At 42.6% G+C, this 124537-nt stretch overlaps 3 protein-coding genes and 2 long non-coding RNA genes across 6 annotated transcripts; 2 read left to right on the forward strand and 3 right to left on the reverse strand.

Moving 5' to 3' along the window:
- Positions 1–502: 502 nt before the first annotated feature.
- On the reverse strand, positions 503–30611 carry raly (RALY heterogeneous nuclear ribonucleoprotein). The gene is made up of 6 exons (XM_034167547.1): positions 30580–30611; positions 26471–26518; positions 22573–22736; positions 18630–18746; positions 10279–10437; positions 503–585 (listed from the first exon to the last, which is right to left on the reverse strand). Exons 1-6 carry the CDS (start codon positions 30609–30611, stop codon positions 503–505), a joined length of 603 nt encoding a protein of 200 aa, XP_034023438.1.
- A 13077-nt stretch (positions 30612–43688) lies between these two features.
- On the forward strand, positions 43689–63868 carry LOC117506486 (cytochrome c1, heme protein, mitochondrial). 2 transcript variants are annotated; one of them, XM_034165984.1, is made up of 8 exons: positions 43689–43826; positions 48429–48619; positions 48735–48861; positions 55038–55043; positions 56026–56177; positions 56254–56414; positions 59290–59390; positions 63452–63868. In XM_034165984.1, exons 1-8 carry the CDS (start codon positions 43752–43754, stop codon positions 63554–63556), a joined length of 918 nt encoding a protein of 305 aa, XP_034021875.1. In that variant the 5' UTR covers positions 43689–43751; the 3' UTR covers positions 63557–63868. The 2 variants fall into 2 exon arrangements, with proteins under 2 accessions (XP_034021875.1, XP_034021874.1); XM_034165983.1 differs by lacking the exon at positions 55038–55043 and having other exon boundaries at positions 56020–56177.
- Positions 55979–66441, reverse strand: LOC117506487. The gene is made up of 3 exons (XR_004559485.1): positions 66254–66441; positions 60047–60049; positions 55979–55994 (listed from the first exon to the last, which is right to left on the reverse strand). It is a non-coding gene; the product is annotated as an uncharacterized LOC117506487 (long non-coding RNA).
- Positions 66442–75170: 8729 nt separating this feature from the next.
- LOC117507888 lies at positions 75171–82744 on the forward strand. Its single transcript, XR_004559866.1, has 3 exons — positions 75171–75186; positions 76365–76369; positions 82622–82744. It is a non-coding gene; the product is annotated as an uncharacterized LOC117507888 (long non-coding RNA).
- Positions 82745–83200: 456 nt separating this feature from the next.
- Positions 83201–85386, reverse strand: LOC117506488 (nuclear factor 7, ovary-like). Its single transcript, XM_034165985.1, has one exon. The coding sequence runs from the start codon at positions 85155–85157 to the stop codon at positions 83766–83768; it is 1392 nt and encodes a 463-aa protein (XP_034021876.1). The 5' UTR covers positions 85158–85386; the 3' UTR covers positions 83201–83765.
- Positions 85387–124537: the final 39151 nt, after the last annotated feature.

The raw sequence follows: 124537 nt of genomic DNA on the forward strand, positions 1-124537 counted from the left end.
ATGGACTTTGAGACAGTCCACGACCACGTCCTTGGAGATGTCTTTGTTACGAGCTATTCAAAGAACAGGAGCTGTATTTGGACAGAAAGTCAAAGGTTCTCTGCAGGTGTTGGTTCCAGCCGGGCTGCACTTCCTCAGCGGTTTTCACAGACAGACTCTGGAGACATAGCTGAGGGACGGACAGCATCTTCACCATGGCCTCCGGTTTCCATCAGTGCTTTGCAGTTCTGATGGTGTCTTCAGAATGTGACCACCGGCGTGCGTCTGAAGAGTTTGCAGCCACGTCTGAGGCTGAGGACCGGATGGGTTTCTGCCCCGAGTCGAGTCCAGAGGTTTGAGTGTCGTATGTTGGGTCTCGTGCATGAGTGAGACAGTGACATCTGGATCGGGGCAGCATCAGCAGGTGTTGCTCAGGTTTGTCGTGTCATGAAGACAGAGTGACGTTAGAAGGAAAAGGTCTCCAAGCACCAGCTGGTTCTGGTTCAATACTCCAAAGACGCCATCAGTCTTCACAGCAGGATGGAGGATTCTGGCACCGCAGGTCTGACTGATCCACCACGTGGACGTGTCGGAGCCCAGTGGCAGCTTCTTACACAGAGCTGCAAAAGATCAGTGCACAGTCACCGCCACCCCCCCCCCCCCAACTTCCCCATCACAGAAAAAAAAAAGACTAACATTAAGCAAAAACATCTTAAAACAGTCATTAACAAATGCTATTGATTTATACATATAATAAACTATAAATCTATTGATTTATAGTTTTATTGATGTGAGGAAAATAACTCTTTGATCCACTGTCGATTTAGTTTCAGTTTTAGTTTTCAAGTTTTCCCACCGAAAAGAATGGAGATGTCCATAATTTTTATCATAGGTTCACTTCAACTGTGAGAGACAAAAATAAAAAATAAAAAATCAGAAAATCACATTGTATGATTTTTAAATAATTAATTTGCATTTTATTGCATGAAATAAGTATTTGATCCAGTAGAAAAACAGACCTTAATATTTGGTACAGAAACCTTTGTTTGCAGTTACAGAGCTCAGATGTTTCCTGTAGTTCTTGACCAGGTTTTCACACACTGCAGCAGGGATTTTTGGTCCACTCCTCCATACAGATCTTCTCCATATCTTTCAGGTTTGGAGTTTCAGCTCCCTCCAAAGATTTTCTATTGAGTTCAGGTCTGGAAACTGGCTCGGGCACTCCAGGACCTTGAAATGCTTCTTACGGAGCCACGCCGTAAGAAGCATTTCATCACCTTAGTATTTCTTCTGTTTTTCTTGTTGCTTAATGCTGACAAATTACACTGTATTTGTCATTCTGATGCTTGATTTTGCTTTTTTCTTTTCTCTCTCTTTAAGTGCGGCTCCATCCAGAGATGGATGTGGTATCCACAAACCGTCCTGTGCACTGACAACAATTCCTGTATGTTCATTTTGTGAATTGTTTTGTAATTTATGTCTGTAGCATGGCCCAAGCAGAGGGTCACCCCTTTGAGTCTGGTCTGCTTGAGGTTTCTTCCTCAGAGGGAGTTTTTCCTTATCACTGTTGCTCTGAGGGTTGGTAAGGTTAGACCTTACTTGTGTGAAGCACCTTGAGGCAACTCTGTTGTGATTTGGCGCTATATAAATGAAAATAAATAAACTCCTTAGTTGCCCTGGCTGTGTGTTTGGGGTCATTGTCATGCTGGAAGACCCAGCCATGGCCCATCTTCAATGCTCTTACTGAGGAAAGGAGGTTGTTTGCCAAAATCTCATGACACATGACCCCATCCATCTTCCCTTCAATACAGTGCAGTTGACCTGTCCCCTTTGAAGGAAAGCACCCCCAAACTCTATTTTGGTCTCATCTGACCACATGACCTTCTCCCATACCTACTCTGGATCATCCAGATGGTCACTGGTGAACTTCATACGAGCCGGGACATGTGCTGGCTTGAGCAGGGGAACCTTGCTGCCCTGCAGGATTTTAAACCATGACAGCATCATGTGTTACTAATGTAATCTTTGTGACTGTGGTCCCAGTTCTCTTCAGGTCATTGACCAGGTCCTCCTGTGTAGTTCTGGGCTTTCTCAGAATCATCCTTACCCCACAAGGTGAGATCTTCCATGGAGCCCCAGATCGAGGAAGATTGACAGTCATCATGTGTTTCTTCCATTTTCTAAGAATTGTACTAACAGTTGTCTTCTCACCAAGCTGCTTGCCTGTTGTCCTGCAGCTCATCCCAGCCTTGTGCAGGTCTACAAGTTTGTCCCTGTTGTCCTTAGACAGCTCTTATTTAATTTTGATTGATCCTTTATTTAACCAGGTTAGTCCCATTGAGATCAAGACCTCTTTTTCCAGGGAGAGTTGGACAATTATAAAGTTTCCACTTCACCTAACCTGCATGCAGGAGTGAAAGTAAGCAAGAACGCAGCGATACGCCTCTGAGGAGCAACTTTCAACCCGGAGGGGGAAAAAAGAGGAACTTCCAGCAACAGCAGCCAAAAAAAGGTAAGCTGTTCTGTGTCTGTCTCCAGTTACTTTCGCATTTTTAAAGAGCTGGAAGATTCATGACACCAAATGGAGATGTGTTTCGGACCGCACGAATGGTGAGTTGTTCTGCTTTCTGAATTAGCTCCTGCACACATATGTGCATCCTGCGCAGAACACATCAGGAGAAAAAGTCAAAAGAAAAAGAAAAAAAAGCTTTGTGAGGCTGCTGATCTTCTGATCGTGCTCAGCAGACTCAGCGGGAAACCCGACGGAATCAGTGCAAAGCTGCTGCTGGTACTCCAGCCCTTTCAAGCAACTTTCTCCCAGTGGAGGTTCTAGACCAATTTTACTGAGGGGGCCTGGCTGGGGCCAAGAAAGGCACATTCAACCCAGGCAGAAAATATAAAGATTTGAAATCTTATTTGATTTATTTTTATTTTCACAAAACTAGTGATTAATGCTTGTACCCAAAGTGAATGGTCCAAATAATTAGATTTGAGACAGGGAAAAAAAAAAAAAATAAAATGTGTGTATATATATACGAGGTCTCTTAGATAATAAACCGACCCTTTTATTTTTTTTTTAACTATATGGATTTGAATGACATGCGATTACACCAATCATGCTTGAACCCTCGTGCGCATGCGTGAGTTTTTTCACGCGTGTCGGTGACATCATTTCCCTGTGGGCAGGCCTTGAGTGAGATGTGGTCCCGCCCTCTCGGCTGAATTCCTTTGTTTCACACGCTGCTCGAGACGGCGCGCGTTGCTTTATCAAAAAATTTTCTGGACCTGTGAGGAATATCCGAGTGGACACTATACGAGAAATTAAGCTGGTTTTCTGTGAAAAGTTTAACGGCTGATGAGAGATTATGGGGTGTTTTTGTCGGTGTAAGGACTTCCCACGGAGCGGGACGTCCTGCAGCGCTTCCAGGCGCTGTCGTCGGCCTGTTTCGAGCTGAAAACATCCTAATTTAAGGCTTAATTCACCCAGGACATCGTGAGAGAACAGAGAAGATTCAGAAGAGGCCGGCATGAGGAATTTATGCGGACATTCCACTGTTTAAGGACATTTTTTTAATGAAAGACGTACGCGCAAATTCGCCGAGTCGTTTCCGTGACGACTCGGCAAATCTGTGTGCGCTGCGACAGGAAAAACACCTCCGTGTTGAAAACCATTTGTAGAATTCAGGCGGCTTTTAATGGCTTTCAACAAGTGAGTAACTGAGAAATTGTTTAACAGCTTGGGCATGTTCCAACTTGCCCGTTAAGATTTCCAACGGAGGTGTTTTTCCTGCCGCGACCCCCCGCGGTCGGGTCCAGCCCGACATGCGACTCTGCCCGCACGTTCTTTCATTACAAAATGACCGTTAACAATGGAATGTCCGAATAAACTCCTCATGCCGACTTCTTCTGAAAGTTCTCTGTTCTCTGACGACTTACTGCGTCAACAGAGCCTGAAATGTGGAAGTTTTCAACTTGAAACGGCGAGATGCTGCCGCCTCGAAGCGCAGATCACCGTCAGGCGCCGTGGACCGTCCTTAAAGCGACACTACCAGACCAAAATCTCTCATCAGCCGTTAAAATTTTTACCGAAAACCAGCTGAATTTATTGAATGGTGTCCACTCAGTTGTGCCTCACAGTTTTGAAAAAATTTTTATCAAACAAAGCAACAGTCTGAGCCATTCCTAAACAATGAAAAAAAATCGACGAGCAGGTGGACGACTCCTCACTCAAAGACTGCCCACAGGCGAATGACGTAACCGACAGGCGTGAAAAAACTCTCGCATGCCCACGAGGGTTCAAGCATGTCTGATGTAATCACACGTGATTCAAATCAATATGGTTTTTGAAAAAAATAATAAGGTCGGATACTTTTCTAATAGACCTCGTATATATATATATATATATATATATATATATATATATATATATATATATATATATATATCAAATAATCAGATGAAAATAATCAGCAGATGAATTGATAATGAAAATAACTTAACTGGTTCAGTTTCTCACATTGGCTGCTCAACTATAACAGCAACTGTATTCGGCAATTTTGCTGATTTCTGGCAAACTGATCAACAAATGAGTCAAGGCTCAATGCCTTTGCCCTCCGAGACTTGATGATCTCCTTCATGGTGAATCTGAGGCATGTTTTAACAAAATGTTTTCACAGAATCTGAGGCATGTTTTCACAAGTTTTAACTTAGAAAGACTCTGTTCACAAGAAGCAGGACTCACTGGGATCACAACTACTATTTACAGAGTCTGTAAGTAAGTCCTTTCTGCTGCTCCCTTGTTTGCACTCGGGGTCGCCACAGCAAATCCAAGGTGGATCTGCATGTTGAATTGGCATAGGTTCTACGCCGGATGCCCTTCCTGACCCAACTCCATGTTACATGGAGAAATGTGGCAGGGGTGGGATTTGAACCCAGAACCTTCCACCACTTGGCCACCACCCCTGCTACTATTTACAGAGTCTCTAGTGCTCAAAAAACACTTCATATGGCCAAATGAACTGTACTGGACAGTCTCTGCATTCCAGTCTGGATTTTCTTGTATTTATTTGGGAGAGATTTTTTTCAAAATAAATGTAAATTTGATGAATACATCAGCTTGGTCTGACGAAGGGCATTTGCCCAAAATGTTACATTTATCTTTTTGTTAAATACATTTTTTTTTTTCTGACTGGGAGTGCTGTGGCTGTGCAGATCATTTGGTTTTTCACTGCTACATGAAAATAATCAACAGAATGTGCTGCCCGTGACATGTTGAATTCGATTTTAGTGCACTGGACAAGCATTATCAGTTGTAGTACAACCCCAATTCTAGTGAAGTTGGGACGTTGTGTAAAATGTAAATAAAAACAGAATACAATGATTTGCAAATCCTCTTCAACCTATATTCAATTGAATACACCACAAAGACAAGATATTTAATATTCAAACTGATAAACTTTAGTTTTTGTGCAAATATTTGCTCATTTTGAAATGGATGCCTGCAACATGTTTAAAAAAAGCTGGGACAGTGGTATGTTTACACTGAGTTACATCACCTTTCCTTCTAACAACACTCAATAAGTGTTTGGGAACTGAGGACACTAATTGTTGAAGCTTTGTAGGTGTAATTCTTTCCCATTCTTGCTTGATGTACGACTTCAGTTGTTTAACAGTCCGGGGTCTCCATTGTCATATTTTGTGCTTCATACTGCGCCACATATTTTCAATGGGCAAGAGGTCTGGACTGCAGGCAGGCCAGTCTAGTTCCCTCACTCTTTTACTATGAAGCCACGCTGTTGTTACATGTGCAGAATGTGGTTTGGCATTGTCTTGCTGAAATAAGCAGGGACGTCCCTGAAAAAGATGTTGCTTGGATGGCAGCATGTGTTGTTCCAAAACCTGGATGTACCTTTCAGCATTGATGATGCCATCAAAGATGTGTAAGTTGCCCATGCCATGGGCACTAACACACCCCATACCATCACAGATGCTAGCTTTTAAACTTTGCGCTTGTAACAATTTCTCACTAGGCGCTCTGACGAAGCTCATGACATCTACTAAAAGCACAACCTGTTTATTTGATCCTATACCAACAGAACTCTTTAAGGACCTGTGGCCCATTCTTGGATCGACTGTGCTGGAAATGATAAATCTCTCATTAACTTCTGGATCTGTTCCTAAATGTTTCAAGTCTGCAGTGATTAAACCATTACTTAAGAAATCCAATCTCCAGGTCGTGGACTATCTTACTGAGAATAATCTTTGTGAGCCACTGCAGTCTGCTTTTAGAAAATATCAATCCACAGAGACAGCACTTACTAAAGTAGTGAATGACCTTTTGCGAGCAATGGACTCAGATACCACTACAGTCTTGGTGCTGCTGGATCTTAGTGCTGCGTTTGACACTGTGGATCATCATATTTTACTCAATAGGCTGGAGAATCACTTTGGGATTACTGGAACTGCTCTTGCATGGTTGACGTCATACCTGTCCAGTCGTTCTTACTATGTATTGTGTAACAGCACCTCCTCTGATCGTAGGGACATGAAGTTCCGCAGGGATCCGTTTTAGGCCCCCTTCTTTTTTCCCCTTTATGTAGCACCCCTTGGGAATATACTGCGGCGCTTTGGGATTCCCTTTCATTGCTATGATGATGACACTCAATTGTACATGCCAATAACTGCTGGTAATCTCATTCACATAAAATCTTTGGAAGATTGCCTTGCATCAGTAAGAAGTTGGATGTCTAGTAACTTCCTACTTTTAAATTCTGATAAGACTGAAGTTATGGTTCTTGGTCCAGCGAGGTATCGGCATCAATTTGATCAGCTAGCACTTAGCTTAGGTTTGTTTGTTATACATCATACGGATAAAGTGAGGAACCTTGGAGTAATTTTTGATCCTACGTTGTCCTTTGACCTCCACATTAGCGACATTACGAGGACTGCTTTCTTCCACTTGCGAAATATAGCGAAGATACGTCCCATCCTGTCTATGGCTGATGCTGAGACTTTGATTCATGCATTTGTCTCTTCTAGATTGGACTATTGTAATGCTCTATTTTCTGGCTTACTGCAGTCCAGGACTTGCACCAGGACTTGCACCTCCCTATCTGGCTGACCTGGTTAGCCCCTATGTACCAGCTCGGGCTCTGCGTTCTCAGGGTGCAGGACTTCTGTGTGTTCCCAGGGTGAATAAAAAGTCTGCCGGTCACAGAGCTTTCTTGTACCGTGCCCCAGCTCTGTGGAACAATCACCCGGCATACATTCGGCAGTCGGATACTGTGGAGACTTAAGTCACGTTTAAAGACTCCTTTGTTTTCCCTGTTTTATCATTAGTATTATGATGTGCTTTTATTCTTGTATTCTTTTATGGTCATTTTATTGTGTTTTAAATTTTTAATTCATTTTTTTTATGTTGTGTGAAGCGCCTTGAGACGATTTCATCGTGAATTGGCACTATATAAATTAATACATTTGAATTTGAATTTTGAATTTGGATGGTCTTTTTCCTCTTGTCCGGAGAACACGACATCCATGATTTGCAAAAACAATTTGAAATGTGGACTCATCAGACCACAGCAGACTTTTACACTTTGCGTCTGTCCATTTCAAATGAGCTTGGGCCCAGAGAAGGTGGCAGCGTTTCTGGATGTTGTTGATGTATGGCTTTCACTTTGCATGGTAGAGTTTTAACTTGCACTTGTAGATATAACGACGAACTGTGTTAACTGACAATGGTTTTCTGAAGTGTTCCTGAGCTCACGCGGTAAGATCCTTTACACAATGATGTCAGTTTTTAATGCAGTGCCGCCTGAGGGATCAAAGGTCACGGGCATTCAGTGTTGGTTTTTGGTCTTGCCATTTACGTGTAGAAACTTCTCCAGATTCTCTGAATCTTCTGATTATATTATAGACTGTAGATGATGGAATCCCTAAATTCTTTGGAATTGAATGTTGAGAAATATTGTTCTTAAACTGTTGGTCTATTTTTTCATGCAGTTGTTCACAAAGTGGTGATGTTTCTGTGAAGGCTCTCAGTTGTCCAGGTGGTTTCCATAGTGATGCAGCAAGAAGCGAGAAGCTTGAATCCTCGACTGGACTGGGTTGCTTGACGAGAGGACGTTTCGCTTCAAATCGCAGAAGCTTCCTCAGCTAAAATTCTTGCTCTGGTAGTCTGACTTCTGTCTTGACTCTTGTACAGAAGAATGACAGAAGCCACAAAAGCTGGAGTTATAAACCTAACCAGACCCCTCCTACCGAGAGGCAGACTGCTATTGGCTAGTGACTAAACAATTGCTTTAATTAGCACCTATTGTGCTCTAGTTAGCACCCTCCTAATGACAAGGTAGCTGTCCCTCCTAACGATGAGACTGACACCTCTCCTGATGAGTCTCCTGATGATGTGAATGACTCATTACCATGAACAAAAGACTGAAACTGCTTTGACCTGAGTACCCCATTGTAAACAAGGGACAAAGCGTGCCTCAGACCCCCTCCCCGGTTAAGGTGGAGATGAACTGCAGACTGAGGTCCACTGGCGCCCTCTCTGCGGTGCTGGTATAGCCTTTTGTGTAACGGCTGCTTAGTCTCACCTATGTTGTCTTCGTTACAGTTTTCCTGACATCTGATAGAATACACTACATTGCGCTGTTTGTAACTAGGGATCCTGTCATTAGGGTGAACTAATTTCTGTCTCAAGGTGTTAACAGGTTTAAAGTAAACTGGGATTTTGTGCTGTCTGAAGATCCTCTGTAGTTTTCCCCTACTCCTGCTAAATAAGGGAGAGACACTCTTCTTCTTGTCTCCGTCTTCTGTCTGTCTGGTCTCTTTGTTCCTTGGGACTTCTGCACTTTATCTAGGCACCATCGTGGGTACCCACATATTCTGAGGGCTTTCTGGACACGTTGTTGTTCTTTAGCCCTTCCCTCTGTCATTGTGGGCACCTGTAGGGCTCTGTGTTGAAATCACCCCGAGCTTGTGTTCAAGGGGGTGGTTTGAGCCGAAGAGCAGATATTGGAAGCACCGGTGGAAGACATGCGTCGCTGTTTAGATGGGGATATTCCAAATGATGCCAATGACCATGTATACAGGAGTAACTCTGTCTGCTTAAGCATGTAAACGGGTTATTCCTAATGATTCAGAAAACGGAATATTGACCTTATCCCGAATATTAACGGCATGTAAATGTAACCACTGTCTTCAACATGCTGCAAGCGCATGAAAAATATCTTTTTTGAGTGACAGTTTCTGCAAGAATATAATCTTACTTTCACCCCTGCCTGCATGTCATGGAGAACATGTAAACTCCACACAGAAACCCCACAGGTAGGTATCAATCCCATGACCTTCTTGCTGTGAGGAAATAATGCTAACCACTAAAACACACGATGGCTCTTTGGTCTTGGCCAGGTTGGAGTGTGATTGATTGAGTGTGTGGACAGGTGTCTTTTATACAGGTAACGAGTTCAAACAGGTGCCATTAATGCAGATAAAGAGTGCAGAACAGGAGGGCTTCTTAAAGAAAAACAGAGGTCTGTGAGAGACAGAATTCTTGCTGGTTGGTAGGTGATCAAATACTTATTTCATGCAATAAAATGCAAATTGATTATTTAATAATCATAAAATGTGAATTTTTTTTATTCGGTCTCTCACAGTTTAAGTGTACCTACGATAAAAATTACAGATGTCTTCATTCTTTGTAGGTGGGACAACTTGCAAAATGGACAGTGGATCAAATACTTATTTGCCTCACTGTATAGTCATTCAGCGCCTTCATGTTTCAATTTGTTTTTGATGTTTTTCTTCAAATTAACAAAATGTTCAAATGTGATCGAAACAAAAATACAGGAGAATTTTGTCTTAAATTATGTTAGAGAAGGACACAGACCTAGTTAGATGAATAAAATAACAGCTTGAGCATAGGGAAGTGTGGGATGAGCTGCCTTTTCTGCAGCCACCACAAACCAGACCTCAGATAAGCGTGAGAAAATTGAACTTGAACTTATTTATTTGGCACACAATTCGTCAATAACAAAGACTGATATACAAGACAATTCCACAGTGACATGTGTGACCAAAAATGAATGAATGAACAGTGTGAGGTTTACAGCTTCGTGAATAATTAATGAATTAATTAATGTTGTTTTCTCATAAAACCCTGTAAGTTTACCTCGCAAGACTTTTGCATGGCGCTAAACGTCATCTCTGAAGCGCCACATGAATGCAGAAGCTGACATTCTGCTGTGTTTCTCGCCCCTCAGCTGACATGTAAAATGAGCGCTAGCACGCCGTTATTACCTCTTCTGTCAAACACACAGTAGCCGTAGATGTGAACACACACCATGTGCTCCAGGACGCCATCCTCCCTGTGCTCCTCCTCGTCTTCCTGCTCCGAGCTTGACTCCTCCCCCTCGTGCCACACCTCCTTGCTCTTAGCCTCTTCAGCTTTCCTCTGCTCTGCGTCCACACATCGGAGGAAGATAACTGTCAACGGGTGTCTACACATGCAGCAGGTTGTCATGGCAACAGTATAACTGTATAATTGATCATAAGAGATAAATAAAATTTTGCATCAGAAAAAAGTAAAAGTAAAGCATTCCTCCCCCAAAGCGCTGTGTGTGACTAGCCAATCACAGAGCGTGAAGACAGTCAGTTAGCCAATGAGAATTTTCCTTCAGCATGAATTGATGAGTTTTATTCGGATCATGCTCGTGCTCGTCAAAAATGCTTTATCCGTACCAACCGGCTCAACCCTGGTTATTGGTTACCTCATGGGTCAGAGGGTTACTAGTTACCTGATGGGTCAGAAGGTTACTCGTTATCTGATGGGTCAGAAGGTTACTTGCTACCTCATGGGTCAGAGGGTTACTAGTTACCTGATGGGTCGGGTTTGTTCTTGTAAACAAACAAAAAAAAAAAATTTGTGATCTATCCTTCCAACTTTTCTTGGCAGAGAGCTGCGCAGCGTTTGGAGCTGTGCAGTTAGTCCCACAAAAGAGAGGATATTATTACTACTTATTATTTCCTTTACATGAGCTTCACTTTATGAACCAGTGAAGCAGGTCCAGCTCAAACCAGAAAACGATTGGAGAAAACTCCAGTGTGGAACGGAGGACGATTCTCGTTTCTTGCCCACAACAAGACAAGAGTTCCAGTTAGTGACTTCTTTAATCAGCACAAATGTGACTCATGATTGACATCTTTAAATGGCTTTGATGTTAATGAAGAAATAGGAGAACGCAGACTTTATTCGAGCGCCCTCTGGTGGCTATTTTTGGCTGCTGAAAACATCACCAAAGTCGATACAAATACATGTAATTTGGTCACTTTTCAAAGGGGTCAGACTCATCAGTGCAGTCAATTTAAAGTACAGTGGTTCATTTGAGGTCGGCTTGGTGTATAAATCTCATCGTTCCAGGCAGTGAGAGCCGTCAGCTGGCTGATAGAAGCAAGTTAGAGAATAAATCAAACCAGCTGATTTTAGCAGACATTCAGTGCAGCCCGAGTGAGTTTTCAACGGGCGGCCAGGGGCAGAAGTAGGAATTCTCACCTTTAGCCACTCTTCTGGAAGTGACGTATACCCACGCCCTTCTATTGCGAACCCACTGCTTGCGCTCTGCTGCTTTGAAGTGCTTCGCTGCTTCTGAGACTGCATCGCAGCTTGCGCTGCGACTTACTGCTTTGCTTCGCAGCTTTTCTCAAACAGCAGGTCCAGAATCAAAGTGGAGAAATGATCACTTTCCCGATACACCCTCAAAAACAATGGCTGCTCCGGCATAATGTGAACTTAAGATCCAACAAGGGAATCATTAAGCAAAAAGTCTTTTGATGTTGGTGGATCGAATAATTTCTTAAGGAAATTAAAATAAGGAACCGGTTTTCGATATGCAACCTACTCTTCACATATATCCATCTATATCAGCCCACCTGTTTCCAGCAGGTGTCAGAAAACCTTTTAAGTGATTTTACTCACTCTCCAATTTTTAGTGTGCTAGAGGATTCAAATGGAAATCAAGTTTCATTTATACGATTCTCCCATTGCATCACAAAGGTTTAAGAAATTACACTTTTAACATTTACCTGGATATCAACTCATGACTATTATTATTATTACTAATAATAATATTCTTATTTACAAGACAGCAGAATATTTTGGAAGAAACAGAAATTGTGTTAATGATTTGCCAAGTGGAAGGTATTTTATTTAGACGCTTCTGTTAGCCACTACAGCTAAACCCAGCTAAACCCAAACAGTTCAACTGTCAACCCCACTGAGGTCCTTGGACTGGGTCGCATTAACATAAGATCACTGTCCTCAAAATCATTGTTCATCAATGATCTAATTATTGATCATACTTAGATATGACTGGGTTATGTGAAACCCGGCTTAAACCTACAGCTGTCCTCCCCTTAAATGAGGCCTGCAGACCAGCATATACATTTAAATCAAATCAATTTTATTTATATAGCGCCAAATCACAACAAACAGTTGCCCCAAGGCGCTTTATATTGTAAGGCAAAAGCCATACAATAATTACAGAAAAACCCCAACGGTCAAAACGCCCCCCTATGTGCAAGCACTTGGCGACAGTGGGAAGGGAAAACTCCATTTTAACAGGAAGAAACATCCAGCAGAACCAGGCTGAAAAGCAGAAGGCTCTGCCTCACATTCTATTCTTACAAACCCTAGGAACTACAAGTAAGCCTGCAGTCAGAACGAAGCACTCTATTGGGGTGATATGGTACTATGATGTCCCTAAGATAAGATGGGACCTGATTATTCAAAACCTTATAAGTAAGAAGAAGAATTTTAAATTCTATTCTGGAATTAACAGGGAGCCAATGTAGAAAAGCCAATATGGGTGAAATATGCTCTCTCCTTCTAGTCCCCGTCAGTACTCTAGCTGCAGCATTTTGAATTAACTGAAGGCTTTTCAGGGAACTTTTAGGACAACCTGATAATAATGAATTATAATAGTCCAGCCTAGAAGAAATAAATGCATGAATTAGCTTTTCAGCATCACTCAGACAAGACCTTTCTAATTTTAGAGATATTGCGCAAATGCAAAAATCAGTCCTACATATTTGCTTAATATGCACATTGAAGGACATATCCTGATCGAAAATGACTCCAAGATTTCTCACAGTATTACTGGAGGTCAGGGTAATGCCATCCAGAGTAAGGATCTGGTTAGACACCATATTTCTAAGATTTGTGGGGCCAAGTACAATAACTTCAGTTTTATCTGAATTTAAAAGCAGGAAATTAGAGGTCATCCATGTCTTTATGTCTGAAAGACATTCCTGCAGTTTAACTAATTGGTGTGTGTCCTCTGGCTTCATGGATAGATAAAGCTGGGTATCATCTGCGTAACAATGAAAATTTAAGCAATGCTTTCTAATAATACTGCCTAAGGGAAGTATGTATAAAGTGAATAAAATCGGTCCTAGCACAGAACCTTGTGGAACTCCATAATTAACCTTAGTCCGTGAAGAAGACTCCCCATTTACATGAACAAATTGTAATCTATTAGATAAATATGATTCAAACCACTGCAGCGCAGTGCCTTTAATACCTATGGCATGCTCTAATCTCTAATACAATTTTATGGTCAGCAGTATCAAAAGCTGCACTGAGGTCTAACAGGACGAGCACAGAGATGAGTCCACTGTCTGAGGCCATAAGAAGTTCATTTGTAACCTTCACTAATGCTGTTTCTGTACTATGATGAATTCTGAAACCTGATTGAAACTCTTCAAATAGACCATTCCTCTGCAGATGATCAGTTAGCTGTTTTACAACTACCCTTTCAAAAATTTTTGAAAGAAAAGGCAGGTTGGAGATTGGCCTATAATTAGCTAAGATAGCTGGTTCAAGTGATGGCTTTTTAAGTAATGGTTTAATTACTGCCACCTTAAAAGCCTGTGGTACATAGCCAACTAATAAAGATAGATTGATCATATTTAAGATCGAAGCATTAATTAATGGTAGGGCTTCCTTGAGCAGTCTGGTAGGAATGGGGTCTAATAGACATGTTGATGGTTTGGAGGAAGTGACTAATGAAAATAACTCAGACAGAACAATCAGAGAGAACGAGTCTAACCAAATACCAGCATTACTGAAAGCAGCTGAACATAAAGATATGTCTTTGGGATGGTTATGAATAATTTTTTTCTCTAATAGTTAAAATTTTATTTGCAAAGAAAGTCATGAAGTCATTACTAGTTAAAGTTAAAGGAATGTCCATTTAGTCATGTCCCTCATGATGCGAAGCAAGGCGGGGGTGTTGCTCTTATTTATAAATCTAGGTTTAGCTTATTAGCTGTTGGGGGTTACAAATATAACTTGTTTGAGCATCTGATTCTCTGCTCAGGATATTACACATTGCCAAGGTCAGAAGAATAAAAATCAGTCATATTACTTTGTCACTATATAGACATCCTGGCCCATATTCTGAATTCTTAGATGAATTTGGTGCATTCATTTCTAACTTGTCAACTAGTGTAGATAACATTCTGATGATTGGTGACTTTAACATTCATATAAATAAGCCTTCTGATCCCCTCTGCAAATCATTTATGGAAATTGTGGATGCATTAGGATTTCGGCAATGCATTCGGGATTCAACGCACATTAGTGAAAATACCCTGGATCTGGTTCTCGCACGTGGTATTGCTGTCACGAATACTGACATCATGCCTCTTACATCAGTGGTGTCTGATCACTCACTTATTAAGTTTACAGTTTCGCTGCCGTGTTTAGTGGAACAACAACCTTATATATCATTACGGCGATGTATCAACTCCTCAACTAAGACTGAACTCAAAGCTAGACTGCCTGATGTCTTAGCTTCACATTTGGCAAATATACAGTCAGTAGACAGACTTGTGGATAGTTTAAACTCAGTGCTCAAAACTACACTCGACATGATTGCACCACCTGTGTTAAAACCGCGCTCCCCCAAATCACAGTCACCTTGGTTCAATGATTATCTGTGTGACCTCTAGCATAAAGCAAGTGGTCTAGAACAGAAATGGTGTCGTTCAAAATTAGAAGTATTTCACCTTGCGTGGTGTGATGCTATCTTAGACTATAAGCATGCAATATTGGCTACAAAGTGTACCTATTACTCTGATTTGATCAACAAAAACAAGCATAACTCAAAGTTCTTGTTCAACACGGTGGCAACACTTATGCATGGACAACCACCTGTAGTTAGCTCTCCTTTTACAGCACAAGATTTTCTGGATTTCTTTGGGAAGAAAATAGAAGACATCAGGTTAAACATATCCCGGCATGCCTTAACCCAGCCACTACACCCTGCTATTGAGGTGGACGCCACTACTGAGGTATTACGTAGATTTACAGAATTTGTTAGTATCTCACTAGGCATGCTGACAAAACTCGTAATGTCAACAAAAAGCACAGCCTGTTTATTTGCTCCTATACCAACAAAACTATTTAAGGACCTGTGGCCAACACTTAGGCCGACTGTGCTGGAAATTATTAATCTTTCTCTAACTGGATCTAATCTTCTGGATCTGTTCCTAAATGTTTCAAATCTGCAGTGATTAAACCATTACTTAGGAAACCTAGTGTATTGAAAAACTATCGGCCGATATCAAATCTATCATTTTTCTCTAAAATTCTGGAAAAAGTGGTGTCACGGCAGCTCGTAGACTATCTTACTGAGAATAATCTCTTTGAGCCACTGCAGTCTGCTTTTAGAAAATATCATTCCACAAAGACGGCTCTCACTAAAGTGGCGAATGATCTTCTGCTTACAATGGATTCGGACACCACTGCGGTTCTGTTGCTGTTAGATCTCAGTGCTGCATTTGATACAGTGGATCATCATATTCTACTTGATAGGCTGGAAAATCATTCTGGGAGTGCCCTTGCATGGCTGACGTCATACTTGACCAGTCGTTCTGACTGTGTTTTGTACAGTAACACTACTTCTAACCTTAGTGACATGAAATTTGGGGTTCCACAGAGGTCTGTCTTAGGCCCCCTGCTTTTCTCCCTTTATATAGCTCCCCTTGGGCACATATTGTGGTGTTTTGGGATTACCTTTCACTGCTATGCAGATGATACTCAGTTATACATGCCGATAACTGCTGGTAATCTCGTTCACATAAAATCCTTAGAAGATTGCCTTGCAGCAGTGAGAAGTTGGATGTCTAGAAACTTCCTACTTTTAAACTCTGATAAGACTGAAATGATGGTTTTTGGTCCAGTGAGACATCAGCATCAATTTGACCAGTTAATGCTCAGCCTCGGCTCGTGCGTCATACATCACACTGACAAAGTGAGGAACCCTGGGGTAATTTTTGATCCTTCATTGTCCTTTGGCCTCGACATTAGAAATGTTACTAGGACTGTTTTCTTCCACCTGCGAAATATAGCAAAGATTCGTCCCATCCTGTCTATGGCTGATGCTGAAACCCTGATCCATGCATTTATCTCTTCTAGATTGGGCTACTGCAATGTTCTATTTTCTGGTTTACTGCAGTCTAGCATTAGGGCTCTCCAATTGGTTCAAAATGCTGCAGCCAGACTTTTGACAGGAAGCAGAAAGTACAACCACAATACACCCATTCTGGCATCCCTTCACTGACTTCCTGTCCCAGTGAGATCAGATTTTAAGGTTCTGTTACTAACTTATAAAATTATTCATGGACTGGCACCTCCCTACCTAGCTAACCTAATTAAACCTTACGTACCGGCCTGGGCTTTACGTTCTCAGGGTGCAGTACTACTTTGTGTCCCTAAGGTGAATAAGAAGTCTGCGGGTCACAGAGCTTTCTCTTATCATGCCCCTGTTCTGTGGAATGTTCTCCCTGCATCAATAAAACAGATTCTGTGGAGATTTTCATGTCCAGACATAAGACACTTATTTTCCCTTTCATATGGCTAGCATACTGGTACAGTTTTGTTTTATGCTTTTTTCTCTTTTAATTCCTTAATTAGTAATTGGAGCGGGCTGCGGCCTTAACTTTACCTAAATTCTGGGTCTTTTAGTGGAGTTTAGGGCTAGGGGCCCGCGATCACCTTAGTATTTCTTCTGTTTTTCTTGTTGTCTAATGCTGGCAAATTATACAGTATTTTTTTGTCTTTCTGATGCCTGAGTCTGTTTTTTCTCTCTGTTTAAGGTGCAGCTCCATCCAGAGATTGGAGTTGTATTTGTGTTGGCGACCCTCCTGTCCTGTGCGCCAATAGCATTTCTTGTATTTTCATCCGTGAATTGTTCTGTAATTTATGTTTTTAGCATGGCCCAAGCAGAGGGTCACCCCTTTGAGTCTGGTCTGCTTGAGGTTTCTTCCTCAGAAGGAGTTTTTCCTTACTACTGTTGCTCTGGGAGTTGGTAAGGTTATACCTTACCTGTGTGAAGCGCTTTGAGGCAACTCTGTTGTGATTTGGCGCTATATAAATGAAAAGAAATTGAAATTGAAATGAGCGTCCATGGCGACACAGACTGTCATGTTTACATGTTCCAATGTCCAAACTACAGCATATTACACTTTATATGTATATTTGATTATAACGCGGGGCTGCTTAAAACCTTTGGACACTACTGTGTGTATGTATATATATTGTGTGTGTGTTTTCAATGTGACACCACAGACGAGTGAGGAGGAACGTGCACTATTAAAGAATCAGGTTCATTTTTCCTGAAACAGTCGATCAGAAAAACTCTTCTGCTGCTGCAGGAACGTCACTGAAATATGTTGATTTTTCACCAGATTTCAGTGGAAATGCAGCTGAAAATGAACTTGTCACATCGGGCAGGTGAGGGGCATGAATCACGAGTCCAACGGCACCATTTACTCACCAGCGTTACTGTCGGGCCATGTCATACATAGATGGACTTCTGGCAGCCCAACTAACGGAAATCTGTCATAGCGACAGAGAACTTTAATCCGTGTGTGTGTGTGTTGTGTAATGCTATTGTGTAGTATTTTAAGTATCATTAAAATACTAAAAATCTATTTAATACAACCTAATTTTGCTGTAAATTGATGTTTTACCACTTAGAAGAAATACTGTATTTTTAAATGTAAGAAATAGTCACCACATGTTGGGTTACAGAGCAGCTCCTCGTTACCCGTCTGTTTTACACACAATAATAAAGGTGCCGAAAAAATCTCAGTGAGCTTGTAGTCTGTGTTTGGAATTGGAAACTGTCTATATTTCTGACACTGATCAAAAAGAAATACACTAATGTAAAATTGATATTATCAATTCAAAAGGTCAAATAAAATGAACTACCCCCCCTCAACTGAAGACAAAGACTTTGTGCTGTCAGGAGATGACTGTAGTCATGGTCAGAGGGTTACGGTTACCTGATTGGTCAGAGGGTTGCTAGTTATCTGATGGGTCAGAGGGTTAGAGCTTGCATTGTTATTTAAAATAATTGTGTCCATAGGTTAGCTGCTTGTGTTTGCATTTCATGGTGGATGTGTTTTGATAATTGCTTTGCTGGGCTAGTTTCACAACAGGGTTACTGTTACCTGATGGGTCAGAGGTTTATGGTTACCTGAAGGGTCAGAGGATTACTGGATATTGGATGGGTCAGAGGGTTACTGGTTACCTGATGGGCTAGAGGGTTACTAGTTATCTGATGAGTCAGAGAGTTACTGTTTACCTGATGGTGTGATCTTGGTGTCCTCTGTGATGTGGTCCAGTCTGACCTGCAAAGACTCGATGTTGGCTTTAATCTGAGTCAACTCAGACTTGATGGCCTGCAGCTCAGTACTTTTTACTGATGACAGAGAGACACAGAGGACGAGAATGTGAGAGACGCAGACGAGAGAAGACGTTTTGATGAATGCTGTTGCAGAGAATTGTCAAATTGTCACACAGATTTTCCTTCATCAGCACCTTTTAGGGAAACATGTCCTTGTCATGTGGCTCTGAACCATTTTCATGTTCGGAGCTGTGAAGGGTTTCCATCTCACAGTAGCACCCACACTACATGTTCCTCTGCCCCCAAGTGGTCAAAAAGCTGCTAATGCAGCCTTAAGATGAAACTTAAGCCTGGGTCCTCAGCTGAAAAAGTACTGCTGATTACTACCTTCACCTGGAGGTCATGTGATCAGTTCTGTCTGTCTGCGGATACGATACAGGTTTTGTGGAATGTTGTTCAAGAAGGAAGCAGTACGGTGGATTAGTGGTTAGCACTGTTGCCTCACAGCAAAAAGGTCATGAGATCAACTCACACTTTGCCATTCTGTGTGGAATTTGCATGTTCTCCCTGTGTTTGTGACGGTTCTAGTCATGTGGAGATTAATCAATATCTAGATACAAAGGTGCGCGATGCGAGTGCATCGATTCAATTGATGGGTTGAATTGTGTTGCATCGCTTCCTGCCTGCTTGCACTGATTTTTTTCCGAGGCACATTTGCACCACAGCCAGTTCGGGACACCGGAGCGGCCGTTGTTTTTAAGGGCGTTTATTGAGAAAATGATTATTTCTCTACGTAGATTACAAACTGCAGCGGGTCTGCTTGAAACAACAAAGTAACACTTCGACCCGTTGTTTCCTGGTTCTCTGCTTCGCTAGTTTTCAGAAGCCACTGGCGTAAGCAGCAGCAGCCGGTGCGTAAACTGAAGTTGTCCATCAGGTAAAGGAAATAATAATAATAATGATATCCTCTGTTTTGTGGGACTCGGTGCACAGCTCCAAAGAGCCGCAAAGATATCAGTCTGAACTGATAACCTTAGAGGAAATCGCCATTTTAAATCAAATGACACCTCTTTCCAAACATTATAATACAAACTGCAACCGACCAAAGCTGGGTTGTTTTTTTCCCCAAAATGAGACATTGTTTTGTGCTTTTTATTAATTACATCCTAACGGACAAAAACTACAGATTTTGTTTATTTCTATTTCTATCCAGAGACCAAGGATCCACCATGTACACCAAGTATCCAGTGGCCATGTACAGATTTTATTGATTTTTATTTATGTCCAGAGATCAAGAATCCAGTGACCAATTTCATATTTATTTATTTACTTTAAGACTCAATAAAATGTTACTGGCATAGAAACCCTGTAAAGCCTACTGTTAGTACACAGAAAAGTCACAAAAGGTATTGATAAGGGAGTTGATTAAGAATCGGATCGATAAGCAGAGTCAATAGATAAAATCTTATCAATACCCATTCGTAATCGTATGGCACCAAATCGCATCGCATTGCGAGGAATTGAATCGCCATCAAATACATATCAAATCACATCGAATTGGGAACGGGGTGAATTGCATAGTCAGGATCGTCACGTATCGCATCGCCGGTAGTGTATCGAGTTGTCAGTGACAAGATTCACATGCCTAATGGGTTCTCTCCGGGTGCTCCGTCTTCCTCCCACATCCAAAGACATGCAGGTTATGTGGACTGGAAACTTTAAATTGTCCGTAGGTGTGACTGTTTGTTGTTTGTATGTGTCCCTGCAACAGACTGGCATGCTGTCCAGGGTGAACCCCACTTCACGCCCTATGACTGCTGGGATAGGCTCCAGCCCCCTGTGACCTAATCTTGAATAACAGGTTGAAAATATGTGCGTGTATATGTGTTGAAGAAGGATGTGACCACAAAAATCTGCCTTATGATTTTTCTTTTATCACTTTCTTATAGTTTTGAGTTGGATTCTAATGGTTCACAGAAACCGCGGTTTTGTTCACACCACTGTTTGGTGGCGTGAGGGGGGTAGCAAGAGAAATAAAGACATGGAATGCATTATGGTCGCTGCAGACTGTGGCGAGAAAAGAGTGAGTGCACTCACATCTTATAACTGCCAAACCAAACCGTCTGTGTTTCATCCCTCAACCGTAGCTGAGCGGGAACCTGCAACCCAAAGACTTCCCAAACCGCTGATTTCAAAGAAGCAGGCGGGTCCTTTCATGTTCCCACTGATCATTTGTTTGCACTGACAGCAGCGAGTGTGACAGACTTGGAGGCGTCACAAAAGTGGTTCCATATTTCTTTCTTATACCGTGTGTGACTGCCTGCACAGAACCACAACATTTGTACCCTCATGGTCCGGGATGACTCCAGGTGGATTCACCTCAAACTTTGAGAAAATAAATAAACACTGTTTTTCATGTACAGCCTTTGTCAGTTTATCATGCATTTTATTGTGAGGTTTTATTTCTCTGACTAGATTTTTATCCCTGCAGTGTTTGACATTTTGTTTATATGGTGTGCATCAGGGTTGTGCAAAACTCTGAATTTTTGAAGAGTATTTATTTTATTGTAACTGTAATCCTGTTTGCTACCTTAGTTCAAAATTAAACTCAAATTCAAGAATTTAATTTCAAAAATTCAGTTCTGAATTTTGCACAGCCCTGGTATCTGCAGAAGGCATTGCTCTGCATCTGTGTTCAGATGTGCAGCGATTTTCACAAATTGTAATAAACATCCACAGCGCTTACCTTAGCCAAAACCTCAGTTTTACTAAAGGGAAATAACTTTAGACTTTTCACAGAGAGAAAACATATCAATGTGTTTCTATAGAGACAGATTAAAGAGCGCTAGCATAACTGGCGACCCCTGAGCAGAAAACAACGCTAATGAAAATCTCAAATTTTGTTAAGCCTGATGGCACTGAAGCAGAACCAATGCCTGGAAAAAACAGTCCATTAACAATGGCATCTGCCTGGAAACAACAGATGATGTGGTCAGTAATACAGGTGTGGCATACAATTAAACATTTTAATTCTGTTCAGTTCAATTTAGTTATAGTTGAAAAGAAAACTGTCTGTGAGGGCAGCAGCATCCCGATTCTAGAATCCAGGAAGACTATCAGACTAAACTCTGAAGACACAGGAAGCCAACGGAGGTCAGCAACTGGAGACCAAACAGTGGATACAAACAAGTGAACAGGTACACAGTAGAGACAATCTGGAACTGGAATGAACAGTTGTAATGGTTCAATAGTGTGTGACTAATTTAACTAGAAAATGAGCGCGCACATGAAATCAGAAACCTGAGTGTCCCAGAAGCAAAGCCAACAATATGCATTAGGAGCAGAACTGTCAAAATAAAAGCACAAGGAGTAGAATAGTGTACAGGAGATATCACTAGTGGTACAAACCACAAGATACCAAAAACAAAAAGATCCACACCTCCACAGCGCTCCCATGCAAAAAGCTTTATTAATGAAAAAATGTGACGTTTCCAGCAAACTGCCCTTCCTCAGATGAGACAGTTTACCCGAAAATGTCACATTTTTTCATGATTAAAGCTTTTTTGCATGGGAGCGCTGTAGCGATGCAGATGTTTTTGTTTTTGATATGTTTTTCTGGATCCAGCACATTTATCTGTTTTGGATGTGCTTGTCTTCTCTGCATCACAAACCACAAGATAGACATTGAATAATAACACATAGGAGAAAACACTGGAAAGAAACAGAAACCATAGAGATCATAAAACCAACACCAGAGAGTGAAGCATGACAGACAGCAGGTCACATGCGAGAACAAGAACATTTTGTTGTTTCAATGTAATGAGAACACTGGCTAATGTGTGGTTTGTAATGAAAGGCCCACAATGCATTGCACACAGACAGGAAGAGACAGAAAAAAAACTCACAAACTCACATCTCAGTTTGCTGGTTGGAAGGATGGAGGTGTTACGCGTCAGCAGCTTGACCGGCAGGGATTTAACCCGATGCATAAGGGGCACCACCACCCGCGGACACTTAACGGGTACCACCCACGGAACTGGAGACACTCTGCGATACTCGAACAACCTGAGGAGAGACAGTGGAACCAGCACAACTTTACCTGAAGACAAACAAACTAAACATTTAATGCTTTGAGACAGAATGACCACTGTATCCCATTGCCGATTTTTGGCCCCAATTGCAGAATAGAGGAAACTGGACAAGTTTTTTTGGGGGGGGAGGGGTAATAGTAGGTAAAATTCATATGTAATCACTGCTCTTACTCAAGCTCTGCCTATATCTTGATTGGCCGACACTATTGGCTTATAAGAGCCTTTCAAGAACATAACAGTATTCATGTTATTTTTATGTTGTTATGACAATATTTTAACAATGCAGAACACTTTTTCCACATTGTTACATGTTAAATTCTACACACAATACCCCATAATGACAATGTGAAAAATGTTTCACTTTTTTTTGGCAATTTATTAAAAACAAGCAAAAAAAAAAAAAAGCCAAAACAAAACAAAAAACTAAGAAATCACATGCGTATAAGTCTTCATAGCATTGGCCATGAAGCTCAAAATTGAGCTCAGGTGCATCCTGTTTCCACTGATCATCCTTGACATGCTTCTACAGCTTAACTGGAATACGCCTGGGAGTAGACAGTTCTCACCAATTAAGTGACTGTGCAACCAGTCTTAACCGGTCTTGCATGCAAAATGCAAAAACTGCATTATGCCCAATTTATTCTGTTGCAGTGTTATGGACACATCAATAGCAATGATGACTGACAAAGGTGTACATTTATAAATTGAATATAGACTTTGTAATTTAATAAAACCATAACTGTATAAACAAGAAGTAACAAAAACAGTCTGTTAAAGTGAGCTGCTATGACTCTAAACAGTGCCAAAACCAAACTCTGACCAAGACAGTGAAGTCATATTTACTCAGGATCTCAAATGTTTATCAAGTCCATTGGCAGGCATCCTGTTCTTAGCTCAAACAGTGCTCCAACCAAGACACTCCAACATGGCTCTCCCCAGGTGTGGTGAAAGGTAGCTGATGCAGGTTCAATGTTGTCTCTGTTTGAAGACTGCCACCCCCACTCATCACCACACCTGCTCCTTATATAGGCAGTCAGTCTGGAACGTGACACATTCTTAACAGGAAAGACAATTACATAGATTAAGGCACAGGGGGAGCTATACCAATCACTAACATATAATGTAGAGCTCCACCTTGTGTTAAAATTCTGCCACCTCACAGCAGCCACAGAAACTTATAACTTTGTCAGGGTTATCAGAGTGTCTTGGTGGCTTTCCTCACTAGTCTCCTCCTTGCACTGTCACTTAGCAGGTATCCTTGGGTATGTAGACAATCTGGTATCAAATATCAGCAATGGGAAACAGGCCTGCTGTAAAACAATACATTTTATTTTTTAAATAGTACAACAATCCCAAACTATACAAGCTAAACTTCACATAAGCACTGACTCTGAGCAACTGTTCCACATCCAACACATGACAGAACCACTTGGGTCCTGGATGGCAACCACCCAGGCAGACAATTGTTCCAGCCACACCTCTCCAAAGTAGCCAACTGTGTGCCACAGTCAGGTGAAACGTGGGTGTGTCCTTGGAGTTCTCCAGCCGCCAGAGTCCTCAACAGTAGCTGGGCTTCCATTACAGATTTGCATAGCAGTTTAGGGACATTTTGGTAAACTGCGGTCCAAAATACGAAGGTTGTGGTCAGAAGGCCTGATTTAGTGCCACTGTGTTTCTGGATCAGACGGTTCAGCAGAATATTTATGTTTTCATTACAGACATCCAGCTGTTTAAGGAAAAATGTTGGGAATGCTGACTGCCTCTAACCAAATAACTAAATATTAAAAAAAGCGGGTGGTTTTATAGCCGTCTCAAATGTTTCAGTGCTCAGTAATCGTGAATTCAGCCGCAGCTTGTAACAGTACCTACTTGAATTTTTTATTAATAGTTAAATGAAAAACAGCACCAGGGACGTATTTTCAATGTCAGTGATACACGTGACACAAAAGACAAAACATCTGGGGAACCCTGATCCACATTCTGTTCGGAATTAACAGAGTCAAAGACTTTGGAATTAATCATCCAGAGAACGAGCTGATAACCAGTAATTTCAATTTCAATTTATTTTCATTTATATAGCGCCAAATCACAACAAAGTTGCCTCAAGGCGCTTCACACAAGTAAGGTCTAACCTTACAAACCCCCAGAGCAAGAACACAGGTGACAGTGGTAAGGAAAAACTCCCTCTAATGATGTGAGGAAGAAACCTCAAGCAGACCAGACTCAAAGGGGTGACTGTCTGCTGGGGTCATGCTACAGACACAATTTACAAAACAATTCACAAACCGAATATACACGAAATGTTGCCAGTGCACAGGACAGGAGGGTTTCAGGAACAGACACCACACTCATCTCTAGATGGAGCCGCACCTCAAACAGAGAGAAAAAAACAGAATCAAGCATCATCAGTAAAAAGTGATGTAATTGCAGTTTTATGTCGATTTTATATAGCCTACATCACATGACATCTCAAACGCTGAGTCAACGATCAGCTATGCTACTGCCCTGCAACGTGCGCTAACAATTCACCCACATTCTGACGGCGGAAGTTGAACTACATCCTACAGTAAGTCAGTGGACTGTTGAGAAACGTCCAGCTCCACCAGTAGAATGTCACCCTCCACTGAGCTACAGCGACCTGCAGCGAAGACAAGAAATTTGGTCCCCTGGAGTGAACCTTCTCCAACAATTCACACAGACTTTTGAGAATCTTCTACATCGGCCATCATCAGTTACTTCATGTTAAAGTGTGAATGGACCCAAAATGACAATCAATGGAAAGATTTTCAAACAATCCCAGCTGCAAAAATAAGTCTGTTTGTCTGACACAGAGTTCATGTTCCAGTGGGAGAGACGAGAGACACCTGGGACAAGGTTTCAGCAGGTGTGGATCCTGTGAAACTCTTGATTCAGTTTCCTGTGTTACCGGGCAGAACAGATTTAGGACCTGCTGACCTCCACGTGTGTGTGTGTGTGTGTGTGTGTGTGTGTGTGTGTGTGTGTGTGTGTGTGTGTGTCAGTGTGACGGATGTGAAGGCGACACTTTGAACCAAAAAAATCTCCTCACCAAGGCCTCGGACAAAGGTGATGTTCGCCATGTTACAATTCTAATTGTGATCACCAGGGGGCAGAGTTTCTGAAACACGGTGCAGTCATATTTTGACAAAGACAAAACGTTCTGTATCAAAGTGAAACTTGGTGTGTGTGTGTGTGTGTGTGTGTGTGTGTGTGTGTGTGTGTGTGTGTGTGTGTGTGTGTGTGTGTGTGTGTGTGTGTGTGTGTGTGTGTGTGTGTGTGTGTGTGTGTGTGTGTGTGTATATACCGACACAAACAAACCCTCGGAGTGGTTCTTACATTTTCTTTGAATTCTATTTCATTGCAGACAACATGAACTCAAGATATTTCTAGTTGTTTCTGGTCAGTTTTGTTTTGTTTGCTATTATACTTAACATTCTTACACTTCAGGTCTGCAACACATTCCCACAAAATAAAGTTGGGATGGGAAATGTACTCTGAATATAAGGATTAAATCGCCAAATTTACAGCTAGCTTTTACAGTCGGGGGTGGATATATGAACATTTCCAAATCAAATTTAAATATTATAAAAACATTAATAAAAGTACATTTGAAAATGGGGATAGACGGGCTGACTGGATGGTTGTATCCAGGAGCCAAGGTGTTGGATGATTTCTCTCTCTGTCACTCACCTGTCAAAGAAGTCTTCTCTGTAGTAATCACAGTCAAAATCGTAGCCACTGTGAAGAAACAAAAAGCACAATACAACATATTGACTCCAAACATCAGACATGATGATTTTATTTTTGTGTTCACAGGACCCAGGATTGCTTTGTGTCCGTAGGGTGAATAAAAAGTCTGTGGGAAATAGAGCCTTCTCCTATCATGCCCGGGTCCTGTGGAATGATCTCCCTGCATTATTGAGGCAGTCGGACTCTGTTGAGACTTTTAAGTCGCAACGAAAGGTGCATTTTGTATTTTATTTTATATGATTGACATTGTTTACTATGATTTTTATTCTTTTATTTTTATTTTTTCTTAAATCTTTTTAACTTTTTAATTATGCTTTTAATCTTTTAATCATGTTCTTTTGATCTTTTGATTTAATTTGTTTTGTTTTTTCATTGCTGAGTTGTTTTCTGTGAAGCGCCTTGAGATGACGCTGTCATGATTTGGCGCTCTATAAGTTCAATAAATTGAACTGAAATTTAATTGTAGCACAGCAACAAAATATGTACCATATTTTCCAGCTTATAAGTCGCAGTTATTAGTTTGCGAGGTCCTGAGACTTATAAACCAAAAAAAAAAAAAAAATCACATTCATAATAATTAATAATAATAATTTTTATATTTATATATCAGACTTTCCCAGGAATCAAAGCACTAAAAATACACTATTAATAAATAGTAATAATATAAAATACACTTCACCGATCCACAAAAACCCAAATTTAAGAGCTGGTAATGCAGAAAAAAGGTGACTTATTGTCATGTCTTTTTGTCAAAGTCATTTATAATTTCAGTTAAGTTACTCGAAAAGTTATAAATAAATTCATAGTTGGTTAATAAATATGCTAGAATGTATAACAAAAAAATTGGTAAAAAAAATTAAAGTGAGACAAAGGATCAGTTTGGTTATGGTGGAGTGAATGCTCTTCATGCCCATAGACAATCACTGATGTGTTTTTCTCTCTGTGACAACAAGCTAGCTTGACAGCAGAAAGAAGTCTGAAAAAGCTGAAAAATAAATTTTACTTGAAATAAGTTTGGAAGCTGGATTCTTAGCAGTAGCTATGTGTTGGATGTACAGTATATTATCTAGCTGCCTGTGTTCAGCAAACTGTATAGTAGAGAAGCTTGAATCTTCGACTGGACTGGGTTGCTTGACGCGAGGACATTTCGCTTCAAATCGCAGAAGCTTCCTCAGCTAAAATTCTTGCTCTGGTGGTCTGACTTCTGTCTTGACTCTTGTAGAGAAGAATAATCAAGAAGTCACAAAAGCTGGAGTTTTAAACCTAACCAGACCCCTCCTACCGAGAGGAGGACTGCTATAGGCTGGTGACTAAACAATAGCTCTAATTAGCACCTATTGTGCTCTAGTTAGCACCCTCCTAATGACAGGGCAGCTGTCCATCTCCTGATGGCTCCCTTGACGACTCTGCTGATGACGTGAATGACTCATTACCATGAACAAAAGACTGAAACTGCTTTGACCTGAGTACCCCATTGTAAACAGGGGACAAAGCGTGGCTCAGACCCCCTCCCCGGTTAAGGCTGGGTTTCAAACGTTTCACAAAGAATGCCTCCTTGACCCCTCTCTCAAACCATTTCTTCTCTCTGGCTAATATTTTAACTTCCTTGTCCTCAAACGTGTGGTTAGTGTCTTTAAGGTGGAGATGAACTGCAGACTGAGGTCCACTGGCGCCCTCTCTGCGGTGCTGGTATAGCCTTTTGTGTAAAGGTTGCTTAGTCTCAGCTATGTAGTGTTCGTTACAGTTTTCCTGACATCTGATAGAATACATTACATTGCTCTGTTTGTAACTAGGGATCCTGTCCTTAGGGTGAACTAATTTCTGTCTCAAGGTGTTAACCGGTTTAAAGTAAACTGGGATTTTGTGCTGTCTGAAGATCTTCTGTAGTTTTTCCCCTACTCCTGCTAAATAAGGGAGAGACACTCCTCTTCTTCTTGTCTCTGTCTCCTGTCTATCTGGTCTCTTTGTTCTCTGGGACTTCTGCACTTTGTCCAGGAACCACTGTGGGTACCCACATACTGTGAGGGCTTTCCGGACAAGTTGTTGTTCTTTTGCCCTTCCCTCTGCAGTTGCGGGCACCTGTAGGGCTCTGTGTTGAAGTGTTCTGATCACTCCGAGCTTGTGTTCAAGGGGGTGGTTTGAGCCAAAGAGCAGATATTGGTCAGTGTGAGTTGGTTTTCTGTAAACCCCTGTCTGGAGCTGCCTGTTCTCTCCAATCGTAACATTACAGTCCAAGAAGGCTAAATGGTTGTTTCTGGCATCTTCATGTGTGAACTTGATATTGGCGTCCCCCAGGTTGATGTGTTCTGTAAAGTCCTCAACTTCCTGCTGCTTGATTTTAACCCATGTGTCATCAACATATCAGAACCAGTGACTGGGAGAGATGCCCGTGAAAGATGTCAAGGCTGTCTTCTCCACTCGCTCCATGTACAGATTGGCCACAATGAGGGATACCGGAGACCCCATCGCACAGCCATGAATCTGCCTGTAGTAATTTCCTCTAAACAAAAAATACGTGGTGTTAAGACAGATCTCCAAGAGCTGGCAGATGTGGTCTGGTATGAGTTTGGTCCTTTCAAGTAGAGACACATCCTCCAGCAGTCTCTGCCTCACAGCTGAGACGGCCTCAGCGGTGGGGATGCAGGTGAACAACGAAGTCACATCAAAAGACACAATTGTTTCATCTGCCTCCAGCTACAGGTCCTTGATCTTGTTCACAAAATCTTGTGTGCTCTCCACATGGTGTTCTGAGTTACCCACTAGAGGAGCCAAAATCCACTTGAGGTGCTTGGCCACATTGTACGTGATGGAATCTGTGCTACATACAATAGGTCTGAGTGGCACGTCCTGTTTGTGGATTTTGGGCAGTCCATAGATGCACGGAGCGGCATCCCCAGGGTACAGTCTGTAGTATGTCTGCCTGTCGATAAGTCCCTCTTTCTCCAGGTCCCTCTTTCTCTCTTTCTCCAAACTATATGTACATTTATTGGTAGTAGTTGCCTTTTCTACTTTTCTATATGTTACAGTTGCCACACAATAGCAACAGTAGTAGCAGTTACAACAACTACTGCTACTACAACACACATTTGCAAGAAAATTCTCACTGAAGCAAGAATAGCAGGTCTTGTGTCCGGGGTTTTCTCTATTGGTTCACATGGCAAATACGCTACGTCTCTGAAATACAGAAAGGTGTGACATAACCTCCGCCCTCCTCAGCTGGCTATGTAAGAGACAAATGATTTTGTCTTGGTTGTTACATTAAGGCCAAAATCAAACTTATCCATGAAGTCAGCATAAATCATTTTTTGCACAAACTCTGAAAATGATCCAGTGATTTTATCATGTGCAAGAAGTAGCACCACAGACCAACAGATGGATGGACCAACAGATGGACGGACCAACAGGTGGGCAGCCTGACAGATGGGCAGATCAACAGGTGGATGTAACAACAGGTGGGTGGACCAACAGGTGGAGGTAATGTGTAAGTTCATTTGATGTAAATACTGGGTATCCACAAGAAATATTTTTTTATTAGTTTTTGTCTCTTTTATCATTCGCTGTTAGTCCCAGAATTACTAAATTATATTTTGGGGTTTTTTGTTTTGTTTTTAACAATGACAATAAGGATCTACTGTATTCTACACTCAACAAAAATATAAATGCAACACTTTTGGTTTTGCTCCCATTTTGTATGAGATGAACTCAAAGATCTAAAACTTTTTCCACATACACAATATCACCATTTCCCTCAAATATTGTTCACAAACCAGTCTAAATCTGTGATAGTGAGCACTTCTCCTTTGCTGAGATAATCCATCCCACCTCACAGGTGTGCCATACCAAGATGCTGATTAGACACCATGATTAGTGCAAAACCAAAAGTGTTGCATTTATATTTTTGTTGAGTATAAATCTATACAAAACCATTGCTACTGATAGGCTAATTGTTGTTTATATAGTGCCCATTGTAATCTAAACTACCCAACGCCACAGTTCATGCACAACCTTAACTCTAACCCTAGGCTTTGACCTAGAAAGTCATGAGTTACTTCCTGTCCAGCTTTGATGCTGTGGTGTCCATCTTTATCTCACGACAACAGTATTCCCTGAAAACTCCCTTCTGTCTGATCATTTCTTAATAACATTTACATTTACTCTGATGGACTACCCAGCAGTGGGGAATAAGTTTCATTACACTAGAAGTCTTTCAGAAAGCGCTGTAACTAGGTTTAAGGATATGATTCCTTCTTTATGTTCTCTAATGCCATATACCAACACAGTGCAGAGTAGCTACCTAAACTCTGTAAGTGAGATAGAGTATCTCGTCAATAGTTTTACATCCTCATTGAAGACAACTTTGGATGCTGTAGCTCCTCTGAAAAATAGAGCTTTAAATCAGAAGTGCCTGACTCCGTGGTATAACTCACAAACTCGTAGCTTAAAGCAGATAACCCGTAAGTTGGAGAGGAAATGGCGTCTCACTAATTTAGAAGATCTTCACTTAGCCTGGAAAAAGAGTCTGTTGCTCTATAAAAAAGCCCTCCGTAAAGCTAGGACATCTTTCTACTCATCACTAATTGAAGAAAATAAGAACCCCAGGTTTCTTTTCAGCACTGTAGCCAGGCTGACAAAGAGTCAGAGCTCTATTGAGCTGAGTATTCCATTAACTTTAACTAGTAATGACTTCATGACTTTCTTTGCTAACAAAATTTTAACTATTAGAGAAAAAATTACTCATAACCATCCCAAAGACGTATCGTTATCTTTGGCTGCTTTCAGTGATGCCGGTATTTGGTTAGACTCTTTCTCTCCGATTGTTCTGTCTGAGTTATTTTCATTAGTTACTTCATCCAAACCATCAACATGTTTATTAGACCCCATTCCTACCAGGCTGCTCAAGGAAGCCCTACCATTATTTAATGCTTCGATCTTAAATATGATCAATCTATCTTTGTTAGTTGGCTATGTACCACAGGCTTTTAAGGTGGCAGTAATTAAACCATTACTTAAAAAGCCATCACTTGACCCAGCTATCTTAGCTAATTATAGGCCAATCTCCAACCTTCCTTTTCTCTCAAAAATTCTTGAAAGGGTAGTTGTAAAACAGCTAACTGATCATCTGCAGAGGAATGGTCTATTTGAAGAGTTTCAGTCAGGTTTTAGAATTCATCATAGTACAGAAACAGCATTAGTGAAGGTTACAAATGATCTTCTTATGGCCTCGGACAGTGGACTCATCTCTGTGCTTGTTCTGTTAGACCTCAGTGCTGCTTTTGATACTGTTGACCATAAAATTTTATTACAGAGATTAGAGCATGCCATAGGTATTAAAGGCACTGCGCTGCGGTGGTTTGAATCATATTTGTCTAATAGATTACAATTTGTTCATGTAAATGGGGAATCTTCTTCACAGACTAAAGTTAATTATGGAGTTCCACAAGGTTCTGTGCTAGGACCAATTTTATTCACTTTATACATGCTTCCCTTAGGCAGTATTATTAGACGGTATTGCTTAAATTTTCATTGTTACGCAGATGATACCCAGCTTTATCTATCCATGAAGCCAGAGGACACACACCAATTAGCTAAACTGCAGGATTGTCTTACAGACATAAAGACATGGATGACCTGTTGTGAAAGTGTAGGAACACGGACCCACAACAGGGGGCGCAATGAATGGACAATACTACTCGTGCTGAAACAAGCACGAGTAGTATAACAAACACAATGTTTAGGGTCGAATCCGCTGGTGTCGTGTGGGCAGGCTCGAAGATAGGAGACGTCCGTCTCAGTCGAACCGGAACCACCCAGATCTCCACTGCCACCGAACCCTGGAAATACTGGAACCGCCAAGTCCCGAATTCCCAGGTGGCCACTGCCTCCGCTCGTCGGATCCGGTACTGCTGGCAGGAGAGAGCAAGAACACACAGGAGTGGATGAACGCACCCAGTACAGAGAGGGGAGAAGCTGCCTCCACCTCTTGGCAAAGTTCAGCAGGAAGGTGAGTACTTATCCAAAGAAGGAGGGTCTCAGTAGTCACCAGTCCTGAAAGGTTTAACAAGTTTGTCAATCACAGAATATGCTGCAGAGAATGTTACCTTGGTCTTAGGCGATATCTCGGCACTGAGGTGGAGACGCCGTCCTCCTGATATACCTCGGTGCTGAGTAGAAACAGCTGTGTTTGGTGATGGGTGACAGCTGTCACCCAGATTACTCCCATGATGCGGTAGCGCCCTCTGTTGCCTGGAGCCCGCACTCCAGGCAGGGCGCCCTCTGGTGGTGGTGGGCCAGCAGTACCTCCTCTTCAGCGGCCCACACAACATGACCTCTAATTTCCTGCTTTTAAACTCAGATAAAACTGAAGTTATTGTACTTGGCCCCACAAATCTTAGAAACATGGTGTCTAACCAGATCCTTACTCTGGATGGCATTACCCTGACCTCTAGTAATACTGTGAGAAATCTTGGAGTCATTTTTGATCAGGATATGTCATTCAAAGCGCATATTAAACAAATATGTAGGACTGCTTTTTTGCATTTACGCAATATCTCTAAAATCAGAAAGGTCTTGTCTCAGAGTGATGCTGAAAAACTAATTCATGCATTTATTTCCTCTAGGCTGGACTATTGTAATTCATTATTATCAGGTTGTCCTAAAAGTTCCCTAAAAAGCCTTCAGTTAATTCAAAATGCTGCAGCTAGAGTACTGACGGGGACTAGAAGGAGAGAGCATATCTCACCCATATTGGCCTCTCTTCATTGGCTTCCTGTTAATTCTAGAATAGAATTTAAAATTCTTCTTCTTACTTATAAGGTTTTGAATAATCAGGTCCCATCTTATCTTAGGGACCTCGTAGTACCATATCACCCTAATAGAGCGCTTCGCTCTCAGACTGCAGGCTTACTTGTAGTTCCTAGGGTTTGTAAGAGTAGAACGGGAGGCAGAGCCTTCAGCTTTCAGGCTCCTCTCCTGTGGAACCAGCTCCCAATTCAGATCAGGGAGACAGACACCCTCTCTACTTTTAAGATTAGGCTTAAAACTTTCCTTTTTGCTAAAGCTTATAGTTAGGGCTGGATCAGGTGACCCTGAACCATCCCTTAGTTATGCTGCTATAGACGTAGACTGCTGGGGGGTTCCCATGATGCACTGTTTCTCTTTTTGCTCTGTATGCACCACTCTGCATTTAATCATTAGTGATCGATCTCTGCTCCCCTCCACAGCATGTCTTTTTCCTGGTTCTCTCCCTCAGCCCCAACCAGTCCCAGCAGAAGACTGCCCCTCCCTGAGCCTGGTTCTGCTGGAGGTTTCTTCCTGTTAAAAGGGAGTTTTTCCTTCCCACTGTAGCCAAGTGCTTGCTCACAGGGGGTCGTTTTGACCGTTGGGGTTTTACATAATTATTGTATGGCCTTGCCTTACAATATAAAGCGCCTTGGGGCAACTGTTTGTTGTGATTTGGCGCTATATAAAAAAACTGATTGATTGATTGATTGATTGACAATCACGGTGGTTTGATACTAGATCCGATACAAAGTGGTGGAACACTGTATTTATCAATAACCAATTCATTCATTTTCTGCCCCTTATTCATGTCCAGTTCACAGTGGCAGTAGACCAAGCAGCTCAATCCACACTTCCCTATCCTTGGCCCAAGTCCTCTAACTCTTCCCAAGGGATCGCAAGGCGTTCCCAATCCAGCTGGGAAATGTAATCCCTCCAGTGTGTCTTGGGTCTTCCCTGGGGCCTCCTCCAAACTGGATGTCCCCTTAAGGCTGGCGCACATGGAGGGAAGATTCTTTTCCAAATGGCACGCGTGGTCAAATGCTTAAGCAGGACACCCTCGTCTGCAGTGGATTTTGTGAGAGTCATCCGCCTTTCTGACCCAAAAGCAAATGATCAAGACCTCCTTATTAGGGAGACAACCAGGGGGCATCCTCAGATACCTGAACTACCTCAGCTGGCTTCTTTTGATGTGAAGAAGCAGGGACTTGACTCAAAGTCCCTCCCAGATAGTTGAGCTTCCCACCCTATCCAGGAGTCCAAGCCCAGATCCCCAATAAAAGAATCTCATTTCCACCACTTTGAATCGCTGCTTTGTAAATAAATTTGTCTGTGCGAGAGCTCCGTTCACCAACTCTTTTCCAGACAGAGTCCTTCTGTCGCCTGCTGATCTTTAGATTATCTCCTAAGCTCAGTACACTATTCTCACTACACACCGGACGCAACTAAGGGATTAAGGACCTTTCCCAAGGCCCCTTAGTGATTTTCCGGTCAGACTGGGGTTTGAACCATGGATCCTCTGGTCTCAAGCCCAACGCTTAACCTCTAGACCATTACCGTCACTCATCTTCTCTTGCACGTTCACTCAGTTTTTGAGGCCGCTCTGCCCTCGATATATTACATTTCTTAATGACTGATTAAACTCCACGACATGTTCGGTGATTTGGACATTTTCATGCTGTACAGTTTGACCCTGAAAAAAACAAACAGGTGACCTCACCAAACACTTCAGCTTTTGAATAATTCAGTGGAGCTGATGTTAGCATATGCACAGAGCAGCACGGACACCGGTGACATGGAGGAGGCCTGCTTTCAATCAAACATGACGACTGATGACCGCCTCGACCGCTGCTGATGAGTAGTTTGACCGACCTGCTGTCACACAGAAAACGTCCATCTGCACCTCCGCCCACAGCTGACATCAGAGCCTTTAAACAATCTGAATCGTTAATGTGTCTGACTCTTCAGGCTGGATGTTTCTTCTTTAATTATTTAGATATTTTGCCCAGTTCCATCAGTGCTACACATTTATGGTGCTGATTTGAGTTTTGAGATTCTATTCCTGGTCAGGTTTATGAAGCTCACTACATGAGTGGAACTCATCATTTTATAATCAAACATACTTAAATTTCATGGTGCCATGACTTTGAACATCCACTGGAATCTGTTCCAGGTTAAAACAAGTTTGCAGACAGTCTCACGTAAAACCTCAGAGTGTTGGACCTTGGTGCAGCTTTTGATGCTGTTGATCATTAAGGTATCGCTCAGTAAACTTGATAACTATGTCCTATTCCTGGCTTTGTTCATCATGGGTTGGCATTGTACTTCTCCGACAAATCATAATATGTGTTGTGCAATAATACCACTTACACACCATCCGTGATGAAATATGGCGTACCTCAGGCATCTTTGTTAGGTCTTTAACTGTTTTTATTTTATACAAGTATATCACTATGGACAAATACTGCAAGAATGTGGAATTACTTTTGCTGTTATGCAAATGACAGTTTTACTTGTACATACCCACAAAAATAATCTCTCTCATACAATGACTTTGGGGGTTTCACTTCGGTTTCACTTAAGAGGTAGATGACATGTAATCTCTTACTTCTGAAGACTGGAATGGTGGTTATTAGTCCTGTGAGTCACAATCTTCTGTCTAATCAGTTCACATTATCATGGGATGTGTGTGTTTTTGGTCATACTGATGGAGTGAAAAATCTTGGGATGTTCTCATACACTAAATGTAGCACGTACAACCACACAAAGAGTGTGAACAGAAAATCTTCATTCTCTGCATAGTACACCATTAAACCATTAAATATTGACACAGAAAATAGTTGGCGGCTGTTGTATTAAAGGTATAGTGCAACTGTGTTACATCATAAAAAGAATTTTATTTGGCACCACTATAATTTTATTCCTTATCATTTAGATAAGGGATTTATAACATGATATTGTCAATATGATCAAAATTAATCCTGTCAAGAAACAATTTAGAATTTCAACCCCTCCGGGGGTTCAATTTAGAATTTCAACCCCTCCGTGGATTGAAATTCTAAATCATATTCGATGGATTAGATGCTACCAACATCTGGTAGATTTGAAAGTGATTTACAAGAAATCTTAGGGCCCCTTCACACATAACACGAAAGACACAGAAACCAGAAGACAATCCAAGAACCAAAAACAAAATGGGGAACCACGAAACATTCAACCTGCTGTCGGGAGGGATGCACGTTCGTACAGGTGTACACGATACACTGGGAGATCCCAGAGACTTCTAATCAAATAGCAAAGCAAATACTTGATAACTAACATAAAATAAGGACTTAGCACAGATATTATCTAACAGGAGGTTTTTGTTATCTTTAATTACGGTGAAAAAAGCCTGAACAAACGGCATTTGTTACAGGGTATTTTTGCTGATATGTGACTCAAAGTGGCGTATTTGTTGCACTGTTGGCTTGTCATCTGCGGCGCGCCGCTCACAGGACATGTGTGTCCTGTCAGACAGACATGACATTCAGATCACATGCTGCGTGTCCACATGAACTGACGGTGCATTTCACCTGGGACAGCCTGTCAGTGTGCATGCTGTGCAGGCTCTCCAGCCCATCACAAAAGCGATACATGTTTTTATGTATTTCCACATGAGGACAGCAAGTACACACACGCACATCATACGTGTTCTGCAGCTGTGACATCCAGGACCAGAGATCTCTGTTGCTGTCTCTGGGTATCACTGTTGGCAGCCAGCCACGCCCCCGTCCATTCAGCGCACACACAGTCGTGAGGGCACTTAGACAAATTTCACAGCCAGCTCGGCAGTGGTCACCTGTGTTGTGTGGGCCGCTGAAGAGGAGGTACTGCTGGCTCACCACCACCAGATGGCGCCCTGCTTGGAGTGCGGGCTTCAAGCACAAGAGGGCGCCAGAACCACTGGGAGTGACATCCTCAACACCAGCTGTCACTCATTCATCTCATCATCATCATCACCATAAAGGCCGGACGGCGACTCCACCTCCTCGCCGAGAAATCTCCTACGATTCGAGGTAAACTTCTCTGCTGTGATTATTGCGAATAATAATCTGATCTGTTTTGCAGCTGTTTTTCCTGTTGGTATTCCTTATCTGGGATTTTTGGCGTTTGGTGTGACTGCGACGACTTCGCCTCACACCCCAAAACCGATAAGTGGTAAACAGGAGCTGCACGTGTGTATGATTGGAGGTGGAGGTTCTCCCTCCAAGAGGAATCATTAATCAAGGTTGCTGGGTGTGAGGATTCACACTCACCACCTTCTGTTTCTGTCTGCCAGCAGTACCAGGGCCGACAACGGAGGACAGAGACCACCTGGGGACTCAGGGCTTGGCGGCTTCGGTGTTCTTCAGGCCGTTGGTGGTAGAAGCGGTGTGGGCCCCGGCTCTTCGTTCATCCGAGGTCTCCTATCTTCAAGCCTGCCCGCAGTCCTCTTGTGTATGATTGGCAGCACTCTTGTTTATATTACGTTGTGTTCTTGTGCAACATTAAATTGTTACTCCTTCTCTTATCCATTGTCCGTTCATTTGCGCCCCCTGTTGTGGGTCCGTGTTACGACACCTTCCCAACAACCTGCTCACTATTTTCATGCTGACAGTGCGAATGGCCACACATTTCCTAAGTGCTCTGCAAGCAGTATTAGATGTTCATGTGTGTCACCTGGAATTTGGCCGACACCTGCCGCGAGAGAGATGGAATGGGCTCTCACAGGGCACTGTCTGTCTTTCTGCAGCTTGTGTGTGCAATTGGTTGTAGCAACAGGTGTACAATGCGTTGGAGGCGGCTCCGATTTTCACGACTGGCATGCAAAAGGGGCTCTTATGGATATTAACATAAGATGGGTCACTGGTAATCTCAAAACCTCAAATGTGCACATGCGCTTCTGTAGTTAGTCTGCATGACAGCGTTGAATGAAACGACAATATTCATGATGCTATTTCCCCCAGATAAATAGGTTCTCTTCATTAAAATGAGTTGTAATTGTGCACCATGTTACAAAAATAAAACTACATTATAATAGTTGGATTTTGGTAGAAACTAAATTTTCTCAGTTTTGGCAAATTTGAAAGGCCCTTTAACTTTAATATTTAAAATCTGAGTTATAAGTCCATTAAAAGCACACTCATCAATATAACTTTATTTTTAAAGATTAGGTTTACAGTTTTGATAAAGATATATAATTAAGTGACTTGTGTTCTCCTTACAAAAATATACATACTTCTCATATGATCTATCTTTCATAATTATGAGGAGTAACTGCAGTTTCTTTTTTAAAGTTCTGCTTCCATCTACTGGTCAGTATGGGTATAACAGCTTAACTAACAATAAATAAATAAATAATATTTCTATATTATTTTAACCATACGCATGTTAAACACACACACACGTGTTGTGGGGGAGCCAACACTCTGGCATGCCACTTGTGTACTTGTCAATGCCACAGTCATGAGGGCACTTAGACAAATTTCACAGCCAGCTCTGCAGTTGTCGCCTGCTCACTATTTTCATGCTGACAGTGTGAATGGCCACACATTTCCTAAGTGCTCTGCAAGCAGTATTAGATGTTCATGTGTGTCACCTGGAATTTGGCCATCTTAACTAACAATAAATAAATAAATAATATTTATATTTAACGTACAAACCCACATTGGTCCTTTCTGCATGGAATTTGCGTGTTCTCCCCATGCAAGTTTGTCAATTCAACTTAATGACATAGCGTCAAATCACAACATAAGTCACTCCAAGGAGCCTCACCTGGGTAAGGTCAGAGGTCTAACCTTACAATCCCCCTGACCTGCTTGGTTTGCTGCTACTGTGGCCCGGATTGAGATAAGAGGTAGAAAAGGAATGAATAAATGAATGTCGGCCTTGAGATACCTATAGACATATGACCCTTAAATGGAATAAACGGGTTACTGGGATGGATGGATGGATGGAAGCACTCATATGTTCAACAGTAACACATTATAACACATTTCCTGTAAGAAAACTCTTTCTAGATGATATGTGAAGTATTAGTCTTCTTATTGTATTGGACGTGTTGAAATGTGACCTTGAAATGTTCCTAATTTGGCACCCAGACTTTAGATAAAGTTGAGGCCACGGCACGCTCCGCTTCTTAATAAAATGCATTTACAAGAGTAAAAAGCATAGTAACATACTATCCCAGTGTGTAATACGAAAGGGAAAATAAGTGCATCTGAAGTCTGAACTTGAAAGTCTGCACAGAATCTGACTGTTTTATTGATGCAGGGACATCATTCCATAGAACAGGGGCACGATAAGAGAAAACTCTGTGACCAGCAGACTTTTTATTCACCCTAGAGACACAAAGTAGACCTACACCCTGAGAGCGCAGAGCCCAGTACGGTGTCACAGACCGAACGGTCCCCCCCAAAAAAAATCAGCCCGCCCTGCCTACATTGCGCATGCATCATTCACGGATTAACACCTTGTTTCTGCTTCAAACTGCACTCCAGTCATCATCTATCTCAGCGAAGCTTTCATACAACAATCATTTCCACATAAATTCAGCATTATTTCCAGAGCGCAGCAGCTAAATAAGCTGCTAGCTGATGCGCTCACTGCGCGTCGATCATTTCAAAGTGTCACAAAATTTTGCAAAGTTTTTGCTTAAAACTGACTTTAGAATGATTGTAGAGGTTTTACCTTCATCATCTGATGGTTAATAATCCCATTAATCCATTTGATTGAGACTCAGAGGTGCTGCTGTGCCGAAATGACGTAGGCAGGCGGACCGGTTTTTAGGGGGGACCGTTCGGAACTCAACTAGTCTAGTTGTCCCAACTCAACCGAGTTGGATGCCATTACCTGGATGACTGAGAATCTGTTGAGGTTCTCTTATTTAACGTGGATAACCAGCGAAGCTCTCAACGAAGGACTTATTTCCAGAAGGGTCCATGGCATGTGTCGCTCACTCCTCCCCAGCACTGTTGTTCAGAGTGCCAGTTGGAAGCGTGGCTGCAATTGAGAAGCTAACCTGAATTGCTGGCGTCCCAGTCCAACATGCAAGCCATTATGCCACCACCTCCCTGTAAGTGACTTAATGTACAATATTTTGATATATATATCATACTACAATATTATATATTAGGAAGTGTCTATTTGCATGGCCGCCGTGTCCATAACTCTCATTTGGCTATTCACACGGCAAGACTCTGGTGGTAAAACTTGGAACTACTTGTATAAACAAATGTAGCGGGATGAAGGTCCCGGGTCCTGATTGAAAAGACATTCCCGCTAGCTTGGCTAATGGGGAATTCCCCTTTGGCTGAGCTGGTAGAGAAATGGTCTTTAGCCGTCCGGGTTTGATCCCACCGCCATCGCGATCACACAAATATACTGCATTAAATGAGAGTTATGGACACAGCCGCCGTTCGAATAGGGTCGGCCTTTTGCCACCAGAGTCTTGCCGTGCAAATAGTGAAATGAGACTTATGGACACAGCCGAATATAAAAAAATAATCAAAATCGAAAAATAATAAAGGAGTTAAGACATCTTGAATGCAGTATGTTTGTTTATACAAGTAGTTCCAAGTTTTGCCACCAGAGTGCTGCCATGTGAATATACGTACCAGAGTCTTGCTATGCGAATTGCCAAATGTGAGTTATGGACACGGCCGCCGTGTGAATAGCCACGGCCTATATATTACAACCCCTGGCAAAAATTATGGAATCACCGGCCTCGGAGGATGTTCATTCAGTTGTTTAATTGTGTAGAAAAAAAGCAGATCACAGACATTACACAAAACTAAAGTCATTTCAAATGGCAACTTTCTGGCTTTAAGAAACACTATAAGAAATCAGGAAAAAAAATTGTGGCAGTCAGTAACGGTTACTTTTTCAGACCAAGCAGAGGGGAAAAAAAATATGGAATCACTCAATTCTGAGGAAAAAATTATGGAATCATGAAAAACAAAAGAACGCTCCAATACATCACTAGTATTTTGTTGCACCACCTCTGGCTTTTATAACAGCTTGCAGTCTCTGAGGCATGGACTTAATGAGTGACAAACAGTTCATCAATCTGGCTCCAACTTTCTCTGATTGCTGTTGCCAGATCAGTTTTGCAGGTTGGAGCCTTGTCATGGACCATTTTCTTCAACTTCCACCAAACATTTTCATTTGGATTAAGATCCGGACTATTTGCAGGCCATGACATTGACCCTGTGTGTCTTTTTACAAGGAATGTTTTCACAGTTTTTGCTCTATGGCAAGATGCATTATCATCTTGAAAAATTATTTCATCATCCCCAAACATCCTTTCAATTGATAGGATAAGAAAAGTGTCCAAAATATCAACGTAAACCTGTGCATTTATTGATGATGTAATGACAGCCATCTCCCCAGTGCCTTTACCTGACATGCAGCCCCATATCATCAATGACTGTGGAAATTTACATGTTCTCTTCAGGCAGTCATCTTTATAAATCTCATTGGAATGGCACCAAACAAAAGTTCCAGCATCATCACCTTGCCCAATGCAGATTTAGGCGGTTTCTTACAGTTAACAACCTTCCCATGTTGTTTGTACAACCCCTGGCAATAATTATGGAATCACCGGCCTCAGAGGATGATCATTCAGTTGTTTAATTTTGTAGAAAAAAAGCAGATCACAGACATGACACAAAACTAAAGTCATTTCAAATGGCAACTTTCTGTCTTTAAGAAACACTATAAGAAATCAGGAAAAAAAAATTGTGGCAGTCAGTAACGGTTACTTTTTTAGACCAAGCAGAGGGAAAAAAAAAAATGGAATCACTCAATTCTGAGGAATAAATTATGGAATCACCCTGTAAATTTTCATCCCCAAAACTAACACCTGTATCAAATCAGATCTGCTCGTTAGTCTGCATCTAAAAAGGAGTGATCACACCTTGGAGAGCTGTTGCACCAAGTGGACTGACATGAATCATGGCTCCAACACGAGAGATGTCAATTGAAACAAAGGACAGGATTATCAAACTCTTAAAAGAGGGTAAATCATCACGCAATGTTGCAAAAGATGTTGGTTGTTCACAGTTAGCTGTGTCTAAACTCTGGACCAAATACAAACAGCATGGGAAGATTGTTAAAGGCAAACATACTGGTAGACCAAGGAAGACATCAAAGAGTCAAGACAGAAAACTTAAAGCAATATGTCTCAAAAATAGAAAATGCACAACAAAACAAATGAGGAACAAATGGGAGGAAACTGGAGGAAACTGGAGTCGATGTCTGTGACCGAACTGTAAGAAACCGCCTAAAGGAAATGGGATTTACATACAGAAAAGCTAAACAAAAGCCATCATTAACACCTAAACAGAAAAAAACAATGTTACAATGGGCTAAGGAAAAGCAATCGTGGACTGTGGATGACTGGATGAAAGTCATATTCAGTGATGAATCTCGAATCTGCATTGGGCAAGGTGATGATGCTGGAACTTTTGTTTGGTGCCTTTCCAGTGAGATTTATAAAGATGACTGCCTGAAGAGAACATGTAAATTTCCACAGTCATTGATGATATGGGGCTGCATGTCAGGTAAAGGCACTGGGGAGATGGCTGTCATTACATCATCAATAAATGCACAAGTTTACGTTGATATTTTGGACACTTTTTTTATCCCATCAATTGAAAGGATGTTTGGGGATGATGAAATAATTTTTCAAGACGATAATGCATCTTTCCGTAGAGCAAAAACTGTGAAAACATTCCTTGCAAAAAGACACATAGGGTCAATGTCATGGCCTGCAAATAGTCCGGATCTTAATCCAATTGAAAATCTTTGGTGGAAGTTGAAGAAAATGGTCCATGACGAGGCTCCAACCTGCAAAGCTGATCTGGCAACAGCAATCAGAGAAAGTTGGAGCCAGATTGATGAAGAGTACTGTTTGTCACTCATTAAGTCCATGCCTCAGAGACTGCAAGCTGTTATAAAAGCCAGAGGTGGTGCAACAAAATACTAGTGATGTGTTGGAGCGTTCTTTTGTTTTTCATGATTCCATAATTTTTTCCTCAGAATTGATTCCATATTTTTTTCCCTCTGCTTGGTCTAAAAAAGTAACCGTTACTAACTGCCACAATTTTTTTTCTTGATTTCTTATAGTGTTTCTTAAAGCCAGAAAGTTGCCATTTGAAATGACTTTAGTTTTGTGTCATGTCTGTGATATGCTTTTTTTCTACAAAATTAAACAACTGAATGAACATCCTCCGAGGCCGGTGATTCCATAATTATTGCCAGGGGTCGTATACCCTTACTATGAATTTGTATTGTTGTTTGGCCGATTTAAAACTGAACTGGAAGAGCTTGTTTGCTTCTTGAGATCTGGCAACTCTGCTCGGGCGCATCGTTTCTAATACGCGGTGACGTCACGTGATGGCGCTCATGTCCGCGCAGAGACAAGATGGCGGCGCTACGAGTGTCGGCGTTGTCGGGGAGAGTTTTCCTCAGCGCGCCAAAAACTATTAAAACCTCTAAGGTAGGTGAGGAGTGAGGCTGCGGCCGTCAGGTAGGACGGGCGTCGTTTCAGTGCCGTTCCGGTTTCAGGAAGCGAACAGCAGCGCGGCGCTGTGTCCCAGCAGCGAGCTAACTCCGTTAGCTCTCACACAAGGTCACTCGTGTTTCTTTGATGTTTTTAGGACAACCTGCTGGACTTTAACACGTCATATATCATCCTTGTCATTAAAATGCACGGACCGATGTGACGTCAACAACTTCTCTTTCAAAGTTTATAAAAACAGACAAACGTTGAAGCATTATTTGTGGAAAGTTAGCCTGTAAGCTAACTGATGACATCAGGCAGCTGGTAAGGTAAATTATTTTGTTTTTATTATATTTATGTAGCGATAGATCACAACAATGTCGTCCCAATATTCAACATTTAACGAAATTCAGAGACATCCGAGTCTCTTGGATTTTAGGGGCGTGTCCTTGTTATAGTATTCAAAGTGGCTGTTGACATTGTTCCGTGTCCGTCCGTGACCATTTGGCATCCGATCAAAAACCCTCCACGATCTTACAGCATCCAATGATAAACCACTGCAATTGTATGCCATCTGATGACAAACGGACGCAACTGTACGACGGACGCAACCGTAGAACGTCCGCTGACAAATGGACGCAATCGTACTCCATAAGTTCTCCTGCCTGATGCTGATCAGTGGTGGGAGGACAAATGTGTTTATCCTGAAAGTGTTATAAATGGTGTTATTGTTCATAACATTGAGATAGTAGACATGACGAGTCGAAAAAAAAAGGTCATGTGTCCCAAGGTGCCAGCTTGGTTCCTAAATAGTGTTCGCTGTTAATCTGTCTGCATGTAAAGCCAGTGATTTTATTTATTCAGTTGCTGAAAATGCCAGGTTGCTGTGCATTTGGAGGCACAAATAGACACAGTAAGGGCTTCAAGATGCCCTACAGATTTCCTTCAGATCCATACAGAAGAAAAATTTGGGAAAATAAAGATGGTCGGGTGGAAGCCGATATCATCCTCGAAGTTTTGAGAGGTAAATTTATTGTTCAGTCCCATGTGCAGTAAAACTCAACTAACCCGTCATCATATAAACCATATACGAGGGCTGTCCATAAAGTATAGGTCCTTTTTATTTTTTTCAAAAACTATATGGATTTCATTCATATGTTTTTACGTCAGACATGCTTGAACCCTCGTGCGCATGCGTGAGTTTTTCCACGCCTGTCGGTGACATCATTCGCCTGTGAGCACTCCTTGTGGGAGGAGTCGTCCAGCCCCTCGTTGGAATTCCTTTGTCTGAGAAGTTGCTGAGAGACTGACGCTTTGTTTGATCAAAATTTTTTCTAAACCTGTGAGACACATCGAAGTGGACATGGTTCGAAAAATTAAGCTGGTTTTCAGTGAAAATTTTAACGGCTGATGAGAGATTTTGAGGTGACACTGTCGCTTTAAGGACTTCCCACAGTGCGAGACGTCGCACAGCGCTCTCAGGCGCCGTCATCAGCCTGTTTCAAGCTGAAAACCTCCACATTTCAGGCTCTATTGATCCAGGACGTCGTGAGAGAACAGAGAAGTTTCAGAAGAAGTCGGTTTCAGCATTTTATCCGGATATTCCACTGTTAAAGGAGATTTTTTTAATGAAAGACGTACGGACGGGTCCGCGCGTCGGGACGCAGCCGGCGCGGTGCGGCGGCACAGGAAAAACACCTCCGTGTTGATAACCATTTGTAAAATCCAGGCGGCTTTTGATGGCTTTCAGTGGAGTGAGTATATGAGAAATTGTTTAACAGCTGGACATGTTCCAACTTGTCCTTAAGGCTTCCAACAGAGGTGTTTTTCCTGCGGCGGAGCGTTGCGGCGGCTGCGAGCCGACGCGCGGACCCGTCCGCACGTCTTTCATTAAAAAAATCTCCTTTAACAGTGGAATATCCGGATAAAATGCTGAAACCGACTTCTTCTGAAACTTCTCTGTTCTCTCACGACGTCCTGGATCAATAGAGCCTGAAATGTGGAGGTTTTCAGCTTGAAACAGGCTGATGACGGCGCCTGAGAGCGCTGTGCGACGTCTCGCACTGTGGGAAGTCCTTAAAGTGACAGTGTCACCTCAAAATCTCTCATCAGCCGTTAAAATTTTCACTGAAAACCAGCTTAATTTTTCGAACCATGTCCACTTCGATGTGTCTCACAGGTTTAGAAAAAATTTTGATCAAACAAAGCGTCAGTCTCTCAGCAACTTCTCAGACAAAGGAATTCCAACGAGGGGCTGGACGACTCCTCCCACAAGGAGTGTTCACAGGCGAATGACGTCACCGACAGGCGTGGAAAAACTCACGCATGCGCACGAGGGTTCAAGCATGTCTGACGTAAAAACATATGAATGAAATCCATATAGTTTTTGAAAAAAATAAAAAGGACCTATACTTTATGGACAGACCTCGTATTTGCAGTCACGGGACAAAAAAGTCCCACGTTTTTGTATTATTTTGCATGTCATAAACATCGGATAATAACGGTTTTGTACAGTGAATTTTCACTCACGTAATGAAATGTCCCATCCGATTGCAATGTATTTCCATTAAAAACCCCATGCACAGTAACAGAGGTACAAATTAAAGTTCAGCTCTGACACTCGCCGATTTGAGGAAAGTGGGACTGGAGTCATTTCCCTGATTAAAAGTCAGACTGGTTATTTTTTTCACACTGTGCTCAGACTCGGACCCGCAGCCTGGACGTGCACCTGTTAAATCAGACACAAAAGGCTGTGATTTGACAGTTTTCTGCTTTTACTCCTTTGTCTGCCATTATATTTTAATAGTATTTGCAGTGGGCACACTGATTACAAATGGATCAGAAAAATCAGCACATTTACAGCACAAAGTCGATAAAAGGAAATTGTACATCTTACCTTTGATTTGGAGGTGATGATTGTAGAAAGAAAGCTTGTTGAGGGTCAAGTTAGTCCAGAATAAAGCATAATCCAGAGACGGACAACTTTAAAACTGTCACGCATGTCATTGTATGACACAGAGTTAAAGAGCTGCAGAAGCATAAATCATGCTTTAAATTAATTAAATAAATCATCATAAATTGTAAATTTGATAGCTTAACTATTTTTGTATTTATTTTGATAGCACCTGTACTTGGATGTGTTGTGGTTAATTGATTTTAAAAAATATTGAAAACATTAAAGGTTCATTCAATAGTTCAGCACAGTTGGAACCAAAATGGCGCCACACACACACACACAGCAACAGTCAAACAAAGTAGAGCAAAATGGTGACATCAGCTGGCTTATTGCTTGGGGAAAAAACTCCAAGGTGGCAAAAAATGCTCTCAAACAATTTGTTTATGTATAAATCTAAATATGTTTAGCGTATATCTTGTAAACTTTAGTGAGAAATAAACACTTTATGAATCTAAAAAGCTCTTTTTGAAACCAGGTAACACGTCAATCATCTTACGGCATAATGCATGTACACGCCACGTGTACATGCATTATGCGAGGTCAAAGGTAACTTCCGTAATTTCAAAACCCCATGCATGCACGCTTACTCCTGCTGATCTCGTTAAAAGGAAAATAAAATATTTTTTATTCTATCACCACCACCATAAATGTCTTCTCTTCATTAAAATGAACTGATTTTGCAACACATTTCAAAAATAAACCAACATAATAATAATAATGTCTTTGTAAGTATACTAAGCAGTAGAATATCACACAAACAGTTGTAAGTGATCATGCAATATTAAAATAATTCTAAAACACAATTGATCATACTTAAATGTAAATAGAATCCAATTTTTCACATCTATTCTCACTGAAGTTGACATTTGTCACACATTCCAGTTCTTTATGAATATTTATCTGGCTTTCATAATTTTTTATGCTTTTATGATGCTTTATATGTGCCTAAAACATTTGCACCGTACTGTACATTAAAAATGGCATTGATTCCTAACATTATCAAAGCCTTATGACGACGAAATGTAATTAAGGCTTGACGTTTCACAGTTTAGACATGAACTTTATAACCAACAACCAACCAACGTACCTACTTAGGCTCCACCTACCTGTTATTTAAAATGACAGAAGCCGGTCACTTTGTCTCCTGCAGCTGATGTGACCAAGGGGTTTGGAGGGTCCCACCCATGCTTGACAGCATTGTAAATAATGCCATTTGACCACCCTCTGCTGGACATCCGATGCAATGACACCATTCCCAACAGAGGTTTTTTTTTTTTCTGCATTGTTTATTTGGTAAAAGTTTGTATATATGCAAAAAATTGTGCTGATATCAATATGTTGGTGAAAGGCTAACTCATTTATCGGTCAGGCTCTACCTTTATTTGGATGCTTACATACCAAAATATTCTGCACAGGACATCCCTGTTCTTGCATCATTGTATTTCCAGAATGTTCTGCTGAAAAAGAACAAAGCGATCAGATGTTTACATGGCTAATAGGTGCTATTATTTCCCTATTTAATGTATTATGAGAGTGTGACCGCATTTCTGACCGGATCGGATCAGCTGTTTCATTCTGATTATTAAGTGTTAAGGTTCATGTAAATGCGGCTACTAACTGCTGTCTCCTCTGTACCTCTGTAGGCCGGAATGTCCTTTGCTAGCCTTCCAAGGAGCAGAAAGGTTGCCCTGATGACAATAGGTGTGGTTACAGCTGGAGGGGCGGGACTTGCACTGATGCTGCACCAGTCTGTCAAAGCATTTGAGTTGGAGCTCCATTGTCCTAGCTATCCCTGGAGCCACGGTGGACTGGTGTCATCTCTGGACCATGCAAGGTGTGCTGGGTGGACAAACACTCCAAGTCATGTCCTAGATGATTTGACCTGATCCAGCCCTATCGTTTTAACTCACAGATCTTTTCTTTTTGTGTGTCTGTTTTGTTCTCCATAGCATTCGGCGTGGTTACCAGGTGTATAAACAAGTGTGTGCAGCATGCCACAGTTTGGAATTCGTAACCTACAGAAACCTGGTGGGAGTGGCATACTCGGAAGACGAGGTCAAGGCCATGGCTGAGGAGGTGAGGCGTTCACTGTGTGTTTTGTGAATCTGAACATCGATCTTGTGATATTTTGAGTTGTATCGCCTCTGATCTACAAATAATTTCGGAATCAGTTGTGGCAGTTTCCCTATAATTCTGTAGTTAAAGGTGACACTTATATTCATCATATTCTGGTGCTTTGGTTTCTGTTACTGATTAAGTCATTTTGTTAATTCTTATAAAACATCATTATACGTGTAATGCTGCCATGCATTTTTTCCAGTTATCTGGCTTCAATTCACCATCTCCACCTGGGTCGCCAGTTTTCTAAAAAAAAAAATGTTCAAAGGCATGGTTCACAGCCTCCATACAGATACGCACATTCTGCCATCAGTTTTCTTTCTATTGATTGCAAGTAGTTTATATGAATTTTATTAGCACCTGACCAATACAGTGAGGAAAATAAGTATTTGAACACCCTGCAGTTTTGCAAGTTCTCCCACTTAGAAATCTTGGAGGGGTCTGAAATTTTCATCTTAGGTGCATATCCACTGAGAGACATAATCTAAAAAAAAAAAAAATCCGGAAATCACAATGATTTTTAAAATAATTTATTTGTATGTTACTGCTGCAAATAAGTACACTCAACAAAAATATAAACGCAACACTTTTGGTTTTGCTCCCATTTTGTATGAGATGAACTCAAAGATCTAAAACTTTTTCCACATACACAATATCACCATTTCCCTCAAATATTGTTCACAAACCAGTCTAAATCTGTGATAGTGAGCACTTCTCCTTTGCTGAGATAATCCATCCCACCTCACAGGTGTGCCATATCAAGATGCTGATTAGACACCATGATTAGTGCACAGGTGTGCCTTAGACTGCCCACAATAAAAGGCCACTCTGAAAGGTGCAGTTTTATCACACAGCACAATGCCACAGATGTCGCAAGATTTGAGGGAGAGTGCAATTGGCATGCTGACAGCAGGAATGTCAACCAGAGCTGTTGCTCGTGTATTGAATGTTCATTTCTCTACCATAAGCCGTCTCCAAAGGCGTGTCAGAGAATTTGGCAGTACATCTAACCAGCCTCACAACCGCAGACCACGTGTAACCACACCAGCCCAGGACCTCCACATCCAGCATGTTCACCTCCAAGATCGTCTGAGACCAGCCACTCGGACAGCTGCTGAAACAATCGGTTTGCTTAACCAAAGAATTTCTGCACAAACTGTCAGAAACCGTCTCAGGGAAGCTCATCTGCATGCTCGTCATCCTCATCGGGGTCTCGACCTGACTCCAGTTCGTCGTCGTAACCGACTTGAGTGGGCAAATGCTCACATTCGCTGGCATTTGGCACGTTGGAGAGGTGTTCTCTTCACGGATGAATCCCGGTTCACACTGTCCAGGGAAGATGGCAGACAGCGTGTGTGGCGTCGTGTGGGTGAGCGGTTTTCTGATGTCAATGTTGTGGATCGAGTGGCCCATGGTGGCGGTGGGGTTATGGTATGGGCAGGCATCGGTTATGGACGAAGAACACAGGTGCATTTTATTGATGGCATTTTGAATGCACAGAGATACCGTGACGAGATCCTGAGGCCCATTGTTGTGCCATACATCCAAGAACATCACCTCATGTTGCAGCAGGATAATGCACGGCCCCATGTTGCAAGGATCTGTACACAATTCTTGGAAGCTGAAAATGTCCCAGTTCTTGCATAGCCGGCATACTCACCGGACATGTCACCCATTGAGCATGTTTGGGATGCTCTGGACCGGCGTATACGACAGCGTGTACCAGTTCCTGTCAATATCCAGCAACTTCGCACAGCCATTGAAGAGGAGTGGACCAACATTCCACAGGCCACAACTGACAACCTGATCAACTCTATGCGAAGGAGATGTGTTGCACTGCATGAGGCAAATGGTGGTCACACCAGATACTGACTGGTATCCCCCCCAATAAAACAAAACTGCACCTTTCAGAGTGGCCTTTTATTGTGGACAGTCTAAGGCACACCTGTGCACTAATCATGGTGTCTAATCAGCATCTTGATATGGCACACCTGTGAGGTGGGATGGATTATCTCAGCAAAGGAGAAGTGCTCAGTATCACAGATTTAGACTGGTTTGTGAACAATATTTGAGGGAAATGGTGATATTGTGTATGTGAAAAAAGTTTTAGATCTTTGAGTTCATCTCATACAAAATGGGAGCAAAACCAAAAGTGTTGCGTTTATATTTTTGTTGAGTGTATTTGAACGCCTGTGAAAATCAATGTTAATATTTGGTACAGTAGCCTTTGTTTGCAATTACAGAGGTCAAACGTTTCCTGTAGTTTTACACCATGTTTGCACACACTGCAGCAGGGATTTTGGTCCACTCCCCCATACAGATCTTCTCCATATCTTTCAGGTTTGGAGTTTCAGCTCCCTCCAAAGATTTTCTATTGAGTTCAGGTCTGGAGACTGGCCAGGCCACTCCAGGACCTTGAAATGCTTCTTATGGAGCCTCTCCTTAGTTGCCCTGGCTGTGTGCTTTGGGTCATTGTCATACTGGAAGACCCAGCCATGAGCCATCTTCAGTGGTCTTAGTGAAGGAAGGAGATTGCTTGCCAAAATCTCACAATACATGACCCCATCCATCCTCCCTTCAATACGGTGCAGTCATCCTGTCCCCTTTGCAGAAGAGCACCCCCAGAATATGATGTTTCCACCCCCATGCTTCATCTTTGGGATGGTTTTCTTGGGGTTGTTCTCATCCTCTAAACATGGTAAGTGGAGTTGATTCCAAAAAGCTCTATTCTGGTCTCATCTGACCACATGACCTTCTCCCATGCCTCCTCTGGATCATCCAGATGGTCACTGGTGAACTTCAAACGGGCCTGGATATGTGCTGGCTTGAGCAGGGGGCCCTTGCTGCCCTTCAGGATTTTAAACCATGACAGCATCATGTGTTACTAATGTAATCTTTGTGACTGTGGTCCCAGCTCTCTTCAGGTCATTGACCAGGTCCTCCTGTGTAGTTCTGAGGTTTCTCAGAATCATCCTTACCCCACAAAGTGAGATCTTGCATGGAATCCCAGACCGAGGGAGATTGACAGTCATCTTGTGTTTCTTCCACTTTCTAATAAATAATCATAACAGTTGTTGTCTTCTACAAAGCTGCCTGCCTGTTGTCCTGTAGTCCATCCCAGCTTTGTGCAAGTCTACAGTTTTGTCCCTGGTGTCCTTAGACAGCTCTTTGGTCTTGGCTATGGTGGACAGGTTTGAGTGTCATTGAGTGTGTGAACAGGTGTCTTTTATACAGGTAACAAGTTCAAACAGGTGCAGTTAATACAGGTAAAGAGTGCAGAATAAGAGGGCTTCTTAAAGAAAAATTAACACGTGTATGAGAGCCAGCATTCTTGCTGGTTGGTAGGTGCTCAAATACTTATTTGCAGCAGTAGCATACAAATAAATTATCAAAAAATCATACATTGTGATTTCCAGATTTTTTTTTTTTTTTTTTTTTTTTTTTTTTTTTTTTTTTTTTTAAGATTATGTCTCTGACAGTGGACATCAGAACCAGAATCGCCTTTATTGTCATTGTAATTTGCATTACGAGATTTGAGTGCAGCTCCAAAAAAGTGCTTTCTGTGGTGCGAGTAATTTTTAGCCAAATAAAAGATAGTGAAATTTAACAGTAAATTATTCAGAGTATATGTACAGCTAATATAAACATAAGATAAAATGAAATGTTTAAGTAATGTAAAACGAGAATTATATACAACTGTGGAATCATATTGCACGGGAATATTGCACATGGTTACAGATATTGCACAAGAAACTTGAAGGTGCGGAATAGAGTGATTTGTTTTTGTTCAGAGCAGTGATCGCTCTGGGGAGAAAGCTGTCCCCGAGTCTGTTTGTCCTAGTTTTGATTGACCTATACCGTCAGCCGGAGGGTAGTAGGGCAAACAGGTGATTGCTGGGGTTGGATGTGTCTTTGCAGATGCTGGCAGCTCTGCTGAGGTAGCGAGAGCTGGCAGTGTCTTCCAGGCTGGGCAGAGAGCAGCCAGTGATCCCCTGGGCCATTTTGATCACCCTCAGCAGCGCTCTCCTGTCTGTTGCTGAGCACCCCCCCTGTACCGCACTGTGATGCAGTACGTCGGGACGCTCTCAATGGTGGCTCTGTAGAACAACACCAGCAGCTTCTCCTCCAGATTGTTTCTCCTGAGCACCCTCAGGAATTGGAGTCGCTGCTGGGCTTTCTTCAGCACCACTGTGGTGTTGGCAGTCCAGGAGAGGCTGTCAAAGATCTGCGCTCCCAGGAACCTGATGGAGCTGACCCTTTCCACACAGTCCCCTTGGATGTGGAGCGGGGCTGGATCAGCCCTGTTCTTCCTGAAGTCCAGGATTATTTCTTTTGTTTTTGTGGTGTTCAGCGGCAGGTGAACACCACGCTGTCAGTCAATTTACCTCGTCTCTGTAGTCGGTCTCATCCCCCCCTGAGATGAGCCCAATCACGGTGGTATCATCTGCATACTTTATGATGGTGTTTGTGGGATGGGTCAGAGAGCAGTCGTGCATGTAAAGGGTGAACAGGGGGCTCAGTACACAGCATCGAGGGGAACCGGTGCTGAGTGTGATGGTGGAGGAAAGGTGGGGGCCAAGTTTCACGGACTGTGGGTTTGTGAGGAAGTCCTTGATCCGCTGGCAGATGGGGGTGGAGATGCCCAGATGTGTCAGTTTCTGGACCAGGATCTCTGGGATGATGTGGTTGAAGACTGAGCTGAAGTCCAGGAAGAGCATCCTCACATAGCTCCCCTGGTGCTCCAGGTGGCTCAGCGCGGTGTGGAGAGCTGTGGTGATAGCATCCTCTGTGGAGCGGTTTGCCCTGTAGGCAAACTGGTGGGGATCCAGTTTAGGACATCTTAGGACATGCACCTAAGATGAAAATTTCAGACCCCTCCATGATTTCTAAGTGGGAGAACATGCAAAACCGCAGGGTCTTCAAATACTTATTTTCCTCACTGTACATTGTTTGGCCGATGATATCTCTGGATATGATCCTTTCACAAACATAACTGTATAGGCGTAATTTCTACTGACATGAAAAAATTTATTTTACCAAATAAACGACGCAGAAAAAAGCTTTGGCTGTTGTAAATGGTGTCACTATGTAGTTTGTCTAGCAAATGGTGGTCCAACTGCATTGTTTTTAAGAGAAAAGAGGACTTTTAAGAGAAAGGGTCCGTGCGGATCGTTTGAAATGGACTTATTGCGCATTTAAAGTGAAACAGTGCGTTTGTATATATTTAAAAAAAAAAACACGTTTTGCTCCACTGGCCGTTCTCCACCTCCGCAGATGAAGCGAAAGGATGCGCACTTTAAATGAGTCATGTTTAATGATGATTTAAAAAAAAAAAAAGCTTTAATTCAGATTTGGTAAGATTTTTTTTAGCAACAGGCAGCTTTTGTGGAAATGCTGCAATCCACAGCCGTTTTTCGCCAAGTATCTGCAGAAAACAAAGAATTTGACTTTGGTTTGAGCTGTACTCTGTACAGCATGTATACACTATACACTGAATAAATCACAGTAATAAAAAGTGCAAATGAAACATGCAGTTAAAAAAAAAAAAGAATGTCCTGTCCACAGACTGAAGATTTCACAGACTGCCTGGGCTTATGGTTTGGCAAAGCTCCAAAACTTAATAATGTGAAAAATAAATAATAACCTGGCAAAACAGAGAGAGGGAACACCCTAAACTTAAAAATCTGCATGACGGCACAGCAACATTGTGCCACTGGTTAGGGAGAGCCCTGCCACTACTGATATTGTTTAAAAACACAAAGGTACTTTTTATCTGATTACTCGATTAATCGATAAAATAATCGATAGAATATTCTATTCCAAAAATGTTCGATAGCTGCAGCCCTACAACAGACAAGTGGTTGCTATGCTGCCAGGTTGGCAGGGCCAAAATAGGCAACTGTCCTGTACAACGTCACCTTACACCTTGTTCCCATAAAATATGGGGTTCAACAGGGGTCTGTCTTAGGCCCCCTGCATACTGCATTGCAGTATGTACCCCTTGGGTACATACTGCAATGCTATGGGATTGTTTTTCACTGTTATGCTGATGATACTCGGTAGTACATGCTGATAACTGCTGGTAATGTCATACACATCAAGACTTTAGAGGATTACCTTGCTTCACTGAAAAGCTGGATGCCGAGCAATTTCTTACTTGTAAATTTGGTAGTTCAGTAGTTTAAATTTCTTGGTCCAGTGAGACATAGACACCCATTTGACAAGCTAACGCTTAACATAGTCTTGTGTCACACATCACACTGACAAATTGAGGAACCTTGGGGTGATTTTTGGTCCCATACTGTTGTTTGACCTACACATCAAAGAAATCACCAGGACTGCTTTCTTCCACCGTCGCCCCAGTCTGAGGTCAACAGCGCTCTGGAGCAGGTTTTCATCCAGGATGTCTCTGTACATTGCTGCATTCATCTTTCCCTCAATCCTGACTAGTCTCTCAGTTCCTGCCGCTGAAAAACATCCCCACAGCATGATGCTGCCACCGCCATGCTTCACTGTAGGGATGGTGCCTGGTTTCCTCCAAACATGATGCCTGGCATTCACACTAAAGTGTTCAAGCTTTGTCTCATCAGATCAGAAAATTTTGTTTCTCGTGGTCTGAGGGTCCTTCAGGTGGCTTTTGGCAAACTCCAGGCGGGCTGCCATGTGCCTTTTACTAAGAAGTGGCTTCCGTCCCTTCTGTACCCTTCCCCAGATTTGTGCCTCAAGATGATCCTGTCTTAGAAGTCTACAGACAGTTCCTTTGACTTCATGCTTGGTTTATGCTTGGTACCTTATATGTAGGTACAGGTGTGTGCCTTTCCAAATCCTGCATTTACCCCAGTTGGACTCCAGTATAGAAGAGACAAATGCATGAATCAGGGTCTCTGCATCATCCATAGATGGACTAATTCTCGCAATATTGCAAATATGGAAGAAAGCAGACCTAGTGATCTCTTTAACGTGTAGGTCAAAGGACAGCGTGAGATCAAAGGTCACCACCAAGGTCCTCACTTTGTCAGTGTGATGTATGACAAGTACGGTATACATCAGAAGTCAGACTCTAGCTTTGTTAGACCTGTATGTGTGTGTGTCTATGTCTGTGTGCGTGATCTTCAGTCGGAGGTGCTCGATGGTCCTGATGACAAAGGAGAGATGTTCATGCGACCAGGGAAGCTGTCCGATCATTTTGCCAAGCCGTATCCAAACCCTGAGGCCGCCCGGTATGCTAACAATGGCGCTCTTCCCCCTGACCTCAGCTACATTCTCAATGCCAGGTAACTAATGAGAAATTGAATGTGTTTGTATTTTAGCCTGAAATCTCTAAAACCGTTTTTGTTTTTGTTCATGCAGACACGGCGGAGAGGACTACGTGTTCAGCCTGTTGACGGGTTACTGTGAGCCTCCAGCTGGAGTCACCGTCAGGGAAGGACTCTACTACAACCCGTACTTCCCAGGACAGGCCATTGCTATGGCCCCGCCCATCTACAACGAAGTGCTGGAGTATGATGACGGTAAGGATGGAGCCACCTGCTGGTGGGCTAATGGATCAACTGATTCACAAATCAACAGTGAGCCATGGAAAGGGCAGAATGCACAAACCATTTCATCAAGGTTAGCCTTAAAAACAACAACAAAAAAAAGCGACAGCAGAGGTTTCAAAACGGAAGCGGTGTAGCTGTTTGAGCGGTACGAAGACAAAGAACAATAAGTGCTGGAAGATCTTTGTTTTCACTCTGCAACAAGGAAAATGATTGTCTTCATACATGGAGACTCATCCTTAGGCTACAGATAACGATTACAGGGATTAAAGTTCTCCGTCACTACGGCAGATTTCCATCAACTGGGCTGCCAAAAGGCAGCATTTACGCTTTCCACGTAAATACACAAATTCTTCATTGATCGTAATTGTTCCTGTTCAGACTGCAAACCAGGGGCAAATCCAGATGGAAAAATGTTGTTGGGAGGACATGCTATCCACAACACCCCTTAAATAAAGGTCCAACTACTTAATAATGATGGTGATGTTAGTAAATAAAATGTGTATTTAGTAAATAAAATCTGTATTTCTCTGGGTGTACGTTTTACTGTAGTTCTGGACTAAGTTTAATTGATGAACCATATAAAAATAAGTTTAGTTAATTTATTTTTTCTGCATAACTAAATTGGGATGTGAACCAGTATCTTAAAATGTGTTTATCCTGAAGTACAGTTGTATGTAAAAGTTTGGGCACCCCTGATGATTTCCATGATTTTCCTTTATAAATCATTGGTTGTTTGGATCAGCAATTTCAGTTAAATATATCATATAGCAGACAAATAGTGATATTTGAGAAGTGAAATTAAGTTTATAAGATTTACAGAAAGTGTGCAATAATTCTTTAAACAAAATTAGGCAGGTGCATAAATTTGGGCATCACAACAGGAAAAATACATCAATATCTAGTAGATCCTCCATTTGCAGAAATGACAGCCTCTAAACGCTTCCAGTGAGAGTCCGGATTCTGGTTGAAGGTATTTTTGACCGTTCTTCTTTACAAAACATCTCAGGTTTGTTGGTTTCTGAGTAGGAACAGCCCACTTAAAATCACACCACAGATTTTCAATAATATTCAGGTCTGGGGACTGAGATGGCCATTCCAGAATGTTGTACTTGTTCCTCTGCATGAATGCCTTAATAGATTTTGAGCGATGTTTAGGGTTGTTGTCTTGTTGAAAGATCCAGCCCCGGCACAACTTCAACTTTGTCACTGATTCTTGAACATTGTTCTCAAGAATCTGCTGATATTGACTGTGATCCATGTGACCCTCAACTTTAACAAGATTCCCAGTACCTGCACTGGCCACACAGCCCCACAGCATGATGGAACCACCTTCAAATTTTACTAGGTAGCAGGTGTTTTTCTTGGAAGGCTGTGTTCTTTTTCAGCCATGCATACTGCCCCTTATGTCCAAATAACTCAATTTTCATCAGTCCACAGTACCTTATTCCAAAATGAAGCTGACTTGTCCAAATTTGCTTTAGCATACCTTAAGTGACACTGTTTGTGGCATGTACACAGAAAAGGCCTCCTCTGCATTACAGCATCATGCAGCATCCCCTTGTGCAAAGTGTGCTGTATAGTTGAACGATGCACAGAGACACTATCTGCAGCAAGATCATGTTGTAGGTCTTTGGAGCAGGTCTGTGGGCACAGGCCTGCTCATGGTTATCATTTTAAACAAACTAATTGCGGACAATGTATTGAAATTAACATCACGTCTGTCATTTTAAAAGTGAAAATATCAGCTATATGTTTTGATTTTGAAGGTTTTAACGTTTAGACACACATGCCGTATTGCATTATGGGTACATTAGTTTCCTGACGTCAGTGGTTTTGAAAACTGAAAATTCTGTGTAAGTCCATCACTTTTAGCGAATGTGTGGTTGCTCACACTGCCATGAACACTGCCATCTACTGGCAGTGGACTTACACAGAATTTTCAGTTTTCAAATTGCCTTTTTTTTTTTTTTGTATAACTCTGAGGCGCTGCCAGCTTCAGGGTGCTTTCATTACTGGCAGTATAAGCAGGTTTTCCAGCTTCTGTTCATAAAAATGGAATTTACTAACTGACCAATTGTTTATTTCTTGAAGACTAACTAAGCTCAAGCAAACAACCATCAGCCATGAAAACAGTGTCCACTGAACCACAGTGTGTCAGTAAGCCTCAGTTGGTAGCTGTTACAACATCAAAGAGAGAACGTTATGAGAGATATTTGTTTAACTAGACAAGAATCGTAAGATAATTGAGAAGTGTGTCTTCATATGAGGGTGACCGGAGCGTTGATTTCTACCAGCGTTAAGGAGAGTTACTGTGACAGCCAACAGTTGCAGCTCATGGGAATAAATTGTGATGACGGTTTAATATTTTTGATGAATTTCTCATTCAGACTCACGTTAATGGTCATTACGAATACGCGCTTCAACCCTGGAACAGAACAACAGAAAGTCCAGTGTTCTTATAATGGTGGTCTGAAACACATTGGACCACATTTCAGGGTTGTTAAAGTGGACATAAGTGACATCACATCACACAGTTGTTTGGATTTGTCCTTCTCCTCCCCACTTCTCAGTGGTGTAATGCAAGGCTATTAGTTATTATCCTTATTAGCGAGCTCGGCTCATTCTGCCTTTTTATCGTTATTTGTTGTCATATTTCTTTCATGTGCTGTGAATGTCTTCTAGTGTCCGTCTCTGTGCCATAAATGTCTGCATATATCACGACCCTACTTTTCATGTTACATCGTAACGCAGCTTTGATGCTAGTTTGAGTTCAGAAGTAACTTTATTTCAAATATAGCAATATGGCTGTAAAAAAAAAAAAAAAAAATTATCTGTGTTTCCGAAGGAACTCCTGCCACTATGAGCCAGGTCGCTAAAGATGTGTGTACGTTCCTGAGGTGGGCTGCTGAGCCGGAGCACGACACGCGCAAACGAATGGGACTAAAGGTAAAAAGACAAAACAAGTGTTCTGTAGTTAGACAGTTTCTAAGAGGAAAATATATTATTGATATTTATATGAAGTGCAACTATTAGGACTGGGAATTAGGAATCCATGTCTGTATTTTAAACACTAGATCCGGTGTCAGTAGATCACTTAAAAATAATAACAATCTGGTTGAAAAGGTGGTGGTTTATCTGGTTACAGTAGTCCATGGGCCAGTAGGCAGTTTTGAGCTAATCCGTACTTCTTAACCCTCTGGGGCCGACGCGTCGTATATGATGGCTGAGACCAAGTTTTACTAAATTATAAATAACTTTTTAATGATCTGAGATAGAACTTTTTTTTTTTTTTTTTTTTGCTGAAAAGTTAACTCCGCGGACTTTCAAGCTAACCATCTTTGTACTCTTCATAGAAGCTGTATGATGATGTGTGCAATGTGAGTGTCCAATCAGAATTGGTTCACCGTCACATGGTTTTCCAAAATCTAATTGTAGGGCAGATTTACCTCACGTGATACACCAAAGATTGTTTTTAGGAGTGACATGTTACAAGTTGGCCCGTTTGAATAAGCCCCCTGGCTGCTGGCTCCAGTGCGCCCTGCGCCATTCCGCACAGCAATCAGTGAAAGTGAGCAGGCGGAGAGCCTCTCATACACTCTCACGTGCTCAAACAAATAGTGTGTGAGTATCAGGATTGCTCCACTAGTTTGCCTGTGAATGTTATTGGATAAGCCTGTGGCAAGCTCGCTCGCTCCGGTGTCAAGTACTGTTTACCATATCAATGGGGCCGCTTCCTCAGAGTGTAAATGGGCCTCGAAGTGTGAAAGATGCTTTCAGAGCAGGAGAGAACACACACACACACAGTCAGCTTCATAGAAGTATACGTTTGTGATGTGACCTTTGTGTAATAGCAGACAGAAATTGCTGTGAGATGATGACAAACAAAATGCATAGACCATTTTGTATATATTGTTCAAAATGTGCATTTGTGTTTGAACCTTTTTGTTGTACAGTCTTTCACACAAGACCTCAAATTACCTTTATAAAGTGTCAAAACAGTTGTTTATTATAGTTTGCTGTGTGTTTTGAATAAATGTGTGAAAATTGTTTTGTTTTCCTTATTTCTGATTGTAAACCTTTATTACACTTATAAAACATCACTATAGCATATATATTGTGAAAGTACAGGTTGTCCTGGAACAAAAAAAGTGACATAAAACTTGATTATAGGGTGCAGGGAGAGCTGTTAATAGCAATAATAAAACATTTATGCCAGGTGAGTGAACTGTCCAAAAAATGCCCTTGGACCCCAGAGGGATAAGGGACGACCCTTAGAAACCAACCTCAGTGGACTGTGACCTACACACAAAGGTACGGTGGCCGTCTCAGCATGGGAGGTGTAGTCAGGTAGGAGTCACTGAAGAATTACTCAGGGGTCAACATTAAATGCTCTAATCATTTTGAAAACTATAGCACAGCATTTATTGGACCATAAAGATTCTAAAACGGTATATATTGGACTGTCTATGACTGAATGTCTAGAATTATGGGGTAACTTGTCTGCTGGGTGTTTTGTGTTTGGATTAATTGCTTTTTGGATTAATAAAACATGTTTCTGATGAAAACTGGTGTCAAAATAGTGTTCATTGCTGCTTTGGATTAAAAAAAGTTATGGCAGCATTCCTGAAGAGAATAATCCCTTCAAATGTTTTTCCACAACTTTTTGCTCCCATTGCCGATTTTTGGCATCTGATTGGTTACTATAGTGACTAAAAAAAACAATAGCCTATCCATTTTGGGCATGCTGTTTTGAGTCATGTGTGATGATAGTGGTGTTGCAGACTGTTGTAACCCATTGAGAATGTTTGAAAAAAATGTGAAGCTGTGACCCATTGGGATCCACAAAAGTGAGTATTCGGACTGTACCTGCTTGCATAGGATTTACAACCCCAGTTCCATTGAAGTTGGGACGTTGTGTAAAGATGTAAATAAAAACAGAATACAATGATTTGCAAATCCTCTTCAACCTATATTCAATTGATACGCCACAAAGACAAGATATTTAATGTTCAAACTGAAACTTTGTTTTGTGTAAATATTTGCTCATTTTAAAATGGATGCCTGCAACACATTTAAAAAAAAAAAATGGGACAAGGCAACAAAAGACTGGGAAAGTTGATGAATGCTCAAAGAACAGCTTTTTGGAAACAAGTGAGTGTCGTGATTGGGTATAAAAGAGCATCCCCAAAGGCTCAGCCGTACACAAGCAAAGATGGGGCGAGGATCACCACTTTGTGAAGAACTGTGTGGAAAAAAATGGTCCAACAGTTTAAGAACAGTGTTTCTCACTGTTCAATTGCAAAGAATTTAGGGATTCCATCATCTGTAGTCCATAATGTAATCAGAAGATTTAGAGAATCTGGAGAACTTTATACATGTAAGCAGCAAGGCCGAAAACCAACATTGAATGCCCGTGACCTTCAATCCCTCATGCGGCACCGCATTAAAAACCGACATTGTTTAAAGGATCTTACCATGTGGGCTCAGGAACAGTTAAGAAAACCATTGTCAACACAGTTCGTCTCTACATCTACAAGTGCAAGTTTATGAAAGCCACACATCAACAACATCCAGAAACGCCGCCGCCTTCTCTGGGCGCGAGCTCATTTGAAATGGACAAATGCAAAGTGGAAAAGTGTGCTGTGGTCTGAGTCCACATTTCAAATTATTTTTGGAAATCATGAACATCGTCTTCTCCAGACAAAAGAGGAAAAAGACCATCCAGATTGTTACCACCGCAAAGTTCAAAAGCCAGCATCTGTATGGGGGTGTGTTAGTGCCCATGGCATGGGCAACTTACACATCTGTGATGGCACCATCAATGCTGAAAGGTACATCCAGGTTTTGGAGCAACACATGCTGCCATCCAAACAACGTTTTTTTCAGGGACGTCCCTGCTTATTTCAGTAAGACAATGCCAAGCCACATTCTGCACGTGTTACAACAGTGTGGCTTCGTAGTAAAAGAGTGCGGGTACTAGACTGGCCTGCCTGCAGTCCAGACCTTTCGCCCATTGAAGATGTGTGGTGCATTATGAAGTGTAAAATACAACGGGCACCCCGGACTGTTGAACAACTCAAGTCGTACATCAAGCAAGAATGGGAAAAAATTCCGCCTACAAAGCTTCAACAAATAGTCTTCAGTTCCCAAACGCTTATTGAGTGTCTTAGAAGGAAATGTGATGTAACACTGTGATAAACATACCACTGTCCCAACTTTTTTGAAACGTGTTGCAGGCATCCATTTCAAAATGAGCAAATATTTGCACAAAAACTAAAGTTTATCAGTTTGAATATTAAATATCTTGTCTTTGTGGTGTATTCAATTGAATATAGGTTGAAGAGGATTTGCAAATCGTATTCTGTTTTTATTTACATTTTACACAATGTCCCAACTTAATTGGAATTGGGGTTGTACATCCCATCCAAGTTTAAATAATTTCCTTATTTTTATGAGTGAATTTGTAAAATTTAATTCTGCACTCGAACGTGTATCATCTGTGAATTGTCATATTTTGTGTTTGCAATGACAACAAGTCTGCTGTCACAGTACAAGTAACAGATCAACTCACTACAAGAGAGACTTTGTGCTCTTCAATGAAATGGAACAAAGTTTATGTCGGCCCAAAAGAAAATTATCAGTCTATTGAATATCAGCAAAAATCCAAAATGTTGCATCCGTTGACTGTGTTTGTTCCTCTTGAAATGTCCTACTGATCCTCTGGACCTGAACCCGGAGCTGCTGCCAGCTGTACTCCTCGTTCGCTGCTCCGTCACAAACACTCGTTGAGTTCCCAACACGCGGCCTTTCCAGACTGTCATTGCTTTATAACTCTGTTGTGTGATTTCACACACCGGATTCAAAACAGATAAAGAAGTTGACCGTAAAGAGGCCTCATGGGTGGGATTTATGCACATATAACCAGTTCTGCACTGTAACTGTAAAATTTTTATAGTGTAGTAAAATCACGTCCTGCTGCGTGTTACAGCTGAGGTGGTTGTTTGCAGGTGATGCTGGGCGCTGCCATCCTGATACCTTTGATCTACCAGATGAAGAGGAATCGGTGGGCGACGGTGAAGACCAGGAAGCTTGCCTACCGACCCCCCAAGTAAAGGAAAACAAACGCACCCTATGCCAGAGAGGGCTGCGTTCATCATCCTCACGCCTTCAGACGCAAACAAAACCACAAACGTCTCCGTAAGATGCAGTTGATTCGTGAGAATATACAAATTGGTTCTCCAGAGCGATGCCTTTTAGTTAACATGTTTGAAGCGGTTGCGTGACAGATGTTGAACGTATCTGAACACTGAAAGTTGTGGAGTTTTTGAACACGCCTTGAACAAAGTTTGTTGGTTCTGGCACCACTTTGCATCTCTGACACATTGTCAGAATCAGCCGAGAGTTGTTGTTTTAAAGAAGAAAAAAGTCCCTGAAATGCCACATGTGCGTGTTTTATGAATCCATTATCACGTCACCACACGATGAATGAAACACAAACTTTGAACTTATACTGTAGAAAAAATAAATTATATAAAGGTAATATTTGTGTGTGGCTCTTCTGTTTTTAGCAGCAGAAAAGGATGAAACGCACCAACCTTTTTAGCACAGGTTGGTGTCACTAATTGAAACTCAGTGAAAAAGTTCCACTTAATTGCAGAATTCCTTCTTAATTCTTTTTTTGTGGGTTGACAATTTTTTCTGGAAAACAGACACCAGTTCTCTGCCAACTGTTTTCCTGTTAAAAAAAAAAAAATGGCCAGAATCCCAAAACATTTGACTTTATTTTGGCTAAATTTCTCCTTGTTGTTTTCCCTGTGGGCGTGGCCATCTCTGTTGGCTTTTCTGACTAATGATGGAACATTTTACTACGATGCGTATGGGTTAAGGATTGTGATTGGCTCGTTTTGTACCACGTGGCATGACCAATTCAGTGGCGTACCAACACTAAAATGAAGACTGTGCAGGAACTGTAACTGACCTGGTGTCCGTCTGAAGTCCAAAGACAAACTTTCTAATTCATATTTTCTTGTGAGATTAATAGATACAAACTATACAGTTGTTATACTATACTTGCCTATTTTGGCCCTGCCGCCTCCAGAGAAAAAGGTGACTCCTTCAGTAATCATTCCCCCTTCAATGCACAGTTACAGAAAACAGGACAAATCAGAATTATCATTTAATCCAGAATAGACACATGCTTTTAACTTGTGAATCCAAAAGGCCTCTCGATTTAGTTTCAGTTGTCTATCTCCTCTTGTAAGAGGTTTGATATGTTCAATAGCCTCAATTTGGAGGAGAGAGTCATTGGCATTATGATGCAGATTAAAATGCCTTGCCATTGGATAGTCCTGGTTATTGACTCTAAATGCATACTTATGTTCTGCAAGGCGATCTCTGAAATGCCTCTGTGCGGCCAACATAGAAAAAACCTTCTGGAGAAGGACAAAACAGTCGATAAATAACAAAAGTAGTATTACCATTAATAAAGTCCAGTTGTTTAAATGACCTACTGTGATTGTCCATAAAAGTCTTTGACTAACATTACAATGAGGACACTTCAAACATTTAAATGTTCCAATTGTTTTTTTAACCATGTAGTTTTTGAATCTGATAGGAGATGAGAATGCATTAATTTGTTCCTCAGGTTTGGTGCATGTCTAAAAGAAAAAATGGGGGTGGTTCTGGAAACACTTTTCGCTCAGGATTACTTTTAAGAATTGACCAGTTATCTTTGACAATATTTTGATTTTTGATTTTCTCTGAACAAACACTAAGTATTGACAAACATGGGATACATGAGATATATCTACTGGACATGGCCTCAGCCTGTTCAGAAAACTCCTCGTCCTCTTAGCAAATATGGCGTAAACATTGAAATTGACCGTAAAGAATATTTCCTTTTAAGGTGTTGAGGGTGGAAAGAATCTGCTCTTAGAATAGTATTACGGTAATACTAAACGTATTTCACCATCTTGGATTAGTTTGTTTGAGCGAGTGACCACCTGATGTAAGTCATGTTTATTTGAAATGGGACAATGCATATTAATGAACATAGTTATATGTAAATATGCCGGATTATAGCGGGATGCTAATTTCCATCCGTAGTCCCAGTAACAGAAACAGACTAAGAACACACAACATACCAAAACAAATCAATCGTGACAGAAAACAATTAAAACCGAAAAAACATACAAATATTTACAAATTCAAAGTAGCAACAATTGATCGTTAATAAGCAGCCGACAGGTGGAGGAACCAAAAGAGTTTTATGATGATGGGTGATTGAGGTGCAAAAGTACTGCATTAAAGTGACAAGTGCTTCAGTACCTGGTTGAATTGCGTATTACAGTACTGGGTTGTACTGCACGTTGCCCAGTACACTCATTTGCACGTGCACAAGTGTAAATATTGCACAGGGTGTCCTACACAAGTTTATTGTGTAAAGACTACTAAACCATTTATTAACAAAGTACACAAGGGCACAGTGTCACGTTACCTTTTTACTCCAGTTGGCAGGGCCGTGTCGCATTCCTCAGGGTTTGCATAAAATAGCCTTGGCTATTTTTTTGGCCCAGCCTGGCTGGCAGTGTAGCGGCCGTTGTCACTCTGATTGAAAATGAGTGCCAGCTTATCGTTTGCTGTCGCTTGTAGCTAAAGTGAGCGTAGGGTAAATTTACATAGGCAGATGTTTTGTGCAACTTTTAAAATCAGAATTTTCTTCATTTCAACAGTTCTGTTCTTACACAGAGTGGGTAATATCTTCAGTGGTTGTGTGCTTCCATTCCTGATGTAAGGAAACATCGTCTCACTGAATGTGTGTGTTAGAATCTGGATCAGAGAACGACAGTTTTCCTCCATTCCAATCCAGATCAACTCTGATCCTCTTGAGCCTCATTACTGAGAGAACGGTGGAGGAGCCTGATGTAGAACACACCATGTATTCATCACCACCGTAGAACATTCCCAATATCCAGCAAGTTTATCTCCCTTCCTCTGGACAGACGTAGTGATCACTCCCACAGACTAGTATTTATTGTGTCCACCGACAACGTTCCAGCTGTGATTCCTGAATTAAAGCCCTCACAGCAAAGGACAGAAATTGTCAAACCTCTCTGGGTTTTCTGGAAACTTCTTCCTTGGTCCATGTCTCACGCTGGTCAGATCTTCAGACAGGATCAGTTTTGGATGAGCAGAGTTTGGATCCAGAACCACAGGAGTGTACGAGACCATCTGCTTCATCTTGTTCCAGATGTTGAAGGTCAGGTTGCCCAGATGTTTGGACACATCTATCAGAGCTCCTGACTGCAGCTGTGGAACATCCAGCAGGGGGCGCTGCTGGACTCTGCACTGCAGGCTTGTAGTTGAGAAGAAACAAGATGTCTTTGGTTCTCCACAAAGTCAAAGACAGGCATGTGCATTGTGTTAGAGACTGACTTTGACATGCTTCATTCTTGTAAACACGGCTGGTTTGATTTTGATTTCACAGTAACACTGCATTGAGATGTGCGCAATTTTTACTTTAAAAGCAAATCACCATAATGAATCTATTTCACACTGTTATGTACACTGAATAAAAATATAAATGCAACATTTTTGTTTTTGCCCCCATTTTTCATGAGCTGAACTCAAGATCTAAAACATTTTCTATATACACAGTAGACCTATTTCTCTCAAACATTGTTCACAAATCTGTAAATCTGTTAGTGAGCACTTCTCCTTTGCCGAGATAATCCATCCCACCTCACAGAATTAATGTGCATTGTTTTTGTAAATGATTTACAGGCTCTATAAATGTATTGTTTAACTTTTCCATATGATTTAATGTTACAAAAAGTAAAGAAAAATAAGGAAATGTAATGTCAAATTGCAGTATGTGTAGAATCCCAACACATTGAATTGGCACTAAAGTACAGTGATAGTACTCAAATTCAAATCAAAGTGTATTACCCGCTTTGTAGCCAGTAGTTACGAGTGCATGCACTACTGGCTACAAAGCGGACCTATTACTCTGATTTGATCACTAAAAACAAGCATAACTCGAAGTTCTTGTTCTTGAAGTCGGTCTCCCTTTTCAACACAGGGCTTCTTGAATTATTTCGAGAAGAAAATAGAAGAGATTAGGTTAAACATATCCCAGCATGCCTTGACCCAGCCACTACACCCTGCTATTGAAGTGGGTGCTACCATTGAGGAGTTACCTAGATACAGTTTGTCTTTTGATATTTTAACCTTCTGCAATTCTGATTCATGAAATGAACCTTCAATGATCTCACCGTCATAGTCCGTTAATTTATACACAGGTGGGAAACGTGGAATACATTCTGACACTGTGAACATTGCATCTGTAAAACTCTGTTGATATTTTTTAACAAAAACTCCCCTGAGCTTGGAGATCCTGACTATATCACCAACCTTATATTTAAACTTCATAGGCCTTGTGCGTAGGGGAAAAGTCCCGTACAAATTTTGAAACACTTGATCGACATTTTGAGTGTTAATCTCATTCACACTCATCTTAATGCTTTTATGATAAGACGCATTATATGCTTTAAGCAGATCCTGCAGCACGTCGATGTAACGACGTGTATTGTTTGCAGTGAAAAACCTCCACGTCTTGGTTTTTCGTGTCCGATTAAAGTGTTCAATGACTGAGGCCTTCAGATCGCTGGCAGTTGAAAAATGTTTTATGCTGTTTTTTTTTTTCATGAGGGTTGAAAAAACCTTGTTGAAAAATTCTATCCCAGCATCAGTCTGCAACTTCTGTGGGACTCCACTTTCTTGTAAAACGGTGGCGAAAGCGTTTGCGCCCTCACAACCTGTTTTCGTTTTGAGAAGCCTTGCATATGCTTTTTTTGAAAATATGTATATGACTGTTAAGACATACTTATAGCCATTGTTATGAGCTGATAAAGCCTGCAGATCGTAGAGATCAGCTTGGAATAGTTTCATAGGGGCTGTAACAAACACCCTATTTCTGATAAAATTCATCGTTGCGGGTTTATGTAAAGTGTAAGCATCTTCCCCGGATAAGAATACTCCACATCTTTCCTGGAGGGTTTAACCCCGGATTCGGCTTTGATAGCCTTCTGTAAGCGTTCTGCACCGCCGAAGCTTCCAGGATTTGAAGGGTCGCAATACACATTTCTAATGCCTTTTTTTACTGTTACTGTTCACATTTTTATCTTCTAATGCCTACTCCACTTTTGAACTTCAGTTGTTTGTGATGGAGTTCGACTGTCCTGTGCTCTGTGCTGCTGTTTATTGTCCACCAAAATTTAATAAGGATTTTATTCAGGAGTTTTCTGAGTTTCTGGCAGATTTTATCCCAAAATATGATAAATGTTTGGTCTGTGGTGATTTTAATATTCATATCTGTTGTCCTTCTAATCAGCTGGCTGATGATTTTAAAAGCCTCCTGAACTCTTTTGGTCTAACACAAGTTGTGGATGGACCAACACATAATCTTGGACACACCTTGGACCTGGTTATTTCTTTTGGGCTCTCAGCTTCACTTAAGGACATATCAGACATTGCTATTTCAGATCACTTTCCTGTTATTTTTGAATTTATTGCTCCTCCATCTGCTAGTAAGCCACTTGTTCCTGTCTCTCGCCGCCGTTTGGTTACCTCCTCGACAGTGGGGGACTTTACTGCTGCCTTCATGGACTCTCAGTTTTATGCCATGAATGGACTGGTTTCTCCATTACTCCCAGATAACATCCTCTCTTCTTTCCACTCTACATGCACAGTAATTTTGGACTCTGTTGCACCAATGCGCTGCAAATCCAGGAAATCAAAATCCGACCCCTGGTTAAATGCCACGACTTGTGCCCTCAGGCAACGCTGCAGACAGGCGGAGAGAAAATGGAAAAAGGACAAACTACAGGTGTCTCTGGGTTTTCTGAGGGACAGTCTAACTGACTATCGGAAGGCTGTGAAGGAGGCAAAAGCACAATATCTGTCTCATATTATTTCTAGCAATTGTCATCGTCCCAGTGTATTTCAGACTATAAACTCAGTTGTAAATCCACACACCTCTGTTTTGATGGACGCTACAACCACAACCTGTGAGGAGTTTCTTCAGTTTTTTATTGACAAGGTTTCATCAGTCAGACAGAACGCTGATCAGAGCTGTAATGTTGAGTTGTCTGCTCCTCGTGCACATTCTGCTGTGCTCGAACAGTTTGAGCCCATTTCTTTTGCATCTCTCGCTGATGTTGTAAAACATAAAATCCTACAAGTTGTCCTTTGATGTTGTTCCAGCTAAGGTGCTGAAGGAGGTTTTTTAATACTGTTGGGGCGGGTCTCCTAACTTTTATTAATGCTTGTCTTAGATCAGGGTCTGTTCCAGCTGCTTTTAAACATGCTGTGGTTCGACCTCTTCTTAAAAAACCTCACCTGGACTCATCAGTTTTATCCAATTTTAGACCTGTGTCTCATCTGCCATTTCTATCTAAGGTTTTAGAAAAGGTTGTCTTTTTACAGTTACAATCATTTTTAGAAGACAATCTCATCCTTGAAAAAATTCCAATCTGGGTTTAGATCGCGACACAGCACTGAGTCAGCACTTTTATAAGTTCATAATGACATCACTTTGTCGGTGGATGCAGGGAATCCTGCTGTGCTGGTTCTGTTGGACCTCACAGCAGCCTTTGATACTGTGGATCACACAGTACTTGTTTCCCGGTTGGAACATTTTATTGGCATTCATGGTACTGCACTTAAGTGGTTTAGATCATATTTGGCTGAAAGGAGCTTTTCTGTCAACTGCTCCTCTGTGCTGTGGAGTGCCGCAGGGATCTGTCCTTGGGCCGATTCTATTTTCTTTGTACATTCTGCCATTGGGGTCAATTATAACCCAGCACAACCTGTCCTTTCATTGTTATGCAGATCTGCAAATCTATCTGCCTGTGAGGACTAATGGGAGTGATGCTTTGTCATCATTATTTAATTGTATTCGTTATGTAAAGCAGTGGCTGTGCCAAAACTTCCTTTACCTGAATGATGGTAAAACTGAGATCATGGTGTTTGAGCGCACTGGCATACCAAATGTGGTAACACCAAATTTTGGTGCTTTGGTTAACTATGTAAAACCAGCTGTCAAGAATTTGGGAGTGATATTTGACAGCTGTTTGAGGTTCGATCAACAGATAAATTCTGTTGTCAAAGCTAGTTTTTTCCAACTTCGCCTTTTGGCTAAAATAAAGCACTTTCTCAGTAGATGTGATCTTGAGACAGCCATTCATGCTTTCATCAGCTCCAGACTTGATTATTGTAATGCACTTTATTCTGGCATTAATCAGTCGTCTCTTGCACATCTCCAGTTGGTGCAGAATGCTGCTGCTCGTCTTTTAGACGTAAGCATATTACACCTGTCCTGTACTCACTCCACTGGCTTCCATTTCGTTTTAGAATTGATTTTAAAATTTTAATGTTTGTTTTTAAAGCTATTTATGGCCTTGCACCTCCCTACTTGTCTGAAATTTTAACTCTGCACACCTACAGTAGGACATTAAGGGCGTCTGGCCAGTTTTACTTAGATGTTCCAAGGTCAAGATATAAACGCTGGGGTGATCATGCTTTCGTGGTAGCTGGCCCAAGACAGTAGAATGAGCTACCTCTTGAGTTACGTACTATTCCTGACCTAGCACTTTTTAAATCTAAGTTAAAGACTTATTTATTTACACTGGCTTTTAACACTTAGTGGGGAGGTGACATGTTCTGTTATTTTTATTTTCTTTTTTATGTGTTGTTTTAAAATTTTATTTTATATGTGTTTTATTTTTGTAAATTTGTGTTTTTAATGTTAAGCACTTTGGACACCAGTCGGTGCTGTAAAGCGCTTTATAAATACATGTTGATTGATTGTTGATTGATTTCTCATTACTCTTTCTTCAGCCATCATGTAAGGGATCAAGTATGTGAATGACGAAAAAACACGCAATCCTAGTTTATATACACTCAACAAAAATATAAACGCAACACTTTTGGTTTTGCTCCCATTTTGTATGAGATGAACTCAAAGATCTAAAACTTTTTCCACATACACAATATCACCATTTCCCTCAAATATTGTTCACAAACCAGTCTAAATCTGTGATAGTGAGCACTTCTCCTTTGCTGAGATAATCCATCCCACCTCACAGGTGTGCCATATCAAGATGCTGATTAGACACCATGATTAGTGCACAGGTGTGCCTTAGACTGTCCACAATAAAAGGCCACTCTGAAAGGTGCAGTTTTGTTTTATTGGGGGGGGATACCAGTCAGTATCTGGTGTGACCACCATTTGCCTCATGCAGTGCAACACATCTCCTTCGCATAGAGTTGATCAGGTTGTCAGTTGTGGCCTGTGGAATGTTGGTCCACTCCTCTTCAATGGCTGTGCGAAGTTGCTGGATATTGGCAGGAACTGGTACACGCTGTCGTATACGCCGGTCCAGAGCATCCCAAACATGCTCAATGGGTGACATGTCTGGTGAGTATGCCGGTCATGCAAGAACTGGGACATTTTCAGCTTCCAAGAATTGTGTACAGATCCTTGCAACATGGGGCCGTGCATTATCCTGCTGCAACATGAGGTGATGTTCTTGGATGTATGGCACAACAATGGGCCTCAGGATCTCGTCATGGTATCTCTGTGCATTCAAAATGCCAACAATAAAATGCACCTATGTTCTTCATCCATAACAGACGCCTGCCCATACCATAACCCCACCGCCACCATGGGCCACTCGATCCACAACATTGACATCAGAAAACCGCTCACCCACACGACGCCACACACGCTGTCTGCCATCTGCCCTGGACAGTGTGAACCGGGATTCATCCGTGAAGAGAACACCTCTCCAACGTGCCAAACGCCAGTGAATGTGAGCATTTGCCCACTCAAGTCGGTTACGACGACGAACTGGAGTCAGGTCGAGACCCCGATGAGGATGACGAGCATGCAGATGAGCTTCCCTGAGACGGTTTCTGACAGTTTGTGCAGAAATTCTTTGGTTATGCAAACCGATTGTTTCAGCAGCTGTCCGAGTGGCTGGTCTCAGACGATCTTGGAGGTGAAAATGCTGGATGTGGAGGTCCTGAGCTGGTGTGGTTACACGTGGTCTGCGGTTGTGAGGCTGGTTGGATGTACTGCCAAATTCTCTGAAACGCCTTTGGAGACGGCTTATGGTAGAGAAATGAACATTCAGTACACGAGCAACAGCTCTGGTTGACATTCCTGCTGTCAGCATGCCAATTGCACGCTCCCTCAAATCTTGCGACATCTGTGGCATTGTGCTGTGTGATAAAACTGCACCTTTCAGAGTGGCCTTTTATTGTGGGCAGTCTAAGGCACACCTGTGCACTAATCATGGTGTCTAATCAGCATCTTGATATGGCACACCTGTGAGGTGGGATGGATTATCTCAGCAAAGGAGAAGTGCTCACTATCACAGATTTAGACTGGTTTGTGAATAATATTTGAGGGAAATGGTGATATTGTGTATTTGGAAAAAGTTTTAGATCTTTGAGTTCATCTCATACAAAATGGGAGCAAAACCAAAAGTGTTGCGTTTATATTTTTGTTGAGTGTATATATATATATATATATATATATATATATATATATATATATATATATATATATATATATATATATAATTTTATTACACACACACGCAACTTAAAAAAACAGAAATTATTGTTTTACACATTTTTTTATCATTCTTTAAAAAAAAAAACAGAAAAAGAAGTTACTATTTAATCATCTGCAGGGTTCGGTGTAAAACATCCCGCCATTACTTAGACAAACAAACCGAGGTATTAAGTTTCTGTAGGACGGTCAAGACTTCAGATCTCTCCAGGAGTTATTGTCTTACACTGTGACAAAGGACATCCATGATAAATGCGTACAGTGTAAAGAGGTGGTAGGGATTAAATCGACTAAAATTAACAGTAACCATAATGGTAATCCTGCGTAAGACAATGTAGGCAGAGTTATCCTCTATTTGCAAAACGGTTCTTAGCACGTTTTCCTCCCAAAACTCTGGAGCGGCCTGATTTTTAACAGAGTCCAGCACCCTTTTCAATACAGAAGTCATTGTAATATTGTTCAGCCTGCGTGTGACAGCCTGATTTAAAAGATGCGACAGTTAAGATAAGAAAGATAAGATAAGAAAAGCCTTTATTCATCCCTCAATGGGGAAATTTCAGTGTCACATCGCAGCATAGAACAGTAGGAATAGACAGAGAAGGGCATGCAATAAAACAGACAAGTATCTCTTAAAAAACAAGAACTAAAAAAAGCACTGAGCGCCGGGTAACGCTAAGGCTACCATTGTTCAGTTCAATGCTGCACTGCCGGGATGATATACACTGTCAGGATGTAAAAGTGATCACTTAAAGTGACTTCAGCGTGAAATGAACAGTAAGTTACTTTGATATTTACAATATGGACAGGTTAAAATATAGTAGGTAAAGTGACTTAAGTTTGCACCATAAGTTAAATTATTGCACCTAATAAATACAGCAGGTAATGACGTGATTATTGTCCTGGTTGCTATGGTTACCACAGTACGAACATTGTTCATTGTACAGTCTGACAGCAGCCGGGAGAAACAATCTGCGGAATCTCTCCCTCACACAGCGAGGGTGGATGAGTCTGTCATTGAAACTGCTCTGCAGAGCAGACAGAACGTCCTGCAGGGGGTGACACTCATGGTCCAGCATAGATTTAAGTTTAGCCAGGACCCTCCTGTCCCCCCCCCCCCATATATATATATAGATATATATATATATCTATCTATATATATATATATATATATAGATATATATATAGATAGATATAGATATATATATATATACAGTAGTGTTCAGAATAATAGTAGTGCTATGTGACTAAAAAGATTAATCCAGGTTTTGAGTATATTTCTTATTGTTACATGGGAAACAAGGTACCAGTAGATTCAGTAGATTCTCACAAATCCAACAAGACCAAGCATTCATGATATGCACACTCTTAAGGCTATGAAATTGGGCTATTAGTAAAAAAAAGTAGAAAAGGGGGTGTTCACAATAATAGTAGTGTGACATTCAGTCTGAGTTCATCAATTTTGTGGAACAAAAAGGTGTGAATCAGGTGTCCCCTATTTAAGGATGAAGCCAGCACCTGTTGAACATGCTTTTCTCTTTGAAAGCCTGAGGAAAATGGGACGTTCAAGACATTGTTCAGAAGAACAGCGAAGTTTGATTAAAAAGTTGATTGGAGAGGGGAAAACTTATATGGAAGTGAAAAAAATGATAGGCTCTTCATCTACAATGATCTACAAACCTTTAAAATGGACAAAAAAAAAAAAAAAAAAACAGACACGTGGAAGAAAACGGAAAACAACCATCAAAATGGATAGAAGAATAACCAGAATGGCAAAGGCTCACCCATTGATCAGCTCCAGGATGATCAAAGACAGTCTGGGGTTACCTGTAAGTGCTGTGACAGTTAGAAGACGCCTGTGTGAAGCTAATTTATTTGCAAGAATCCCCCGCAAAGTCCCTCTGTTAAATAAAAGACATGTGCAGAAGAAGTTACAATTTGCCAAAGAACACATCAACTGGCCTAAAGAGAAATGGAGGAATATTTTGTGGACTGATGAGAGTAAAATTGTTCTTTTTGGCTCCAAGGGCTGCAGACAGTTTGTGAGACGACCCCCAAACTCTGAATTCAAGCCACAGTTCACAGTGAAGACAGTGAAGCATGGTGGTGCAAGCATCATGATATGGGCATGTTTCTCCTACTATGGTGTTGGGCCTATATATCGTATACCAGGTATCATGGATCAGTTTGGATATGTCAAAATACTTGAAGAGGTCATGTTACCTTACGCTGAAGAGGACATGCCCTTGAAATGGGTGTTTCAACAAGACAGTAACCCCAAGCACACTAGTAAACCAACAAAATCTTGGTTCCAAACCAACAAAATTAATGCCTCGCAGATGTAAAGAAATCATGAAAAACTGGTTATACAACTAGTGATCCACAGGATTGCTAAAAAAAGCAGTTTGAACATAATAGTTTTGAGTTTGTAGCATCAACAGCAGATGCTACTATTATTGTGAACACCCCCTTTTTCACCTTTTTTTTTTTTTTTTTAACTAATAGCCCAATTTCATAGCCTTAAGAGTGTGCATATCATGAATGCTTGGTCTTGTTGGATTTGTGAGAATCTACTGAATCTACTGGTACCTTGTTTCTCATGTAACAATAAGAAATATACTCAAAACCTGGATTAATCTTTTTAGTCACATAGCACTACTATTATTTTGAACATTACTGTATATATATATATATATATATATATATATATATATATATATATATATATATATATATATATATATATATATATATATATATATATATATATATATATGTTGAAGGAAAAGCTCTGCAGGTGACGATCAGATCAGGCCGTGCCAGACATCCTCCATTTCACAAATGTGAGTGGGATTTTCATGCTCCAAACAGCTGGATATCTGGTTCAGCACTCCACCAAAATTATCACAGTGTTTCAGCTCATTCAAGATGTTTTCAGCCACACCCTGGACCCTCGCTGGTGAGGGCAATATGTAATGGCTCGCCAGCAGTTTGAGCACTGCAGGAATAAACCGTTCCGTCCAGAGGCTTTTTATCAGATTATGGAAATTTACTGGGTAAAAGAATTCAGATACGTCTTCCAGGCATTCGTGCTGTGTCTGACTCAGCTGCTCGACCTGACAGCTGTAACAGAGTTCCTTTCTCCAATTCACAATCACTTCAGCCAGCAGATTGATGACAGCCAGTTTCGTTGTTTTCAAAAATTCGTCTGAGAGAAGTCCGTCCGGCGGGTCACCGATGACTGGTGTGATGTTCGTCTCACCACACAGCGCTTCTTGTATCAGGTGGGGTGGGAGGGATGTTTCACCCCAGACCTCCGCCGGAGCCGCAGGTTGACCCCCGACGTAAACACTGGGGGGTAATCCTGGTCCGTCGTCTAAAATTACAGATGGTGAGCAAGTGTACACCCCTTGGGCTTCTCCACCACAGATCACTGATGCTTCAGCCGAGGAAAGCTCACGGTAACCCAGCCAGGATTCTGGCGGTGAGGTGAAGAGGTCCTGCGAGCAGCCTTCTTCCTCACAGTCGGTGTAATGACCCTCACGATCAACGTCCTCCTCTCAGACAGGCGGGGGTGAAGCTGGAGGAATGTGAGCTGATGTGAAACCTTGAGTCATGATGTCGGTTGTCGAATGGTAGCACATCCTGGCGCGCTGATGAATATATAGTCGGGCGGGGTGGGAGTGGCCAGATTCCCCTTAACAAAAGAAAGGGGTCAGGTTTGTTCTGACTCTGATAATGTCTTTATATTCCAGCCAGTGCCAAAAAAGCCCGCTGATTCTGTCCCCATATGCCGAAAACATTTTTTCCCACGTCGGTACCGGGGCTTCTACGACGGCCCGCTGATTACCGTGGATGCGTTCCAAGGTCATCCTGGCCGTAGTGGGTATCCCAGCAGGATATCTATCGAAGGTCACTTTATACAGAGAGCTGGCATAACCGGTCCATGTAATCTGAAAATGTTTTTTGTTCTCAGCATGGATTGTCTGAGGATCCGCTAAAACATCCCCTCTCAAATAAGCAGCGACCACGGTGGACATAACGCTCCAGTCATATGTGCACAAAGTCACTTTCCGGGTGTGGGGCTCGATCAACAAACCGGAGGGTAATGTAAAAACTCAGGGTTGCTTTATATGCTTTGAAAATATACCCCAGACAGCCTCCTGACTCAAAATTGACTACCCCAGCCAGGTGGTCGAGCGGTAGAGGCGGTTTTACACAATTTATGTTTAATTTTACCTTCTTAGGCACTCCCCCATTGTTACAGACCACTGTAATATTTACCCGAGTTTTGGCTATGCAGCACAAAATTAAAACACGTTGAGCCATCGCAGTTTGAAAAGCCAGATATTCCACCTCACCACCACCTTTAAAGGGAGACACACACGCGCACGTGCGCGTGCACACATCACCTGCAATGAGCGTTTCTGTCAGAACCGTTTTTTAAAGGGTTAATCCCACAGGGCTCGCAGACTAAACAATTGTTTAATGAATTAAATAATTACATTTTATAAATAATTAAATAATTACATTTTATAAATCTTTATTTTATGTATAATATTATAGCATCAGAGACTCATGGAAATGATGAACCCCACTCAATGCAACTTAGGGTTTTCATCCAAACCTGTTTTCATGGACGGAAGTCAGCATTTGGGGAGGGGTGATTCCAGTCGATGCAAATTGGGCAGACAACCCAATGCCCATACGTGCACAGACTAACATTCAATGCAAATTAGGCTGATATGACACCTGTGTGTGAACTAAATATGGATGGGCAGGACTCATTCTGATTGGCTGTGATGTCATAGGGGCGGGATTAGAGGAGGGGTTAGGGGCGGGCTCACGCTGATTGGCTGTGACATGGCATAAGGGCGGGGCTTAGTGACATAATCAATTCTGATTGGCTGTGACGTCATCCATCAAACTTTTGACAGGAGGTGGGGTAGTATTCTCTCTGCCTTGAATGAAGTGCTGTGACTCTTTAAACTTTTAAAGCTCCAGTTGCTCTGGTCAGGTCCGCTGATTTGTTCAGACCTGATCGATCAGGGCATTTGATGATCGCACCGACATGTAGTGATGAGGCTCAGCGCTTATTCAGGTTTGATCAGACACAGAGAGTGTGAGAGAGAGAGAGAGACTCTGGACACTTTTAAGGCCATACTGAAGACACACTTTTTTCCCTGTTTTAGCATTAGTATTTTATATGATTGTGTCTTTTTTATTATTTTTATTTATTTTATTCCTTTTACTTATTTATGTTTTAAATTTTTTATTGTGTTTTTAATCTTAATTTATTTTATTCTGCCTTTTAAATGATGTTTGTGAAGCACCTTGAGGCCACTAGTCGTGATTTGGCGCAACATAAATGAATAAATTTGATTTAAGAGCGCTACAGAGAGAGAGAGTGAGAGACAGCGCATGACAGAGAGAGAGAGAGAGAGAGAGAGAGAGAGAGAGAGAGTGACTAACCTGCTGTTTCTGTTGTGTTTCTGGATTTCTGAGTTGAAGTTCGATTCCCTGTTCTAAGCACACACACACACATGTCCGTCAGTTAGATCAGCTGTTCTGAGCACACAGAGGCGCTGCAGCTGCGTGATCATGTTCTCCAGCTGATTCACTCGGGATGCATGCGCTCAGTTTTTGGATGTGTACAGGAGCACACTGTTGCACAGACTTGCATGCAGTAACGCCATGCTGCGCAGACCTGCTTAAAACTGTGTATTTTCTGTGTACACTGCTCTATGCCGAAAAAAATAAACATGTTTAATTTCTTCTGACCTACGCGCGTAGCCCTCGACATACTGCTGTGTAGGGAGCAAAAAATCACTGTAAGAGCTGCTAAAAGTGGGTGTAGAGCTGCTCAACTTGGCGTAGACAGTACGCCACAATATGCAGCTCTACGTTTGCGCCAGTATGAAAGGGGCATGAGATGAAATTTGGGGTTCCACAGGGATTTGTCTTAGGCCCCCTGCTTGGGCATATACTGCGGCCTTTTGGGATTACCTTTCAGTGTTATTCTGATGATACTCAGTTATACATGTTGATAACTGCTGGTAATCTCATCCACATAAAATCCTTAGAAGATTGCCTTGCATCAGTGAGAAGTTGGATGTCTAGAAACTTGCTACTTTTAAACTCTGATGAGACTGAAATGATGGTTCTTGGTCCAGTGAGACATCGGCATCAATCTGACCAGTTAACGCTTAGCCTAGGCTCATGTGTCATACATCGCATTGACAAAGTGAGGAACCTTGGGGTAATTTTTGATCCTATGTTGTCCTTTGACCTCAATATATTACAAGGACTGCTTTCTTCCACCTGCGAAATATAGCGAGGATTTGTCCATTCCTGTCTATTATGGCTGATGCTGAGACCCTGATCCATGCTTTTATCTCTTCTAGATTGGACTACTGCAATGTTCTATTTTCTGGTTTACCGCAGTCCAACATTAGGGTTTTACAATTGGTTCAAAATTCTGCTGCCATACTTTTGACACGAAGCAGAAAGTTCAAACACATTACACCCATTTTGGCATCTACTGGCTTCCTGTTCCAGTGAGATCAGATTTTAAGGTTCTGCTACTAGCCTATAAATTTGTTCACGAACAGCACCTCTCTAGCTAGCTGATCTAGTTAAACCACTACGTATTGGCCCGGGCTTTGCGTGCGCAGGATGCAGGACTTCTTTGTGTCCCTAGGGTGAATAAAAAGTCTGCGGGTCACAGAGTTTTCACTTATAGTGCCCCTGTTCTGTGGAACAATCTCCCTGCATAAATAAAACAGTCAGTTTCAAGTCCAGACTTAAGACGCACTTATTTTCCCTGTTGTATGGCTAGCATACTGGCATATTATGTTACTATGCTTTTTACTTTTTTAAAATCTTTTACTGTGCTGTACTTTTTAAATATTTTAATTCATTTTACTTTGTTTTTTTAATTGTTTTGTGTGAAGTGCCTTGAGGCGACTTTGTTGTGATTTGGCACTATATAAAATGAATAAAGTGAATTGAAATTATCCAAGCCTGGTCACTGAATAAAGCTGAATTTAACTGATCTGGAAATTGTGCTATGACTGCTTGATTAATTCCACATTACCATGTACAAGGAGTTTCTTTTAATATAGCACAAAAATAAATGACTGTCTCACTTGTACAAATTAGTCAAAATGCCTGATGCCTGTCTTGGGTCGATGACAAGGAAGACTGGTTACAGAATTTTTATTAATTATGGTTGAATTTTTACAACAACAAAAAGGACATTTCCCATGTATATATATTCAACTGAATACACCACAAAGACAAGATGCAGGCATCCATTTCAAAATGAGCAAATCAAAAACAATAAAGTCTATCAGTTTGAACATTAAATATCTTGTCTTTGTGGTGTATTCAACTGAATATAGGTTGAAGAGGATTTGCATATCATTGTATTCTGTTTTTATTTACATTTTACACAATGTCCCAACTTCAATGGAATTGGGGTTGTATTAGTATTGGAATAAACTGGATAATACCTCTGGAAGTTTAGTGTTTGAAGAAAAATGTTGCTGCCATCTAGTAGATAAATACTAACATTCCCTCTGCTGTGTTGATCACTGTCAAAAGTAATTTTACACATTCACAGATATGAAAACAGTATACAGTAAAACTTGCATATAATGGATTCAGGTGGACCAGTGAATTTTGTCTGTTACCTGCGCATGCGTGATTTTTTTCACGCATGCGCACGAAGGTTCAAGGTTTGCTCATGCAAGCACACGTGATTCAAATCCATCAGGTTTTTGAAAAAAATCAAAAGGTCAGATACTTTTCTAACAGACCTCGTATAATGGAAATCTGTTATCAAATGGGCAAAATTCGTTATATACATAAAATGGACAATATCCGTTATATGTATGAAATGGATTAGTTACAGTCAGGAGGCTCCAAATGATCTACAAGGACTCCTGAATAGGAACCTGCCTCATTTAATGACCAGGTCAAAACATCTGAAAAAATAAGCACTAGGCATTATATGCATTAAAATGATTACATTCCTAAGTCCGCTGCGGAGTGATACCTTAAAATCCAAAAGCGTGATTTATGCTTCTGCAACTGTGTGATTCCATGCCCATCCAATGATGTCGATGTGCGCGTTGTTTTAAAGTTCTCCATCGCGTCTTTATGCAAATTGCCGCAGGAACAGTGGCTTTTTCCAAATTAATTTGTCCCTCAAGGAGCTTCTTCATACAATCATCAACCTTTAAAACAAAGGTAAGGTGTACAATTTCCTCCATGAATTGCACGTCATTTGATCGTCTTTTTCCGACTCCGCGCTGTGAAGTTGGTCATATTTGCAGACTTTTCTGCCAAATGTATTTGATCCATGATCAAAATGAAATCAGTGTGTGGACTGCAAAAACTATTAAAATATGATGGGAGAGGAAGGAGTGAAACCAGAAAAGTGTCAAATCACAGTCCTTTGCGCTCTCTGATTTGGTTTGCAGCCCTGCAGAGGGGCTCTGATTTAAAGCTCTTTGGTTTGTCACACACAGGGATAGATATGTATGAAACTTAACACCATATTACAGTGAAAACAGCAAGCAGCATTTTGTTGATAATCGCCAGCCTTGAATTACGTCCTGCCTCGTTTAGGTCTTGTGTGTGAGCATGGTTTGAAAAAAAATGTCCAGTCTTTTAATCACGGGAATATAAAAGCATCCCCTGCAGTTCGCCTACAGAGCCGACAGGTCGGTAGACAACACTGTCAAAACGACCCTCCACCTCATCCTCCAGCATCGGGATTCCCGGGAACCTATGTCAGGATTCTGTTTGTGGACTTCAGCTCTGCTTTCAACACGATCATCCTAGCCCTGCTGCAGGACAATCTTTCTCAGCTTGGCGTGCCCAACTCCACCTGCAGGTGGATCACTGACTTCCTGTACAACAAGAGGCAGTATGTGAAGCTTGGGGGGCACATCTCCAACCCATGGTCCATCAGTACCGGATCCCCAAGGCTGCGTTCTTTCCCCTTTACTCTTCTCCCTATACACCAACAGCTGCACCTCCAGTCACCAGTCTGTCACGCTCCTGACATTTGAGACCGATTTCCTGGTGTCCTGGTGCAAACAGCACAATCTGGAGCTCAATGCCCTCAAGACAGTGGAGATGGTTGTTGACTTAAGGAAGAACCCAGTCCTGGCCAACGCCATCACATCACAATGCAGTGTTACATCACACTGTGTCCTTCTGCTACCTGGGGATCACCATCACCCAGGAACTCAAGTGGGAGCTGAATGTCAGCTCTCTCACCAAGAGAGCACAACACAGGATGTACTTTCTGTGGCAGCTAAAGAAGTTCAAACTGCCACAAACAATGATGGTGAACTTCTACACTGCCATCACTGAGTCCATCATTTCCTCTTCCATCAGAGTCTGGTACGCTGCTATCAAAGGACAGGAACAGACTGCAGTGTATCATCCACACAGCGGTGAAGGTGATCAACTACAATCTGACATCCCTACAGGACATGTACACCTCCAGGGCCCTGCGGTGAGCAAGCACTGTTGCCAACTTGGTGATTTTCTCACTAAACCTCTTGACGACTTATTTTCACAAAAGCGACTAGTGACAAATCTCGCGACTTTTCCTGGCGTCACTGGAAACTTTTCTGGTGTTTGGTGACTCAAATCTAGTCTCAGTTTTCACTAAGCAGCAGCGGGTCTCCCCCACTGCAAAGCACTGAGCGGAGGGATGTCTACAATCCTCTGCATTCAAACACGCACATGTGATGCCTCTGCAGCTGTTCCTGCATTAAATGTCAAACCTGGCTCGGACTCGTTCAGCCTACTTACCTCATTTGCTGCTCTGTAATAGTCTCCGGACTTTGAGGCCTTGAGAAGTTATGTTATTTTGAGGAGTGATAGCCAATTTTTATGTAAAAATAAATAAACAAGCCAAGAATCACCTTTTTGTCTCTCACACATTTATTTTTCTTCCCAAAACTGCATTTAAACAAATACATTAACAGTAAACGAACAAAGGACAAGGCCACAATAGAAAGAGATAGAAAAAATAAAATAAAATAAATTGTAAAATAACAAAAGGGTTTCTTTAACATTAATTCTCTTTAAAAAAAAAATCCTTATAAAGCGTGACAGTTTTATGACATTTGGGAGAATCTATAAGCTTAATATTGCTTATATACGTATTGTTCAAATTCAGCCAGAAGTCTGTGTAAATTCCTTTTCAGTACTCTGCATTTATGAATATGGAATTTACCGAACAATATTAAAAGGTTGATAATGTATTCAGTGATCTCTCAAACAGTGTTTTTTTTCCCCTACATCTGTTATGACCTCATAATATGCAATTAGCTGATGACATCATTTAGCGACTTCTGGGCTTTTAGGACAGCGAATAGTGTACATATGCATGGCTTATGTTATATTTATTTGACAGTGAACACAGTTTTGTCTATTTGACACCTTCACTTCTTTACAGAAGTATTTTTCCTTTTCTTTCTATTGTTGTTTATGCACCAAAGACACCAGATCAAATTCCTTGTATGTGAGCAATAAACTTGGCAATAAATACTTGGCAGTAAATTCTGATTCTGATTCTAATAATGTCTCTTTCTATTATGTTATGTTATTATTATATTTGCATTATGTTTTTAATGTCATCATTTTCTTCACTTCAAACTTCACTGTTCTGCTCTCACACACAGATTTACAGGTAAAATCCTCAGTGTTTTTTCACTTGCTGTGTTAATGAAAGGAAACACTGTGTCGGTGAAAGTGTGTGTGAATGTGAGTATGTGTGTGTTAGAATCTAGATCAGAGAATGATAATTTTCCTCCATTCCAGTCCAGATCAACTCTGATCCTCTTGATCTCTGTCACTGAGAGAGAAATGGAGGGAACTGATGTAGAACTAACCATGTATTTACCATTAATAAACCCTATTTCCCAATATTCTGACAGTTCTTTTCCCTTCCTCTGGTCAGACTCAGTCATCACTCCCACTGACCAAACTGTGTTTTCTCCGACCTCCACATTCCAGCTGTGAGTTCCAGAGTTAAAGCCCTCAGAGCCAAGAACAAGGGGGTAGTAGTCAAACCTCTCTGGGTTTTCTGGAAGCTTCTGTCTTGGTCCAACTGTTACACCGGTCAGATCTTCAGACAGGATCATTTCTGGATGAGCAGAGTTTGGATCCAGAACCACAGGAGTGTAAGAGACCATTTTCTTCATGTTGTTCCAGATGTTGAAGGACAGGTTGCCCAGATGTTTGGCCACATCTATCAGAGCTCCTGAGTGCAGCTTTGGATCATCCAGCAGGGGGCGCTGCTGGACTCTTTCCACTGCAGTCTTGTAGTTGAGCAGGAATGAGGCATCTTCAGCTCTCAGCTCTTCTTCTGTGGTTCTGATGGTGTCTGAAAGAGCTGCTGTCTCTCTGCTCAGAGCCTCAATCTTTTCCTTCATCTTCTGACTCTTCTGCTCCTCTTCCTCCTTCAGAGCAGTTATCCTGACCTCCTCTTCCTCTTTCAGGAACTGATGAATCTTCTCAAACTGCTCCTTAATCTGCCGCTCTGTGAGTCGAGCCTGGACCTTAATGTGTTCTGCTGTTTGGACAAACTTTCCTTTAACTTCCTCAATGAGCTTCAGTTTCTCCTGTAAAGGTTTCAGGGATTCCTGAAGCTGCTCTTTCAGATCCTGAGCAGCTTCATCGATGGGTCTGAATTTGTGCTCTTTATGGGTTTTTGAGTCTCGACAAACAACACAAACTGGCTGCTGATGGTCCAAACAGAAGAGTTTGAGTCTCTCAGAGTGCAGACTGCAGACAGACTCAGATCCTGATGTAGACCTTCTGTCCTGGTCCTTGAAGGACTCACACAGGTTCTTTAAAGTAAAGTTACAAGGAGGATCTTCTCTTGATGATCTTCTCTGACAGACTGGACAGTCGTTTCTTTGTTTCTGCCTCCACCATCTTCTCACACAGTCTTTACAGAAGCTGTGACCACACGACAGAATAACAGGATCTCGGAAGACCTCAGAACAGACGGGACAGCAGAGATCCTCCTCTGACCTTGAAGACATGTTTTCTTTGCAGATGAAAACAGTCTGTTGTGGCTCAACTTGCTCTTCTAGAAAGTTCCTGAACTTACTTTGCCTTTGAGTTGTTTTTCGATGAACCTCACCTTCACTGTTTGGAGTCTCAGCAGGTTGAAGTACGTGCAGTTTTTTTTTTTTTTTTAATTCTCTGTTTTAGATTGACTCTGGCTGTTTGTTTCGTTTTCTCATCTCTTTGTCAGTCTGTCGCTCTCTCTGTAGGGGAGAAAATAAACTGTTTCCTGGTTTGTCTCAGGAAGTAGTGGGTGTAGTTCTGTCATCTGGATTTTTGAACCTGTTCCTCTGCATTTATTAGTGTCAAGCAGATAGACTCGAGTTCCCCTGTGAGTCTTAACTGGAATAAGTAGGGACAAGAAATAAATGAATTACTGTACTGACTGTCTACAATACACCAACTCCCCTAACACCATGATACTGTGTAATTATAAACTACATTATTATTATTATTTAACTCTTTTTGGACTGGTTGTCTGCCTGGGTGGTCGCCATTCAGGACCCAAGATTATTGCATGTTACTGTGGATGGGTGGAAGTGCGGCATGAGCACGTGCTCCCTGACTTGACATTATGGAGTTGGCTGTAGACCAGGGCTCAAATCCACAAAACAGCCTAAGGCTAAATGTTATGTGTCGGACGCAGCTCGGAGAACCGACCAGCGTTTGAAGGACCCAGTATGAAATAAGCAGAGCACGGTACAAAGGCTAACTGAATTTAATACATAACAGTGATCATAATAATAATAAAAGGTGCGGTCTGGCGTGGTGCGCTCCCAGCAGCGCTAATGGTCCGGAGCCAGAAGCTGTTTCGGACCCAAGGACCCCGCCGACACCCCCCAGGTGGCCGCAACAACCGAGTCTGTGAAAGAAGGAACCATTATGTGAGTCCACACTCTACACACAGAACACTTAAAGGTGTACAAACAGCAAACACTTCCTGGCTTGATTACTGATCAGCTTCCAACCTGCAGGCATGGAACATCCCGTTCACAAATCACCACCGCAGTGGAAGCTGATACATGACTAACATACAGCTCAATACAATAAGGTGTGAGGGACACCACATTTACTGACTGTATAAACGTTAGTCACAAAATCCAACGTACCTCAGGAAGTGTGCTGACGAGCGTGAGACCTCACCCTCTCCTCCTTCACAGACCGTGCATCAAACCTGGACATTCTCAGCGTCCGCTGCTGATGAGATGGCTCCCAAGACGACGATCTCACCCGTCTGGTCACAAGGTCGAGTCTCTGGCAAATGCACACTGTGCACTTCAGTCTTAAATGCCAACATACTCCAATCCCTCCAGATGCACCTCAGCTGTGAGTCCTGACGAGTCGCAGCTGATCAGGGTGAAGTCCTAACAGCCTCAGCAACACAGCCACTCAGTCCCAAATGCATGCCACCTGGGAGGAAACACAAAAGGCAAACAAACCAGCAGCCAGGCCCCCCCAGCCATACAACACTAAAAGTAGCTTGCAGTGATGTTATTCTACGAAAAATCTTAGAATTCCTTGAATTCTTAAACATTTCTTAGAATTTTCTCTTGGTAAGATGAAAGTTGGTCACAAAGCACCACTTTCATTTAAAAAACTAAACTAACAAGCACCAGAAGCCTGCAAAAAAACAAAAACAGTCGTAGCCTCATAGGAGTATTTGTTGAATATAGCAGCGATGTTCGAAGCTCATTCTGATGCTAGTAGCTGTGTAAATGTGCAGACAGTCTAGATAAAAGCAACAACATATTAGCGATATGACCATATGACCTCCGCCATATGGCAAAAACTTGCTTTATACGAATGATAGACACGACGCACACGCCAAGTTTACAAAACAAAAACTCACGTAAACCCTGAAACTAAGACCCATCACGTATAGTAAGAATGTGCAGGAACCAGGCCAGCTGAGGCTGACACAGCAAAAATGACCATAATCCGGACACAGTCCGGAAGGAAAGAGCCATAGACTGTGGGCGGATCCCTTCCAGACTACCTCATCTACACCTGCATGATTGCATCCAAAGCGTACTTAGACAACAGTTAGATGACACAGACTGCTGTCAGACGGCCATAAAAGGTGCCGAAGACTGCCGATGTCCAAACATGTGGATGGCCATCATGGAACCAGAGTTGGAAGCAGCGCCGTGTCCTGCCTTTGCACAGTCTCTGCCTGTACTGGAAATCGGAGTATAACCAACGTATGGCCCAGACTCACGCCATATGTTGGTTGTACTCCGAGCTCCGCTGCTTCCAACATCCGTGACCGCCCCGATGCCAGTCACTCACTCACTCCCATGCAAACACATCTTCACTCGTCCTCTCCTTCCCAGCACTCACTGACTTCATGTGCATGTGCATGCATAGAACAGGTGCTGAAATGATGAAATGATCACTCAGCTGTGTGTGTGCTCATAACGGCTGAATGAGCCGCTATGCGTGTGCCAGCCAGTGGACGACACCTTTTACTGCTAAACTTTGCTGCATGCTGAACTTTGATGCATGTGCGCATCAGCCACTGGACCTTTTGTTGCTAAAGTTTGCTGGCAGTGGGTCAAGCTTTCCCATGTGCACAACATTCATCAGACGCAGCCATTCCAGTGAACTTTAATTTCTTTTCTTTTTTTTTGCTTACTTCAGCAGAAGCAGCACAACCCAACTCTGTACACCGCAATGTACCACATGGGATTTATTTATGCCATCATTGTTTGCAGCACACAGCAGCTGGGTGAGAGTGTTTTCACCACAGCCTGTGGTCCTGGGCCCGTATGCTTGGTGCATCTCAAAGTCCTCTCAAAGAGCTCCTAACTTAGCCTAAAATATCCTGGCAAGGACTCCCAGCCTAAGAGAGACCCGAGAGGTGTCTGAGATTAACTCTGGGCAAGGAGTTGACATAAACTCCTATCTTAGTGAGGAGGTGGGGTTGACCCCGTTGCTAGGTATGGCATGGTCCTGTAAGAGCTGTGATTGGTTGTCACAGAAAGTGAAAGGGAAATAAAAAATAAATGCACTCTGTGCTTCTACATATGAATGAACAGTAAAATCACCTGATCATATAACTGCATTAAGAAATGAGTAATTGTGAAAATAATTTAATGTCATGATGATGATACTCAGCATAATTAATTTGGAGTGATCGCTGGGCCGGTCGCTAAACCTGTAAGTGCTTGTGCTGCAATGCATTATGGAAGTTCTGGGTTTTGGAGTTTTAAATTTTGCTATTGTGGTTCATGTTAGTTTAAAAATGTTGTTGGTGTTGTTGATTTGTTGTGTTTTTGTAGTTCAGTTAGTTTAGTGAGTTGGGTCACCATGTTGTCACCATAAGTGAAAAGTGTATCGTGTTTGATGCCATCCCTGTGTTGTTTTATCTGAAAAATAAGAGCGCCTCCTTGTGGCAGAGTGCCAAAAAGACAAAAGCCCTCGCTTGTCTCTCATTATTTCACGCTGTTCACCACAAAATGAATTGTTACACAGCTTGAAGATGTTTGAACATATCTCATTCACATGCCGATTATCTACATATTAAAAGTGTGCATGGGTGCATGAGTTTATTAATAAATTCAATGTAAGTACATAATATTTTAAATACATTAAAAATACATGCATGACAAGAAAGTGAAAACACTTATATCTGTTGTTGTCCATTTAAAATCAAATTACAAAATAGAGGTAATAATAAAATAAAATAATAATAAAAATAATGATAATATTCATGTGTGAATATGATAACAAGAACCTAAACAGTTTATAAATGTCTAAGAATTTGAGGAGCTAGGAGCTATTTTTAGCCTTAGGCTTCGTGCATACGGGTTCTGGTTCCTGTCCGCTCTCCGCTGTGAAATGCTCCTGGTTCAGTGCCGGAGATGAGATATATGATTAATAATGTTGTCATGGGCTGGTGATACACTTCCACTTCACACCTCCTACAGAGTTAGATGGTGGTCAAGTAATAATATGTATATTAAAGCGGAGAGAGCTGTTCTGTGCAATGACGCATTACTGCACATGAGACAGCGGCGAGGTGCACCTGCCCCACATTATTTTAGATTAGATTAGATTGAACTTTATTGATCTAAAATAATGTGGCAAAAGTAATGTGCTGTGAATATGTTCTGGATGCACTGTACTAGTTTGGGATATTACAGCCTAATTGCAAAATGGAGTAAATTCATTTTTTTCCTCAAAATTCTACTCACAACACTACATAATGGTGTAAAGGAGTTAAAGATTCCACTTGCCACCTTTTGGTATAAAAATACCCTTTACTTTACTTTGTAAATTGTTTAAATGCTTTTTGTTGAATTTTAAATATCCATGGAGACTTGGTGTATTAAGAGCGCCCCCTGCTGGCGCCCGTGCAGACTTGTGCGGTGCAACCTGTACATTTTCTGCCAGAAAACACCAGGCTTCTTAAGTGTGTGTGTTGATAAGCTCAGCTAAAATACGTTATAAAAGTCTGTTTTTTTTTCTTTATAAATGTAATACCTTTCCATCTGACGTGGTTGAGAGAGTCTCTGAGACTTCTGTAAAACTTTTCGGTGATTATATTTGTTTTTGAGTCATTTAGGCTGAACTTGTGGTATATTTTGCTAGATAAAATCTTCTCCATGGTGTAGCATCCTGGACTTTTAGCTCAATTTTTATTTCTTTTTTCATGTTTAGCAAAGCTGGAGCTTATTTTTGAAAGAGTGGCTGTGAGAAGACATTTTCAGCTTCTGTTCTTATCAGTTCTTATCAGAATAAACGGTGTGTTGGTGCCAAAAGCTCAAGATCTTTGCCTATTTCATCACAATGCAAGAGAGAGTACATATCCACTACAAAGGTGCCGTGACCCGTTCTTCAGGGCGGGATTCTGCTGTGACACCGCAGGGATGCAACTTTGGTTTGCCGCTTTTCTGAGTGTTTCAAGATCAACTTAGCCGTGGCGCAGTGAGTTGTTTATGGAATAAGTCATATGATGAACTTTATTTCGGATCCGAGATAAGAACAAAAAAGAAGAGGAATCAATCGAGTTGTTTGTTTTCTTTTGTGAAAGTGTGTTTTTATCCATACGACTGGTCATTTTTTTGCGATTATTATGACGTTTAATGGCACATCCAATATATATATTGGGGGATGAGTATGAATGAGTGGACTGTAGAAAAGCAACTTTTTTTGTGTGTGTGTGTGTGTGTGTGTGTGTGTGTGTGTGTGTGTGTGGTTGTCATTTTGGTATTTTCTGCTTACATTCAAGTGTATTGAATTTAGTTTTTCTTTGGGAATGGAGAAGCCACATTTTTATGGTTTTGAGAGGGGTCAAAAGCTGTGATTTAGCCCATCTCTTCCAACTATGGGTGGGCTTGATGCGGGACATCTTTTGTCTTCTACTCCTCATCCGGCTGAAACTGATCATAGGATATGTGATGAAACCTATGTTGATGCAAATATTAGGTCATGTGGCCTTGCTTTTTCTGAGGATCAAGATGGAGCGCATGTCTCAGTTAATGCTCTCAGTGAATTACAGGGGCGGATCTAGAGATAAATTCATGGGGTGGCAAGCAGGGACAGGCACTATTATGTGGGGTGACAATGTAATGTTTATGTATTATGCTATTATAGGTCAGGAATCTGGATTATAGCGTCACGAGTCCAAGTTTCATATAGCCTAGAACAGCGGCCCGCAAGCTTTTTGCGCCACAGACCAATTTTCATGTAACGTTAAAACAACACTTTTGCAGACCAATATAGAAAAAAACTATAAACAATGTGTGTAAAAAATGCGTGAGTGGAATGGTAATTTCAAGCGCTCCAATGGGCATCATAGATCTGTAAATTGTGTTTTCATGATCACAAAACGAACATTGCTGTAGTAGTACAGCAACCAAAACAACTGTTCAGTTTGTGATAAAAGCATGAAATGTGGCACACATATTCTAAATTAACTAATGTTTATTTTCAGATATGGAGACATCCTGGAGGTGACCTCTAATGAGCTACAGGGGTCAAAAAAATTACACAGGGGTCAAAATATAAAAATTCTCCAATCATGTTGAAAACTATACCACATTATTTGTGTGATCATAAGGATTCCAAAAATGTATAGTTTGGGCTATCCATGACTGAATGTTCTGGAGGTATGGGGTAAAAACAGCAAAAATGGTCACAAAGGTCAGTTTCAGTTTGTACAAGGGTGAAAAGTTAAAGTTACTTCAGTTTTGGTCAAAAGTAATGCAAATTATTGGTTGAGTGAATAGGATTAATAAATGGAATAGTTTTGACTATGTCGAATGCTTGGTCTCCAAAGTAAAGGTCAAACAAGGTTGACGTCCATTGGATTCTACGACATGTGACATATGTTACCTCGTAACATGATAACTTAGCATGACAGATGGTGAAAACTATTCCTTTTTAAAATACTATTTGGGCTGGGCGAATTGGAGACTCGGCTCAGCACCTTGGAAAATCCTACAGCTAGCCAGGCCCCTGTAGTCGGTGCGGACCAAGGTAGCTTAGCCGCCGTTAGCTGTCCTCCAGCAGATCCCGAGCAGCTGGGAAAGCAGGCCGGCTGGGTGACTGTGAGGAAGAAGCGTAGTTCTAAACACAAGCCCCCTGTACACCACCAATCCGTTCACATCTCTAACCGTTTTTCCCGACTTGGCGACACACCCACCGAGGAACAAACTCTGGTTATTGGCGACTGTTTTAAGAAATGTGAAGTTAGCGACACCAGCAACCATAGTCAATTGTCTTCCGGGGGCCAGAGCAGGCGATATTGAAGGAAATTTGAAACTGCTGGCTAAGGCTAAGCGTAAATTCGGTAAGATTGTAATTCACGTCGGCAGTAATGACACCTGGTTACGCCAATCGGAGGTCACTAAAATTAACATTGAATCAGTGTGTAACTTTGCAAAAACAATGTCGGACTCTGTAGTTTTCTCTGGGCCCCTCCCCAATCAGACCGGGAGTGACATGTTTAGCCGCATGTTCTCTTTGAATGGCTGGCTGTCTGAGTGGTGTCCAAAAAATGAGGTGGGCTTCATAGATAATTGGCAAAGCTTCTGGGGAAAACCTGGTCTTGTTAGGAGAGACGGCATCCATCCCACTTTGGATGGAGCAGCTCTCATTTCTAGAAATCTGGCCAATTTTATTAAACCCTCCAAAGCGTGACTACCCAGGTTTGGGACCAGGAAGCAGAGTTGTAGTCTTACACACCTCTCTGCAGCTTCTCTCCCCCTGCCATCCCCCCAATACCCCATCCCCGTAGAGACGGTGCCTGCTCCCAGACCACCAACAACCAGCAAAACTCTATTTAAGCATAAAAATTCAAAAAGAAAAAATAATATAGCACCTTCAACTGCACCACAGACTAAAACAGTTAAATGTGGTCTATTAAACATTAGGTCTCTCTCTTCTAAGTCCCTGTTAGTAAATGATATAATAATTGATCAACATATTGATTTATTCTGCCTTACAGAAACCTGGTTACAGCAGGATGAATATGTTAGTTTAAATGAATCAACACCCCTGAGTCACACTAACTGTCAGAATGCTCGTAGCACAGGCCGAGGGGGAGGATTAGCAGCAATCTTCCACTCCAGCTTATTAATTAATCAAAAACTCAGACAGAGCTTTAATTCATTTGAAAGCTTGACTCTTAGTCTTGTCCATCCAAATTGGAAGTCCAAAAAAACAGTTTTATTTGTTGTTATCTATCGTCCACCTGGTCGTTACTGTGAGTTTCTCTGTGAATTTTCAGACCTTTTTTCTGACTTAGTGCTTAGCTCAGATAAGATAATTATAGTGGGTGATTGTAACATCCACATAGATGCTGAGAATGACAGCCTCAGCACTGCATTTAATCTATTATTAGACTCAATTGGCTTTGCTCAAAATGTAAATGAGTCCACCCACCACTTTAATCATACTTTAGATCCTGTTTTGACTTATGGTATGGAAATTGAAGACTTAACAGTATTCCGTGAAAACCCCCTTCTGTCTGATCATTTCTTAATAACATTAACATTTACTTTAATGGACTACCCAGCAGTGGGGAATAAGTTTCATTACAGTAGAAGTCTTTCAGAAAGCGCTGTAACTAGGTTTAAGGATATGATTCCTTCTTTGTTATGTTCTCCAATGCCATATACCAACACAGTGCAGAGTAGCTACCTAAACTCTGTGAGTGAGATAGATTATCTCGTCAATAGTTGTGCATCCTCATTGAGCACAGCTTTGGATGCTGTAGCTCCTCTGAAAAAGAGAGCCTTAAATCAGAAGTGCCTGACTCCGTGGTATAACTCACAAACTCGCAGCTTAAAGCAGATAACCCGTACGTTGGAGAGGAAATGTCATCTCACTAATTTAGAAGATCTTCACTTAGCCTGGAAAAAGAGTCTGTTGCTCTATAAAAAAAGCCCTCCGTAAAGCTAGGACATCTTACTAATCATCACTAATTGAAGAAAATAAGAACAACCCCAGGTTTCTTTTCAGCACTGTAGCCAGGCTGACAAAGAGTCAGAGCTCTGTTGGGCCAAGTATTACTTTAACTTTAACTAGTAATGACTTCATGACTTTCTTTGCTAATAAAATTTTAACTATTAGAGAAAAAATTACTCATAACCATCCCAAAGACATATCGTTATCTTTGGCTGCTTTCAGTAATGCTGGTATTTGGTTAGAGTCTTTCTCTCCGATTGTTCTGTCTGAGTTATTTTCATTAGTCACTTCCTCCAAACCATCAACATGTCTATTAGACCCCATTCCTACCAGGCTGCTCAAGGAAGCCCTACCATTAATTAATGCTTCGATCTTAAATATGATCAGTCTATCTTTATTAGCTGGCTATGTACCACAGGCTTTTAAGGTGGCAGTAATTAAACCATTACTTAAAAAGCCATCACTTGATCCAGCTAGCTTAGCTAATTATAGGCCAATCTCCAACCTTCCTTTTCTCTCAAAAATTCTTGAAAGGGTAGTTGTAAAACAGCTAACTGATCATCTGCAGAGGAATGGTCTATTTGAAGAGTTTCAGTCAGGTTTCAGAATTCATCATAGTACAGAAACAGCATTAGTGAAGGTTACAAATGATCTTCTTATGGCCTCAGACAGTGGACTCATCTCTGTGCCTGTCCTGTTAGACCTCAGTGCTGCTTTTGATACTGTTGACCATAAAATTTTATTACAGAGATTATAGCATGCCATAGGTATTAAAGGTACTGCGCTGCGGTAGTTTGAATCATATTTATCTAATAGATTACAATTTGTTCATGTAAATGGGGAGTTTTCTTCACAGACTAAGGTTAATTATGGAGTTCCACAAGGTTCTGTGCTAGGACCAATTTTATTCACTTTATACATGCTTCCCTTAGGCAGTATTATTAGAAAGCATTGCTTAAATTTTCATTGTTACGCAGATGATACCCAGCTTTATCTATCCATGAAGCCAGAGGACACACACACACAATTAGTTAAACTGCAGGAATGTCTTACAGACATAAAGACATGGATGACCTCTAATTTCCTGCTTTTAAATTCAGATAAAACTGAAGTTATTGTACTTGGCCCCACAAATCTTAGAAACATGGTGTCTAACCAGATCCTTACTCTGGATGGCATTACCCTGACCTCTAGTAATACTGTGAGAAATCTTGGAGTCATTTTTGATCAGGATATGTCCTTCAATGTGCATATTAAACAAATATGTAGGACTGCTTTTTTACATTTGCGCAGTATCTCTAAAATTAGAAAGGTCTTGTCTCAGAGTGATGCTGAAAAACTAATTCATGCATTTATTTCCTCTAGGCTCGACTATTGTAATTCATTATTATCAGGTTGTCCTAAAAGTTCCCTGAAAAGCCTTCAGTTAATTCAAAATGCTGCAGCTAGAGTACTGACAGGGACTAGAAGGAGAGAGCATATCTCACCCATATTGGCCTCTCTTCATTGGCTTACTGTTAATTCTAGAATAGAATTTAAAATTCTTCTTCTTACTTATAAGGTTTTGAATAATCAGGTCCCATCTTATCTTAGGGACCTCTTAGTACCATATCACCCCAATAGAGCGCTTCGCTCTCAGACTGCAGGCTTACTTGTAGTTCCTAGGGTTTGTAAGAGTAGAATGGGAGGCAGAGCCTTCAGCTTTCAGGCTCCTCTCCTGTGGAACCAGCTCCCAATTCAGATCAGGGAGACAGACACCCTCTCTACTTTTAAGATTAGGCTTAAAACTTTCCTTTTTGCTAAAGCTTATAGTTAGGGCTGGATCAGGTGACCCTGAACCATCTCTTAGTTATGCTGCTATAGACTTAGACTGCTGGCGGGTTCCCATGATGCACTGAGTGTTTCTTTCTCTTTTTGCTCTGTATGCACCACTCTGCATTTAATCATTAGTGATTGATCTCTGCTCCCCTCCACAGCATGTCTTTTGCTGATTCTCTCCCCTCAGCCCCAACCAGTCCCAGCAGAAGACTGCCCCTCCCTGAGCCTGGTTCTGCTGGAGGTTTGTTCCTGTTAAAAGTGTTGTGTGGCTGGGGGGGCCTGGCTGCCTTTTGTTTCTGTTTTCTGTCCTGTCTTTTGTTTTTCCTTCCAGGTGGCTTGCATTTGGGACTGAGTGGCTGTGTAGCTGAGTTTATCAGGACCTCACCCTGATCACCTGAGGCTGATCACCTGCGGCTCGTCAGGACTCACAGCTGTGGTGCATCTACAATGGATTGGAACATGGTGGCATTTAAGACTGGAGTACACAGTGTGTATTTGCCAGAGACTTGACCTTGTGACCAGACGGGTGAGATCGTCGTCTCGGGAGCCATCTCATCATCAGTGGATGCAGAGAACGTCCAGGTTTGATGCATGGTCTGTGAAAGAGGAGGGGGTGAGGTCTCACGCTCGTCAGCACACTTCCTGAGGTACGTTAGATTTTGTGACTAACATTTATACAGTCAGTAAATGTGGTGTCCCTCACACCTTATTATATTGAGCTGTATGTTGGTCGTGTAATCAGCTTCCACTGCAGTGGAGTTTTGTGAACTGGATGTTCCATGCCTGCAGGGTGGGAAGCTGATTAGTAATTAAGCCAGGAAGTGTTTGCTGTTTGTGCACCTTTGAGCGTTCTCTCTGTGTGTTGAGTGTGGACTCACATAATGATTCCTTCTTTCACAGATTCGGTTTCTCGCGGCCACCTGGGGGGTGTCGGCGGGGTCCTTGGGTCCGAATTGGTTCTGGCTCCGGACCGTTGGCGCTGCTGGGAGCGCACCGCAAAACCACCACGCCAGACCGCGCACTTTTATATTTTTTCACATCACTGTTATGTTCATTAAACTCTGTTATCCTTTGTACCGTGCTCTGCTTATTTTATACTGGGTCCTTCAAACGCTGGTCGGTTCTCCGGGCTGCGTCCGACACATAACAAAAAGGGAGTTTTTCCTTCCCACTGTCGCCAAGTGCTTGCTCATAGGGGGTCGTTTTGACCGTTGGGGTTTTTCTGTAATTATTCTATGGCTTTTGCCTTGCAATATAGAGCGTCTTGGGGCAACTGTTGTGATTTGGCGCTATATAAATAAAATTGATTTGATTTGATTATTAACTAAACCAATAATTTGCATAATCTTTTACCAAAATTGGAGCAAGTTTAACGTTTGACCCCTGTACAAACTGAAACTGACCTTTTTCACCATATTTGCTGTTTTTACCCCATAACTCCAGAACATTCAGTCATAGATAGTCCAAACTATACCTTTTTGGAAGCTGTGTAATCAGATAAATAATGTGGTATACTTTTCAATATGATTGGAGCATTGTTAAAGTTTGACCCCTGTGTAATTCTTTATTGACCCCTGTAGCTCATTAGAGGTCAGCTCCAGGATGCCTCCATATCTGAAAATAAATATTAGTTAATTTAGAATATTTGTGCCAAATTTCATGCTTTCATCACAAACTGAATGATTGCTATGGAAATTTTAGGGCAATTCTACGGTAACGGAATTACAATCTAACCTAATCTGTAGTCGTTTAGATGCAGTATGTCCAGATTTTGCTGCTGTTGTAATTCCGTTACCATTGAATTGCCCTTTAGCTAAGCTGCACCACTATAGTAGAAAACAACATATTTAATCAAATGACAGCAGAGAAGCTGTATGAGTCTTAACCTGAGCTGAAGACTCACAGAAACACACCTCAAAGGTGTATCAGCGCTTGTCCTCTGTCCATCCCTCTGTCCTCTGTCCATCCCTCTGTCCTCTGTCCATCCTTCTGTCCTCTGCTCATCCCTCTGTCCTCTGTCCATCCCTCTGTCCTCTGTCCATCCTTCTGTCTTCTGTCCATCCCTCTGTCCTCTGTCCATCCTTCTGTCCTCTCCTCACACCCTCTTGTTTCCAATGTTCCTCTAAATCCACAACAAAGTGTTTTCTCCCCTCATCAATAAAAAAGTGCTCCACTGTCGCGTTATGAAATGAACGTGAAACCTAAAAAGCGTACATTGCCGCACACGTGCACGGACTTTTGTTAACATAACACACGACTTTAAGGTTGGACGAAACATCCCTAATATCTATGAGAGACACAAGTAAAGCTGAAGTCTAGCTACAAAGAAAGTTTTGCCGGTTGATGTGACCAGTGTTGACGTCCATCCTTGTTTTCAGTTCACCTGAAACAACGAGGGAATCAATCAATTCAATCAATCAATTTTTTTATATAGCGCCAAATCACAACAAACAGTTGCCCCAAGGCGCTTTATATTGTAAGGCAAGGCCTTACAATATAAAGCCTTGCCTTACAATATAAAAATGCCCTAATAAAAATACCACTGAAAACTTATTCCTCATTGTTTATTAATTTATACTTGGTGAATGTATCAATTTTATATTTCTTTCTCCGCAAAGTTTTCCTGGCAGCCGTGTGTTCTGGTGTGTCATCGTGTCTTTTAGGGAAAGTTCAGCATCACAACAGGTGGTGGTGGTGGTAGTGGGGGGCAGGGAGAGCGCGAAGCGCTGCTTGTGCTGCATTCAAGGGCGCTCAGAGAGCACAGTTTTCGCCCGTTAAAGTCATTCGCGAAGTCCCTTTTTTGAAAACAAATGTCACCCACTTCTGATTGGGGTGGCAACTGGGGTGGCAAGAGCTATTTTTAGGGTGGCAGTTGCCACCCCATGCCACCCCAGTAGATCTGCCCCTGGTGAATTAGTCAAGCAGACAGGGACAAGTATTGGTGAGAATATTGTCTCTTGTCTTAAGTCTATCCCAGCTAATGATGCGAGTGTAGTTCACCCGAAGGTTACTGATCTTTCAAAGGTTAGCTTGACAGTTAGCCACCAGAATTATGAGCCACACCCTTTTAGGGGGGACAACACTGATAGATTCTCAGTTTCTGAGTGGGAGGAAGCTGTCAAAGTGTATATGTCTAAAAGCGGCATTCAGCTTAACGATCAGGCTGGGGAGGTCTTGAGTAAACTACAAGGTAAAGCTCGTGATGTAGTGAAGATTGGGCTGTGTAGCAAACACACTGTGGATTTACAGTTCGGTCCTCAGCCCATTTTTGACATTTTGAAACAGCACTTTAGTGACTCTGTGTGTCCTCTTTTCTGCCTTTGGCTGACTTTTATGACACTAAACCTTCCTCCACTGAGACTGCTGTTGACTACTGGATTCGGCTCAACAAAGCAGTTGATACTGTTGTAGAAGGACTTAGAAGGCAGGGCAAAACCCTTGATAACCCTTCTAGAGAGGTAACTGTAATGTTTATCACTCATTGCCCTGACCCTGAACTGTCCGTGGTCTTCAGCTGCAGACCTATCGAGGAGTGGACAGCCAGTGATGTTCAAGTACAGCTGGATGAATACCACCATAAAAAGCGTCTGCAGCAATGTCAATCTGCAGATTCAGTGGCTCCTTGTCGGGTGAGTGACAGTCCCTTGAACATGTTATCACCCTTCTTGAGCGCTTGCTGCAGAAGGATTCAGTTCAGCACTTCAGACCTTCTAGACCCAGAAGTTACAGTCATGCAAAAGTTCGAGGGCCGTGTGTCATCCGTGGAGAGGGCAATCATGACACTGTGTCCCATTGTCGAAAGGAGCGCCTTTGCTTCCGTTGTCATGCTGCTGGGCATCAGGCAATAAACTGTACTGTCACGCCAGTTTCTGACACCCCTGCTGCTCGAGCTGATCCACCCACTCAGCAGGGAAACTAGACGGCCCACACGAGGGGGGGACTAGTGAAGGGCCGATTCACATGTCCCCACATGATTTTGTTGACATTGAGTCAGTCTACTCTCAGTTCTGTGCTTCAGTTGCAAGTGATGCTACAGTGATTTTTCGGAACACACAGAGACTGCCAGCGAAAGATGATCTTTTCTACACTAATGTGTCCATTCAGGGTGCTGTTGATCTGCGGGCCATGTTGGATAGTGGCTCAATGGCTTGCTCTCTGAGTTCACGTGTGCTCTGCACCTCTGCTTGAGAAGTCTAATGGTGTTTTTTCTGACTCTATCTCACCCACATCAGTTGTTCTGATTGGATGTGGTGGTTTGAGGACCAGCCCCATCGGCGTCTGTGAACTTCAGATGAAAGTGCTAGATTGTAATATTTCAGTGCCTACGCTGATTGTGGATGGTCAAAGTGATGACTTGATTCTTGGAAGCAATGTTATAAAGCACCTCATTCGTGTTCTGAAGGCTTCTGGTGATTTCTGGGATAAAGTATCCCTTTCGGATAAGTCAGCAGTTGATGATGGGGGTCTGCTGCAGCTGTTGGCTTCTGTGGAGAAATGGAGAGGCAGTGACATACCAGACAAGGTGGGCACAGTGAAGCTGAAACATGCTGTGACTTTAGAGCCCATGAAAGAACATCTGGTTTGGGGTCGCCTGCCGAGTCATAAATGCCTATCAGCTGGCAGCACAGTTATTGTGGAGCCAAGTGAGTCCCGTACAGTGCCCAGGACAGTTATGGTGGGACGGATAGTGACTCCGTTATGGAGTGATGGATGGGTTCCGGTGAGAGTCATTAATCCTTCCAATAAGCCAGTGACTCTCAGACGCAACTGCAAGCTAGCTGAAATGTCTCCCTACACAGCACTTGAGGACTTTGACATCGACTACCTGTATGCTAATGACAAAACAGACAATGTGAACTGCAGTGTGACCAAGACTGTTACCAAGACGGACACTGGTAGTGAAAAGAGCTTGACTGTTGACACTGACTCTACTCTGCCTAAGCGTAATGGTTCAGTGCTACGTGACCTTGGACTACAGGACATTGACATTGACTCAAGTGACTTGTCCCCCTTCTGGAAGTCGAGGCTGGTTGAACTCGTGGCCAAGTATGAGTCGATCTTTTCTCGTAACAGTTTGGACTGTGGGAAAGCTAAGGACTTTGTTCACAGAATCAGACTCAGTGACAGCAGACCGTTCAGACTGCCATATCGTCGTCTGTCTCCTTCCCATTATGAGAAGCTAAGGATGGCTTTGAATGAAAAGGAGGAACGGGACATCATACGTAAATCAATGAGTGAGTACGCATCGCCCCTAGTTTTGGTCTGGAAGAAGAATGGCGATTTGCGGCTTTGCACAGATTTTCGATGGCTCAATGCGAGGACCATCAAGGATGCTCATCCCCTGCCTCACCAGGCTGATGCTTTGGCCACTCTTGGAGGGAATGCTTTCTTTTCGACTATGGATCTGACCTCTGAATACTACAATGTGGAAGTCCATGAGGAGGACAAGAAGTTCACTGCGTTCACTTCTCCCTTTGGGTTGTACGAGTACAACAGGCTTCCACAGGGACTCTGTAACAGCCCTGCCACGTTCATGAGGATGATGATGATGTCCATTTTTGGTGACCAAAACTTCTTAAGCCTCCTGTGTTACCTGGATGACATCCTTGTCTTTGCTCCCAACGAACAGCTTGCCTTGCAAAGACTTGAGATGGTGTTTGAGAGGTTACGGGCACACAACTTGAAGTTGGCGCCTAAGAAGTGCCAATTCATGAGGTCTTCTGTTAAGTTTCTTGGGCACATTGTGACCAAAGATGGCATCTCCGCCGACCCAGAGAAGGTCAAAGCCATTACTGATCTGACTGAGAAGGATTTAGTTTTCTTGGAATGGTTGGTTTCTACCAACAGTTCTTTGAGGGATTCTCCAACATCAGCAAGCCTCTCTTTGCCCTGACATCAGGCGTGAGAAAGCCACGGCATGCCAAAGGTAAAAAGAGCTCACTTGTGAAGTACAGGAAGTTGACTTCTGATGATTGGACACCAGAGTGCAGCAGAGCTTTTGGGTCACTGAAGCAGGCTTTGTTGGAGAGTGCCACGCTGGCTCATCCAGACTTCAGTAAGCCTTTTCTGCTGTCGGTTGATGCTTCATCCAATAGCCTCGGTGCTGTTTTGTCGCAACTGACAGATGGTGATGATGTTGCTCAACCAATAGCCTTTGCCAGCAAATCTCTGAACTACGCCCAGTCACGTTATCCAGCACACAGGCTTGAGTTTCTGGCACTCAAATGGGCTGTTTCTGATAAGTTCAGTCACTGGTTGAGAGGTCATCCATTCACCGTATGGACTGATAACCCTCTGACCTACACTGTCAGTAAACCAAAGCTTGATGCCTGTGAACAGAGATGGGTTGCAAAGCTTGCTCCTTATGACTTTGAAATCAAGTACATTCCCGGTCCTGAGAATGTGGTAGCAGACGCACTGAGCCGTGAGCCCTTTGTGCAGCCGAGTATGCTACGTTGCCTCACCAAAGTACCCTATGGAGCACTTCTGGAAGGAGCTAATGCTCTAGACTCTGACTGTGTGCAGGATGCTTTCCGCTGGTCCTGTGAGCCTCCGGATGTGTTACGCTCACATCACTCGAATGTGGCCTGTAGAGCAGCTGTTTCTGCTGTTTTGGAAAAGTCTTTGGACCAAGACAAGCTGCCCCCTCAGGCCTTCCTCTTGCCTCAACTCGTTCAGTCTGTTCAACCACCTGAGCTGTCGGAGGTCCATCCTCTGCCAAGAAACAAGTTGATGGATGTACAACGTGCTGACCCTTGCTTGAGTCGTGTTCTCCTGTTTGTGGAACGTCAGAGATGCCCATCAAGATGAGAGCGCTCACATGAGCCTGTTGAAGCTCTAAGACTTCTCAGACATTGGGATAAGCTGACAGTCAAGGCAGGTGTTCTCTACCGTGTCTCGAAGGACCCTGTTACTATGAAAAAGACCTACCGTTATGTTGAGCCCCCTGCACTGAGAGGTGAAGTCCTTAAGGGTGTTCATGACGAGGCAGGTCATCAGAGTCAGAGGCGGACACTATATCTGGCAAGACAAAAATTCTTCTGGCATGGGATGGAGAGAGATGTGAGGGACTATGTGAAGTGCTGTCACCGTTGTGTGTGGCAAGTCCCCTGAGCCTGAGGCCAGAGAACAGCTTGAAAGTGTGACCACATCCAGACCTCTTGAGCTAGTCTGCATAGACTTTTGGTCTGCTGAAGACTCCTCCAACAAGTCACTTGATGTGCTCGTGGTTACTGACCATTTTACTAAACTGGCGCAGGCCTACCTGTGTCCGAACCAGTCAGCCAAGGTTGTTGCCCAACAGCTCTGGGACAACTTTTTCTGTGTTTATGGCTTTCCCGAGCGGATACACTCAGATCAAGGTGCTAATTTTGAAAGCAGCCTGATTGCGGAGATGCTCAAAGTTGCTGATGTTCAAAAGTCACATACAACGCCTTACCACCCGATGGGCAATGGTGCTGTAGAGAGATTCAATCGCACGCTTGGCAATATGATCAGAGCCCTTCCCCCTAAAGCCAAACACAGATGGCCTCGATTGCTGAGATCTCTCACCTTCTCCTACAACGCTACAGTGCATGAGACCACTGGTTTTGCCCCATTTCAACTGATGTTTGGCAGAACTCCCAGGTTGCCGGCTGATGTAATGTTTGGGTCTGTTCTCATGGATGATCAGGCGGTGGACTATAATGACTATGTGCTGAGTCTCAGACGTGACCTAGCAGAGGCTGTGAGAGTTGCTCAGGCCTCCGCCACAAAACAGCAGCAGAAACATACAGACTATTACAACAAGAGGTTCAAAGGTGCAGTGGAGACAGAGTTTTGTTGGCCAATAAAGGTGAAAGGGGTAAAAGGAAACTGGCTGATCATTGGGAGAATCACATTTACATTGTTGTGGAGAAGCATGACAACACTCACACCTTCAGGATCAAGAACAGTGCTGCGGATCAGGAGAAAGTGGTCCACAGGAACCTCATAATGCCTGTTAATTTTCTGCCAGTTCAGACTATGTCTGAGGATGATGGTTCTTGTTTGAGTGATCTTACCACTGGAGCTACGGATGGCTCACTACAGGTCTGTGATGTTCCATGCTCTGTTACACTGCCTGACGGTGAACCTGTGGACAGGACTGTTTCATGGATCTCTCAACTAGTGATGGGATGATGATACCTCAAGGAGTGTATTGACACACTACACAAACTGTGTCGGCACTGTGTTGATACTGTGTTGGTCGCTCAATAGTGACCCCTGCAGTAGTTATAAAATCATTGCAGGTAAATAAGATGGAAAAGTTACCGTGCTGCAAACGCAACATCATCCTGTGAAATAGTTAATCGCCAGTCCTCTATTTAAAATATGATCTCATCATTGCATAATTTCATGTGCTCAATTTGTGTGTCGAGTTAAGCTGTTCATGAGAAGAGTTTAAAATTTGCTTAAAACCTTGTTTGTGTAAATGCTAAACTGATTTGGTTTGTAAAATATAGCAAATTTGTCTGTAATAAAATTCAGAGTTAAAATTTGTAAGTTGTGTATGGAAATTTGTTAACTTAAGTGTTAAAGCATACGAAATAAAAGACTGAAAATAGATTCATTTATGCATTTTTATTGAGGAACAAAGGTTTCTGAAGTGTCTTTGCTCCAAGGCGATTTCTCGTCTTACACACCAGTTCCCCTGCCTTAGAAAAAACTCTTCCACAGGGTACAGATGAAGATGGTGAGCATAAAAATTTCAGTGCGAGTTGATAAAGGTGTGGATATGTTTTCTGGTTATTCTTCCAGTATTGTAAAGGAGTACAAACATATCTAATTGGAAAAATAACAGTAAACAATGCCCAAAGGAGAAAAAGTTTTATCTTATTTGGCGTCAAAAGATCAAAATTATTCCAGACTGGGGAAACGTCTTTGAACAATCCATAAGTGGAGCAAGGTGAGGGCAAGCAAAACTCCAACAGCAAAACTCCATCCAACAAATCCGCAACATGTCGATACAGTTTGTTTCCTTATAAACACAATTTGGTGCGGAGCAGCCAAACGACACAGTTCCTGTATCGGTCACGTGATTTTTTTCTTAAAGCGATATGCGCACCGATACGGGGTTTCACTCTTGTGTGCTCAGCGCAGTGTTGACGCACCAGTGTTGTTCATCCCATCACTACTCTCAACTGCCTGCTTCCTCTGGGGACGACCAACCTGATTTACTTGATGTTCCTTTGACTGCTGACTTACCTGACGTGACTGTTGGTGTGCCTGTTGACACTGGCTGTCCTGCTGACCAGTCTGACCTTGTGCCTGTGACCTCTGAACATGGACATGAGTCACAGTCCTTAGATACGGGTACTAAGGTCTTATCTGAGGTGGGGCAGTCTCAACACAAGGGTTCCTGCTCTGACAGGGCAGTAAGTTTTCATACCAGTTGTGGGAGAGTCGTTAGACCTGTTGTGAGGCTTATTCAGCAAATGCAACAGAAGGATTTTGTTGGACACCAGTGTTATGTCCTGGGATTTTGAGGAGAGTGATGGTATTTAATTTTGGTTTATTTTTGTAATGAGACCATCTCTCTTACTTGGGAGACTATGTGAGTGCACAGGTAGAGTATGAGAGGTGATAGGGGTTTTTTAGTGCTGTGTAATATTTGATACCTAGTTGCTTAGCATGTAAAAAGGCATGTTTTCCTATGGGTGTTGGAAGGATTAGCTCCCCTTTCTCATTCTAATTCTTTGGGAATAGTCAATGACTGGATTTCTGGGTATCAGTGTCACATACAGTCTTACGTAATTGTTTTTTTTTTATTATTATTATTTGGTTGTTGTTTTTTTTCCTCTTTCACTCTCTTTACAATGGTTGTGTGTATAAAGTATTTGTTGGTACCTGATATGCTTGTTGTGTGGGTCGCTGAAGAGGAGGTACTGCTGGCCCACCACCACAAGATGGCGCCCTGCTTGAAGTGCGGGCTTCAAGCACAAGAGGGCGTTGGAGCGACCGGGAGTGACAGCTGTCACTCATCATCCATACCAGCTGTCACTCATCCACTACTCACCATCACCATAAAGGCCGGACTGCAACTCCACCTCCCCGCCGAGAAATCAGCTACCAAGCAAGGTAACCTTCTCTGCTGTGATTTACTTAATATTGTTCTGTGTGCAGCCGTTTGCCCTGTGGATACAGTCTTCTGCTGGATTGGTGTACAGTGTGGGTTTGCGATGTCTTCGCCTCTCACTTCTTCCAGAGAACCGACTGACAGGAGCTGCATGGGTGTTTCTGTTTCTGGAGGTGGAGGTTCTCCCTCCCGGAGGAACTAAGTACGAAGAGATTACTGGGTGTGACTTCACACACCCACCACTAACTGTTTCTGTGTAAAGGAGTTAAAGATTCCACTTGCCACCTTTTGGTATAAAAATACCCTTTACTTTGTAAATTGTTTAAATGCTTTTTGTTTAATTTTAAATATCCATGGAGACTTGGTGTATTAAGAGCGCCCCCTGCTGGCGCCCGTGCAGACTTGTGCGGTGCAACCTGTACATTTTCTGCCAGAAAACACCAGGCTTCTTAAGTGTGTGTGTTGATAAGCTCAGCTAAAATACGTTATAAAAGTCCATTTTTTCTTTATAAATGTAATACCTTTTCACCTGACATGGTTGAGAGAGTCTTTGAGACTTCTGTAAAACTTTTCGGTGATTATATTTGTTTTTGAGTCATTTAGGCTGAACTTGTGGTATATTTTGCTAGATAAATCTTCTGTTCTCCATGGTGTAGCATCCTGGACTTTTAGCTCAATTTTTATTTTATTTTTTCATATTTAGCAAAGCTGGAGCTTATTTTTGAAAGAGTGGCTGTGAGAAGACATTTTCTGCTTCTGTTCTTATTAGTTCTTATCAGAATAAAAGGCGTGTTGGTGCCAAAAGCTCAAGATCTTTGCCTATTTCATCACACAACGCAAAAGAAAGTACATATCCACTACAATGGCAACATGGAAAAAGTTTTTTTTTTTTTTTTAGATTTTTGAAAATTTAATAAAAATAATGAAAAACTAAGAAATCACATGTTCATAAGTATTCACAGCCTTTGCCATGAAGCTCAGAATTGAGCTCAGGTGCCTCCTGTTTCCACTGATCATCTTTGAGATGTTTCTACAGCTTAAATGGAGCCCACCAGGGGTAAATTCAGTTGAATGGACATGATTTGGAAAGACACACACCTGTCTACATATAAGGTCCCACAGTTGACAGAACATGTGAGAGCACAAATCAAGCATGAAGTCAAAAGAATTATATGTAGACCTCTGAGATATCAGTTGGCTGATGATCTCAGTTTATATGAGCCCTTCACCAACATCTCAGCGTCAGTGATATTTTTTACCAATATGAAAACTTTTATTTTACTGAATACACACAAAAACAGTTTGGCTGTAGGAAATTGTCATTATGTCCCGAAGAGGCTGCTCCAAAGGCATTCTTTACAATGCTGTCAAGCATGGTTGGGACTCCCATCACCCCTTATTTTCAATCAGAGTAGGCATTCTACAGCGACAAGAGACAAGCTGTTGGTCTGCCACCAGCTAGGTGGGGCCAAAAGAGATGAGAAGTCTATTTTTTACAAATGCTGAGCTGATGCAACACGGTGGCCAAATGAAGTCAATGTAATGACAGTCTGTTGTACATATTGGCTGTTGGTTACATTTATAGTTATTCATAATAAAGTTCACGTTTAAACTGTAAATTCTCAAGTCTCACTTAAATTTCTTTGTCATAAGAGTTTGAGAAGGAATTGTTAGGAATCTTTTTCTTTTATATTCCCTAATATCGGTATCATCCATATTTGTTGGACTTCAATTTTCAATTGCAAAGAAAGAGCCATAGGCAGAAATTAGACACAAATCTACATCCTAAGGAAACATAATATCTTAATTGGAATAAAAGTATCTGCTAATTAGAACTAAGGCTTCTCATTAAAACTCTAGTAGTTATATTCTATATCAGGGGTGCCCAACCTTTTTTGAACCGAGATCTACTTTTAAAGTTGACGCAGTGTATCGAAATCTACCAAGCCATACGAAACGCAACAGCGTAGCCACAATATATTGTGCACCAATATAATAACACAATTTTCTGGCAGGTTTTAACAATAATAATGCATCATTGAAGTAAATGTGCATGGTGGAAAACAATAAGCACAAGTAGGCCTAGGACTAGCCTCAAGTTGGAAAAGTTGTGCCCTACCTTAGTGGGACTTCTGGCCCAGAGAGGAGGAAGCTGGTCTCTCATAGTCTGGACAGTAGGAGCTGAGTGCAGCCGTAAGCAGGCACTCAGGCACTCTCTGTCTGCATTAGATTCCAGATTTGGACATTCATGTCAGGTGTTGGTCTGGATTTGTGCTCAATGTCATTTTTCAGTGTGAAAATCCAGGTTGAAGAGTGATATCACTTTGGACGATATACAATCCACATATGGAAAACAGAAATCTGACAACAGGCTCTTTGGATGCAAAGTCAGTAAAGTGACTGTCAAATTCTGACAGGATGTTCTGCATGTGATCATCATAACGAGGATTCTTAAGCTCGACGGCCTTTGTCCTGGTACTTAAGTTCTGTGTCCATGTGTGGAAAGTTCTGCAGGTCACACTGTTGCAACCTGCTTGATAGCACGTGTAATATGCTTTTAAAGTTGCTTTCAAATCCAAAAGCTGTGCATATCAGCATGATTTGAATGTTTCAGAAATTCTTTAATTTCAGGCAGAAGACTGTTCCAGAAAGGGCTGGACCGAAAGGCACAGGATCGTAGGAGTGTGCAGGAGGCCTGAAAAAAAAACCCCGCTTGTGTGCCGTGGTGGCTGCTGTGTCAATTGTATTACGTTACTAAGCCATATATATTGATTTATAACACAAAACTGTCAAAAGGGGTAATAGAGATAAATGTAAAGATAACTGAATATATCATCAGAGTGGTAAATTGATCAGTGAAGAACGCTGCTGCGTTCAGGTACTGTCGGAAATAACATGACTTTTTTGTTGTTTCAAACTCAGCAGTTGCTTGTGGCAGGTGTGTGGTTTTTGTTTTATTTTTGGTAAAAAAAAAAAAAATCATTGTATCCACACAAAAGATAAATTCTGGCCTATATAAGGTGCCTGATGATATATTCAACCATCTTTACACTTGTATTTATTACCCCTTTTGACAGTTTTGTGTTATAAATCAACAGTGATACAGCAGCCACCATACCTCTGCTGAGCCACATAGCGTCTGTGTGCAGCAGATGTGTGTCTCCTCCAGCTGTGAACAGAATAAATACGTCCTCAGACTCCTGGCTCGAACAGAACACTACAATCTTGTTCGCCACATTCATCACTCTTCATATTTATGGACCATGAATCATTGTGCGCCCTGCGACAGACTGGTGCCCTGTCCTGGGTCTACCCTTCCTCACGCTCTATGACTGCTGGGATAGGCTCCAGCCCCCCGCGACCCTCGATTGGACTAAGCGGTTGAAGATGTGTGTGTGTACGAATCATTGTGCTACACACCGACTTTTCAATTCCTGGACTTTTCGACCGAGCAGAGGGGATTTAGCCGGGTTAGTGTTAGAAGTTAGCATTGTATTTCTTCTGAATCGTCTGAAATGCCGCTCCAAATTCCCTTTCTTCAGTAAAGCCACATTTACATTGCAGATAAGACAGATGGATTTGTCATTTGAATAAATGAAAAAATAATATAAGATGAAAATTACAATTTTTGTTATCCACCATAGAAGAAGAGCTGTTCTACTCTGGCATTTAATGGCAGCTGGCATCCTTGTTGGTGCATTGCTGCCACCTGCTGCATAAGTCTGTTATAGCAGCGCTAAATCTTCTCGAGTCCAGGGACAGATTTTTTTTTTTTTATGCGATCGACTGGAACTCAGCCTGCGACTGACCGGTCAATCGTGATCAACTGGTTGGGCCGCCAGTTCTATATCATCTGAAGAGGTCTCCTGAATGGGTGGATCAGCTTTCTAACCGGAGCGCTGAGCCCTCTAATGCTCGACGTACACCCTCTTACCAAATTACCGATTACACCCCACGTGCCACGCACTTAGGCTGCTGACACAACATGATATTTTCCCTGAGAAAATATCACATCAAGATCACATGATAATCTGTCTGATCATTAGAAACAGTATAATTACTCCAAAAAGATTCTCACATTGATGCCGTCCTGACACAAAGTCAGCAAGGTTGGATGCAATACGTATATAAAATGTATCGCATCTTCGGGTTGTGCTGGGTGTCCTGTACATTCAAAATGTTCAAAAATTGTTGTTTTTTTCAAGAACATTGTCTCAGTTTTGTTTGATTCTCCTCGGTGCTGTCAGCTCCTCTCTCTGCTTTCTGCAGGAGGAGAAGTCAGTCTGCTGCGTGTTTGACCGTAGATATGTAAAGGCCACGAGAGTGGACACCAGCATGCACCCAGAAAGTTTAGAAGAATAAATGGAATTGGTTAACTTATATTTCTCTTACAACCTAGGAACCTAAAAGCCAACAGGCATCGAACCACATCAATGTTTAATTACTGCCTGTTTACAAAGACAAGGGCACTTATTGCATTACATCGACTAATCAAAAAATGTATATAAAAAATCTAATTTATTATAACAAAATACATTATAATACAGTGATGGGCATTATATTATAAGAAAATATAACAATGAAATATAAAGTATGCATGTTATGTATATTGATTTTGCCTTGCCTCCACATCTCAGATCTGCCCAGGTGATCAGCAGCACCTGCCAGCTGATGCCCAACTGGGAGTATAAAAGTCCAGCGTGCCACATGCTCCGGAGTGTCTGGGTTTTTCTTTTGCTGCAGCATGTTTTTAACCTTTTGTCGGATTTTCTTTTCTTTTGTTATGTTTGTTAATAATAAAGTGTTATGCCTGTTTTGAGCACCTTCCACTCGCGCCTTCTGTTTTCTTTTTTTGTATCTGTCAGTTGCATTGCCAGTGCCCTAGACAGTGGCACATAACAGATTTGGGTGCTCGTCCGACATTGCCGCCAGGTTGGACCGGATTGGGGGCTGGTTTCTGTTGTGAGGTAGAGTCATGCAGCAAACAGCGCCCCTGGCGGCGTACATGCGCAGCGCTCGCTCCTGCCTGACGTTCCGGTGTGTTACTCTGTGCAGCGGCTCGTGAATACATGCTACTGAGAGACACGGCTCGACTCTGTGTGTTACTTTATGCATCAACACATGTAACATGGTGTCAGAAGTTGCGCTGGAACCAGGAGTGGGAGTGACGCTGTTTGTCACTGGGACGACGTACGTCGATTTGTTTTGATAGGCTTGATTATTATAAGTTCCTGTTAGCTAGCCTACTAGCATCAGCGCCGCATCGTGACAGAACAATGGCTTCCAACTTTACACCCAACATTCCACCGCTGGAGCCCATGAAGATGACTGGCGATCTTCACAACAACTGGGTTAGCTTTCGCTCAGAGTTTGAGGACTATTTGCTTGCGACCAATCTTGACAAGGCAGAGAAGCCGGTGCAGGCAGCGACGCTCAGGAGGCTAATGGGGAAAGACTGCCATCATGTCTACAAGCACAATCTGAGACTCACAGTGGATGAGCAGAAGGACTCGCGAGTGATACTCGACAAACTGGGACAATATTTCACACCAACCAGTAATGTCATTTTTGAGAGGTACATTTTTGGCAACCTTAAACAGGAGGATGGAGAACCTGTGGATGCCTTTGTCACAAAACTGAGGGAGAAAGCTGCCACTTGTGACTATGGGGCTATAAGAGATGAGCTCATTAGGGACAGGCTTGTACTTGGAATATCGGATGAAGGCGCCAGACGATGCATGCTAAGAGAGAAGGACCTCACGCTGGAGGGGGCTATTGACATTGGCCGTGCGGCGGAGGTGCTGGACAATAAGTTAAAATCCATGTCGCACGGCAGCTCCATGCCTGGGGAGAGCATCACTGTGGCATATGGACAACAACCAGGACGGAAACCGATCAGCAGGACACCCGAGTCCACAAATACATCTGCACAGCCACAAAGAGGCACAGATGACTGCAAGTACTGTGGCACACGGCACAGATGGGGGAGAGGCTTGTGCCCCACGTTTGGAAAATCATGTCACCTGTGTGGCACCGCCAATCACTTTGCCAAGGTATGCATGAAAACGGGCCAGCGAGCATGTCAGTTGAATGCTGTGGAGGACCCACTGCTAGTGGACCGGGGGGACAGCGACCGTGAGGAGAGAGATGTGTATGCAGCAGAGAGCGTGGGGGCAGTGAACAGTGAAGGAAAGAAGTGGTTCATAAACCTTCCACTGCTCGGAGGGGTCCAGCAGTGCCAGCTTGACTCTGGCGCCACCTGCAACGTGATGAGCATTACAGATAAGATTAGACTGGCACCAAGAGTGCCTCTTAAGAAAAGTCTCACCAGACTGAGGCTGTACAACAGCGAGTGGATGAGCTCAATGGGTGTCTATAGCACACAGTGTGTCATTGGAGGCAGAGCACATAAACTGGACTTTGAGATTGTGCGCACCAGTCAGAAGCCATTGCTTTCAGGGGAGACATGCGTGAGACTCGGCCTGATATGCTTCACCATCCCCGATGAGCTGAACAAAGTGGAGCACTGTAAGACAGGTGCACAAACCAAGGACAGTCTCATTAACACCTACAATGACGTGTTCAACAGCCCAGTCGAATCACTGCCCGGCGTTGTACAGTTTGTGTTGGATAGGTCTGTGGCACCTGTCCAGTGCGCACCAAGGAACGTTCCTGTGGCCCTCAAAGCGGCTGTTAAGGTGCAGCTCAGCTCGACCAATATGTAAAGGATGGACACCTAACCACAGTCACACAGCCCACAGACTGGATCAGCAATTTGGTCATAGTGAAGAAACCGGACAAGTTGAGACTATGTATTGACCCTAAACCCCTCAACCGCGCCCTGAGAAGGTCCCACTACCTTATGCCCACTTTAGATGATGTGCTATACAAGCTGCCAAAGGCGCATATCTTCACCCTGGTGGATGCGCGTGACGCGTTCTAACAGTGTCGCTTGGATGAGTAGCCTGATGACTACGTTCTGGACTCCATGGGGTAGAATGCGGTGGCTGAAACTCCCTTTTGGCGTGTCAGTCGCTCCAGAGCTGTATCAGAGGAAACAACATGAACTGCTGTCTGGCCTGAGAGGGATTGAGCCCATAGCCGATGACATCCTCATAGTCGGCTGTGGGGACGAGGAGGAGGAGGCGGTTCGGGACCATGATGCAAACCTCTTGGCTCTAATGGACCAATGCAGGGAAGTGACGCTGAGGCTGAGCATAAAAAAGTTGTAGTTTCGTGTGAGAGAGGTCCGCTTCCATGGCCACATCCTGTCAGCGGAGGGCCTCAAGCCTGACCCAGAGAAGGTCAGGGCAGTCCAAGACATGCCAAACCCCATGGATGCAAAAGGTGTTCAGCGCTGTGTTGGCTTTGTTAACTATCTGTCAAGGTTCATGCCCCGCCTGTCGGAAGTGTGTGAGCCACTGAGGAGACTGCTGGACAAAGAGGTGCCGTGGCACTGGTTGCCCAAGCATGATGCTGCCATGAAGGAGATCAAGACACTAGTCACAGCAGTGCCAGTTCTGCGCTACTATGATGTCAGCAAGCCTGTCACCATACAGAGCGACGCCAGCCAGACAGGTTTGGGCTGTTGTCTACTACAAGGGGGACAGCCGGTTGCATTTGCCTCTTGCACGCTGACCCAGACAGAGCAGAACTATGCGCAGATCGAGAAGGAGTGCCTAAGCATTGTATTCACCTGCCAACGCTTTCACTATTACTTATATGGGAGGAGTGATGTTACTGCGGAGACCGACCACCGCCCACTAGTGTCAATCTTCACTAAGCCCTTCCTCAGCGCACCTAAGCACCTTCAAAGCATGCTCCTTACACTCCAGAATTATTGCCTCACGGTGGTGTATAAGCTGGGCCCTGAAATGTACATCAGTGACACACTGAGCAGGGCCACCACCCCGCCGCAGGGGACGGACTTTCAGTACAGACGTGACATGGTCTGCAGCATGCAGCAGGAGCAGCAGGATACGGCAGTCATCCAGCAAGCAGACTACCTAAACGTCACCGGCCAGCGCCTTGCCCAGATTCGACGACACACAGAAGTGGATGTGTGTCTCCAAACACTCAAGTCAGTTGTGTTGGAGGGATGGCCAATGCACAAAGAGGAGAGTCCCAGGGCCATCAGAGAATACTGGGCCATCAGGGACAAAATAAGTGCGCAGGACGGTGTGCTTTTCAGGAGCCAGCATGTCATCATCCCGAAAGCTATGCGTCCTGAGATGCTGAGACGGATCCACTACAACCACGTGGGAGGTGAGGCTTGCTACCGACAGGCCCGCGACACTCTCTACTGGCCTAATATGCAGGGGGAAATCAAAGACTACATACAGCAGTGTTCAGTGTGCAATGAGTATGCACATGAGCAACAGAAAGAGACCATGATGTCACACCCGCTCCCCACGCGTCCTTGGCAGCTGGTGAGCATGGACCTGTTCAGCTACGCTAGACAAGACTTCCTGCTCATGGTGGATCACTATTCTGACTTTTGGGAGATTGATTTTCTCCCAGACCTAACAGCTGAAACAACTATCCGACGGTGCAAAGCACAGTTTGCACGGTATGGCATCCCTGACCGCGTCATTTCTGACTGTGGGGGTCAGTTTCGACTGTGGAGAGTTTCGTGCGTTTGCGAGGGAGTGGGGCTTTGAACATATCATGTCTTCCCCAAGACACCCGAAGGCCAACGGCAAAGTGGAGTCTGCAGTAAAAATTGTGAAGGGTCTGTGCAGAAAGGCGGACCGTGGTGACGAGGACCCCTGGAAGGCTTTTCTACACTGGAGGAATACGCCCACGGAGGGTATGCACTGCAGCCCAGCACAGCGGCTGATGTCGCGGAGGATGAGAACTCTTCTCCCTGTGGCCGACCAGCTGCTGGAGCCTCGGGTCGTCACTGGGGTCACTGACAAGCTGAGAATGAAGCGTCAGGCTGCAAAGCTGCTGTATGACAGATCCACGAGGGACCTACCAGAACTGAACGTGAGCCAGCCCATCAGGATGAAGCCACTTCCTGGTGACAGGACGGGCTGATGGAGGAGAGGCGTCTGCCTGCAGCAGGTAGGGCCGCGGTCATACCTCGTCAACGTGAAGGGAACGGCTTATTGCCGCAACAGAGTTGATCTCCGACCAGCGGAATTTGCACCTCCGCAGCCACCAGCCCACACGGAACGGCCACCTGAGCGGCCTGAGGACACGGGCGCAGCTGTAGTGGGGCATCTGAGTCGGAGCAGCACGGAGGAGGTCATCAACAGCCCAGCAACATCTCTGAGGTCATCAGCCCAGGAGCCATTACCATCTTCCCCACAGACTGTGACCTCGCCAAACTGTGAGTTACAGGTCCGGGCCTTCTCCCAGAGCAGGAGGCATATTAAGCCTCCGGACAGACTTGACCTCTAGGTCATGCACTGAGGTGGGACTAACGCACCCACACATTACATATATAGTACTAAAAGACAAAAAAAAAACAACATAAGTTCATTTAAAATTTAAAATTTAAAAAGGATGTTCATTTAAAATGTACTGTGTGTTACTGTTCTGAATTCCTATCTCCGCGGCACTAATGTCATGATGTTGTTCGGTATGGTATCCTGTTAAAAGTGTAGCAGGAGGAGTATTCCCTGTCTCTCCCCTGATTGTCATTTGGTTCATCCAATCCTCGTTAGGGGCGCACTTCAAAAGGAGTGGTGCCTTATGGGTGGGCCCTTCCTGGTTCGGCATGGTATTGAGCGGGCACGCTTAGCCGCTCCACTTCCACCACTTGGTTTCTTTTGCCTCACTGCTGGTGCAGCATGTCATCATGCAGCGAGTTGCCAGCCTCCTTCTGTGCGTTATTTGGTGTGCGCCTCGTCTTCTGCAGCTGAGGTACGTTGCTGTAATCGCACTGCCTGCAAGACGGCTAAATGAGGCTATAGCTTATTATATCTGTAAATTTACAGCAGGCAGGAAATCTGTGGTTATCGTGTTGTGGGGGGAAACGTGATCAGTAGGTCGTTACGGCGGCATCAGCAGCTGTGGCACTCCTCCCTCCCTTCCTGTGATTAAGCGGCTCCTTGCTTGGTATGTAGCTAAATGTGTTAGCAATGCATATGTTCTGGCTTTTTTTTTGTAGTAATTTAATAATTTGTGATGTCATGGCAGATCTCTGGTGTGGACAGTGGCTCTGGACCGGCTGCATGAGACCGCTGCTGCTTTGCCTTACTTGGTTTTAGCGTGTTGTCTGCACGTGTTAATGTTAGCATATCTCCCTGGTGGCTAACTTAGACACCCGCAACATATCCAGGCCTCTTTGTGCAGTAGCGCTTGTGGGGGTTTGGATTAGGGTCTAGTAATTTTTGTTCTTTTATTTTATCCTTTTTCTTTTAACTGCACGTATATTGTGTTTATTTTTTAATATTGGCTGATGTGTTTTTTTTTTGTGTGTGTCTAGTTTGTGGTTAATTTTAAATCTTTTTTTTTTTAACTATGTCTCATGGGGGGGATTGTTTTGATCTCTTTTATTTGTTGTTCAGTTGTGGGGCAACGGTGGTGGTGTAGGGGCCCAGGGTGTTGGATCCCTCAATTTTGGTGTGTTGTGCTTCACCCACCCCGCAGGATTGGACCTTCACAGTGTGATCGTGGTGTGTGTGTCACGTGTGACTGGGGTGCGTATTTCTTTCTTTAGGGACCATCACTACTGGTGTCTCCTTTTCACCGCTAAGCCCTTGCTGCTGATCAATCCCTCCATGCTTTGTTTGTTAATTAATTTTTAACCACAACACAAGTTGGCCATTTTAAATAATTGAAAATAAAAACTGAGTTATTGTAATTTGGGACCACGCCTCTGCTTGTTTTTCCTTACCCTAGTTTGAGAATCTCTCTCTCTCTTTTTTTTTTTTTGTTGGTGACCTGTAGGGGTCGCCACATTCTGGCATCACGAAAAGGATTCTCATAGGGTGGGAGCAGAGACCTGTGTTCCTTAATTTGTGTTTGTTTTTGTTTTGAGGCAAAGCAGCAGTGGGTTTGCAATTGGTAAGGTATCATCATTTTTTTTGGGGGGGGGGGGGGTGAGTTGTAGCCATGGAGTAACAGTTACAGGAATTAAGAGAGTTAGTCGCTCAGTTAAAGGCAGACATGAGGGGTTACGACAGGAGTGGGCCGAAGTTGGGTTGGGACCTAGCACTTCGGTGTCTGCTGGACCTCCTGAGACCCCCCTTCCTGAGAGGTTAGTTTTGGTACCTCGGGACCAGAAATGCCCTATGTTTAGGGGAAGATCAGGGATAGGACTGAGCGAATGGATTGAGGAGGTAGAGGCTTGTATGAGAGCACGTCACCTATCCACATCTGATAGGGCATTCTTTTTGTTTGATCATCTTGAGGGGGAGGCACGTGAAGAGATTAAATTTTGGTTGAGGCAAGAGCGGGAAGATCCAGATGAAATCATTGCAGTGTTGCAGGAGTTGTATGGTTGTTGTGATTCCTATGTTGCTCTGCAGGAAGCGTTCTTCTCCCGACGACAACAAGAAGGTGAAATGTTGCAGGAGTTTTCGTTAGCATTAATGCATTTAATGGCGGCTGTTAAACAACGTGCCCCGGGCAACATGCCTAATGCTGACGCCCTGCTACGCGATCAATTTGTAGAGCATGTTAGTGATGGCTCCCTTCGTCGGGAGTTGAAACAATATGTGCGCGGGCAGCCGACTGCTACATTGCTTGAGGTCCGGGGTGAGGCAATTCGGTGGGAACGGAAAGGTCTGTCTGGGGGTTCTCGGGGTCATAGTTCTTTTGTTCCTTCACTGCTCGGCTTTCAGTATGGTATCAACGGTGGCCCCACAGTTAATCCATCCTATGGGTCTGAGCTGACTGAGATGAGGGAGATGCTCAGACTCCAGCAGGAGCAGCTTAATCAGCTCACTCAGAGCATCTCCCAGTTACGCAGCCCTCACCAGCATAGTCGCTCCCATCGTGGCCCTCTTATTCGTGACCGATGTCAGCAACCCGGTCACTTTGCTAGGGAGTGTGATGGGGTTCATGTGGCCTCAGGCACTCAGTCTTCTCCTTCGGCACGGATGACCAGACGGCAGACCCATTCTGTTGAACCGGCGGAAAACTAGTTCCCGCCAGATTGCAGAGCCACAGTTCGGAGGGTGTAGCCACAGGCTCAAAGTTTGCCGTTGGCAATTCTGAAGTTGCTAAATTGGTGTCATCTTGTCCCCATTTAGCTGTGAGCATGGGTGGAGTCAGTGTCCCTTGTTTAGTGGATACTGGCTCTATGGTCTCTACAATTACAGAGAGTTTCTTCCTTCAACATTTTAAGCCATGGGGCGAGGAGAGACTTTGGTCTTGCCAATGGCTTCAGCTCAGAGCAGCCAATGGCCTGGCTATCCCCTATATTGGCTATTTGGAGCTTCCGGTTGAGTTTTGTAGCAAGCTGATGCCGCAATGTGGGGTCCTTGTGGTCCGGGATCCTCCTGGTGGCGGGTTTGCGCCAGCTCCCGGTGTTTTGGGGATGAACATCATACGCAAGTGCTACCAGGAGCTGTTTGGCCAACATGGTCCCACATTGTTTGATTTGCCATCTGTGTTTGAGGCCCCCAAAGTGGTTGTGCGGGCACTACATTCGTGTCATCAGGCTAGTGTGTCAACCTGTTGGTCTGCCTCTGGTGAGGTCAAGGTGTGTGGTGGGAGGATGTGGCGAATTCCTGGTGGGGTGATGCGGATTGTTGCAGCAACCTGTTCTGAACATTACTCAGGCACTGCTGCACTGTTTGAGCCTTTGGAGTCTGGTCTCCCTGCTGGACTACTTGCCTCGCCAGCTTTGGTTCGGGTTGTCGGGGGGACAGCCTACATTCCTATAGTGCAAGGGTGGGCAGCGAGGGCCGAGACACTGCAGGTTTTACTTGCAACCAATCACCTCAGCAGGTGGATTGCTGATGAGCTTCTCCCCTGAACATAAACACCTGATCGTCAATGAAATCACCTGCTGAGACAAGTGATCTGACGTCAGCAGCCGGACACAGCCTCGCTGCCTCGCTGCCTTAATCACTCTGTTTCCTTCTCGTCTTAGTCAGATGGTTAGCGATGCTAGGATAATAACATGGAGGGTGAGGAGGTTCTGGTTCCAAAGCCACATACCACGGCATCAATGTGGATGCATTTTGGTTTTAAGCCTAACGATAAGGGAGAGCCCAGTAACGTGGAGGAAGCGATATGTAAACTTTGCCATAAAAAAGTGCTGGTCAAAAGCACTAACACAACAAATCTGAAACAACATCTACAGACCCACCACCCACAGCAATACGCCAAACTTGGAAAGACCACACCAGCACAATCACCATCCGGTGCAACAGCAGCTGGTGCATCCCATCAACTGGCTCTTGGCGAATGTGAGTTTGCTTCAGTGCTTGCCCTGTTGCAGCAGATTGATCACAATAAATCCATCCATCCATTTTCTTCTGCTTTATCCGGAGTTGGGTCACGGGGGCAGCAGCTCAAGCAAAGCCGCCCAGACCTCCCGATCGGCTCGACTCCGAGCTCCTCCCGAGTGACCGAGCTCCTCACCCTATGTCTAAGGGAGCGCCCAGCCACCGTGCGGAGGAAACTCATCTCGGCCGCTTGTACTCGCGATCTCGTTCTTTCGGTCATGAGCCAAATCTCATGACCATAGGTGAGGATCGGGACGTAGATCGATCGGTAAATCGAGAGCTTTGCCCCCCTACTCAGCTCTCTCTTCACCACGACGGTCTGATACAGCGACCGCATCACTGCAGATGCTGCACCGATCCGTCTATCGATCCCACGCTTCATCCATCCCTCAATTGTGAACAAGACCCGAGATACTTAAACTCCTCCACTTGAGGCAAGGACACTCCACTGACCTGAAGAGGGCAAAGCACCTTTTTCCGGTCGAGAACCATGACCTCGGATTTGGAGGTGCTGATTTTCATCCCGGATGCTTCACACTCGGCTGCAAACTGCCCCAGTGCATGCTGAAGGTCCTGATTTGACGAAACCAACAGAACCACATCATCCGCAAACAGCAGAAACGAGATTCTGTGGTTCCCAAACCAGACCCCCTCTACACCCTGGCTGCATCTAGAAATTCTGTCCATAAAAATAATGAACAGAACCGGTGACAAAGGGCAGCCCTGGCGGAGGCCAGTGTGCACTGGAAACAGGTTTGACTTACTACCAGCAATGCGAACCAAGCTCCTGCTGCGGTCGTACAGGGACCGGATAGCCCTTAGCAAAGGACCCCAGATCCGGTACTCCCAGAGCACCCCCCACAGGGTGCCCCGAGGGACACGGTCGAACGCCTTCTCCAGATCCACAAAACACATGTGGAGTGGTTGGGCGAACTCCCATGAATCCTCGAGCACCCGATGGAGCGTGTAGAGCTGGTCCAGTGTGCCGCGACCAGGACGAAAATCACACTGCTCCTCCTGAATCCGAGGTTCGACCATCGGTCAAATTCTCCTCTCCAGTACTCTGGAATAGACCTTACCGGGGAGGCTGAGGAGTGTGATCCCCCTATAGTTGGAATACACCCTCCGGTCCCCCTTCTTAAACAGAGGGACCACCACCCCGGTCTCTCAATCCAGAGGCACTGTCCCTGATCGCCACGCGATGTTGCAGAGGCGTGTCAGCGAAGACAGTCCCACAACATCCAGAGACTTAAGGTACTCAGGACGGATTTCATCCACCCCAGGGTTTATCACAATAAATCCTCTTAAGGAATGGAGGAGATACTAATGTCTTTGTCTATTTCTTGTTGTTCAAAACGTCCTTAAATTGCTCTTATTCATTAAAGTGTACAGTGCAGCACAGAATGTGTATCATTAAAGCTAATTATATACTACGATAGTAGAAATATAAAGGAAAAAAATAGACAATATATTCATCAATCACAACTACTATATGTCTGACAATTAATCCTCTCCAGAAATTCCTAATCGTTGCAGCCCTACATACGCCCACATATGCCAGGGTTTTTAATATGGTCGGCATGCGCTGGAAAAATCAAGATGTGACAAGGCCTTAATGTTTAATATTTTTTCTTTTGAAATTTCCATTCTCTGGAAAACAAAAGGCTTTTTTGTCTGTTAGAGTTTGCTTGAACACAGTCAAACAAGAACTGTGCAGCGTGCATTTGTGACAGAATTTGCTAAAAAATGCACCAACCGTAATGCAGATTTGGACATGGCACAAAATGTTCAAAGAGGAAAGCTGACTGTGCAGGGCAAAAAGATCTGGATGATCACCAGTACCAGAAGAGATGGTCGAGAGGGTTCAGGAAACATTTTTGTGATGCCCCAGGAATTACATAAGAAGAGCAATTCTGGAAATATTGGCCGATGGTCAGTACAGACCACAGATCAAGAATGAGTCATTATACTACAACTAGGGATGCAACGATACCACTTTTTTCAGAATGAGTACGAGAACATACATTTTGCTACTTGCTGATACAGAGTACCGATACGAATACTTAATGATACCATTACAGTTTTATGATGACTTTGAAAACATGTTTTATTCATCAGTTGTTCCTTCCTCTACTGGTGGTTGGCTCTCACTGCGGTATTGTATCACTTCCTGTTCCGGAGCACAGCGGTGTTTTTCTGTATCTGTTAGCTGTTTAATCTGTGCAGTTAGATTGATCTAGTTATCTAGATTACGATTTGTTTCCCAGTGTAATCTTTACGTGCCTTAACTAAAGCACTCCCTCTGCTGAATCACCTCTAAATTATTTACACATTATTCACTTTGCGTGTTTTTAGGAATCCACTAGCTTAGCGTAGCTACTAGCTCTTAGCCGATTTAGCATGGCGGCTTCTCCTGTCTCTCCCGCACTTTTCTGCTCTGGGTGTGAAATGTTTAGTTATTCCTCGGCCTCCTTTAGCAGTAATGGTACTTGTAATAAGTGTAGCTTATTCGTAGCTTTGGAGGCCAGGCTGGGCGAATTGGAGACTCGGCTCCGCACCGTGGAAAATTCTTCAGCTAGCCAGGCCCCTGTAGTCGGTGCGGACCAAGGTAGCTTAGCCGCCGTTAGTTACCCCCTGGCAGATCCCGAGCAGCCGGGAAAGCAGGCCGACTGGGTGACTGTGAGGAGGAAGCGTAGCCCTAAACAGAAGCCCCGTGTACACCGCCAACCCGTTCACATTTCTAACCGTTTTTCCCCACTCGACGACACACCCGCCGAGGATCAAACTCTGGTTATTGGCGACTCTGTTTTGCGAAATGTGAAGTTAGCGACACCAGCAACCATAGTCAGTTGTCTTCCGGGGGCCAGAGCAGGCAACATTGAAGGAAATTTGAAACTGCTGGCTAAGGCTAAGCGTAAATTTGGTAAGATTGTAATTCACGTCGGCAGTAATGACACCCGGTTACGCCAATCGGAGGTCACTAAAATTAACATTGAATCGGTGTGTAACTTTGCAAAAACAATGTCGGACTCTGTAGTTTTCTCTGGGCCCCTCCCCAATCGGACCGGGAGTGACATGTTTAGCCACATGTTCTCCTTGAATTGCTGGCTGTCTGAGTGGTGTCCAAAAAATGAGGTGGTCTTCATAGATAATTGGCAAAGCTTCTGGGGAAAACCTGGTCTTGTTAGGAGAGACGGCATCCATCCCACTTTGGATGGAGCAGCTCTCATTTCTAGAAATCTGGCCAATTTTCTTAAATCCTCCAAACCGTGACTATCCAGGGTTGGGACCAGGAAGCAGAGTTGTAGTCTTACACACCTCTCTGCAGCTTCTCTCCCCCTGCCATCCCCTCATTACCCCATCCCCGTAGAGACGGTGTCTGCTCCCAGACCACCAATAACCAGCAAAAATCTATTAAGCATAAAAATTCAAAAAGAAAAAATAATATAGCACCTTCAACTGCACCACAGACTAAAACAGTTAAATGTGGTCTATTAAACATTAGGTCTCTCTCTTCTAAGTCCCTGTTGGTAAATGATATAATAATTGATCAACATATTGATTTATTCTGCCTTACAGAAACCTGGTTACAGCAGGATGAATATGTTAGTTTAAATGAGTCAACACCCCCGAGTCACACTAACTGCCAGAACACTCGTAGCACGGGCCGAGGGGAGGATTAGCAGCAATCTTCCATTCCAGCTTATTAATTAATCAAAAACCCAGACAGAGCTTTAATTCATTTGAAAGCTTGACTCTTAGTCTTGTCCATCCAAATTGGAAGTCCCAAAAACCAGTTTTATTTGTTATTATCTATCGTCCACCTGGTCGTTACTGTGAGTTTCTCTGTGAATTTTCAGACCTTTTGTCTGACTTAGTGCTTAGCTCAGATAAGATAATTATAGTGGGCGATTTTAACATCCACACAGATGCTGAGAATGACAGCCTCAACACTGCATTTAATCTATTATTAAACTCTATTGGCTTTGCTCAAAAAGTAAATGAGTCCACCCACCACTTTAATCATATCTTAGATCTTGTTCTGACTTATGGTATGGAAATAGAAGACTTAACAGTATTCCCTGAAAACTCCCTTCTGTCTGATCATTTCTTAATAACATTACTCTGATGGACTACCCAGCAGTGGGGAATAAGTTTCATTACACTAGAAGTCTTTCAGAAAGCGCTGTAACTAGGTTTAAGGATATGATTCCTTCTTTATGTTCTCTAATGCCATATACCAACACAGTGCAGAGTAGCTACCTAAACTCTGTAAGTGAGATAGAGTATCTTGTCAATAGTTTTACATCCTCATTGAAGACAACTTTGGATGCTGTAGCTCCTCTGAAAAAGAGAGCTTTAAATCAGAAGTGCCTGACTCCGTGGTATAACTCACAAACTCGTAGTTTAAAGCAGATAACCCGTAAGTTGGAGAGGAAATGGCGTCTCACTAATTTAGAAGATCTTCACTTAGCCTGGAAAAAGAGTCTGTTGCTCTATAAAAAAGCCCTCCGTAAAAGTAGGACATCTTTCTACTCATCACTAATTGAAGAAAATAAGAACAACCCCAGGTTTCTTTTCAGCACTGTAGCCAGGCTGACAAAGAGTCAGAGCTCTATTGAGCTGAGTATTCCTTTAACTTTAACTAGTAATGACTTCATGACTTTCTTTGCTAACAAAATTTTAACTATTAGAGAAAAAATTACTCATAACCATCCCAAAGACGTATCGTTATCTTTGGCTGCTTTCAGTGATGCCGGTATTTGGTTAGACTCTTTCTCTCCGATTGTTCTGTCTGAGTTATTTTCATTAGTTACTTCATCCAAACCATCAACATGTTTATTAGACCCCATTCCTACCAGGCTGCTCAAGGAAGCCCTACCATTATTTAATGCTTCGATCTTAAATATGATCAATCTATCTTTGTTAGTTGGCTATGTACCACAGGCTTTTAAGGTGGCAGTAATTAAACCATTACTTAAAAAGCCATCACTTGACCCAGCTATCTTAGCTAATTATAGGCCAATCTCCAACCTTCCTTTTCTCTCAAAAATTCTTGAAAGGGTAGTTGTAATACAGCTAACTGATCATCTGCAGAGGAATGGTCTATTTGAAGAGTTTCAGTCAGGTTTTAGAATTCATCATAGTACAGAAACAGCATTAGTGAAGGTTACAAATGATCTTCTTATGGCCTCGGACAGTGGACTCATCTCTGTGCTTGTTCTGTTAGACCTCAGTGCTGCTTTTGATACTGTTGACCATAAAATTTTATTACAGAGATTAGAGCATGCCATAGGCATTAAAGGCACTGCGCTGCGGTGGTTTGAATCATATTTGTCTAATAGATTACAATTTGTTCATGTAAATGGGGAATCTTCTTCACAGACTAAAGTTAATTATGGAGTTCCACAAGGTTCTGTGCTAGGACCAATTTTATTCACTTTATACATGCTTCCCTTAGGTAGTATTATTAGACGGTATTGCTTAAATTTTCATTGTTACGCAGATGATACCCAGCTTTATCTATCCATGAAGCCAGAGGACACACACCAATTAGCTAAACTGCAGGATTGTCTTACAGACATAAAGACATGGATGACCTCTAATTTCCTGCTTT

Source organism: Thalassophryne amazonica, chromosome 3 (genome assembly GCF_902500255.1).
Source record: "Thalassophryne amazonica chromosome 3, fThaAma1.1, whole genome shotgun sequence".
NCBI classification, from domain to species: domain Eukaryota; kingdom Metazoa; phylum Chordata; class Actinopteri; order Batrachoidiformes; family Batrachoididae; genus Thalassophryne; species Thalassophryne amazonica.

Bases quoted from the DNA above. Each gene is read 5' to 3' on its own strand.
- LOC117506486 (XM_034165984.1), top strand. From the start codon at position 43,752: ATGGCGGCGCTACGAGTGTCGGCGTTGTCGGGGAGAGTTTTCCTCAGC. The intron at 48,620-48,734 runs GTGTGCTGGGTG...TGTTCTCCATAG, and splicing joins TCATCTCTGGACCATGCAAG to CATTCGGCGTGGTTACCAGG. The intron at 59,391-63,451 runs GTAAAAAGACAA...GGTTGTTTGCAG, and splicing joins GCAAACGAATGGGACTAAAG to GTGATGCTGGGCGCTGCCAT.
- raly (XM_034167547.1), bottom strand. From the start codon at position 30,611: ATGGACACCACAGCATCAAAGCTGGACAGGAA. The intron at 26,519-30,579 runs GTAACTCATGAC...GTTTCTTCACAG, and splicing joins GCATCAAAGCTGGACAGGAA to TGGCTACGATTTTGACTGTG. The intron at 586-10,278 runs GTAATAACGGCG...CTGTGTAAGAAG, and splicing joins CTGTGTGTTTGACAGAAGAG to CTGCCACTGGGCTCCGACAC.
- LOC117506488 (XM_034165985.1), bottom strand. From the start codon at position 85,157: ATGTCTTCAAGGTCAGAGGAGGATCTCTGCTGTCCCGTCTGTTCTGAG.